Source organism: Dipodomys spectabilis, unplaced genomic scaffold (assembly GCF_019054845.1).
Source record: "Dipodomys spectabilis isolate Male_0828 unplaced genomic scaffold, ASM1905484v1 ptg000030l, whole genome shotgun sequence".
Lineage (NCBI taxonomy): Eukaryota > Metazoa > Chordata > Mammalia > Rodentia > Heteromyidae > Dipodomys > Dipodomys spectabilis.
Genome location: NW_024870707.1, coordinates 4,535,748 through 4,679,926, shown reverse-complemented (window position 1 = coordinate 4,679,926; position 144,179 = coordinate 4,535,748). Strand labels below are relative to the sequence as shown.

Sequence of the window (144,179 nt, the reverse complement as noted above, 5' to 3'; positions counted from 1 at the left end):
CGAATTTACCCATAGTCATCAGTCATTATTTACCCATGGATTTACTGAGACAAGAATTATTATTATTTGCCTTTCATTTATTATTGTACTTAAAATAAATATCATCAGGGACTGGGAAGATGGCTCAGTGGTAGAGCACTTGCCTTGCATGCATGAGGCCCTGGGTTCGATTCCCCAGCACCACATAAACAATAAGAAAAAAAAAGCTGGAAGTGGAGCTGTGGCTCAAGTGGTAGAGTGCTAGTCTTGAGCTAAAGAGCTGAGGGACAGCGCCCAGGCCCAGAGTTCAGGCCCCATGACCCGACCCCCCCCCAAAAAAATCATGAAAATAAAAATAGTAACTTGGTCAGAGAACATTGCTCTTGTTCAGTTACTCACTGATGAGCCCTAAGAAAATCTTTCTTCTTCTGAATTTAGACCAGAGCTGAGGAAAATGACTGGGAAAATGACTTGCTGCAGGCATAATCAGATGTCTAGACATGTGGCCTGTAGACACATGCACACAATTCATGGCACACTGTGGGCTGCAGTGTACATGCAGACTCCCAAAAATGTACAGAAAGGGTTTTTTCATCTGGTCACCATTTTTAATTCACCTTTCTGTTCAGCTAGGGTTGTTATCTTTGAGGCGACTTGAGGTCATTTTCATAGATATGTAAATCACATTGAGCTGCTCAAAGTCTGTATCACCTACTCTCTCCAGAGATGTGTGTGTTGATAGAAATATTTTTATTATATATATATATATATATAAATAACATGTAACACATAGCATATATGATATAGATAGTACATACATTATTTGTAACCATAATAAGTCATTATACATTCAGATGTAAATATTCAATATCTAATATATTTAATGTATAAAATATTTGCATTTTAAGTATTACGTGTCATATAATAACCTCCAAGTAGTTTGATGATCTATTTCTGACCATACCTATTCCTTCCATCCAATTAAAGAGCATTCTTTCATTTGCTTGTAACTGGCATTCTACTACCTGAGCCACTCCTCCTGTACAGATTTCTTTACTGGTTTAATTGAAGATAAATCTCACAGATTTTTATCTCCCAAAAGTTGATTTTTTCAAACCTAAAATATCAGCTTATGCTATTGTGATTATTATTTTTATTATAAATAAAATATTTTCTAATCATTTACTTTTGGTGGGCTATTCTGTCAATTAAGAGGTCCTTCTGGCTTTTTATTTTATTTTATTTATTTTATTTTTATTGTGAAAATACCGTACAGAGGCGTTACAATTACATGGGCAAGGTAATGAGTACATTTCTCATCAAGCATTGTTGCTTCTTCCTTTGTTTCCCCTTCCCATCCCTTCCTATCTTCCCCCCCACAACCCCATCCCACAAAAATTGTAAAGTTTGTTTTTTGACATAATGTCTTGTACATCTCATTATTGCAATGGGTCCACCTGTATCCCTATTTAAACAATTTGTTTTTTCCATTCCCCTCCCCAGATTATGCCAACATCAAATACAGTGAAAACAGGGGTTATACCATGGGGGAGGGACATACAAAGCAACAAAGAAATCATAGCCACTTGAAGAAATACTCAACCTCCCTAGCCATAAAAGAAATGCAAATCAAAACAAGATTGAGATACCACCTCACCCCAGTTAGAAAGGCTATAATCAAGAACTCTAATAACAACAGATGCTGGAGGGGATGTGGACAGAAGGGAACCCTACTGCATTGTCGGTGGGAGTGTAAACTTGTTCAACCACTTTGGAAAGTAGTATGGAGGTTTCTCAAAAGACTCCACATAGAGCTCCCCTATGACCCAGCAATCCCACTTTTGGGCATTTACCCAAATGATCACAAACAAGACCATAATAAAGCTACCAGCACAACTATGTTTATTGCAGCATTATTTACCATAGCTAAGATATGGAAGCAACCCAGATGACCCTCAGTAGATGAGTGGATCAAGAAAATGTGGTATATTTACACAATGGAATTCTATGCTTTCATCAGAAAGAATGACATTGCCCCATTTGTTAGGAAATGGAAAGACTTGGAAGAAATTATATTAAGTGGCTTCTTTTTTTTTTATCTGAAGTTGACATATAAACTCACATACCAAAAAGATTTTAAATTGTTGCTGTGAAGTTAATTGGATCTTGTAGATACTTGATAATTGATTTCTCCCCACGTCATTCTGGAAAGAACTGAGCATTATAATCAGTCACCTGGCACCAGAACAGCACATGAAGCTCATCTTTTCTTTTAGTACGGAATCCCAGAGGGATGTGCAGGCTTATATATAGTCTCTCAGTGTTGTCAAGAAAAAGCAGATTCTTGGAATAGAAGGCACTTTTCATTGTAAGTTAATGGGGGAAATTCTGCACTGTGTTGACATTCAAATGAGCTATTTATATTCATGAAAGTAAGTATTGTATTTAATCAGTAAATGTAAAGCATCAGTAAATTATGATGTGGACAAGGGCTAAGATTATGTAAGCAAGCCATGACATAATTCAACTTTTTGAATTAAGGTTTTCTTTTCCATCAGTATAGAGAATAAAGTGGAGAAGTTTTATTTTTCTCTCTCCGTGAAACTGGTAGTTAGTTGCTTTGTTCATATTTCTTTTATAATCAGCCTTTTAAAGCTCTGGCCCACTGTTTATCTCTTGAGTGATATTACTGAAACCAGTTTAATGCTTAGAGAAGACCAACATGTTTCAAAAAGGTGATGAGTCAATATTCTCATGAATATTCATTTCTTTTTCTGTTTTAGGCAGTGGACCGGTAAGCTTAAAATGAAAGAAATTATTTACACATATATGCATCATCTCATGTATGTGTAATTAATAGATAGCTGAGGAATATTCTGATAAAATATGAAATGGACTAGCACAGAGAGCAGGTGCATAAAGCCTGAGAAGAAATGTAAAATCAGTAAATGGCTACCTTTAAAGCAAAGTCATTCCAAGGGCTATCTACAGGTTAAAACAATGCTTCTCTGAGGTGATTAGTTTGATAGATAAGAGATGATTTATTGGGATAAATTGTCTTAATATGTTTTGAATCCAGTATGTATGTTGCTAACTTTATGTCTATGAAAATTATCTATTGATTGATCTGTCTACCTATCATCTAATATCCGTCATCTATCATCTACTTACCTATCTTCCATCTACAGTCTATCTATCTGTGCATCATCTATCAAATATCTTGATTATCATTGTCTATCTAGCATATCTATACACACATATTGTAGAAGCAATACTGCTTAATATGTTATGTGTTGTTACATTGTACATGAAACCTTTGGAAAGATGATTCTGAAGTTACTATGCCCAATGGAAATGTGTTGCATGAAAGCATGGCTCATTTGTTTGCCTTTGTACATAACCAATTGTACATATGTCATGACAGAAAATCTTTAATCAAATGAGGAACCCATACTAAGAAATGGATAAGATTTGTGCTTGTAGGGTAGATTTTAATCTCTTCAGTTTATGCTAAAATTTTCCTTTTAATTTTGTTTATATGACTCACCTGTACAAATGTGGAAGATGGCTTAGTGTTTCTTTACTTGTATGTGTGTGTGTGTGTGTGTGTGTGTGTGTGTGCCAGTTTTGGGGACTGAAGTCAGTGCCTGGGTACTGTACTTAGGCCTTTATGCTCAAAGGTAGCTAAACTTTCATCTTAGAGATAAGAGTCACTTTCCTTCCTGAGCTGACTTTGAACCACAATCTTCAGGTCTCAGCCTCTTGAGTAACTAGGATTACAGGCATGAGCCACTGGTGCCCCAGCTGGCTTAATTTCTTATGGTTCACACAAAGCCACCTTTGATATAGTTTACTTAAGAGAAGAATGATGTATTTACTCAAATGTGAATACATTTTCACTTATTTTTATGTAATGAGAGATGAAAACAAGGGAGGTCAGGAACAAATTCTTTTCTTGCAAGTTCCATTCTCAAATGAAAATTTAAAGATAAGTCCAGTAATTACTGGGTGATGTAAATGTGTGTGACTGCGGGGCGGCACAGTTTTCAAGACTGTATAAATTAGCCAGCTGCAAAAACTATTTAAAATATTTTGGGTAGAATAGCAGAAATTTAACACCACTATCAATCTGCAGCCACACCAATCATTAGTAAGCCCTTCTTGGATTAGAGTTGGTGGTAACAAGGCCTTCTCTAGCGTCTGGCAGCACTATTGATGCCATTCTTTTCTTGCTTCTACTACTGGGGGAGAGAGGACTCTGAGGTGGTAATCCATGACTTTCTTATTTTTCACCTTCAGCTGTCAGCAAAAAGTACCACACAACAGGTATTTTAAACAATGGAAATTTACTTTGTGGAAGCTGTGGAGGTCCTGAGTCCAAACTCATTATCATGGATAGAAAATTAAGGAGATTCCAGGGACTTTGTCACATTATTAACACAAATATCCAAAAAGTCACTTTTTTTGTACTCCACTTTCATCTACCTTTCAGGTTACCACTCTGACTGCGGGTGGTTGTGGTCTCAAATTTCTATTGTGGAAATAAATCTTTTTTTTTTTTTTTTTTTTTTTGTTGATCATGGAGCTTGAACTCTGGGCCTGGGCACTGTCCCTCAGCTCTTCAGCTCAAGGCAAGCGCTCTACCACTTGAGACAGAGTGCCACTTCTAGTTTTCTGGTGGTTTATTGGAGATAAGGGTCTCAAGGAGTTTCCTGCCTGGGCTGGCTTTGAACCGTGATCCTCAGATCTCAGCCTCCTGAGTAGCTAGGATTACAGGTGTGAGCCACCAGTGCCCATTTTAAATCTGTTCTATTATTTTCTACTTTGTAACAAATTTGTTTTCTTGGTTTGTGGATGAAAGGATTCAAGGACTTTGCAATGTAATACACTTTTAGTTGCATTCCAAAATGTAATTAGAATAAAAAGATCATGCTTTTGCATTTATTTCACTAGAAAAATTAATTCAAAGGCCTAAAGAAAAGTAGTATCATTCCTTCAAATTCCTTTTTTCATATGGTCCCCTGATCCTTAATCACATACCTTGCAATCAGAAGAGAATTTAGGCAAGTCAGATCATTTGTTTATTTAATGAGACTGTTGCTAAGAGTAAAAGTTCTGGCTTTGACTTCTCTGGCTGAGAGTCATATCTTGTCTTGCATTCTGTAGGATGGCTTTTCTTTCTGTTGATTCTTAGATATGTAGGAACTTTCTAGTTAAATACAATCTCATCTATTGTTCTTTTGTGTCTTGTGCTTATGGAGGCATTTCCAAAAAGACACTGCCTACTGCAGCATAGTGAAATGTTTTCTGTTTTTTGTTTCCTAGTAGTGTCATGGTTTCAAGTCTTATGATTATATGTTTGATTCAGTATTGGCTGAGTTTCATTCAAGGGGAGAAAAATCAAGTCTAGTGTTTTGCATATGTATATCCAGTAGTCAATGCAACATTTGTGAAAGATATTTATAGTGTGTCCAGTGAATCTTTCTGGTATCTTTATTGAGAATGAGTTGACTGCAAGTCTCTGGGTTGATTCTGTTACATGTGGAAAAAAATGCTTAATTGATATCATTAACCCCAAGGGATATGCAGATCAAAGGAGATATAGTTATATCTAGGTAGGATGACTGTTGTCAAAAAGAAAGGAAATAAAGGAAAAGGAAAACTCTGGTGATGATGATAGGAGAAATGAACTAACACACCATTGGTGGGAATAAAAGATGGTAGATTTATTAAGAAGAGTGTGAAGGGTCCTCAAAAGTAAATATATAATCTATGCAAGATCCATCAGTTCCACTCACTTCTGAGAACATTTGTAAAGGTAACAAAGTTAGCACACAGAAGAGATAACTGTATGTCTCTGTTTAGCGGGGGAATTATTTAAAATTACTAAGTTATAGACACAAGTCGGTGCCCATCAATGGATATAAGGACAAAGGACCTGTGGTATTCATACACAATGGAATAATGTCCAGGCATAACAAATGATTGCCTACAATTTGCAGCATAACTGATACAATTGGAGGAAATTATATTTTAAAATTAGCTAGTCACTGAAAGACAAGTTCTGTATGTTTCCTCTATGTGGATGCTAAAGATCACTTTTAGTGTAAATAGTGATCACTAAAATTTGGAAAAGGAGGTTAGAGGGAGAATGAATTTGATTATTTCACACCATATGAATGTGTTGAAATATCATACTGAGCCCCTTATATTTACAATCAAAATTAAAACATTTTCAAAACATAAAAGGCAAAGGAGCTGAAGATGAATACCTTCTCAATATATTTAATAGATAAGGAAATGCTGAATACCTATAACATGGTAGAACACTCAGTATTCTTACTAATAAATTTACTTTGTTTGAATTAGTTCTATTGATTTGCTTTAACTCAACCAATAAATGATACTTCTAGACCTCTAGAATTTAGCCTATTTCCAAACCAAACCCAGAAAGTTCTGCACTTGATGCCCTGAAGTTGGACTGTACCACTTGACTTGGTGGTTATTATTGAAAATAAAAATCACCAGGGATTGCCACCTCAAGATGTCAATAAAATGGGTATTACTCTAGTTTTAATACTACAGCAAGTCACGGAAGATTGTCAAAATCCACATAAGAGAAATGCAACATATTCAGTATAAGTATTTTAAAGTTGCTTTGGAATAGCAAGCAACAAATGAAATGACATCTCAGATATAAATGAAAATAAAATAAAACAAATCCCAGATTTCATTCATCTTAGAAGGCATGTTCATTTAAAAAATATATGTGGGGGCTGGGAAGGTGGCTCAGTGGTAGAGCACTTGCCTTGCATGCATGAGGCCCTGGGTTCAATTTCTCAGCACCACATAAGCAAAAAGAAAAAAGCTGGAAGTGGCACTGTGGCTCAAGTGGTAGAGTGCTAGCCTTGAGCTGAAGAGCTGAGGGACAGCACCCAGTCCCAGAGTTCAGGCCCTATGACCAGACCCCCCCGCAAAAAAAATATACGTGACTCAGATTTGGTAGTATTTTACTGGGCCCTGATTTTCAGAAAGGCTTTCATTTAGGTGAGATTTCAGTAGTTCTAACACAAATGACAAGAACAGTTTTTAGAAGTGGTTTTTGAGTCCTAAGTACAAATTTCTTCTGCTACTAAAAATAAAGAATGAAAACGAGGAGAAATGGGAATGAGAATCTTAAGTGGCACCTGCTCCATGATGTACACAGTAAATGCTCTGCTCTGGCATCATAGAACTGCTTTATCTTCTTCTCCAAAGGCCTGGTACCAGGTCCATCATAAATCCATCAACTATATAGATAGAGCAACAGAGTTTTCCAATGGTCTAGAACAACAGTGGAGTTATAATGCAAGCATTATTCTTTTCACAGGAAAGAACATAGAAACCATTATCATGGACAAGACAAATTTCACTCAAGTGAAAGAGTTCATCCTTTTGGGGCTCACTGCCCATGTGGGGTTCCAGCTGGTGCTCTTTTTCATCTTCCTCACTATCTACATCATCAGTCTCTTAGGAAACCTCTTCCTGATATCTCTGATCTGTTCTGACTCCCGGCTCCACACACCCATGTATTTCTTTATTGGAAACCTGTCCTTCCTAGACCTCTGGTATTCATCTGTCTACTCCCCCAAAATCCTGATGACTTGCATCTCTGAAGACAAAAGCATCTCCTTTGCTGGCTGCCTGGCTCAATTCTTCTTCTCCGCAGGACTGGCCTACAGTGAGTGTTACCTCTTGGCGGCCATGGCCTATGATCGCTATGTGGCCATCGCCAATCCTTTACTCTATTCCCAGGCTATGTCCTCCAAGTTATGTGTCGGTCTTGTGGCAACTTCCTACTTTGGTGGATTTGTAAATTCAACCCTCATCACCAGCGAGACATTTACCCTGAGCTTCTGTGGCGACAACATCATTGACGATTTCTTCTGTGATCTGCCCCCACTTGTGAAGCTGGCCTGCAACGTAAAGGCAAGCTACCAGGCTGTGCTGTATTTCATCCTCGCCTCCAACGTCGTCACGCCTACCGTACTCATCCTGGCCTCCTACCTGTTCATCATCGCTGCCATCCTGAGGATCCCATCCATGCAGGGCCGCCTCAAAGCCTTCTCCACCTGTGGCTCTCACCTGACGGCTGTCACCTTGTACTTTGGTTCCATTCTCTTCATCTACTCTCGGCCCAGCACTAGTTACACCCTGGAACGGGACAAAGTGGTGTCAGTGTTCTACACCGTGGTGATCCCCATGCTGAACCCGCTGATCTATAGCTTGAGGAATAAAGATGTGAAGGAGGCCTTGAGGAAAATGTTAGAGAGAGCCAAGTTTTCTCAGATGGAACGAGTTGGGTAAAACGTTTTGAAAGCAGGGTGTTGTCACTAGTCTGTACTCTCAGAAATAAATAAAACGAACAGAAGCCATTTTCACAGGATGGAAGTAGCAGTTGGCATTTTTTTTTGACGTTACCACTAATGTATTTGGATATTTTTTTTAAAGAAATGAAACTGGAACATTTGCAAAAAATGGTTATTTATGCTAGCTTGGAATAGTTTATAAAAGAGGAGAGAAAGCAGATCAATTAAAAATGTCCCTTGACACTTTATAAGTTGTCTTCATATTATTCTAAATGAAAATGGAAATGATCATTGTCAGGATTTGGTGAACTAAAGTTACTTCAAATCATTCAGCTCATTGATGTAGCAACAATGGGACTTCTTTCACTAGAAAATGAGAAAAGGATATATAAGTTTGTACATTTCTCCTAAAATCAATTTTATTTGCTTATTTATTGGTTCTCACTTTCTGACTTGCCATTATTTAAGATGAGATTTCTTTATCAATAGATGAAGTGTAGGATAAATATCAGGTGGAAGCATTGTGTATTTCTAATAAAAGACTATTTTCCCTAATAATTAGAAAGTGAAGGGTAACAGTGTAGCAATTGTGTCACATAAAAATGGGAGATGTATCTAGCCAAGAATACAAAAACAGATCGGAAAGGAGGAAGATTAAAAAATGTAACAGAAATGATTCAGAGTGAAAATGCCTAATGATAGAAAATAAATCTATTGGACAATGTAGTGCCTAATCTTAACAAAGGATCAATGTATGTTTGTATTTCTTTGATTTTAAGCACAAATTAATGAAATTAGGAAATATTTAATTGTGCTATATCACATTTCTCAATATAATAGTCTTTTTACATGTAAAAACCAAGGTTGTTCCAAAATAAAAAGACCTAACTGTTGACAAGCAAGGTCGTGCGTGGGGCCTGAATTCTGGGCCTGGGCGCTGTCCCTCAGCTTTTCAGCTCAAGGCTAGTGCTCTACAGCTTGAGCCACAGTGCCCCTAATGGTTTTTTCTGCTTATGTGGTGCTGAGGAAGAACCTCATGCATGCAAGGCAAGCACTCTACCACTGAGCCGCCAAGCATGTAAGTTTGAGAAGATATTTATGTCGTAACACCACACCTTTCATGGCTTTAGAAATAGATGTTTATTTTCTTACAGTGCTTCAAGGTGTCAGTCCAATTTCAAGGGAATAGCAGAGCATATTTTTTGGGGGTCTCTTGCTCCCTGACTTTCAGATGGCTGACTTACTGCTTTGTTCTTGAGTAGTCAATCCTCTGTGTAGCTAAACTACTGGTATCTCTATGCTCACATTTCCTTTCTGCAAAACAATCCATCATATCAAGAGCTGGGTATAGTGACTCAAGCCTGTAATCCAAGCTGCTTGTGAGGCAGATTTAGAAAGACTGAGGTTTCAGCACAGCCCAAGATGCCTCCCTGTCCAATTATCCAATGAGTCCTTATCTCCAAGCATAAGCTGGGTGTTGTGGCCCATGTCTTCTAATTCCAGCTACACAGAATTCATAATTAGGAGGATTGTGATTCAAGGCTGATTTGGATAAAATACAGGAGACTTTATTATTACAAAAAAGTATTCAAATGTTTTTTCTTTCTTGCGATTGTTTCTAACATATTTATAAGATGATTTCTTCGTTGCTTTGTATGTCCCTCCCCCACGGTATAACCCTTGCTTTCACTGTAATTGATGTTGGTATCATTTGTGGAGGGGAAGGGAAAAAGACAAATTGTTTAAATAGGGATACAGGTGGACCCATTGCAACAATGAGATGTACAAGTTGTTATGTCGAAAAACAAACTTTACAACTTTGGCTGGGGGCAGCGGTGGGGAGGTAGGGGGTGAGGGTGAGGGGTGGGGGGTGGGAGATGAGAAGGGATGTGAAGGGGAAACAAAGGAGGAGGCACAATGCTTGCTAAGAAATGTACTCATTACCTTGCCCATGTAATTGTAACCCCTCTGTATTGTATTTTTCCAATAAAAAAAATCTAAAGGAAAAGGGCTGGAGACACGGCTAAAATATTAGAAGACTTGCATTGTAAACACAAGGCCCTGAGTTCAAACTCTAGCAATGCCAAATAAGAAAAAGTAAGGGAGATGAGGAGGAAGAAAAAGAGGAGGGAGACCCAGAGGAAGAGGATGGGATATTTTCACCCTATTCTGAGGTTCTGGGAATGAAGGTTTGGCATGTATTGTGGGGAGACATGTTTCAAATTATAGCACCAGGAATAGATGACAGTTTCTAAGGAAGGATATAAATAAGCAAGAGTGGTCTGGACAGAGAGAAGAGCATATGGCAAGAAAAAATTTGTGGACTGTACAATATATTGAAGAAATCCTCCAATAAGGGATCAACTCTCCAATAAGAGTTCAACTTCAAATAAAATACTACTTATATTTATGATTAACATACCTGAATTGTAAGTAAACTGTAATTATGTCTTTGGAGACCAAATTACATATTTCTGGTTGCTGTGTAAAAGAAATCTCTGAGGGCTTTTGAGGAAATACTTAGGTTGAGTGTAACAAAGTCACATCAGACCAGCTTAGAGGTGGAAAGAGTGTCACTTCCAAGAACTGGCCTTCCTGACCAAGGGTAAGCACCGGAGAACATTTGTATTAGTCATCCTTAGCACTTTGGACTTCCTATAACTTAAGCTTTAGCAAGAAGGGAAATAATCAAACACAAGGAATGGCTCAGCTGTAAGTCTGATATTTATGTTGGTGTATCATATATTCAATAACGAAAGAGTCCAAATAGTGCATTTTTGTTTCCACGGGTTGTGCTATACTGTCCTGTTCAGCCAACTGGCATATGTGATTTTCATTTCTTGGAAATCATTTTTTTTCTTGTGCCAGTCCTAGGACTTGAACTCAAGCTTTGGGCACTGTCACTAAGTTCTGCTCAAGGATGGCACTCTACATCTTGAGACATTGCTCTACTTCTGAATTTTTTGGTAGTTAATTGGAGATAAGAGTCTGATAGGCTGGCTTTGAATCACAATCCTCAGATATCAGTCTCCTGAGTAGCCAGGATTATGGATGTCAGCTACCAGTTTCCAACTCTTGGAACTAATTTCTATGTGTCAGAGAGACTCATTTCTCTCCAGAATTTTTTCTTGCTCCAAATGAGCGAGGGACAGAGAATAGGTCACTGTGGGGGAAAGTGATGGTGATTTGCCATTTTATATGATTGGCTTTAGTATGAGTTTTTCTCACATTTCCTATGCATTTTCCTTCAGCTTCATGTATGACTAGTAATTTGTTTCAAAATCATGATGGATTTGCAGCTTAGAGAAATTAGTATTCTTTTATTTATTTTTTCATGTTCTTATGTTACGGTATACTGTATCACACAAGTCCAGTTTGGGATAGACTTTTACCCTTAGTTTAAAAAACTTATTTGGAAGTACTTTAAGAAAATCAGGTTGAAGGTGCAAAGGCAAGTAATAAGTTTGATAATTATGTATTGATTGTCACTAAGTTACCAGAGCTGTTCTTGAAGCTAGAATTCCACAGTAAATAAAATAAGCTGGGTGTCAGTGACTCACACCTGTTATTCTAGCTACTCAGGAGGCTGAGACCTGAAGATCACAGTTCAAAGCCAGCCCTGGGCAGGAAAGTCTGTGATACTCATCTTCACAGGAAACTGGAAATGGCACTGTGGCTCAAAGTGGTAGAGCACTTGCCTTCAGGTGAAGAGCTCAGGGATAGCATCCAGGCCCAGAATTCAAGCCCCATAACTTACAAAAAATAAAAAAAATAAAAAAAATTCCCTTGTGGTATTGCATTCAATATTGGAGAAGCAGAAAATAATTTAAATAAAAAGTTAGAACATAACAAGCTATAGAATATGAGAGGAGAGTTAACAAACCACAATCTCAGTAGAGTAATAAAGTCTGGGATTATTCATAAGAATTCTAACAATAATTGATTTGGATGAGCTATAGTCAGGAATTTATTTGTCAGAGGTACTTGAGGGAGATCAATAATCCATGTAAACATCTGGAGAGTGGTGTTTCAGAGAGAGGGAATAAACAGTTACATTAAAAGAGTTTAATGCTGAGATTGCATTTAGCATGTTTGAGAAAGTGGTAAGTCAGCAAGCATGCTGCAGAATGGAGAGGCAGGCACGGTGAATGTTAGAAGATTAAGTCCTCTTGTTAAGAGAGGGTCAGATGATAGAAAAATTCCAGCAAGTGTGGCTTTGCTTGGTTTTAAATATGAGGCAGACATTGTATTATTCATTTACATATTGGATACTACTGTTTTTCTATATTGAGAATCTATTATAAGAGATAAGGGTGAGACCAGTTAGATGGATATTCAAAAACCGGGTAAAAGATAAAGGTAATTTTTACCTTTATCTTATGATATGAAGTGCTTATGAAGTGGTATGAAGTGCTTAGCTTCAGGGAAAGTTCTAAAGGAAGAGAAACCAGGATCCACTGAAAGACTGAAAAGTAGACAGGAGAGAGAAAAAAAATCCTGTGATTCCAAGATTTTTAAAAAGGCCTGGGTTTCACCAAGTAACATGAAGAAAGTACAAGTTAATCCTAACATTTGGAAGTAAAGCTTATGAGTTAAACTTTAAGCATGGTATATTTAAATGCATAAATCTATCACTCATCTGTTACAAAAATGCCCGCATACAGGAAAGAGAAAAATGAGAAGTATAAAGAGCATCTCTGGGCAAAGCAAATTACTTCTCAGTGTGTGTGTGTGTGTGTGTGTGTGTGTGTGTGTGTACGGGGAAAGGGAGGAGGGAACTAACAGATTCCACTAATAAAATCAAGCAAGAATTTGGATCCATGCCACATAGCTCTTTGGTTCAGGATTTAATTTTCATTTGACTTTCTCTTTTCAACACAAGATCTCTGTTACAAAAACAAAATGAGATAAATCTGTGGTGAAATTCTGTATAAACTCAAAATGAGGACTTTGACATTATGTCTTTTAATATTTTATCAAGTTTACTTATCTACTTCCCAAGGTTTCATAGTTGTCTATATTCTAAACAAAAAGATAGAAAAAGATACCATCAATTCATATTATTTTTTTCATATTATTTTAAGGTTCAATAAATTCTGCTTTATTTTTTATTATCTTTAAGTACTTGTACAGAGAATTCCCGTGCCCCCCCCCCACCTTTTTTTGTTTGTGTCAGGTCGTGGGGCCTCAACTCTGGGCCTGGGCACTGTCCCTCAGCTCTTCAGCTCAAGGCTAGCGCTCTACCACTTGAGCCACAGCGCCACTTCTGGCTTTTTCTTTTTGCTTATGTGGTGCTGAGGAATCGAACCCAGGGCCTCAGGCATGCAAGGCAAGCGCTTTACCACTGAGCCACCTTCCCAGCCCCGAAGTTGCCCTTTTTAAAATACAATTTTATTGTTATTCTTAAGGTGTTGTATGCAAGGGTTACCATTTCATAAGTCAGGCAATGTGTGCGTATTTCTTGATCAACTTCACAACTTTCAACATTCTCACTCCATATTTTGAAAGGATTTTGTCTCTAGAGTTCAACAGCATTTTAAAGAGAAATGATCATGTGGACAGAAATTTCTATTCAGAGGTAAGATTAGAACTGACTGTAATTCCCTCTTCCAGAATAGGATCCTTCTTTATGTAAGACCTACTGATTTCCCTAGAGCTTTTATTGCCTCCCTTTCCTGTTCAGAAGAGTAGAGGATTAATATTGACAGGTGTTACAGGAAGAAGGATTTCAGAGTAAGCAATTTGTCCTGCAGTCCATTTTCAGATCTGCAGCCAGAGAGAACTTCGTATGAGCAGACATGATAATGTTAACAGTTTCTGATGCTGAGGTCTCAATTTCTATTGCTAGAAAAAATAAAAGGAAAGTTTTACCGTCTACCAAATACTTTTCAAATCTGGTGACTCTTTTGTCCATCTTCATTTAACATCTCCCAGTCTCTTTACTTTGTCAAAGACTTCAGTAACTTGATGGGTCACTTGGTATTTACTATGATGGAATTCTTTTCCTATTTCTACTTACACCCCAGTAAGAGTTTTTTTTCACTCTCATTTTGCAATTTTTGTCTATCTCATTCTCTGGGAAATCTTTGAGCAATAGACTAGAAAATCTAAACATTATTTGCTTTAGTATGGCCTTGTTTGTGATCATTTAGGTAAATGCCCAGAAGTGGGATTGCTGGGTCATATTGGAGCACTATGTGTTGTCTTTTTTTTTTTTTTATCAGTTGTGGGGGCTGAACTCTGGGCCTGGGTGTTGTCCCTCAGCCCTTCAGCTCAAGGCTAGTGCCCTACCACTCGAGCCACATCACCACTTTGGGCTTTTTTCTGCTTATGTGGTACTGAGGAATCAAACCCAGGGCCTCATGCATGCGATGCAAGCACTCTACTACTGAGCCAACTTCCCAGCCCTCTATGTGTAGTTTTTTGAGGAACCTTCATACTGCTTTCCAGAGTGAACAAGTTTACACTCCCACCAACAATGCAGTAGGTTCCCTTTTGGCAATATCCCCTCCAGCATCTGTTGTTATTAGAATTCTTGATTATAGCCATCCTAATTGGAGTGAGGTGGAATCTCAATATTGTTTTGCTTTGCATTATTTTTACGGCCACAGCTACCAGCACAACTATGTTTATCACAGCATTATTCACCATAGCTAAGATATGGGACCAACCCAGATGCCCCTCAGTAGATGAACGGATCAAGAAAATGTGATATATATATGTACATATATATATATATATACATATATATATATATACATATATATATATATATATATATATACTTATATACACACAATGAAATTCTATGCTTCCATTAGAAAGAATGACATTGCCCCATTTTTTAATTAAATTTTTATTTTTATTTTTTGTGAACATACTGTACAGAGGGGTTACAATTACATGGGCAAGATAATGCGTACATTTCTTATCAAGCATTGCAGCCCCCTCCTTTGTTTACCCTTCACATCCCGACATTGATCCATTTGTTAGGAAATGGAAGGACTTGGAAAAAATCATATTAAGTGAAGTAAGCCAGACCCAAAGAAATATAGGTCCCATGATTTCCCTTATTTGTAATTTAGTATACATCTTGGATAATCTTATCAGATGAGCAGAAACACTCAAAAGCTATGTACATATGACCATATAAAATGATGCTAAATGAAATGAACCCAAAGATAGACACAAGAGGTTTTTCTTTGTTCTTGCTGTTTTCAATGTGTCATGTGATTTCTTTTTTCTTTTGAATCTTTTGAATTTTGTTTCTTTTGAATGTTCTTCTCCCTATGGTATATCCTCTGTTGTCACTGTGTTTGATTTTGGTACCCTGCATCTTGTATATACATTTATCTAATTTGGGGAGAGGAAGTGAAATAACAAAATGCTGAAACAAGGACACAGGATGACCCATTGCAACAATGATACTCACAAGACACTATGCTGGAAATGATCTTTACAACTTTGGCGTGGGGTTGGCGGGCGGGAGAGATAGTAGGAGAAAAACAAAGGCGGGGTAACAGTGTTTGACAAGGAATGTACTCATGACCTTACTCATGTAACTGTAACCCCTCTGTACAGCATCCTTACAATAAAATAAAGTAAAAAATATGAAATTTAAAGGAGCCAGGATGGTTTACCATTACCATGATCTTGGGTTTACCCATGGCATGCCATGACTTTTCTTGAACTAAGCATCGCTGTATGAAATGACACTTGAAAATCATGTCAACTGAGAGTTTTTCAGATTGTAAGAGAGGTATCGCATTGCTTTCAGTAGGGGGGCAGTCACAAAAAGAAGAAGATTTCCACCTGAAAGAGAAATAAGTAACAACTATTGAGATCTCATACTTTTCCCCTCCTATTTTACACTTTCATTCCCTTCCTTATATCTCTTCCCTTCATCTTTTCTTTCTTTCCTTTTCCCCCCTTTTAAATATTTTTAATTTTTAATTGGTAATTATGTATGAGATGTTGTGTGATGTTTTGGAACATATATACTTTTATAATATTAAAATCAGGGTAAACATGACTATCTTCTCAATCATTATTTTTTCCTTATAGGAAAATATTTAGAATCTTTTTGCTCACACTTTGAAATCATTGTCATCTATAGATATCCTACTGTGCTGTAGCCATCATAATGTAGTATCAAGGAACATACTGTTTATTTTTTCCTTTGTTTTGTATAATTTTTGTCAGTGCTTGGGCTTGAACTTGGGGCCTGAGTGGTGTGCCTGAGATTCTTTGTGTTCAAAGTTAGTGCTCTACCACTTGAGCTTCAGCACCACTTCTAGCTTTTTCTGAGTCATTTATTGGACTTCACTGTCTGGATTGGTTTTGAACTGAAATCCAAAGTAGATAGGATTATAGGCATGAGCCACAAGTGTTCAGCTAAGAACATACTCTTATTAACCAGACATGGGGTTAAATTGTAGCTGTGCTTTTGATCAGTTCTGAGAATGTTTTTACTTATATTATTTGTGGTTAAGAATTATGAACAATATCAAGACCATGATGCAACTGTATTACAAAGTTGAAATGGCAACAAAGTAGGTTAAATCTATAGCCTAAAGTAGAACATGGCACAATTAGTAATACATATTTATTACTACTTGTGCTAATAGCAGAGGAGTAGTATAGAATACAGGCAAATAATGCTTCTTACACAAGGTCTTTTTAGTAACTTATAGAACCATATTGACATTCTTTTTGAATGGCCAATGTATATAAAAGAACAATAGGTAGGTCGGAGTTCTCATATATATGTTTGTGAACATATATATTCAGATAGATCTGAAGCTCGATATCTAGTTATCATCTTGAGATTCATTTTTCTTTTCTTTTTGTCAGTCGTGGGGCTTGAACTCTGGGCCTGAGCCTGGGTGCTGTCCCTCAGCTCTTCAGCTCAAGGCAAGTGCTCTACCGCTTGAGCCACAGTGCCACTTCCTCATTTTTCTTGTCTATCTTAGGAGAACTTGCCTTACAGTAATGCTAAGTAAATCCTCTAATTGCAAGGTCATTTTAACTCCAATTCCTATGGCCTTTCAAAGACACTAGAGATCTATAATTGTGTATACTAAGAAATAAAATCCCACATATTTCTTAGACATTGTTGGTTTAATTGAAATATACTTATTACGTTGTTTCAATTGTAAAATCACTAAGTGTTTTTTTTTTTTTTTTTATTCTTCTAATGATAATCAGGCCTTTTCCTCTGTGGACATGGAGGTGAGGAATCGCACCATCCTGACTGAGTTCATCTTGCTGGGCTTCTCCACAGATCCACACTGGCAGCTGATTCTATTTGGAATATTTTTAATTATCTACTTGTTAACTTTGTCAGGGAATATGACTTTGGTTGTCCTAATTCGGTTTGATTCCAGGCTTCATACGCCTATGTACTTTTTCATCGGAAGTCTGTCTTTTTTAGATTTCTGGTATACATCTGTGTACACCCCCAAAATTCTAGCCAGCTGTGTTTCGGAAGATAAGCGCATTTCCTTGGCTGGTTGTGGGGCCCAGCTGTTCTTTTCTTGTGTTGTAGCCTACACGGAGTGCTATCTTCTGGCAGCCATGTCCTATGACCGCTATGTAGCCATTTGCAGTCCATTACTTTATTCAGCCACCATGTCTACTTCTCTCTGCACTGGGCTGGTTGCAGGCTCCTACATAGGAGGGTTTTTGAATGCCATCGCCCATACTGCCAACACCTTCCGGCTGAGTTTCTGTGGGAAAAATGTCATTGACCATTTTTTCTGTGATGCGCCACCCTTGGTAAAAATGTCCTGTACAGACACACGGGTCTACGAAAAAGTCCTCCTGGGTGTGGTGGGCTTCACAGTGCTCTCCAGCATTCTCGCCATCTTCATTTCCTATTTCAACATCCTGCTGGCTATCCTGAGGATCCGCTCAGCCTCGGGAAGGCGCAAGGCTTTCTCCACCTGTGCCTCCCACCTCATCTCCGTCACACTCTTCTATGGATCTTTGCTCTTCATGTATTCGAGGCCTAGTTCCACCTATTCCCTGGAGAAAGACAAAATGGCTGCCCTGTTCTACACTGTGATCAACCCACTGCTCAACCCTCTCATTTACAGCCTGAGAAACAAGGATGTGAAGGAGGCCTTCAGGAAAGCTACACAGACCATACGGCCACAATCATGAAAGTTATTGGTTCTGGTGAATGGAGTTATCTCTATCCAAGAACTGAGGGATTAATGGGCTTGCAAGCATTTGTGTATTTCATTTAATTACAACAGGTGATTTTGTAAACAATAAGATATTGATTAAGGGTCTTTTAATTACTCATATTTTGTTGTGACATGATCCATTTTAAGGCTGCTGCACAGGGGTCAATATATTATGTTGCCTCTTTAATTTTTTTTTTCCATAAAATCCTTCATGGTTTTAGACAGAAGTCATGGAGCATAAAGGATAGAGCTTGATCTGAAGTTGGATGAGTAATTGTCACTGGCTGAGGAGATGTGGAATATTTTTCAAGATTTTTGAAAAACTTGGACTTTATTTTTACAAGGTTTTATTCAAGTTTCTCTTCAGTGAGGTGTTTTCTCTAATAAACTTATTTGAAACTCCTATTTGAGCATGGTAAACCAATGTCTTCTATGTCAAAATAATATTAAATGATGTGTTCTGTAGTAGTTTAGATTATAAAACAAAATTGCAACAACATAATCTGTTAAAGCAATATGTGTTTTTATGGTTGTGTATCACTCTGAAGAGTATGTTCTCTTCTAGGGAGAGTGTATACTCCAGAGAGAACTCTCCTGAATGGTCCAGATCAATGTTACCGGGAGAAGGGTAGATAATATCTAGCAATATGCAACATAGAAATATAAAACAACCAAGTCTACTCATATGTCCCTGTGGTTTTCCATTTGTTCTCAAGAATGATAAAATAAAATACCTAAGTCCTTATGTCCAAGTCAGTTGTGAATTTTTTTATAGTCTTGATCCCAACACAGAACCTTCATCAAGCATAATCAAAATTATTTAGATTGTTTCCTGGAACAATGAATGATAAGATGTGTTGCCAAACATAATGAATCTAGCCCAGTTCCTGGAGTTACAAAACCTCAGCCATCATATGAATGCAATACCCCACTCCCCCAGTTGTAGGTTAGAGCATCTCAGCTCTGTAGATCATTTCTTATCTTACTATTTATTGACTGTAAGCCATCTATGTGTCATTTCCCTGGATAAATTCTATGCATTGATTAACCTGTTAATTAGCTATTGTTCCTTACAATCATATCAAGTCATTGCATTGGACAGTTTAGGGTTTGTTGGGGAGAACTTTGACAATGTTTTTTGGGAATCTTTCAGTCTATGTTCACAAGAGATAAGTCATTCCTAAGCCCAATGCTAGTATGGTTCCAACAGAAGAATTGAACTACAGAAAAACAAACCAAAACAACTTGGAAATTATTGTCAGTACATAGTAGGTTTTGTTGCTATTTTATTTAATACCATTTACAAGAGTCTAAGTGAAGGAATATTACAAAGTTTACAAATGAGAAGTTGCTACCTCAGAGGACAGAATTTTATTTCCAAAGGTTATTTTGATTGATGAAAGGAACTCACTAAAATGTCATTACAATTAGAAACAAATATCATACAAATAGTTCTGGTCATTGAGCCATTTGATTTGGCAGAGATTCGCTCATATTTCTTCTTATCTGCTGTTGTTTTTCTGTACTTCATTTCCTTCTCTCTTCTCATAGAAGGGATCTTGACATTCTACATTCTTCTATAACTGAAGAGTCCCAGGGAGCCAACAAAATTTAGGATATGTTCCCCAAATGCCAATAATCACAGATTCACTCCATCAGAGTAATCTTGTAGAGAATATAACTCATTTTACATTGTGTGAGAGAAGAAAAGAATATAGAATCCTTAGAGGTTCTAGAAACATACCATGTTTTTCTATTTTTGCATTAAAACCCTAGAAGTGCTTTTGACAAATGGTATTGGTCTTACAGTTAACTTTAGGGAATAGAGTCTAATCTCTAATCCATACCAAAACAACTTAACACAAAAATGTTTTAAGCTAAATTTTCCATTCATGGAGTTTTATTTTTTGAAATCCAGTCCCTAAACTTCCCTTGAGTAGCATTTTATCACTTAGCACTGATCTTCAGAAAGGCCAGCGAATGGATCTAGACTTCGGTCTGTGCAAGCTTGAAGAGTTTTCTCAGGGCTGCTTTCACATCTTTATTCCTCAGACTGTAGATCATGGGGTTCAACATGGGGAACAACACAGTATAAAAGGTAGAAACCATTTTGTCCCTTGAGAGAGAGTAGCTGGAACTTGGCCGAGAGTAGATGTAGAGAATGGAGCCATAGTACAAGGTGACCGAGATGATGTGGGAGGAGCAGGTGGAGAAGGCCTTGAGGCGGCCCTGGGCAGAGCGGATCTTCAAGATGGCAGCGATGATGAAGGAGTAGGAGGCCAGGATGAGCAGTGTAGGAGTGATGACATTGGAAGCCAAGAGAAAGTAGAGAACATATTGGTAGCTGTCATTCACATTGCATGCCAACTTGACCAGAGGTGGGACATCACAGAAAAAGTCATCGATCACATTGCCTGCACAAAAATCCAATGTGAATGTGTTGCTGGTTAATATTATTGCATTGACAAAACCCCCTGTGTAGGAATATAGCACCAAACAGATGCACAATCTCCTTGACATGACCTGGGCATAGAGCAAGGGCTTGGAAATGGCTACATAGCGGTCATAAGCCATAGAAGCCAATAGATAGCACTCACTGTAAGCTAGGCCCGCAGAAAAGAAGAACTGAGATAGACAGCCAGCAAAGGAGATGCTCTTGTCTTCAGAAATGCAAGTCAGGAGAATCTTTGGTGTGTAAACAGAAGAATAAAAGAGATCCAGAAAAGAGAGATTTCCAATGAAGAAATACATGGGTGTGTGGAGCCGGGAGTCATTGCAGATGAGCACGATGAGCGTGGTGTTTCCCAGCAAGGTTGCACAGTGCACTCCGAGGAAGAGGACAAACAGGACCAGCTGCATCACAGGGTCTGTTGTGAAGCCCAACAGGATGAACTCCCTCACTGTGTGGTTGCCTCTCTCCATGCCTTGCAGAATTTGGATCTGCAGATGGAGAAGAGTTTCACTGCTTTCATCAACAGAAAGTGAGGGTACCCAGAGGCCCCTCAGTAGATGAATGGATCAAGAAAATGTGGTATATATACACAATGGAATTCTATGTCTCCATCAGAAAGAATGACATTGCCCCATTTGTTAGGAAATGGAAAGGCTTGGAAAAAATTATATTAAGTGAAGTAAGCCAGGCCCAAAGAAACATAGGTCCCATGATTTCCCTTATTTGCAATATCTAGTATATGTATGAGTCAAGCTGAAAAGGTCAGATAATGTGATGTTAGGAAAATGAACCCTTGGAGATGTATTTTAATGTTTTTTTCTTTCATGCATTTGTTTCTAACGCATTTATAAGATTATCTCTTTGTTGCTTTGTATGTCCCTCCCCCCATGGTATAACCCCTCTTTTCACCGTATTTGATGTTGGTATAATTTGTGGAGGGGAAGGAAAAAAACAATTGTTTAAATAGGGATACAGGTGGACCCATTGCAACAATGAGATGTACAAGACGTTATGTCAAAAAATGCACTTTACAACTTTGGTGGGGGGGGGAGGGGGGGGAGGGTGGAAAGGTGGGAATGTGGGGGGAGGGGGAGCACAAGGGTAGGGAGATGGGAAGGGATGGGAAGGGCAAACAAAGAGGAAGCAACAATGCTTGATAAGAAATGTACTCATTACCTTGCCCATGTCATTGTAACCCTTCTGTATGGTATTTTCTCAATAAAAAGTCAACAAACAAACAAAAAAACAACAATGCATAAAAAATACACTGATTATAATGGAAGTCTAAATGAACTTGGAGTGGCTAATTTTTAATAGTTTTTTTTGTTTCGCCTCAGGTGAACTTTTATTTTTGGTATTTGAACTGTTTGTATTTACCCCTGAGGTATGTAAATCCTCAGAATTTTCTGTTTTAGTTATTTGGCCAGAGTCTTGTGTTCTTTTCTCAGGACCATTTTTGGACTGATATTCTCTACCTATATGTCTCCTGTTTATAAAACAAAAAAAACCATGAATAGGTAAATATTGATGATACTGATGATGATACTGAATGATACTAATGAAAAAATAGATGAAGGGATAGTAATGTGTCAGAAGTTAAGTAAATTTACACACAGAAAAAAAGATCTATTATCCATTTCTCAGAACAGGACAAGTCATATGGATTCTGTAAACTCAGAAGGTCTCTATGTTTTAAGGAGTAATAGCACTCTGCATAAAACTTTGATGCATCTTATATTTCAGAAAAGAGCTGTTTGTAAAATCAGGGTGACATTTAAGACCAACAAATTAACCTATCTTTTATGTAACATTTATGACCATATAAGATGGAACTAAGCAAAATTAACTCGAAGACATGGACTCAAGAGGTGGTTGCTGTTTTTAATGTACTGTGTGGTTTTTGTTTCTTTTGTATGTTCTTCATCCTATGGTATATCTCCTGTAGTCACTGTATTTGATTCTGGTACCCTGGTATTGTATAGACGTTTATTTGAAGGGGAGGGAAGGGAAGGGGAACAACAGAATGGTGAAACAAAGGACAAGTGGGAACCAATGCAACAGTGATCTACACAAGACAATATGTTGGAAATGATCTGGACAACTTGGGGGGTGGGGGTAAGGGGGAGGAAAGTAGGGGAAAAGTGAAGGAGGGGGTAACAAGTTTGACATTAAATGTATTTATTATCTTATTTATGTAACTGTAACCCCTCTGTATATCACCTTGACAATAAAAAAGAAAAAAAACCCCAAAATTCTGATGTCCTTGTGGGGTCCTAAAAGCCAGGGACTAATGAAATTTATTTATTTCTGTAACAAAGCACAGGCCTAAACCCTAAAGACAGTTATCCTAAGTAACTATTATGATTGACAGTAGCAGGTCTCAATTCAATCACATTTAATTGAAAAAAATCATATTTTAGAGACAAAAACCAGGGGCTCATGTATATATTCCTAGCTACGCAGGAGTATGAGATACAGAGGACTATAGGTAAAGGCAGCTAAGGCAGAAGAATTCAGGAGCATCTATTTCCAAAATAAGTAGCAAAACCGAGGAGGGAGGTTTTGTTCAAGCGGTGGAGTGACAGCCCACCAAGGAGGTTACCCAAGTTAAAGTCCTTGAGCTCAAACTCTAGTACCACCTAAAATAACTTTATTTTGACCAAATCCTTAAGTCCTGTCTTTACAGTTCTATGATATATATATGTATATATGTAAACAATTGCAAATTTCCATGAGACAAATGCAAAACTGTCAAAGAAAAATGCTCCCTAGTAAAATATTTCTATTAGAATCACAATGCATATTTAGTTGCAAAAGAATGCACATTGCAATATATAAAATGATACATTAATGAAATATGTCTATATAAAGAAATACATAATGCTTATAGCATTATCAGTGTGTGCATTAGTGACTCAGATAACAGACATGGTATGGACAGTTATGCTAAGGTTCTAGTACCAAGGTGGAAGATTCCTGATAGACTTCTAAAAAGGAATAATGACAATTCTTCCTCAATTTTAAATTCTCACTTGAAACTTAGAAAAAACTTTGCAAATGCACATTTTCTTTATAGAGTGGACTGGATTTCACACTGCTATTAATACAGAGATCTTTCTCAGGGCATAAATGTCCTTTGAGACTCTAGGTAGAATTTCAATGGGTGGGGCATATTTTTCCCCTTTTATAAGACTATCCCATGCATACAAGATATTTTTGTTCTTGCTTATTACATATTGAGAGCTAAGAGGGCCCCAGATATTGACAATAATCAAAACTTCAGCCACAGTTCTAATATTTTGCTTATAGAAGCAGATATAGCTCTTTTTCTCATCACAGAAGTAATGATTGCCATGAGAGCATTATGTTACTCTTCATCTACAAGTACCTTAGGAGCAAAACATTGAATGTACAATTTTGTTACATGATTTGATAGAACTCTATGTTTTCGACCTAAGAAGCAAGACCTAGTTTTTATTTTTAGAAGCAGAAATATCTCTTTTTCTCATGTGTGAAAATGTGCCTGGTTTGAAAGTCATGTAAATTCATGCAAAAACAGAGTATTATCAAGATGCTGAATGTAAAATCTTGTTCTACTACTTGAAATGTCTATGTTTAAAACTGTATAAAAACAAGATCTGTGGTTTTGTTTTTAGACACAGATACCTCTTTTGCAATATTGAAAACTACATGAGTTGAAAGCATTATGTGCTGCTCCTCGAAAAGCAGCAAAATACTAGAGCAAAATACTGAATGTCAACACTTGTCTGTTACTTGAAACCAGTTGAATTTAAAATCTTTAAAAAAAACAACCGTACTCCACCGCTTTACATTTTTCTTTGTGAAACATTGTAGATTCTGCCAGATTTTTGTCAAAAAAATATAAAATAGTTTGGGAGTATCACCAAGTAGTTCAGTTGCCTATAATTGTGTAGGCCTCCACTTACTTCTTTTAAAAAATATAATTAAGTTTTTTATTGTGAAAATACTGTACAAAGGGGGTACAGTTACATGAGCAAGGTAATGGGTACATTTCTTATCCAGCATTGTTGCCTCCTCTGTTTATCCCCTACCATCCCCTCCCTCCCACCTCCTCAGCTACAACCCTCCCATCCCCCAGGGATAGAAGTGAATGGAGGTTCGTTTTTAAGACGCTATGTTGAAAGACGAGCCTCCATTTGCTTCTATCCCTGTGATCTAACAGAGAAAAGCTCATTATCATGTTGAGACAAGGCATTTTAGATAGTAACATACCAGAAATCAACCGAATTCAGACATATAGAAAACAACAAAAAGACGCTTTTTCCATTTTTTTCAGCTAGAAAAGAACAAGTTATAAACATTCTATAAACTCAGAAGGTCTCTGTAGTTTAGAGAGTAATGACATTGTCTTATTCCATAATGACAGAGGTTGTTTTCACATCTAGCACTCTGAAGAAAACTTCGATACATCTCATATTTCCAGAGAAGATGGTGGTCAGAAAATCTGGGTGAAGTTTGAGTTAATCAACTTATTGAGCAAATTAACCTATCTTTTTAGGTAACATAAAAATAAACTGTCTAAGTTATTTGGATTGATTTTCCTTTATAGGTGATTGATCTTTTCTCCTTGAGATCTTCAAGGATCCTTGCATTGGTCTCTATTGATCCTGTTTGGATTAAAATGTGGCAATGTGATATCCTGTAATGGTCTGGTCTGAGATTCCAAAGGCTTATTGGACCTCAGTGGGCCTTTCCTTTGGATATTCAGGAAGTTCTCTGCTAGGATTCTGTTAAATATACTTCCTATTTCTTTAGCTTCCTTCTCTAGCCTCTCCTTAGTACCTATTCACCTTAAGTTAGGGCTTTTGATTGTTTCTTGTATGTGTTATAGAGTTTATATTTAAAAAATTATTTTATTGTTAAGATCCTGTACAGAGGGTTTAAAATTACATGAGTAAGGCAATGCGTGCATTTCTTGTTGAACATTGTTACCCACTCCCTTGTTTCTTGGTTTTATTTTGAATATCTGTTTGTTCTTTCTCTATAAAGGCTAGAGTATCTTACATTCCAGAGATTCTTCCTTCTGCATACCAAGCATCAAACTTTATTATAAAGCCATAGTTACAAAAACAGCTTGTTACTGGCATATGAACAGGCCTGAGGACTAATGGAATAAATGAAGACCTAGAGCTAATCCCACAGCCTTATGGTCATCTAATCTTTGACAAGGGAGTCAAAATAATCAGATGGAAGAAAGACGTCTCTTCAACAAATAGTGCTTGCAGAATTGGCTATACATGTGCAGAAATCTTAAGTCAGGTCCTTAGATATCACCCTATACCAGAATCAACTCCAAATGGATCAAAGACCCTCAAGTAAGAGCAGATCCCCTGAAAATATTACAGGAAGGGATAGGGAATACACTAGGGCTCCTTGGTACAGGTTGAAACATTGTAAATAAAGATCCAGAAGCACAAAAATGAACAGAAAGACTGGATAAATGGGATTGCATTAAACTGCAGAGCTTCTGCATGGTAAAGGATATAGCTTGCAAGATAAATAGAAAGCCCATGGATTGGGAGAAGATCTTAACTAGCTATATATCATACAAGTGCCCCATATCAAAAGTACATGTACAGCTCAAAAATTTTTACTCCCAAGAACAAATCCTCAAAGAAACAACCCCACCCCATGAATAAGTGAGCTAAAGACTAAAAGAGAGACCTCTCTGAAGAGGAAATAAGAATGGCCAATAGAACTTTTCAATTTGGGTGGAAGGGGAGTTGAGAGGGAGGGAAAGTGGGAGAAACTGAGGGAGGGGGGTAACATTGTTTGAGAAGATATGTACTTATTATCTTATCTATGTAACTGTAACCCCTTTGTACATCACCCTTACAATAAAATAAAATGCAATTATAATAAACAAAAAATAAAGAAATAGACTTTCATGTTTTTGTGGGAATGACCTAGTATTCTAAAAGTTAGGGCCTGATGATATTTCCCAGTTTCTATAACTATAACAGAGGCCTAATCCCTAATGACAGTTATCCCAAGTAGCTATTATGTTTTATAATAGCAAGTTTGAGTTCAGTCATATTTAAATGAGAAATCATGATTTTAGAGACAAAAACCAGTGGCTCATGCATATAATCCTGGCTACTCAGGAGTATGAGATTCAGAGCGTTGTAGTTCAAGCCAGCAAAGGAAGAAGAATCCAGGAGACTCCATTTCCAAAATAATAAGCAAAACTAAGGATAGACGTTTTGTTCAAGTGGTAGAGTTACAGCCTAGCAAGCAAGAAAAACCAAGTTAAAGTTCTTGAGCTCAAACTATAGTACTACCTAAAAAATTCTTCATTTTCATATAACTCTTTAAGTTTTGCCTTTATAGTTCTGTGATAAACTCTGATAGTAAATTAAATTCAGCCATAATCATATATATGGACATTTGCAAATTTCCATGGGACAAAGGCAATACTGAAAGCAAAAACTGCTCCCTAGTAAAATATTTCTATTATAATCACAATGCATGTTTTGTCCCAAAAGCATGTAAATTTCAATATGTGAAATGATTCACTTGGTGAAATATGTCCATATAGTGAAGTAGATAATTCTTGTAGCATTATCAATATATGCATTGATAACAGATAGGATATAGACAGTGTGCCAAGGTTCTATTACCAAGGTGGATGATATCTGACACACTTTTATAAAGACTAATGACAATTCTTCCTAAATCTTAAATTCCTCCTTGAAACAGAAAAACTTTGCAAATGCACATTTACTTTATAGTGTGGACTGGACTTCATACTCTTTTAAATACAGATGGCTTTCTCAGGGCATAAATATCCTTTGAGCCTCTACATAGAATGTGTGGGATAAGTTTTTTTTCTCTTTTGTATAGACTATCACATGAATACAAGTTATTTTCATTCTTGTTTACTACATATTAAGAGCATGGAGGGCCCTAATATTTATAATAATCAAAACTTTAGCCACAGATCCAGTGTTTTTCTTATAGAGACAGTCATAGGGTTTTTTTTTTCTGATTTCACAAGTAATGACTGACTTGAAAGCCTTCTGTTACTCTTCATTTACAAGTATATTAGGAGCAAAATGTTGAATGTAAAAACTTTTTACGTTATTTGATAGAAATTTGTTTTAGACCTTATGAAGATAAGACCCAGTTTTTATATTTAGGAGAAATATCTCTTTTTCTCATGTTGGAAAAAGTGCCTGATTTGAAGGCATTATGTAAATTCATGTAAAAACATCGGAGTAGCAAATGTTGAGTATATCAGCTTGTTCTGCTACTTGAAATAAGTCTGTGTTTCAAACTGTATGAACAAGATATATGGTTTCTATATATGGTTTCCATTTCCATTGAAAATTGCATGAGTTGAAAGCATCATGTGCTTCTCCTTGAAAGAAGCCCTAGAGCAAAATACTTATTGTCAACACTTGTCTGTTACTTGAAACCATCTATTTTAACATATTTATAAGATGATTTCTTTGTTACTTTATATGTCCCTCCCCCATGGTATAACCCCTGTTTTCACTGTATTTAATGTTGGTATAATTTGGGGAGGGGAATGGAAAAACAAATCATTTAAATAGGGATACAGGTGGACCCATTGCAACAATGAGATGTACAAGACGTTATGTTGAAAAACGAACTTTACAACTTTGGTGAAGGGGTGGGAGGGCAGGTGGTGGGGTCTGGGGTGGGGGAGGAGATGGGAAGGGATGGTAAAGGGGATTCAAAGGAGGAGGCAACAATGCTTGATAAGAAATGTACTCATTACCTTGCTCATGTAATTGTAACCTCTCTGTATGGTATTTTCACAATAAAAACATTAATAATAAAAAATATGAAAGATAAAAAAACCAGCTCTACTCCACTCTTTCACATTTTACTTTGTGAACCATTGCGTGTACTTGCAGAATTTTTTAAATTAAATTTTATTGCAAAGGTGACCCCTCCGTATGGAGGGGTCACAGTTACATGAGTAAGACAATGAGTACATTTCTTTTCAAGCTGTGTTATACCCTCCCTCATTTTCTCTGATTTCCCCACCTTGACCCCCCTCCCACCCAAGATGTAAAGTTCATTTCCACCATAGTGTCTAGTGAGTATCACTGTTGAATTGGTTTTCCCTTTGCCCTGCTTTTTCTGTGATTCTTCTTTACTTCCCCAAATCACATAAACTTATATATAAGACAAAGTTTATAGAAATAAAAAAAACAGTGACATCAGGAAATAAACCAAAGGAGAAAAAGAAAGAAAAAAATAAATAACTGCAAACCGGACAAGAAAAAATCTTTGTGTTTCTATTCCTTAGCACAGGTAGAAACTCCCTAAGTAAAGATCCAGAAACACAACAAATCAAAGAAAGGCTGGATAAATGGGGTTGTATTAAACTTCAGAACTTCTGCATGGCAAAGGACATAACTAGCAAGAAAAATAGCTTACAGAATAGGAGATATTTATAGTTATTCACTAGACAAGGGCCTCATATCTAAAATATACTTAGGGGTAAAAACTATTAACTCCCACAAACAAATCCTCAAAAAACCCCCAACAACCCATCAATAAGTGGGCTAAAGTCTTAAAGAGAGACTTCTCTGAAGAAGTAAGAATGACCAATAAACACATGAAGAAATGTTCAACATCTCTTTCAGATTTTTATAAAAAAATATAAAATAGTTTGAGAATATCACCAAGTATTCTAATTGCCTATAATTGTGTAGGCCTCCATTTACTTCTATCCCTGTGATCTAAGAGAGAAAAGCTCACTATCATGTTGACTCAATGAGACAAGTAATTTAGTCCATTTTCTCATATCACTGTCTCTAAAGCTTAGAACAGTACAGACCCTAAAACAGATACCTGGCAACCACTGAATGATGGATTAAATGAATGAATGAATGAATGAACAAATAAATGGTCAATCTTTTTTTGTTGTTGTTGGTCATGAGGCTTGAACTCTGGGCTTGGGCGCTGTCCCTGCACTCTTCAGCTCAAAGTGAGCGCTCTACCTCTTGAGCCACAGCTTCACTTCTGGTTTTCTAGTGGTTTTATTGGAGATAAGAGTCTCACAAAGTTTCCTGCCTGGGCTGGCTTTGAACTGTGATCCTCAGATCTCAGCCTCCTGAGTAGCTGGGATTACAGGTGTGAGCCACTGGTGCCTGGCAAATGGTCAGTCTTGATTTGGAGGAGAGTGAAGTCATAGGACTGATGCCCTGGGTGGCATCAATTAGCATAATTGTATGTAAAACTATCTCAAAATGGTCTTTGATGTCCTCAGGCATTTCCTGACATTTGTGTTCTTTGCAGACTCATATAGGAAAAAGAAAGAAATGAAGACATCATCCAACATAATGGTTACTTTTGCCAAATATTTTAGTATACAAATGAAGTATGTTTGAATAGAAAGTAATTTTCATGTCTGCAACAAACTGTCACTGTATGTCCATGATAATTAGGTATCATGCCTTAGATGTCACCACTGACCAAACCACAGAAAGCTAAAGGCATTTGACTTTCAAGTAACTTAAAATTATACAAGTTCTCAACTACTAGTCAACAATAGAAAGCCTTGATTTCCTTTAAGATGGGGTTAATTGTTCTCTTGTAGGGTGGTTGCCAAGTTGTTAACCAAAGAAAAGCACAATACTTGAAATGTCATGAACACTAGAATAACAATTGCTTTTTGAACTCCTTGTACATAAAATATCCAGATGTTTCTAATTTAGCAGGTTGTAAAATGGCACCAAGAACATTCCGTTCATAAAGGCAGTACCAATGGTTATAATCTGTGTTTCCTGTAGATCACATTGAGAAATGCTGTCATACAGGCTATTATTTAATAATTACTACTACTATTAATGATCATTTCTAGGACACTTACCTGAATTACAATGGTAAGAAGACTCAATGAGTTAAAATAAAGATGTGATCTATGCCAGGCCCCGGTGGTGGCTCATACCTGAAATCTTAATTGCTCAGGAGGCTGAAATCTGAATAGCATGGTTTGAAGTCAGCTTCAGCAGGAAAATCCATGAGATGGTTATCTCCAATTAATCACCAAAACAGTCAGAAATGGAGCTGTGGCTCAAGTGGTAGAGCGATAGTTCTCGGGGAGAAGGAGGGGAAACAATAAACCTCAGGGATAATACCCAGGCCCTGGGATTAAGACTCAGTACTGTTCCTCACAGGCCCCGCCCCGCCAAAGATATGCTCCATAATGCTACCAATTTGTAATCGATGAAGCACAAACTGATTTTCATCTCAATCATGATTCTAATAACTTATATAATTGTGTGATTGCAGAACACTTAATTAAATCGCCTGATCTCAGGCTTCTGATAAAGGAGATGGCAACAATTTCTTCACACGATTATCCAAAAATTAGTAAAAGGAGGTATTACTGATGAAATTCTTAGTGTATTGTTGTGTAAAGCACCTCACCTTATATCCAGTTGTAATGCATTGGTCTTATTATTTTGTATAACATTGCACCGGCGTTTCCTGTCTTTCCACTGACCCAGGCAGTGCTGCCACTTTCCCATCAACCTTCTCTCCTCTTTATCACCGCCCCTTTCTCTGAGCAGCAATCTTCCAGAGCATCACTCCACCCGACTCAACCTCTCATCCCTCCTTTCATATTCCTATTTTTTTTGCAGTAGGTCATTAACTTTTATTGCTTCCAGCTCCAGTGAGACACTTAAAACCTTTTTCTCACTTTGGAAAACAACGTCTGTAATTCACCCTGGGCCACACAAAGAAAGATTAATCATGTTATCTTTGCGGTTCACTTAACACTTTCTGGGCCTTGACAAAAACTGGCTTAATGACTTGAGTTTATATTTTCTTATTGCAGCAAGAAAACCAGAATACCTGGCAGTGTATGCTAACCAGTCAGCATGTTCATCTTCTTAGGTTATATTTTTGTATTTGAAGGTAAAAATAGTTAACATAATATTTTGTTTAAACATTAGGAGTAAGCTTCTATTAAAAACACTATTTGCTTTTAGACTTTAGAGAAGAATATCATACTGAAGAAACTTTCAATTTTTTGACATCTGGTGTCCCTAAGAATCCCCGCTACTTTATTGTCTTCCTTTCATTTTTCCTGTGCTATTAACAAAGGCTTTGTTTATTCCTGGTTCCTGGTAGTTGTTTGTGAAGTTAGTGTTTCCTTGTATTTCTCGATATTATGAATTACTCATCATTTACCTCTAGTGAACAGAAATTCTACTTCTGTATGTGAAACCTAGAAGTCAAAAGGAAAATAATGGGGATTTTCCTCCAGAGGCCCTGTGATTGTTAGGACTTACCATGTAAAGGGTTATTGGGCTGATTGTGAGGAACAAATAAAAATGTCTAGCAATAGAAATGTAAGCAACTCACCTAAACATTTTCTGGAAGAGCATCATCTCATTGATGATGCCCATTGATGAATCTTTTAAGGCAGTATCTGTATTCCCAAGCTTGTTGATTTCTGAAATCCCCTCAGGACTGCATAGCTTGGGAAGAACTAACAGGACAATTAAACAACTGTGTTTTAACAAGTTGCATAATATTAAGTAAGATGAACAAAAACTTTAGGTAATTATGTATCGCTGGTGAAAAAGTCATGTTTAATTCTTGTTGTCTTTTGAGTCCAAGACAAATATTTATATACACATAAATTCCATGTATGTGTAATTAAATATATAATCATAGGTACAATTTCTACTTTTATATATTATATATGTAATTATATGTAATATATAACTACATATTATATAACTATATATTATATAACATATATACTTATATAGAGTCATATACTTTAATTAAATATAACTATGTATAGTTATACATGGTAATGAAAAACTATATAAATTATATAATAACATATAGCTACATAGAGTTTTATATTACAGATATGGAATATACGAAATATAGTTTTATATATTACATATAATTACATACATAGTATATACTCTATCACGTATGTCTATCTGCATTGGAAAGTATATATATTCTTATACAGGTATTTATGTTATAATTTGGCTATCATTTGTACCTCTAAATCCATCTTCCTTCCATCTAATCTCTTTGTTCTAGCATACTATCTACATTAAGCATATCATTTGGCCCATTTACTCTTTTTTTTTTTTTAATTTTATTTTATTTTATTTGAGAACATACTGTACAGAAGGGTTACAATTACATGGGCAGGATAATGCATACATTTCTTACCAAGCATTGCAGCCTCCTCCTTTGTTTACCCTTCACCTCCCTTCCCAGCCTCCCCCCTTCCTCCCACCCAATCATACCCCCCTTCCCCCCCCCCACACCGACATTGTAAAGCTGGTTTTGACATGACATTTTGTACTTCTCATTGTTGCAACAGGTCCACCTGAATCCTTAAACGACTTGTTTGTTCTCGTCTCCTCCACATGTTATATTGACATCAAATATAGTGAAAGCGGGGGTTACACTGTGGGGGAGGGACATACAAAGCAACAAAGAAATAATCTTATAAATGCGTTAGAAACACATGCATGAAAGAAACAAAAACATTAAAATACATATTTGAGGGTTCGTTTTCCTAACATCACATTATCTGACTTTTTCCCCTTGACTCATACCTATACTAGATATTGCAAATAAGGGAAACCATGGGACCTGTGTTTCTTTGGGCCTGGCTTACTTCACTTAATATAATTTTTTCCAAGCCTTTCCATTTCCTAACAAATGGGGAAATGTCATTCTTTCTGATGGAGGCATAGAATTCCATTGTGTATATATACCACATTTTCTTGATCCATTCATCTACTGAGGGGCATCTAGGTTGGTTCCATATCTTAGCTATGGTAAATAATGCTGCAATAAACATAGTTGTGCTGGTAGCTTTAGTGTGGTCTTTTTTGTAAACATTAGGGTAAATGCCCAAAAGTGGGATTGCTGGGTCATAGGGGAGTTCTATGTGAAGTCTTTTGAGGAACCTCCATACTGCTTTCCAAAGTGGTTGAACAAGTTTACATTCCCACCAACAATGAAGTAAGGTTCCTTTCTGTCCACATCCCCTCCAGCATCTGTTGTTGTTAGAGTTCTTGATTTTTGCTGTTCTAACTGGAGTGAGGTGATATCTCAATGTTGTTTTGATTTGCATTTCTTTTATGGCTAGGGATGTTGAACATTTCTTCATGTGTCTATTTGGCCCATTTACTCTTGATCTAATAAGTTTTTCCAGTGATTGTGAATGTCACAAAAGAGAATGTGGGTAGGGCATTCTTGGCTTTTTGTCTGAACCCATGGCACTTACCACCAAGATAATCATTCCTTTTATGTCAAAGAAGACAGTACAAAATAACCATAGCTATTCTTCATTTACATTCTTTGTACATGGATTTAGGTTCTATCTACTAATGCTTGCAAAAAAGAAAAGGAATTCTTAAAAGAGTATTGATTTTCAATTCTAGGGTATTAAAGTTTGCATAACATGCATCTGATTTTTTTTGTCATTCTAGAAACATGGTTGCTTCTATAAGTATGAGGATTAGGATGAATAGCCAACATAAAAAGCATCCTGTTTATGTAGCTGTGATAGTATAAGAAGAAAAAAAAATCATCATTTTAAATTGCAATTTATACAACTAGGATATTTTAAAACTATATAATATAGAAAATTGAAAGAAAGTAATTTTAACCAACAGAAGGGTAAAACTCATTGCTTCATTTTGAGTTAAATATTTATATAGTGATACATATACCCTGTAGAGTACTATGAAGAAATTTAGAAATTTAAATAAATGAATATTATTTGTAGCCTATTGGCAGAAGAAATAAATAATAACTGCAAAACCAATATTTTTCCAAGAAGTCAAACAAAATGAAAAATTCTCCAATGACTAGGCAGGAATAATTTCATAGCAGGGTTGGTAAATCTGATGAGGAACAGCAAGACATACTGAAGAGTCTGTGATTTGATGAGCAAAACTGCTGGTGTTCTTTATTATACGGTTAGCACTACTGAGCCACCATAGGCAGTTCAGGAAACAAGAATTTTCTAATTCTCAGTTGGGTGAGACCAGTTGAGTTTAATTAATACCTTATTTTATTTACCTGAAAACCCAATCCTGGTTACCAGTTTACTTTCAATACAGGTTGGTGAGATCTGAATGCTCTTTAATGTATATGCTATGAAAGCAAGTCTTAGATTTCTTCCTTCCAGGTAGTCATATTTTACTGTTATTCTCATCACAAGGTGGACTGATGGTTTCAGTGCTGGAGAGTTTTGCCTTAGTTAAGACAACTCTCTAGTTCAGCAATTAGAAGACTTTTGTCTAGGGTAGTGATGATGCCCTCTAGTGTGTGTGTGTATGTGTGTGTGTGTGTGTGCAAATTACATGTTTGCTTCTGCAGAAAAGTATTTTTATTGTTACTCCTTAACTTGTCTACTTAATGTTCCTCCCTATCCCCAAATCTATGGTCTACCTATCAGATTTAACAACAACAACAACAACAAAAATCAACCACAGTAACTATCAACCTTTAGGATTTAATTGATATTGCTTCTCTGTAGTTTTTAGTAACAGCCTCCTTCAAAACAACAGTTTATTTTTTCAAATTCTTTTTTCAAGTAATACATTAGCATTTTTTGTTGGTCATGGGGCTTGAACTCTGGGTCCTGGGTGCTGTCCCTGAGCTCTTCAGCTCAAGGCTAGTGTTCTACCATTTGAGCCACAGTGTCACTTATGGTTTTCTGGTGGTTTATTGGAGATAAGGGTCTCACAAACTTTCCTGCTGGGGCTGGGCTTTGAACCGTGATCCTCAGATTTCAGCCTCCTGAGTAGCTAGGATTACAGGTACAAGCCACTGGCACTGGTATGACATTTGAACCTTTAAAATAAACAAGTCCAGTTGTTGTGGTAGATATCATTATGGCTAGAGTGTAGGTTACACTTTCATCTTATTTCATGATATCACTGGTGGTGATTTAAATGCTCAGCATGACACCTCACTCAAGGCCCAGTGGCAGCAGACAAATATGAAGAGTCTTTTAAAAATATATATTAATGTGTTTTTAAGTCAAGGGGACAGAAGATACTGTACAAAAAATATAATTACTCATTACCTGACTCATATAATTGTAATCCCGCTCTATATCATTTTTATAACAAGGTAACTTAATAACACATACATATTTTACTGTTATTATAAAAGTGACACAATAGGGGTTACAGTTACATATCAATCAGGTAATGAGTACATTTCTTTCTGCTGAATATTCTTTAAATATGTGAGCCAACTACTCCTGAGTAACTCAGTATGAGGTTTTGATTCTGGAGTTTTTCCTAATACCATATACTGTATTGGTCAGAGTTCTGTCTGGAAACAGATACCCACTGACTCTGGACCATTTAAGGAGAATGTAGTCAGAGGGATAGGTAGAAATGGATGGTGTGAATGATGGAGCATGGAATACTAGAGGGGACAGAATTGTCTAGAATCTAGTGTCTAGAGTGTCAGAGTGTGAATACATCCAGGCCTGAAGGGAAATGGGAAATAAAGCAGTTTTCAGGGAGGGGAAGTAAAATGGAAGGAGAGAGAAAAATATAGAAAGAGAGAGACAATGAAAGAGACAGACAAAGAGAGAGAGAGAGAGAGAGAAAGAGAGAGAGAGAGAAAGAGAGAGAGAGAGAAAGAGAGAGAGAGAGAAAGAGAGAGAGAGAGAGAGAGAGAGAGAGAGATGGAGGGAGACAGATTTCATTTGGAGTTGTTGAGGAGAATGTGGGTAGGAAGAACTCTGGCATTCACCCAGGGAAAAATGGGTTCTTCATTGCCCACACAGGAAAAGAGTTTGGGGATTAAAATTCTGACTTAAGCCTTTTCTTCTTTTCAATTCCTATCCATCCTGGCAAAATTACTTTGCACAAATTTTCCAGATAGATTGTTTGGAGTACAAAGTAGTATAGAAATAGATGTCAATTGGTATAGAGGAAGTAGAAGAAATCCAGTGCCTACAAAAATACTTAAACCCTGAGCTGACCACTCCTCAAGTGTATATTTGGTTATACATATGTTCACACAGAGATATATACATTTTTACTTGAATTCAGTAGAGCAATACTGAATATAAACATGTATTCGAATGGATCCATTGAAAGAAAATAGTACTTCCTGAGCTAAACCTTTCTGGATTTTATCATAAAATGAAACCAATCTTATTAATACATTTTTTTCTAATTGCCTGTTTATAATTCCCCAAGCTGCAAAACTGCGAGGATGAAACTCTGGGGATGAAATAATTATTATAAAAGGTACTGGGGTTTTCTGATTCGAATCTTCAAATACTGAAGGGTTTGCTGAAAACTTGGTAAGTCATGTGATACAGATGTTCTCCATCTCATTGCAATTTTGTTTTGTTCTTAAAACACAAGAAAAGAAATGACTAAGTACCAAGACATTTTGTTTTGTTCTTGTAAGGATTCAGGAGATATTTGTATTCTGGTACATGAAAGAAATTGCAAAGCCTTCTTTTTCTATATAGTTTATCAAACTCCTTTATTAAATCTTACCAATGCTTCTCCTTATTGGATCTAAAATACCATGAAAACCCTTGTCGTCCCTTATTGTGTGTGTGTATGTGTATGTGTGTGCTTGCTTTATGGGTTTAAGCATTTTCTATTGCAAAGATATAGTCATCAAGACATGGGGGAGCCCACAACCAGTCATAATTATTTTTAATGCAACCAAGCATAAGAGAAACAACTGAGTCAAGAGACAACAGACATGGGACAGGGCTATGAGCAATTTGAAGTCATCAGGAATATTTCTTTATACCGGAGAGATGTGAGTTTCAATAGCAGATGCAAAAAAGCAAAGATTAAAAGGTCATTGTTAACAGTTTTTCACTCCTTGTGTGAAACTAACATCCAAATGCATTACAATGGTTTGATTCCAGTCAGCAACATAGTACAAAATGCTCAGCATTTAATGTCATTTATTGGATGTGCAAGACTCTTAGTATCCTTTGATCCAACATCACTGTTAAATCTAATAAATTTTAAAATGGACATTATATTCCCCATGGGGAAATTGCCTGCCAGGTAGCTAACATTACTTTGCAAAGGTAACCAAACTATAAATTGTAGAATCAGTATTCTACCTAAACCTCTCTGATTCTAAATCTCATGGCTCTAAACTTCAATGGGAGGCTGTCTCGTTCCCATCTCTCTTCCAAAAATGTCTTTGTGTGTACACGTGTTCGTTCATTTATCTTCTCACTACTGTGATGTTGGACTGCTGTCTTTCCAGTAATATAGGCAACAGTGAAACATTTCTTACAGTGTTGCATCAAAACAAGTTATGTCTGAATTACTTTGGGCTACTGGAAGGAAATGACTTTCCCTGGAACATTTTAGTTCCTGGGAGATGAGGCCCCAGGAATCCACTAGGCTAGCAGTCTGTCATTTGATCCTTATGTTTTTGAAGGGCAGTTATTTTTTGAATATTTTCCATGCCTTTCCCATGCCATTTTTGTACTTTACAAGTGAGGCAGTGGAGGCTTAAGAACACGGAATGAGGTCTTTAAAGAGTTGGTAACTGGTGAGATGGATGAATCTATGTTATCAAGTTGGCGTACAAGTTTGCTTGTTGATTATCTCATTGTGGGTGGCCCCATGTAGAAGGGGCATGGGTCTTATCAATTCTTTAATATGAACAAAAGTTTGCCTCTAAAATTGAAATTTTCTTCCTTTCAGATATACTTTGTTCTCCAATGGATTTCTTCTGAAACTCTCAGTAGCCTGAGTATGAATTCTATAGTCATTTCTCACTGGCTTTTCTTGTACCTGCCAGTGAAAAACATAAGCTAGCCAAATGTTTCTGATTAGGGAAAGAAACGTGGGATGACCCTTTATACAATAAACAAATGCAGAATGAAACTAATGTGGGATTATAAAAGATGTAACTGCCGTGGCTGGTTACCTCTCAAGACATGTGTCTTGAGGGTTCTAGCATGCATGCATGCATGCACTCAGCACCTAAACAAAATTGTGCCATTTTTGGGGACAGACAAAGAGTTGAGCACTGGCAGGGAACAGTGAGAAAACAATAACACACACACACACACACACACACACACACACACACACACACGTCTTAGTTGAGTTGGCATCCTCGTGGGTGAGGACAGCCAGCAACTTCAACCATGAACAGTGATTAAGCCATGAGAGAGGCAAGAGACTGTGGGTGTAGAGAAAGAAGAGGCACAGAGTGGCAGAGCATGGTCAAGGAAGACCTCATTGTGCAGGTGACATAATGTTGAACCAATAAATTGGATAAAAGAATGTTTTGGGCAGAATTAACAAAGTAGTGCAAACATTGAGTTTTAAACTTCAATGGGCTATTAGTGAAGGGAAGACAAATCAGATTTTCTAGATTCACTCTGCAATGATTTTCCTGAGAACTGGATTGTGCTTCTGGGTGAGGCTGTCTGATCTTCACCCCCTCTTCCCTCTCACTGGATTATCCACTGTTCTATTTTTAAAAGCATTTTTATTGTTATTAAAAAGGTGATGTACAGAGGGGTTCCAGTTACATAAGTCAGGAAAAGAGTACATTTCTTTTTGGACAATGTCACCGCTTCCCTCACTCTCTCCCAGTTTTTCCCCCCTGTCCCCACCTACAAATTGTTCAGTTCACTTTCCACATAGTGTCCAGCAAGTCCACAATGCTGCATTCGTTCACCCTTTGCCTCATCATTTCTTTGCACCATGTGCACTCCCAAAACTAGATAAATAAGCAGACAGAACAAAAAGAAAAGAAAAGAAAAACATAAGGAAGGTGGTTCCAGATAAAGAAACTATTTCCTTATTCTCTTCAATATGACTGATAGCAGAAGCTCTAAAAAATAGGAAGAATGATATTATGGCTAAGAAGACTCTGAAGGAATTAGCTATATCAGAAAAAAGTAGCCTTAGAAGCACTGAGATCCTAGCTCATCTCTGCTGCTGCTTACCACTGTGATCTCTGGGGTCTCCAGGCTTTTTCCAGAAGCTCTGAGTTTCCTTACATGCAGCAACCTCGTGGGATCAAGTTGAGAAACAAAGATAAGACCTTCGGCACTTCATTTCCTTAGTGCTTTCTTCTAAAACCATAGTTTAAAATAGAGCAAAAATAAAACCCAATTCTCCCATGCTAATTTTTCCTTCATTTAGATTTGTTTCTAACTAATAACAATAAGTGATACTCTGTATGCTATGTTTATTTTTAAACTTTTAACATATGATAGTATTAATTTCCTAGAACAGTGGAAAATGACTCAAAATACCTCACTTTAAGTAATAAGCACTGTACTTGGAAAACAGTGAACGTTTGGTAAATAGTAGGCAGCACTGAAAAGCTTGATAGCATTTTGCAAGGTCGTGTGTTCATTTGTGAGGACATGGGTTCATTTCTGGCACAAGGGGAGAGAGCTGAGGAAGGGCTTAGACTGGCAGGAATGATCTGTTTTCTACGTATAGCAAAACAGGTCTTTTTGTTCCGGGCTTTCTTTGTTGTTGCTGTTGTTCAGCTTCTGATTTCTATATTTGAGATTAGTTGTTGTAATACACTGTAACCCTCAAAAAGCTTCATCGTAATGTTGAAAGCCTTGATTTTAGCCTCTAACCTGTGTAAAAAATCCCATCTGATCATCTGTTCAGCTTACCTGTATGAATCTGTGGATCTAGAATTTAAAAAATGCATATTAATAATTATAATAAAAATGACATTGTCTTTGTGTTTTGTACTAACATGAAAGAGTACATGTACTGGAGTCCTCACTAGCCAATGTTCTTTTTCTAATGTTTCTGGGAAGAAAGAGAGAGAGAGAGAGAGACAGACAGACAGACAGACAGACAGACAGACAGACAGACAGACAGACAGACAGACAGACAGAGACACACAGAGAGATACAGAGAGACACACAGAGACATAGACACACAGAGAGACAGAGAGACAGAGATAGAGGAAGAGAGAGACAGAGACAGAGGAAGAGAGAGGAGGTTAGAGGTTCCACATAAACAGTAGAATCGGCTTTGATGGAGTGGGAAAAGAGACAGGAGAGCCCTATGCCTTAAACAGTGTGGTAAGAAGGAATGGGCTAGGCAAGTGCGCCTAGATTTTACAAATATTTGATACTCTCACTGAATTACGACTTCCTTATGTCATGCCTATGAAATTAACTCAGTCCCATTTGTTTTTCCTTAGGCTCTGCAGATTGGCTAGAAAACAGAAATTCTAACCAGATTTGAAGGTTTGGGACCCTGAGAGTACTGGTTTGAATAATGCCCATTCAAATTTAATTGTGTGGTCTTCAACGGGGTAGACACAATCATTCCTGTAGCTTAGACAGTTCATGTGGAAAATGGAAGTATGCACATTTATTTTAAAGCATTAAGTAGAGTGGCACGTATTAAATGTCCAATAAGTTCATATGATCAGCAATGGTGAGGGTTAAGAAATAGCTTTCAAATACTAAATACCTTGGTTAAAGTGAATTTTACATTAATTATATGATATATTTTACATTAATTATATGATATATTTCTTATTATTTCAGAATTGAGGAAACTTGAGATTAGATAGGCTTACTTACTGCAAAATATATTTGTGTGAACCCAAGATAAGGTAATTCTATCTCTATAGGGATATGGATGGAAAAATACTCAAAGAGCATGCTTCCCTAAGGTGCCCTTGGTATGTACAAAGCCATAATTATATACTCGAATAGTCTTAGATTCATGTTAAACAAGGATTAATTTACAAGATTACTTCAGTCAAATTAATTATTTTGTATGTATTCTATATAATGAGAACCATAAAACATTCTTTATAGCATTGGAGAATTCTATAGATATTATTATTGTTGTTATATTTTCAGTTGTGGGCTTGAACTCAGGGCCTGGGCACTGTCCCTGAACTCTTTTGCTCAAGGGTAGCACTTCACCACCTTGGCCACAGTACCACTGCTGGTTAACTAATGGTTAATTGGAAATAAGAGTCTCACAGACTTTCTTGCCTGGGCTAGCTTTGAACTGCTGTCCTCAGATCTCAGCCTCTTGAGTAATTAGGATTGCAGGTGAGAGTCACCAGCACTCAGATTTCTATAGTCATTATTATCAAAGAGTAAGCTCAATAGATAAAATGATAAAATCATGTATTGCATGCACAATTGTATCAAGTAACATGTGATCAATAATATCCCTCCTTTTGCATTGATCTAGATTCTCCTAACGAAGAAAATAAACATTGTCCATGAGGACATTTTGTAAGATGTACTCATTGGACCTGTTCTGATTGATTAAGCATAGTGATCTCATGTGAACTCTCATGTCTCTCCTCTCAGATGAGATTCCCCACAACCATGGAGCTGTATAATACCACAGTGACAGAGTTCATCATGTTGGGGTTCACCACAGACCCTGTGAAGCAGCGAGTCCTGTTTGTGGTGTTCCTGCTGGTGTACACATTAACAATGGCAGGAAATTTCACCCTCATCGTGCTGATATGCAATGACCCCAGGCTCCACACACCCATGTATTTCTTCATTGGAAATCTCTCCTTTCTGGATCTTGGGCTGTCTTCTGTCTACACACCAGAGATCCTGATCACCTGTATCTCTGAGGACAAGAGCATCTCCTTTGGTGGCTGTGTGGCTCAGTTCTTCTTCTCTGCTGCCCTAGATTATACTGAGTGTTACCTGCTGGCAGCCATGGCTTATGACCGGTATGTGGCCATCTCAAAGCCCCTGCTGTATTCTCAGGCCATGCCTCTAAAGCTATGTGTATTCTTTGTAGCAGCCTCATACCTTGGCGGCTTTATTAACTCTGTCATCATCACTAAAGACACATTTTCCTTGCACTTCTGTAGTGACAATGTAATTGATGACTTCTTTTGTGACATCCCACCCTTGGTGAAGCTGGCTTGTGGCAAGAAAGATAGCTACCAAGCTGTCCTGTTCTTCCTCCTGCTGTCCAATGTCATAGCCCCCATTGTGTTCATCCTGGCCTCCTACCTGTTCATCATCGCCACCATCCTGAGGATGCACTCTACCCATGGCCGCCTCAAGGCCTTCTCCACCTGCTCCTCCCACCTGACCTCTGTGACCTTGTACTATGGCTCCATTCTCTACATCTATGCTCGCCCTCGAGCTAGTTATTCTCTGGACAGGGACAAAATTGTTTCTACATTTTACACTGTGGTATTTCCCATGTTGAATCCTGTGATATACAGTCTAAGGAATAAAGATGTGAAAGAGGCTTTGAATAAACTTTTTAAATAAATAAAGATCATTTCCTTTAAAGAGGTACATAATTATTGGTTAAATATTGATTGAATTGTTTAAGTCTATCATAATACAACGTGGTTTACCATATTTTGACTTTTTATTTTTTAGTGTTCAGGAGAGGGAAGGTAATGAAATTAGGATAATTTTAAAGATAAACTTTAGATATGAAGTTTGTGCATTTGAATTTTTTGTATAGTATTCTACATTGAAAACAAACACAAAGTAGTTTCTTTTGTCTTTCCTATAGTGACATGAGATTTTACTACTGTTGATATAAGATTTGAGTGACTGATACATATGTAATAAAAGCTCCAAGTTGATGAACATCATGTTCTAATAAAAGAATAGTAATTATGTCAATATGCCCTTTGTGTTGTGAAAGTCTTCTCTTACCTAATGATAAGAAAAAATAAAATTACAACTTAAAATAATGTTAATATGTTTAATTGGTGTATTAGAAATGCACCTAAATATATCTTTGTAATGCAGGGATGTATTATAAATACATGTACATAGATACTTACAATTCATAGTAAGAAAAAGTAACTTATTTCATGTAAGTTTAGTGGGACTAGAAATACATATTATAAATGAATAAAACAATAGAGCTTATATTATGGACATATTAATTTAAAAAATTTCATTACTGGGTTAATGTATAAACATTTTAAAACCCCTAATTAGTATCAGATATGTTCATTTTAATTCTTTAATTCTAATATATTCAGATAAGCAAATGTGTGATCATGCATTAGTACTAATATCTGAGGAATCTATAACTCCATAATGGCTGTAATAATTTACATTTTCACGAATGATGCACATATTCTTTTAAACATATCCTGGGTAAACTTGATATCTTTCAGCCATTCTAAATGGCTATTGCATAATAATAATATCTCAATATAATTTTAAATAGACTAAAGATTAAGGAAGGATTAGAAATTTATTTATTGTCTGTAACTGCTCTTTGAAAATGCTTAATTCCATGAACCAGTTTTTAATAAAGTTAATTGAGTTTTTCTTTGACTTTCTTATAGGTATATTAAGCTTTGTGATGTATGCCTTGTAAATATTTTTTTTCTCATTTTTATGATGATGCTTTTATTATGTCACTCTTCAATGTATTTTGAAATCAGAGATTGTGCTACTTTCATATTTGTTATTTTGGACAAGATAATTTTGGCTATTTCCAAAGATAATTTGCTATTTCCATATGAATTAAAGTTCCAAGATAATTTGGCTATTTCTCGAGGTAAAATTTTTGTTTTTTAATTTCCACTTTTCTTTTTTATTTAATTGAAAACTGATAATGACATTTTGTCAAAATTACTCTGAATTTATATACTTCATGTGGTAGAAAGGGATTATTTTCCAAACTATATAAATAGCTCATACCAATTTTCAATTAATAATTACATTGGATAAAACTTGATTAAGTTCTCCAAAAAAGCAGTAAAACCTCAGAGTAGTTGAATGGGTTTAAAAGACTGAAGCAAATTTCTGTTCACCATATGCATCTCAAAGACTGAAAGTGACAGAGGAGTAAATGGCATTTTACCAAGTGGAACCAAAGGGAGAACAGGTAGCTACTCTCAGACCAGGCAGATGCCAAGTAAAGTATTGTGAAAGGAAGCACAGGACCTAGCACATAATAACAGCATGGTCAGCTTATGAAGCTGCAACCATTGTAAATTTTTGTGTACTCAATACTTAAGTACCCAAGTGCATTACACTAGCATTAAATTACTTAAAGGAAGAAGTAGCTGCATCATAATAATTTTTTAAGGAATACACTATCCCATTTTCAACAATGGGTAGATAATAAATACAGAAAATTGATACAGGTGCATTGGATTTGTAGAATGCTTAAGATCAGAGGATCTAACATGTATCTACCTAACATTTTTTCCCCAAAAAAACATTTTTTTTCAAATAAACATAGAATATTCTCTAGACTACATGTTATCCATAAGACTTGTCTTATGGACTAATGATCTGACTGAAATAACAAGCATTAATTTAATTACAAAGTATTAGCATAGAAATCCCATTGTGACAATGAGTTGTACAAAACACTATGTTGAAAACGAACTTTACAACTTCAGCCGGGGGAGGAAGGAGTTGTGGAGGTGGGAGGAAAAGGATGGTGGGGGAAAACAAAGGAGGAGGCAACAATGCTCAATAGGAAATGTATTCATTACCTTGCTCATGTAACTGTAACCCCTCTGTACAGCATTTTTACAATAAAAAACATACAAAAAGAGAAATCAGTAAGAGGAATAATTTTGGGTAATTCACAAGTACATAGGAATTAATTGTTATGCTCTTGAAAAAAAAAAAACACAGTTAAAGAAGAGCTTTTCAGAAGAGAAGCTGGCATAGTTACTTGTCAGCTATTCTAACTATTCAAGAGCTGAGATGAGGATGGTATGGATACAAGATCAGTCCAGGCAGAAAAGCCTCCATCTCCAAAATAACTAGATCAAATCAGGGCATGGAGGCATAGGTCAAGCGGTATAGAATAAGCAATCATAATAAGCGTAATATCTTTGGTTCAAACACCAGTACTGACAAAAAAAAACAATAATTTAAAAACATTTTTATATAAGTGGAAATGAAGGTACAACAAACCAAATTCATGGAGCACAACAACAACAGCTCTAAAGAGGCTATCTGTCAAAACAAATCACTACATCCAAAAGAAGAAAAGTTACAAAGAAACACTTCAAGGAAATAAAAAAGGAATAAATTAAGCCTAAATTTATCAGAAGGGAAAAAAGTATCCACATAGATATGACGGAAAATAGTTACTAGAAAAATAGAAAGATCCCTGATATACACACTTGGTTGTTGAATTGATAAAGTAAAATATAAAAACTTTCAGACAGGTTTAGGAAAAAGATGGCAATTCAAAGTAACAAGACCAGAAATGAGGAGAGGTAGTACAACTAATACCATTGCAATGTGAAACATTCAAAGAGGAAAATTTGGAGCTGACACACTAATTAACCTAGGAAAAATGGTTAAATTTCTGGACATGTTCAATTTATTCCTATAGAATCATGAATCATAAAAATAATCTGACAAATATATAACTATCAAGGGCCTCATGACCTTACTGCTATATCCTATCATATATTATCTATACCTAGTTTTCTTTTTAGGTCCAGTAATATATGTTTTATAAAAACTTTCAGTGCATATATATACTTCAAATGATTATATATTCTTTGTAGATTTTGGATATTAATTCTTTGCCCTCTGGTTAGATGTTGAAGATTTTCACCCATTAAATGATTTGTCTCTTGCATCTGGATATTATTTTTTAGTCATGCAGAAACATTGTAACTTGACAAAGTCCCAGTTGTTAATTTTTACTCTTTCTGGTCCTATTCAGAAAAGTAATTACCTGTGCCTGGATGATCCAGTGTTTTCCAGTAGTAGTTTCAAAGTTTCAGATTTTATGTTAAGATCTTTGCTCCATTTGGTGATCACTTTTGCATAAAGTAAAACATTAGGGTTTAGGGAGCTTTGTGGTGTTCTGTGATGCTTTCTCTAGTCATTCTAACTTCCTTAATTTCCAGAAAGCATAGAAGATGAGTAACCCATAATACTTAGACAGAGGTAGTGATGTTCAAGTCCACATTTTAAGATGTAACCCTCATTCTATATCATGGTACATGGTTGTATGCATGTATGCATATACTTTATATATATATATATATATGCACACACATTGAATTCAACTTGCAAGTAAGTTTGACAGTGTTTTATTTAGGCTTATTGAGAACACAGGTGTATAATCTCATTGTGTGTGTGTGCATGTGTGCACACAGGGTGCACTCTTGCACTTACTTGAATTCATGTCAAGTTTAAGTGGCAGCATCCTTTCTCTTTCTCATTATGAAATAATTTGAGGAGAATTCTTCTTCTTTTTAAAAATTGTATTTTATTGTAAAGATGCTGTACAGTGGGGTAAGTAAGGTAATGAGTACATTTCTTGTCCAGCATTGTTACCCCCTCCTTTGTTTTTCTCCTACTATCCCTTCCCCCTTCCCTCCTCCACTTCCCTCACCCCCCCACAAGTTGTAAAGTTCATTTCCAACATAGTTTCTTTTGAGTTTCATTGTTGCAATGGGTCATCCTGTGTCCTTGTTTCAGTATTTTGTTATTATCACATTTTCTTGATCCATTCATCTACTGAAGGACATACAGCATTCTTCTTTAACACACTTGCTCAAATGCAGCAATGAACTCATCCTCATGTAGTCCTGGCTTTTTCTTTGTTGAGAACATCATTTCTGCTGCATTGTGCCGATTGAGCATTTCAGACTCATATAAGTTGTTCATATATTATTGGATCAATTGTGATTGGGTATACGTATTTAGACATTTATCCATTCATTCTAGATTTTTTCAGTGTATTGGTATATAGGCTTTCAAATTTTCAAATAAAATTTCCAATTCTTATTTGGATATCAGTAGTCTCTGTACCAACATTCTTCTTTGGTCTTCATTTTTATTAATTTTGTCTTTGATTTCTTTGCATTAGTTTCCTCACGGTTTATCAGTCTTGCTTATTGGTGAGAAACTCTGGTTTGCTTTACTGAGTCATTGTAGTATTCTTTTTTTTTTTGCTTATGTGGTGCTGAGGAATCGAACCCAGGGCCTCATGCATGCAAGGCAAGCACTCTACCACTGAGCTACCTTCCCAGCTCCATTGTAGTATTCTTTTAGTCTGTAGTGTAAGAGTCTACATAAAATGTCAAAAAGAAAAAAAAGTCTACAGGATACGTCGTAGAAAAATCTCTTTCTTATAATTTGGAGTAATTCTACTATCAGCCACACTTAAGGAATTATATTGTGATTTAAATTGGCCATGTCAACTTTAAACAAATGGCAATGATTTCCTCATATCCTAATTAATGTATCATCTTCAAATTCCAGATGTGGCCTAATTAAATCTTGGGGGGATGAGTTACACATTTCTTCCTTGCTGCATGGGGTAAATCTCAAAGGGCTGTTGAGAGGTATATTTAGAGAGTTAAACAAAGGTAGGCTCAAAAGCCAGAATGCAGGAGAAAGGATGCCATGTTGAGCAGCTGGCCTTTCTGACCAAAGGTAAAAATAATAGGGATGGGGGATGGGGGGAGGGAAAGTAGAACAAAAATGAGGGAAGGGGTAACAAGTTTGACAAGAAATGTACTTACCTTATTTATGTAACTGTAGTCACTGTGTACATCACTTTGATCTCTCTGATACCTCAACTGCACGTTATAAAGGAGAGAAAGTATGACCTGATCATAAATACTACACATACAAACACATGTGAACACCGACACATCCACACAAACACCACACACAGATATATTTCCTTCCATTCCACCATAATGTTGAAGGCCTTTATGCACACCAAGGCTGGGATAGACTTTCTCTTCTAGAGATGTTGCTATCTGGCTGGAGGATATAATTAAATATAAGTGTTTGAAGGTGATAATCTATGGGCCTAGCCATGAGGGACCTCATAACTGTCTTGTTTATATATTATAATGAACTATTTATTCATCTGTTTCAGTGGTCCTGGGGATAAAAAGCCAGAGCCTGTGAAGGCTATGCATATATTCTCTAACAGTCTTCCTAAGTCACTTTGCCAGTGGGTGCCAAGATAGTCTCATAATTATTAGAGGTCTCAGTCAAAGGTCAGTAAACTTTGCAGTCCACTGTCATTCCATTATCAAATAAGGAGATTTGATATCATGTATGTTAATGTTTGCAGCTATTTCTGGTTTCTGTGTTCTCAGTGTCATAAGTGATGTCATTAAGATAAATACCAGGTTGCTTTTCTCTTGCTTTCTTTTCAATGTGTTAGAGTTGAAGGTAACATGCATGTCTTTGAACCATCAAGAATTAATTTTCATTCTTGGTTTGAGATCTGGTTTGATTTCATTCTTTGCGGATGAGGGATGCAGGTGTTTTAACCCCATGTATCGAGGACACCTTTCCCATTGTTATTCTCACATGCTTTGTCAAGGCTTAGTGCAGTGGTTTCTTTTGGGGGGGTTCAAAATTTTATATAGAAGTCTCTCTTGCTGATCGTAATATATTGAGTATTCAAGGCTTTGAATAAATCTGAATTTTTTCAAAAATTTTCTGTAAAAATGACATCTTGGTTTTATGAGAATGGAGATTACTTTTATTTTATTTTTTTTATTGTGAAAATACCATAAAGAAGGGTTACAATTACATGGGCAAGATAATGAGTACATTTCTTATCAAGCATTGTTGCCTCCTCCTTTGTTTCCTCTTCCCATCCCTTCCCCTGTGCTCCCCCCATCTTCAGCCCCCCTCCTCCCTCCACTCCCATCCACCAAAATTGTAGTTTGTTTTTCAACATAACGTCTTGTACATTTCATTGTCGTAATGGGTCCACCTGAATCCCTATTTAAATGATTTGTTTTTGCCCTTCCCCTCCACAAATTATACCAACATCAAATACAGGGGTTATACCATGGGGGAGGGACATACAAAGCAACAAAGAAATCATCTTATAAATATGTTAGAAACAATCACAAGAAAGAAAAAACATTTGAACCCCTATCTTGGGGTTCATTTCGCCTAACATCAACTTGGAGATTACTTTTCTAACCAGATAAGTCAGATCAAAATTCCACATGCTCTGTAATCAGGTGGAATCTATACAGAGGCTAGGTGTAGACAAACAAATCTTGTTTCATTTCACTTACTATGGAATCAGAGAATAGAGAATAGAATTACAGGACATAGAGAATAGAGAACAGAATTACAGCACCAGAAGCTGGGAGGTGGGGAAGTAGGAGATAGTTTGAAGCCACTGAGCAATGTAAACACTCAGTTAAAGATAAAGCAGGGTGAAAGGCATAGCTCAGTGGCAAACTACTCACTGAGGATGAAAGATGATACTATCCTCGGCAACACACACAGAGATGCACATACACACAAATACACACACATAGACCTAAATAAGTACTGAGGATTAAATGCATAGAATCTTGAGGGTACTGAATAAGACTGAATACTGAATAGCACTGTGTCACAAAATTAATACACAGTGAAACACTTAAAACCTTCTTATGAAAATGTTGGTATGATGTTAGCCTTAAGATGGCATGAAAGGACCAAAATATCATACTGGAGAATATTAACATGATTCTGAATGATATCATTGTTTAACTTAAATGGCTTCTTGGTGGAAGTCCAGCCATTATTGTCCCTTACGGCTCAATTTATTCCAATTAGTTAGACATTGTTCTTCTCTCCTGTTATAAAAAATACTCTGTTCTCATCCTCTACACACCTGACATTTCCCTGCACTTTCAGAAGTGAAGATGGCCAATTCAGGAAGTGTTGAGTACATTTGCCAAATCCAAAAGCCACCAGGTAATAAAGTCCTGGTCTGAACACATCCTTTCAGTTACGAAATTCCACCAAAGCCAGACCTGTCTGTGCTCATGGAAGACATGGTTCCCTTAGGTGGAGGTGGGAACATACAGAATGGTCCCCACTAGTGCTCCTGTCTCTCCTCAGCTGAAGCCACAGAGGGATACAGCCAGATGAAGTCATCATCTAGCCAGCTCCCTCTGGCATATTGACATGGTATTGTCACAATTCCAAAAGTGAACAGAGAAGCAGGAGGAGACTCCTGAGACTTAGGCTTGCAGTCCTTATGGGGCTGTGAATAACGCAGCCTATTGTTAGGCAAAATGAACCCCAAGATAATGATTAAACTGTTTTTTTTCTTTCTTGTGATTGTTTCTAACATATTTATAAGATGGTTTCTTTGTTGTTTTGTATGTCCCTCCCCCACGGTATAACCCCCATTTCACTGTGTTTGATGTTAGTATAATTTGTGGAGGGGAAGGGAAAAAACAAATTGTTTAAATGGGGATACAGGTAGACCCATTGCAACAATGAGATGTGCAAGACGTTATGTTGAAAAACAAACTTTACAACTTTGGCTGGGGGTGGGGGAAAAGGATGGGGAGGGAAGATGGGAGGGGAAACAAAGGAGGAGGCAACAATGCTTGATAAGAAATGTACTCATTACCTTGCCCATGTAATTGTAATCCCTTTCTACAGTATTTTCACACAAAAAATATACTTACTAAAAAAAAAGAAAAAGAAAAAGAATGAAGCCAGCTCCCTTCTTCAAGGCAGAAAAATGAAGTTTACTCTTGAAATCTGGAAATCCACATAGAACTGTGGCTGAATTTTCTGGTCCTCAAATCTACAGGTGAAGTCTACATGGATAAACATTTTCTGTTCTATTTTTCAACATAAGAGCGACACTAGTCTGTGATACTGAGATATGATTAGCACACACCCAGAAGTCTGAAGAGCAAAACCACAATTGTGGCTTTCATGTTGCAATCTGAATCTTTCATCAGGGTCTACTTACCTGAGAGATTTTCTGTAACACACACACACACACACACACACACACACACACACACACACACACACACACACACACACACACACACACAAAACAAAAAAACTAGAAACGTCTTGTAAAAGGTACTCTGATTTCATTCTAGGCTCCTCCAGCTCTGAGAGAATAAGTTGCAATGAAAAATGAACTTTCTTGAAGAAGACTGGTTGAACCTAATGACCCTGAGTTCTGTCTTTCAGATTAAGGTTCCATTTGGGCAATTCTTAATAAGCCTATATGAAATTATGCATGTCTCTCTTTTTAACTTTCTGAAGAGACTGGTCTCAATCGGTGCCAAAGGAATGGAGAGGTTTTACAGTTTCCACTTCAGTCTCAATAACTGTTCTTTTATTCTCTGAAGTACAATTTCTTTTTTTTTGAATCATACAGTTGTTTAATTTGACAAAATTGATGCCAACCTCTATAGACATTTGTGTTTCAAAACCAGAGCTGCAGACACACAAACTGCTGTGAGCACAGGAATTCTAACAATGCTTGACACATGAGACAAAGTTTTGTTTTCTGTTCTTCTAGACATTTGTGGGTTTCGAAGTCATTCTGAAGGCTGAGCACTGTGACATCTTCATTTTCTGGCATGGCTTACAAAAATCCTAGAGGAGGGATGAGACTCGCAAGGCTAATACACTCTGTCCAGGTGAGGAGTGAGTGAGTTCAACAAACAGTGTTTGGCCCATGATAGGGGCTCATCAAAATGTTTTTGACTGGGACTAAAAATCTCAACGAAATCTATTGAGTATATATAGTGGCTTTGAGATTTTATTAGCCTACCTGTCCATCTCATAAATGTAGCCAGTACAATTTCTTATAATGACTGTGGTTTGATCAGCTGTATGTTTAATATAATTTCAATGTTTCCAAAACTTTGAGACCTTCTGTCTCATCTGAGACAGCACACTGCACTCCTGTTTATCGCCTCATTTTCTGAAATTCACTGTGTGTTCTCCAGGTGAGACCTTTGTAAGTAGTTTTCTTGTGATGTAGTGCTTTCACATTTCTTCTTTCTGTTGAGAATCATAGTTTTAAGTTATTCTTATACTTCAGGTGTCTTTGTGTCATTTTCAATAGTTTTGTTTTGGAATCCCCTCAATATGGCCCCAGAAACTTCACCCATCACTTGTCTTTTCTGTGATTCCATCTAAAAATTGAAATTTATTATATCCTTATCTTTTCATTTTTTTCTCCACCTTATATTTAAGAAAGATGTTGAAGTCAAGCTGAGATGCTTTTCCTTGTGCAAACATAGTATAGTAAATTTTACAGTAACTATTTAGAGAAAAGTCAAAACTCAACTTTTCTACATTAATTATTTAATAACAATAACTGCCTAGGTAATATTATCTAAGCTTTGGTAGACTAAGAAGAAAATCAGTATTCAAAGGCTTGAGGGAACAACTTTTCGTCTACTTATGCAGTTCCAGAGATTTGTACTAATATTATTATTTGGGGAAATCATTTTTGTCAATTTCCTGATTTAAGCTGAAAGTCTTGAATGGACAAAGAATGATGTGAGACAGGCTTATAAAGATAATACAAGTCCACTGTAGAACCACAAGTGGAAGCCTAAGTACATGAATTTAGGAGTCTGCACTATCTGTATTAAAAAAGGTAGATTATAAACTAATGGAGGATAGAAATGTCTTTGGAACTCCCAGTGGTTTTTTTTACTATTATGCCTTCTCTGAACATGATCAAGTCTATTTGAATGATGATGACTAATTCTCAGTTACTATGAAACAAAGCCCTTGTACCTAGGGGTAGAGGTCTTGAATCCCTTTTAGTTCCAACATTTACATTGGCTTAGCTCAAAGTTAAATGATTACATCATAGAAATCATCAATCACATTTTCTTGGTTTTCAGATTGTCCTCTCTTCTTTACTAGTGAGGGATCAGAACTGTTAGATACTCAGTTAAATTGTTCACAGGGTGATAGTTAGCAGTATATTTATTAGAAATTGATGTAATTAAAATAGGTAGTATATTTGTTTATTTTAGAGCTTCAGGATATAGGTTATTGCTTCAGTATTTTAAAATTAAAACTGAGTTGAGTCCTTCCACATGCTCAGGCACTGGAATAGCAGGAAATGCTTTACTCAGCTGGGTGCCGCGGTGAATCTTGGCAATCTCAATTCTTCAAGAGGTAAAACCCATTAGGTCAAGTTATAGACCATTCTCGTCAAATTTATCCCTATCATTTTCTCAGAATGGTTTGAGTTCCTTCTCAGAAACACAGACATACACATATAAACACATACACACATAGATGTGTGCGCTCACATGCACACAGACATACACATATATACACATGCACACATATATTTGTGCACTCACATGCACACATGCACACACATACCTAGTTTCATCCATACTTGGTAATCCTCATGCAATTAACTTACTTAGAGTAGAATGGAACAAAAGGGACACTGGAGAAAATATTTTTTGAAAATAATTTTAATTGGCAGAGAAAACTCATATTACTGGTTATCAATCTCATTGTGTTAGCTATGACTAAATGGGAGGAAAAAATTATTCACTTCTAAGACTGACCCCTGGTTTTAAATTAGGAGCATGTACTATTAGTGAGGAAAATTCTGGGTTCATCTTGGGGCCACCCTGTTTATCAGTCGATGAGGACTGACCTTCCGTTTAAATTCCATGTTTCAGTTTTGCCAATGCAGTGAGATTATTCTGCTCAGAGTAGTTATTGGCACATAGTGAGTAATACAAATTTCATTTAAATTTTAATATCCCAGTATTGAAGGAGCACAGCAAATTGTTATTTGTACCGCATCCAGTGGCAAACACATAGGAAGTTCTCATTAACTTATTTAACAATATTAATTGTTTAAATGGAAAACTGTACACCAGATATTGGGCTGAGAATTTTTTTTCCATTAAAAATAGCTTGTACCACTTATGGTTTGGATGTTTTAAAGTGTATCCTCCTAAATCAAACAAAAATGGCCAGATTATAATAGCAGTAATCTCTTGAAATAAACTTTTTTCCTTTTGTTTGATAAGGAACTGGCCTGGCATTCACTATAAAAGCCTTAACTTCAAAGATTTAATTCTTATTCCAATTCCGAAGAATTTCAAAGCTGAAAATTTAAATCAGAACAAATATTAAGTAATTAAATGGATAACTTTTTAACCCATTCATGGCATTATTCTTTCTTTTCTTTTGTTGACAGTACTGTGAAATAAAACGGAGGGCCTCGGGTTTGTTACTCAAGTGCTCTGCTCTTCGCCCCATGCTTCCAACTATAGTCATTTTTCTTTAATGCAAATACCACTAGCTTAGTCTTTCTTATCATCGTGTTGGTAAGACTGTTCATTGTGGACATGGAGGTGGGAAATCGCACAGTCCTGACTGAGTTCATCTTGCTGGGCTTCTCCGCCAACCCCCAAATGCAGCTGATTCTTTTCGGCTTGTTTCTATTGCTCTATTTGGCAACCATGTGTGGGAACATGACTCTTGTGGTCTTAATCTTGATTGACTCTCGGCTGCACACACCTATGTACTTTTTCATTGGAAATCTGTCCTTTTTGGATTTCTGGTATACATCTGTGTACAGCCTTAGAATATTATTCACTTGTCTCTCAAAAGACAAACGCCTTTCCATTCCTGGATGTGCTGCTCAGTTTTTCTTTTCCTGTATGGCAGTCTACACCGAGTGCTATCTGTTAGCATCCATGTCTTATGACCGCTATGTGGCCATTTGTAGCCCGTTGCTTTATTCAGCTAAAATGTCCAGTTCTCTCTGTTCAGGGCTTGTTATTGGTTCTTACATAGGAGGGATTTTGAATGGCATAGCCCACACTGCTAACACGTTCAGGATGAGTTTCTGTGGAGATAACACTATTGACCACTTTTTCTCTGATGTTCTGCCACTGATAAAGAAGGTCTGTACAGACACTCGTGCCTATGTGAAAATAATTGCTATTTTGGATGCCATCACCGTCACCTCCTGTCTTCTTCCCATCCTCATTTCTTATTTGAACATCCTAGTGGCTATTCTGAGGATCCGCTCAGCTTCGGGGAGGCGCAAGGCTTTCTCTACTTTTGCTTCCCACTTGGTCTCCGTCACATTCTTTTTTGGATCCTTGCTCTTCATGTATTCAAATCCTGGTTCCACCACCCACCCAGAAAGCAACAAGGTGGGCTCTCTGTTCTACACCCTCATCAACCCATTGCTCAACCCAGTCATCTATAGTATGAGGAATAAGGATGTCAAAGAGGCCTTCAAGAAAGCAATACAGACCATACGACCACAGTCATAAAAGTTGACATTTGTTTATACAAAGATTGACTGAGAGTTTTGTATGTGTATACTGTGTAGGTGATTCAGTTTTGGGGTTTTTTACCTCTAACAATAAAATGTGGAGCCAGACAGTCTGTTGATATTATTATGATTATTATTGTTGTTATTATTATTATTACTTTCTTTTGATATAAGCTTTGTAAAAACCTATAATACTGTTTTTGTTAAAGACGTACATGTGTTACTTTGACTCTCTGGGTACTTTCTGTTTAACAGAATATATATTTCCTGCTGTTCTTTCAGAGATGTTGGGAAGGCAGTATGAATGACTTTGTTTTAAATGGTGTAATTTTGAATTTTGGCGAACAAATATTTTTAGATAAGGAAGCTATGCAACTAGGTTTACTGAAAATTTGTTTCAAATCTCATAAATATGTGTCTGAAGTGACATCACTTTATACTTGCTTCTCAAATCTCTAATTAAACATATATTTGTGTAAATATTCTATGTTCTACCTTCATATCATAGTAGAACACACACACACACAAACATATATATATATATATATAGAGAGAGAGAGAGAGAGAGACAGAGACAGAGACAGAGACAGAGACAGAGAGAGAGAGAGAGACTCTGTCTTGAGCCAGGCTGCTGGTGGCTCACTCTTATCATCCTAGTTACTCAGGGGGTTTAGATCTGAAGATCATGATTCAAAGCCAGCCTAGGCAGAGAAGTCCATTAGTCTCTTCTCCCACTAACCACTAGTAGTTGTGGAGGTGAGAGGGAAGGGATGGTAGGGGAAAAACAAAGGAGGAGACAACAATGCTTGATAAGAAATGTTCTCATTACTTTGCTCATGTAATTGTAACCCTCTGTACAGTATTTTGAGAATAAAAAAGGTACATAAAAACCTGAAAATAAAGCTGTGGCTCAGTCATCGATTGGTAGCCTTGAGCAAAAGAGCTAAGGGAAAGTGCCCAAGTCCTGAGTTCAAGCCTCACAAGTGACTACCTGAGCTTATACAGCATAAGCCCCACAGAGACAAATTCAGATCATCAAATGGAGTAATAGGTCACAAACAAAGCTGTCCATTACAGAGTAGATTTAATGATGCTTTATTCCCCCTAAAGAATTTAAATGTAGAAACTGACAGTGCTATACCACCCAGCTAAAGCAGCAAGAGAAAATTAAGCACAGAAGCAATAGTGAGAGAAAAACTCACTTTCCTAATTCCCATTTAGGAGTAGACAAATGTTTTATGGCCCATGAGAAGTAGACCATTCCCATAGTTTAGAATGGAGAACAGTCCTCCAGAATTTCCAACAAGATTATTCTAGTGACCCTGCTGAAGGTTTTGGTACACTTATCAAAAATTTCCAAATGGGAAAACTACATTGAGAGTCAGACTCAAACATCATAGAAGAAAAAAATTACATTCATTATGCAATAAACTGGTGATATTTCTTTATTGTAGCTGTCTATTTGAATTTCTTAATTATAATGGGTTTATTTATTGCTATGATTTTTATCTTATTTATCCATCAAAGGCCCATGTATTACAGACACAGTTCCTGGGTTGACATTAGTGAAAATCTCTGGATACTTCAAGTGATAGACAGAGACAGGTATAATGTGGTTTATCTTTGAAAATGTTTATGGACTCTTGCACTTTTTGTTTTCCTCTTTCACATTCCAGCCCTGAGGCAAAACTTCACCCACATAATGTCGCCCAAGGACCAAAGCAATAGGACCAAGGAATCATCATAAATGAAGAGTCTATAAATCTGAGTTCAACTAACCTTTGTTTCCTTATAATTTGTGGCAATTGTTTTTGGCATAATGGAAATCTCTCCATTAAAATATACTTCACATGTATATTATCATAGTTATCATCTGTTTGATGCATAAATGTTGATGCAGACACTGGATGTAAGATGGCAGAACAGTATTCCTGCCCTTAGTACAGTCCCTGCCTACAAAATACTAAATGACTTCCAGCCCTTGATCCTTGTAATGGTTAGATTCAGCCACACATTTTTTTTTCAAATATTATCATCAAAAGGTGTGATCCAAAGTTTAGCATATAGCTGTTGATTTTTCATAGATTTATTCTATGAATTCTGTGGATAAATATGGACACTAATTGGAACTTTTCTCCAAGATATCAAATTACATTGGACTATTGGGCCCTCTCCACTACTTCAGAAGTCCCCTGGGTTTTTAAGGCCAGAAGACCTAAAAGCCCATGAGGATGTAAAGTCCATGAGATACTTAAACTATTTGTTTCTGGTGCTCATTAACATATACTCAGTTCCTAGAATAGTAGCTGGCATAAAACAGACCCTAGCAAGTATCTATTTAATGAATGACTAAATGAATGCATAGGTAGACTTGCTATGAAAGAAAAAGAAGTCAGTGAACTGAATTTGCAGATGCCTTCCACTAATGTCATTTTAATTGGAGATGACTGTATTGTCTCATCCTTTTTTTTTAAATCACAATGCTTACTGGTGTTCTGTATGCTTCACTGGCAGGAATAAAGAAATTTGTCTACAAAGTGGCTGAATGACACTTTTGCAAATAAAGTGGGCCTAAGAAGAGAGGGAAAAATTACTCTTCATGTTAGCAAGATTGTGATTCTATGCCCCACTGGGGAAAATGAATATTAGGACTGACTTCTTGTAGTAAAACAGTGGGGCTATTATAGAATAGTCATTTGCCAAGAAGGGTATTAACAAAGATTAAGTTCTAGGTGCATCTTATGGCAGACATATAATTTACCTCTCTTAAGGGTTACTACGAAAAATTAAGTAAAAGATTATGTAAATCTATTTATATTTTTCAAATTCATTGTGCATGCCACAATATCTGGGTTACTTGTGGAGAGAATGTCTTTTATTTGACAAAACTGACTTAGAGCTGAGGTCTTTTCATTCTTTGCCTCTTGAGTAGCTGTGATTACAGGTTTGTAACACCATGGCTAATGACTCCTAAATCTTTCAATAGATTTCTTGTTTGGCTTAGCTCCTTCTCCCAGTTGTTCATTGGCTTATTGTTTATAATTTAGTTTTTTGAGTTCCTGGTATATTCTGGTAAATTCACCTTTGTGAGATGTAAGTTCTCCCATTTTCTAGGTTATAAATTTTAGCTTGTAACTATATATTTTATTATGCAGAAACTTTTGGCTTGATGCAATTCAATTTGTCAGCTCTCTCCTCTATTTGTTGAGCTCCTGGAATGTTTTTTGCATCTGCCAATGTGGTGTTCCCTTTACTGATGTACTATTTTCAAAGTTTCAGGTCTTACGTTGAGATCTTTGATTCTATATGAATTGATATTATTAAAATATGAGAAACAGATCCAGTTTCTAATTTTTCACAGACTCAATATTGACATAGATCTTTTTATTTGATTTCTCTCTCTTATCTAAGAATGACATTGGAATTTTAATCAAAACCACTTAATTTGTTGATTGAATTTGGCTGTGTGGCTATTTTCATGATATTAACTTTGCCATTCTATGAACATAGGAAGCCTGTCTACTTCCTTGTATTTTTTTTTTAAATTTCTTTTCCAAAGATTGAGTTTTTATTATAGAAACAATCCATTTGTTTGGTTGCTTTAGTTCAGTCGGGTAACACTGTAGGTTTCTTCATAAAATTTCTCTAAAAATAAAAGTCATGAATTCTAGAACATATAGGGGAGTTTTGATTGCTTAATTTTATTTTACTTGATGATGTGAATTTACCATTGTCCAGCGTTAACACTGATTGACCTCAGTAGTTTATTCTATGGGAGAGCACAATCTTTCAAGATAGATGTATGCTCCTCAAAATACATTGTTTGCTATGGATTAGAGCTTTGTTTTTACTTCAAGTGAAAGCATTTTAAAAACTATTTTCCATAATTACTCTATGTTAGAAAAGACAAGATTTATACAAATATATATGTAATTAGAATTTTGCAAAGAAAATAGGAGATACCTTACTGAAATCTAATAGTGGTAATATCTTAATTGTTGAGCTTTTTACAGTTGTATAACCTACTTGTCAAATACAGTGTGCTCATCCTAACTCAAAATTCAATCATTTAAAACGGGGCTTTTCCAATTCCTACATTCTCTTCCCAACACCCATGAAAGAAAAGAAAGAGGATAAGTTTTATGAAGCTGTCACTTGTGTAGTGAGACAAGGGTGCATATAGCAGAACTGTAACAACCCAGTAATAGAGGCTTTTCAAAGGAGAATTAAATAACAGCGAAAGAGTTTCAGGCTCAGTATATTTCACTGTCACAAGCACAGAGTTTCAAAACTATCAACTACACAAGTGTCTACCACACTGTAGATTAGATATCCACACGATAACATCTCAAATGACCACTTTCATCGTTGTGGCTCTACGGTCTGCCTGGCTTTCCTGAAGGCTTCTTTGACATCCTTGTTTCTCAGACTGTAGATGAGCGGGTTGAGCAGGGGGTTGATGAGGGTGTAGAACATGGCGCCCACTTTGGTTGTCTCCTTGTGGTACTGGGAGCTGGGATTTGAGTAAATGAAGAGCAAGGATCCATAGAAGAGCGTGACGGAGACTAGGTGGGAGGCGAAGGTGGAGAAAGCCTTCTGCCTTCCGGAGGCTGAGCGGATCCTCAGGATTGTCAGGAGGATGTTCAGATAGGACAGGACGATGGGAATCAGACAGGAGGCGACGGTGACGCCATCCAAGATGGAAATTATTTTCACGTAGAGGGTAGTGTCCGTACAGATCATTTTGATCAATGGCAGTACATCACAGTAAAAGTGGTCAATTGTGTTATCCCCGCAGAAACTCATCCTGAATGTGTTGGTAGTGTGAGCTATGGCATTCATAAACCCTCCTAGATAAGAGCCTACGACAAGCCCAATGCAGAGAGAAGTGGACATTTTTGCCGAATAAAGCAACGGGCTACAAATGGCCACATAGCGGTCATAGGACATGACAGCCAACAGGTAGCACTCTGCATAGGCTGCCACACAGGAGAAGAAAAACTGAGCTGCACAGCCAAGGAGAGAAATGCGCTTATCTTCGGAGAGACACGTGGCCAGTATTCTAGGCGAATAGACCGACGTGTACCAGAAATCCATAAATGACAAATTTCCAATGAAAAAGTACATCGGCGTATGCAGCCTGGGATCATTCCAGATTAAAAACACCAGAGTCATATTCCCAGCCATGGTGGACAAGTAGAGTAATAGAAATAGTACAAATAGAACCACCTGCCAACGGGGATCTGTGGAGAAGCCCAGCAAGATGAATTCTGTCAGGCTGGTGTGATTTCTGAGCTCCATGTCCGCAGTGGAGAAAGCCTGATCAACACGATGAGGGGGAAAGGATCACTTAGTGATATTTTCATTTAAAAACGTCCTTAAGTGTGGGAAGGGTAGCTGCCATAGTAGTGTACTTCTTGGTACACAGGAGACTCTGCTTACAAAACACAGTACTGTTAATAAAATGACAAAGTGAAAAAGGAATAAGGGAGTAATTGATTAAACAAATTATTAGAGCACCCTGTTTATTAAAATTTGTACTCGTCAGACTTCATTTGTGGTATTGGAAACAACCAAAGAAGAGGAATGAAATTTTGAAATGAAATCTTTCTCATTTTTTTCCCTGATATTTTTAGTTATTGTGAGGGTCAGTTCTTTATCAAACTAAAGAGAAAATATGATTCAAGAGATAATTACTGTATTACATTCTTATCCTATTGCCAAAGATAGACACAAAAATACTTAAGCTAATGTTTTGTACACAACTTACACTTCCCCCTAAATCAATATTCTATAAAGCAATGAGAACTTCTCTTTTAAGCATCATGATATTTGTAGAAATGCCAATTTATGGTACTCTTTCTATGCTAATATTTGTACAACTTAAAGACAAGTCCTATGATGTCTAATTTCATTCAATGCTCTAAGTAGAACAATATTCTCATTGCATCGGTAATATTGAATCATGGACTTTGAGCAGAAAGTTGAAGGACACAGAGTTTATAAACAGCCTGGCTCTGAGCTGACCCAAATTTTGCTAACTAAAAATATGTTCTCCCAATTTAAGCTGTCTACCAATCTTAGAACTGAATAATTCTCTCATTTTTTAAAAATAGAGAACACTATGAGAGAACTCTCAAATTGCCTGAATACATTTTTTGCCCGAATATATTTTTACCAATTAAAAAACTTTTTCAAAATATTATTTTTTTAATTTATTTTTTATTGTGAAAATACTGTACAGAGGGGTTACAATTGCATGGGCAAGATAATGAATACATTTCTTATCAAGCATTGTAGCCTCCTCTGTTTCCCCTTCCCATCCCTTCCCAGCCTCCCCCCACCCCCCCACCCAATCCTCCCCCCCCACCAAAGTTGTAAAGTTCATTCAAATTATTATTTTATGTGTTCTTTTTCTAATTTCTTCTAAATTACTGGATTAAAATTATGAAGTCCATGAATGAAGACGTGTGTGTGTGTGTGTGTGTGTGTGTGTGTGTGTGTGTGTGTGTGTGTGCGTGCGTGCACTATGGATGGAACTCAGTCTTTTGGGTGTATGTTTTTAGGTAAGATAAATTTGAGCTATGTCTTCAACACTTTGTATGTATGTAAAGCAGAGTAGGAATTTCAAAGCAAGAAGGATTATTACTAATTTCTATGTTGTAATCATATAACTGGGAGCCAAACCATAATGCTGTAACTAGATTATAACCCAAGAGTTCTACCCTTTGGTATAGTATCCTGGTTTGAAGGACATGAGAATTAGTTATCATCTCTCAAAGAGAGCTCATCATGTTTAGAGAAGACATGATATAACAGAGAAGCCATAACATAATGGATTATATAATAATAAAAACAACTTGGATTTCTGAAGATTCTTTGGTGCATCTTCACTATATAATATGCTTCTTAGTACAAATTTAATACATGCTTCTAAGTATATGTGCTTAGTCCTCCACCTGTGGCTTACATTATCTTTATACATTTGTGTTTTTCATTTCTCTTTGTCCATTCAGGACATTCAGCCTCATTAGGTTATTTGCAAAACTGATCCTCCCCTACACAAATTCTACATACAAGTTGATATCATATTTCTCTACTACTACATCTTATTCTGAGTCTACTCAAGCTTGGATAAAATTATTAAGGCAGTAATTTAAGGTTTTTAATTATTAGCATGTAGAATATTGGATATTAATATAATATTAATAGTTACGCTCTCAATACTATGAATTTTATTACACCATCATTTATCCATATAAGTGAAGACTTCTGATTTGGAGTTTAAGCTCTTTTCTAATGTAGCTGAAGAAATAAGTTCATGAATTGTTAGATAGAATCCTAGGAAGTCAAACAATGGTTAATGTTTCCAGTGCCATATTGAAAGAAGAAAAAAAATCATTGAAATGATACAGGAAGAATAAGAACAATTTAAAGCTATGATTTCCAGTTTAAGAAAAAAAGAAATGGGGAGAACCACCTCAGCACAAGAAAACTACTGAGGTTACACCTAGAGAATGTCCAGTGAGTTTCAGGAACTGAGGAGATAAATAAATAGGAGTGCAGTGTGGTGTCTCAGATGAGACACTGAAGTTATTTAAACAGCGTAAATTAAACCATAGCCATGATAAGGAATTGTAGTTCAGAGAATAAGAGAAGAGAGCAGCTATTGAGGCTGAAGTGGAAACTGTAAAATCCTTCTTATCCTGTATCCCTAGGGAGGGTAAAAAGAGAAGCATGTGCGATTTCACATAAGCTTACTACGAATTGCCCGAAATGGAACTTAATCTGGAAGGCAGCACTCACGGTCATTAGTCTCAAACATTCCACTTCAAGAGTTGAATTTTCACTGCAATTGTATCCTTTTAGGCACCATGAGAGCCTAAAAAGACATCTAGGTATATTTTAAGAACATGTCTCTAATTATATATTTACAGGAAAAAAAAGTTATTAGGGAAATGAATCTGATGAGAGATACAGAGCACAGCATTAAAAGTGCCATTATGTTGTCAATTTTCTGGCTGTTGTACATCTGTTAATCGTATTTTACCACCCACCAAAGATTTAAATTTAAATGGAAAGGAAAAAGTCTGTCTATACAGAATTCACAGCCCTCTCCGGCCTGCCCCCCACACCTGGGCACAATTCTTCCTGGATTTCCAGCTTTCAAGAGTAGATTCCAGTTTCCACCTTGCAGAAGGGGAGATGGCTTCGTTTTTTTTTTTTTTCAAGCAGGCTTCATCAGTAGCAGTCCCATGAGGATTGCAAGCCTGAGTCTCAGGAGTCTCCTCCTGCTTCTCTGCTCACTTTTGGAATTGTGCCAATACCATGTCAATATGCCAGGGAGAACTGGCTAGATGATGGTTTCATCTGGCTGTTGTCTCTCTGGCTTCAGCTGACTAAAGATAGGAGAGTAGAGACCCAGCCTGTATGTTCCCACCTCTACCTGTACTGAGGGAACCGTCTCTCCCATGAGCATGAGCACAGACAGGTTTGGCTTCGGTGTAGTTTCGTAAGTGCAGTGGTGTGTTCAAACCAGAACATTATTACCTGGTGGCTTTCGGATTTGGGAAAGTGCATTAAACCCTTCCTGAACTGAAAATCTTCACATCTGAAAGTGCATGGAAATATCAGCTGTGTTTAGTTAAAATGCACAGCCCAGGGGTTGAAAACAACATACACCTAACTTCTTGTAATTCTTTTTATAACAGGAGAGAAAAATAATGTCTAACTACTATGAATAAATTGAGATGTAAAGGACAATTATGGCCCAACTTTCACCAAGAAGGCATTTAAGTCAGATAATGATATCTCCAGTATGATATTTTTGTCATTTACTCTCTTATCTTTTTTTCTTTTTTCTTTTGTTAGTCCTGGGGCTTGAACTCTGGACCTGGACACTGCCCCTGAGCCTCTTTGTGCTCAAGGCTAACACTCTACTACTTGAGCCACAGCAACACTTCCTACTTTTTGCTGAGTAGTTTTGGAGATAAGAGTCTCATGTGGACTTTCTTGCCTGGACTATTCTTGGACAGCGATGCTCAGATCGTAGCCTTGTGAGTAGCTAGGATTACAGGTATGAGCACTGGTACCTGACTCTCATATTATTTTGTTCTCATATTATTTTGAAAGCTAACATTTTACCACACTTTTCATGGTGAGAATACTGAAAATATCAAGTATCTAATACAGTGTTATCCAGTGTGGTCACAACACTGTGCATACAGTTCATACTATTATTCATATGTGTATTTATATATGTGTGTTTCTCTCTGTGTATGTGTGTCTCTGTGTATATCGGCATGTCTGTGTCTGTGTCTGTGTAGCAGGGGGAAGGCTGAAGATTAAATCAATATTTCACATATCCTCAGTAAGTACTCTCCGATTGAACTGTACCCTTGCCTTATTTATCTTCACCTGTTTACACTGCTCTGTGAGTACCAATTCTTACTTTCCAATTCTTCATATTCTATCACCATATTCTCCTTTTCTATGATTCCATAGTAAATGATATCCAATAATGCTTTCATGTCTATATCTGACCTTTGTCTAGATTCTCCTTGTGCATCTGAATACATTGTACTTGACATTTTTATCTGATCCAGTGGGTCAGGTAATCATCTTCTCCATGCTCATAATACCAGAGTGTCAGTTTTACAGAAATATGAAAAAATCCTCAAATTTATTTAAAGCCACTACATTCTATATATTACCATCAGCAAAACAGATGTATATGCCCTAAATATGGAAAGCCAGAAAGGTGCCTATTGCACTCAACCCTGAAATTACAGGTAAGGATAACAACAGGAAAAATCTTCTCAATATGTTAAGACACTGAAGTCTCCCCATGCAAAAAAAAGAAATGAAATCAGACCTAATATCAAGCCAAGACTGAAAGACACAGACAGGCTTGGGCAGGTGATGAGAGCCAATGAAAAAACATATGTGTCTGTATCTGTCATGTACCAAATGATTTTTACAACCCATGGGTCAGACCTTACCCACCCCTGTTGTAAATGAAGATCAGGCATGTCACTGGACAGACTAGAAGGGAATGTGTTTCTCTGTGTGTGTATGTGTGTGTGTGTGTGTGTGTGTGTGTGTGTGTAAAATGTGTGTATGTCTATATGTATATCTGTGAATAAATGTACTTGTGTGAGTGTAGTGCAAGAATATTCCATTTAGATCCAGGTCATACAATTTCCCCACTTGTAATTGCAGAGGAAGCAACAGAGAGACTAATCTGCTTGGCTGATCCTGGATGGCTGGATCTTACCTTTAGTCAGAAAGGCCAGCTCCTGGAAGTAACATCCTATTCTTTGCTTGCTGACATCAGGCAAGCCTTTGTTTCATGCACTATATACCTCTCCTCAACAGCCCCTGGAGATTTATCCCATACACTAGGGAAGAAAGATATACCTCATTTCCCAAAGGTGTAGAGAATTAGGAATTTGAAAATAGTACATTAATTAGGATATGATGAAATTATTGCTATTGATTGAAAGATGACACAGTGATTTAAGTTACAATATAATTATTAAGAATTTCGAATAAATAACTTAATGAAGCTTCTCAAATTCTCAGAAAAACAAAAAAATCAAACCTTAAAAATCAGTAGGTAAATAATAAATACCTTTTAAGAACACAATGAAATAAAGATTGAACAACAGTACACAAAATCAATGCAAGGAAGAACTGGTTATTTGAAAACATAAACAAGATTAAAAACCATTAGCAAAATCAACTTAAAGAGAGATAGGGAAGAAACAAATTAATAAGATCACATTTGAATAGGGGACTAACATGACAGATATCATTACTATCCAGAGAATTACCAGAAATATTTTGAAAACTTATACTCCAATATTTTCCGATGATTTTCCTACATTTAGGTAGATGACTCTATGTTTTGTTTCCACCAGCCTTTTAATGTAATGTGTCCCATTTATTGATTTGCATATTTGAATATTACTTGCCTTTCAGGGATAAATTCCACTTGAATTTCATGGATAATCCTCTTAATGTTTCCAATTCAATTTTTCATTATTTTGTTGAATATTTTTATATCTATGTTCACCTTTATTATCTTTCTTCTTAAAAATTATTTATTTTTATTGTAAAGGTGATGTACAGAGAGGTTACAATTACATAAGTCAGGTAACGAGTACATTTCTTTTTGAATGATGTCACCTCTTCCCTCATTTTCTCCCAGGTTTTCCCTTCTAGATTCCCTCCCCACAAGTTGTAGAGTTCATTTTCCACATAGTGTCTACTTGTTGCATATGCCCACCCTTTGTCTCACCATTTCTGTGTCCCCCTTACCCTCCCTCAAAGAGTTAAACTTACATATGAAAAAAAGATACAGAAGTCAAAAACAGTGACAAAGGAGGATAAAAACAAAAGAAAACAAACAAAAACGCACAATAACAAAAGACCTCTTGTTTCCATTTCTTGTATTTCATTTCAATAAAATCATTTTATGTGGTGAGATACACATAGCTATTGGGCCTTTTTGATCCTCTCCTAAGAATGACCTCCTTTGCTTTCACTGTGTGAATGTTTAGCCAAACCCAAAGACATAGGTTGTATGATGTCCCTTATTTGTAATTAGAATATGCCTATGAAGCTACGAGTAAACACACTGTAGGGTAAAAGACAAAAAACAACATTTTCACATGATAAATTATAAAGGAATATACTTAAAAAATGTTCCCTCTTATGAGTTTCCTATCAGTGTAATGTTGACCTTACATAAACTATTTGGAAGTACAACCTCCTTTATTGTTTTTAGAAGAGATTGAGATGGATTTATATTAGATTTTCTTTCACTGCTTATTCATTTTTCATATTTTTATACCTGTTTATTCTGTCTTTATACATCACTTGTATATAAGTTGTATAGTCTACATTGCCTAAAGGTAGCTATCTGTTCTCACTTTTGGCTCTACTTTGGTAAAATATCCTTTGCTCTTCTGTGAGTTTCAGTCTATAAAGTGTGTACTTAATTGTAATTTACTTGTTTTTTTATCCATTGCATTTGTGGGTGTTTTGGAAAATTTAATATAGTATGTTCAATAATATTATTAATCAGTTATTTATAATTATTAACAGGTAATCGTATGATTCTGAAAATGAAAATATTAAAAATGTACATATAATAACCCAATAATTAAATATTGAAATTAATAAGCCCATAATATGAACAGTCTCAAGATCACTGCAGCATGATTTACAATGGCCAAAATATAGAATCAAACCAAGTCTCTCTGAGTGGATGAACAGAGAAAGAAACTGTGGTATCTATTTGTAAGGGAATGATACTTCTCCTTAAGAGAGAAAGAAGCTGTCATTGTCAACATAAATGGAATTTCTGAACCTTCAGTAAACTGAAATTAGACAGCTACAAATCACTCAAAAGTTCAGAACTTCATATACATGTGAAATCTATGACTGATGGCAGGGTAGAAGTAGTTCAACTAAAGGCAGCCACAGAAAGCTCCAGAGAGGGACAAGTGGGGGATATTGAAGAAAGCATAAAAATCTCAGTGGACAGAGGAACAAAAGCTTTTCAGTAAAGAATTTTACAACTTTGTGACTACATCTGACAACAGTGTTTCGTGTAATTCCAAATTGTAAAATCTCAAATATTTTCATCACAAAAATAAGTATTTGAGGGAAACATGCTAATTTGTTTGAAACAATTCACCAACTTCACCAATCATTTTATCACTTTCTATCCCATACATCTTTTTCAACTGTAGACCATTAACTTAGAATAAAACTTAGTAAAACAAAAACCAAATGAAACATTGCCAACAGTGAGTGAAGAATGTACTACTAAATTTAATTTTTTTTAGCGATCTAAAACATGTTGTAAAATACTGGCGCCAGATGTTTGATGACATTGTATAATTTCTCATTATTTTTTCTTTTCCAATGTTTATTACTAGCTGTACTGTCTGTTTTTGGGGGTGTTGGTTATATGAATTAAACAGCTATGCAGGGATGGAATAACTCTTGTACGCAGAAAGTAAAATTAACATTCACCAACCCAGTCACACTTAAAGTTCTTAAGTACATTTTGAATCTTATTTGAAAGAAAGAACTAGATTGTTTCTCCTAAAAAAATGAATGTGAGAAGAGCCCTCATATATAAATCTTCTATTAGGAGCTGAGAAGGTGGCTCAGTGGTAGAGCGCTTGCCTTGCATGCATGAGGCCCTGGGTTGATTTCTCAGCACCACATAAGCAAAAAGAAAAAAGCTGGAAGTGGTGCTGTGGCGCAAGTGGTAGAGTGCTAGCCTTGAGCTGAAGAGCTGAGAGACAGCACCCAAGCCCAGAGTTCAGGCCTCACGACCGGAGCCCCCCCCCCCCCCCCCCCCCCGGCCAAAAAAAAGAGAAATCTTCTACTAATAAGTCATTGACTTTTTAATATCTAAATTTTAGCTTTGGAATTCCCTTTAGAATGGTGTAATATCTAGTCCCAGTAAGCTAACATGAAAGAATTGATTTCCTTCTATGTTGATGTGTATCAGTATATATATTGATAATATATATATATGCACACACACATACCCTCATAATACACCAATCAAGCACAGTAAAATATTGTAACGTGAAGTTTCAGATATATTTTTTAATTACAGGAGATACAATTACAAGGATCACAATACAAAGGGCGCATGGGCATAATTAACTTCCATTTATTAAAACATAATCTAAATCAAATTTGGACCAGTCTGGACCAGTATTTCATTCTCTGTGTGAAGTTTCTATACTTTCTTTTTGAATAACTCACAAATTCTTGCAGAATTCTTGATAGAAACAAATCCATATTTATGTTTATAAACATACATTACATTGGCATAGTTTTACCATGACATACTGTAATATTTTACCATTGTATGTATTTTTCATGTGAATGCTCCATATGCAATCAATTTTTTGTTCTGTGCATACAAGAAATTTTATCTTATAAAATGTAATAAGATGATTTATATCTTACTGTGTTTTATGTCCATGCTCATTATGCAAAAACTCAGATGTAGAAGCCCTTGTCAATTCACCTCTTAAAATAAATATGTATCTATGGGATTTCGGTGCCTTTGTTTCCATTTCCTTAGAAAGGTATGATATATTCAAATTTTATTGATAACTTCAACTGGAAAAGTTAAGATCTTTTCAACAGCTCATGAATAGGCTAATGGACATATAATTACAATTATATCTGAAACATGAAAACATTTCAGCAAAAATTGTTTTTGAAAGATAAGCATTGAAAAAATGAGAAATTTACAAAAGAATGGATTAAATTTCGAGTCTGACCCTTACAAAATTTGCACTCTGAAGAATTTTCCAATGATAGAGGAAAAATATGTAACATGTTATTTAGCTATATTTTTTATTACAACTTTTATATCTATTAACTCACAGATGCCCTTGTTTACTATTTCCTTTATTGGTAAAGACAGGGCAATTGCTCTCTCTTTGTCCACAGTTTATTGCATTTTTTAAATGGAGAAACATATGTTGGAGATAAATATTGAAGTTGGTGTGTTAATACTTACATTTCAATAATGTAGACATAAAACGTTTATGAAAATCTCATTATAGAAATAGAAAGTCAGTTTGTTATTTAACATTATGAAAATATTAAAACTTTTTTTTGCCAGTCCTGGGGCTTAAACTCAGGGCCTGAGCACTGTTCCTGAGTCACAGCACAACTTCCAGCTTTTTCTTTTCATGTGGTACTAAGTGCTAGGCAAGCACTCTACCACTAAGCCATATTCCCAGACCAGTATTAAAACTTTAACTCAGCATGGTTTGATTATGCCACAACAGCTCTACATTGCTGGTATTCAATATAAAGTTACCCAAATCTTATTAGTTAAAAGTAATGAAATCTTATATTACTCTAGGAAGGCACAAAGGATAGTGAACTTAATCAGGTGCTGATGACTCATGATTGTAAAGCTCCTCACTCTTAGGATCCTGGTTTGAAGCCATCCCAGAAAACAAATTGTTTTATCTCTAATTAAACACCAGAAAAGTCCTAGGAGTAAAGGTATGATTCAAGTGACAGAGCTCCAGTCTTCAGTGAAAAAGCCATACAAGAGAAAGTACCAGAAAAATAAATGTAGTGAGCACTTATGTCACTTTGGGAAAGAGCAAAAGAAGATATTAGAAGGTGATTTGTGTATTTGTTTTAAATTTAGAATAATATGCATTTTAATTAAATGGATAAAATTCATGTTAAACTTTTATCTTCAAAATTATTTTAATTTTATCTTAGGTAATTAGGTAATACCTAAGTTATCTTAGGTATCCTAACACAAATGCATATGGGAAGAGTTGAAACACTATAAATTCCATTATTATGATAGAGTTCATCAACATCTGTTTTTATTTCTTTACTGAGATCAAGTAATTACATGAATTTCACAGTATTGAGGCATAGTGATACTTGGCTAAAGTCGCCAACACATTGTAACCTTCACTATGCTAATTGTCATCTACAAAGCTTACGAACTCTACAGACTTTAACAATAAAATAATTTCTTCTGAATTGAGTAGTGTACACTTCTTTCCTTTTGCTTAGTGTCAGCTGTTTCTTCTTTCTCTTTCATTCCCTCCCTCTCATCACCACCCTTGAGTTGCTTGGTTCACTTTCATCTATGTCCAGTAGGAGCAGCTCTGTTTGCAATGCAGTAACTTAAAAAAAACTTAAAAATAAACCTCTTCAGAAAAAAATAGTTGTGATTTATTTGAAGAGTTTGTTCATAGCCTCTTTTACATCTTTATTCCTTAGACTGTAAATCGCTGGATTCAACATGGGAAACACCACAGTGTAAAATATAGAAACAATTTTGTCCCTGTCCAAAGAATAACTAGATCGAGGGCGAGCATAGATGTAGAGAATGGAGCCATAGTACAAGGTCACAGAGGTCAGGTGGGAGGAGCAGGTGGAGAAGGCCTTGAGGCGGCCATGGGTGGAGCACATCCTCAGGATGGTGGTGATGATGAACAGGTAGGAGGCCAGGATGAACACAATAGGGGCTATGACATTGGAAAGCAGGAGGAAGAACAGGACAGCTTGGTAGCTATCTTTCTTGCCACAAGCCAGCTTCACCAAGGGTGGGATGTCACAGAAGAAGTCATCAATTACATTGTCACTACAGAAGTGCAAGGAAAATGTGTCTTTAGTGATGATGACAGAGTTAATAAAGCCGCCAAGGTATGAGGCTGCTACAAAGAATACACATAGCTTTAGAGGCATGGCCTGAGAATACAGCAGGGGCTTTGAGATGGCTACATACCGGTCATAAGCCATGGCTGCCAGCAGGTAACACTCAGTGTAGCCCAATGCAGCAGAGAAGAAGAACTGAGCCACACAGCCACCAAAGGAGATACTCTTGTCCTCAGAGATGCAAGTGATCAGGATTTCTGGTGTGTAGACAGAAGACAACCCAAGATCCAGAAAGGAGAGATTTCCAATGAAGAAATACATGGGTGTGTGGAGCCTGGGGTCATTGCATATCAGCACGATGAGGGTGAAATTTCCTGCCATTGTTAATGTGTACACCAGCAGGAACACCACAAACAGGACTCGCTGCTTCACAGGGTCTGTGGTGAACCCCAACATGATGAACTCTGTCACTGTGGTATTATACAGCTCCATGGTTGTGGGGAATCTCACCTGAGAGGAGAGACCTGAGAGTTCACATGAGATCACTATGCTTAATCAATCAGAACAGGTCCAATGAGTACATCTTACAAAATGTCCTCATGGACAATGTTTATTTTCTTCTTTAGGAGAATTTTGTTCAGTGCAAAAAGAGGACTGATTAAAAGGTATTAATGATCACTTTGTACTTGATCTGATTATATATTATGTACATGATTCTATAAATCTATACTTTGAGAGTGTTTACAATTTGTGACAATGTCTATTCAGTTCTCCAACTTTATAGGGTATCTCATTTCCTGTTACATAGCTTAGATCCAAAATGAGTGATTTATTTGGCTGCCCAAACTTTACAAATAAATCCTTGTAAGAGATGAACTGAAGGTAATCAGAGTATATAATTCATGACTTTTCATATAACAAAGTCACTTCAGAGAAGCATGATCTGTGAGTATGTATTTGCACCCCTGTAGATGTGGACTTAGCTTATCCTTGAGATAGTACAGACATATTTTAAAAACCACCAGCTCAGCTCCAATATCAAATTTCTTCAATTTAGAAGCTAGAGGAAATTTAGTATAATAATTAATTTGAAATTTTGTTATTTGATACAGTTTAATGAAGACACCATACAGTTGGTAATCTATTTCTTAACCTTCTCCATTGCTATTGATAATTAAGTTCATGAGAAATTTGTGTGTGCCATTCTATGTAGTACTTTGAAAGTGTCATCATATTGAAATTTAAGAATAAATAAAGTCATATATATGTTTCTGTTCATTTTACCTATGAACTCTTTGAGAAATGGAAATTATGCAAACTTTGTGAAAAACCATACAATCTGGGAGAGACCCAAGGAAGGGGTGATATGATCCAGAAAAAATGCACTGTTTACCTGACTATGTAACTAGAACCCCTCTGCATATAATCTTTTCAATAACATTAGCAACTTTTTTTTAAAGGCACACAATTAAATTTGAGGCTTCTTTATTGTCAAGGTAATGTACAGAGGGCTTACAGTTACATAAGTAAGGTAATAAACATTTCTTGTCAAACTTGTTACCCCTTCCCTCCTTTTGTCTCCTACTTTCCCTCCCCACAACTACCCACCCTGTTGTACAGATCATTTCTTATGTATATTGCCGTTGCATTGCTTCCCCTGTTGTCCTTCGTTGAGACATGTTTCGACTCTGTACTCTCACAGCCCATCAACTATCCCCAAATCGGCATATCTGTCTAAAACTACTATTTCCTAGACACTCTGTATGAAAATAAGGAAAGAGATAGAACCAATCTCCTAGGATGAGATGAAGACAGTATATAGGTTTAAGTATTTCTGTAGGGAACTGGGTATCTTCTATTTCCTTTACATTACTTGACATTGATTTCCACACTGCTTTCTCCTCTAATAGATCAGTCTATAAAAACTGTACCAAGTAATTTTGCCAGTATGGACAGAAATTGCAAAGAAGAGAAGGCTTAGGTCAGAGTTCTAATCCCCAAGCTCCTCCAATGAGGGCACTGGAGACCACGTTCATCTCTGTACAAACACAATAGTTCTTTCCAGTCACACCACCCTCTCTGACACCATATGACAAATCTCTGTCTCTATTTCTGCCTCTCTATTTCTATCTCCATCTCTGTTTTCTTCTTTCTTTCTTCTCTCCCTCTTATTTCCTCCTTCTTTCAGAATCCAAGTTTGGATCCCAGGAGAGGAGCCCTCATTAGATCTGAATCATGCTGACATACTGATCCTGAACTTCCAGCTGTGAGAACTGCTAGAAAATAAATTTACATTGATGAAGACTCCACTACATGGCATCCTGTCATAGTTATTTACACTTTACAATTTTGAAAACAGAGATGCAAAGCTTTCAAGCTGAATAGAAGTAGAATGAGGTTTAGAGTCAGGCAGATTTGGGTAGAATTCTCATTCCAACTCTTTGCATTTAGTCACCTTTGAAAAGTGACATGATCCTCTTGATAATTTCCTTATCTGGAATATAATGCACATTATTTAATCTGTTAGATTTAACATCACATATAAAGATTGTAAAAGAGACTATTATTGGACATTTAATATCATGTTGGTGACTAGAGTCATTTAATTGTAATGCATTTGGATGTTACTTTTATGCAAGGAGTGAAAAAACTTTGTTATTTTCATCTTGGTACTGTTAGGGTTTAATAGATGACTTTACATTACAGGTTTTTATTTTCATATAGATGTTTTCTTCTGGCCATTGTCAACGAGAGACAATGGAAACTCACCAGTCACAGTAAGATATTGTTTTATATTCTTTTAAAATGTGCACTGTATACCAGATGTTCTTGATCCATTCATCTACTGAGGGGCATCTGGGTTGGTTCCATATGTTAACTATGGTAAATAATGCTGCAATAAGCATAGTTGTGCTGGTAGCTTTAGTATGGTCTTGTTGCAAGACCATACTAAAGCTACCAGCACAACTATACTTATTGCAGCATTATTTGTGGAGGGGAAGGGAAAAAACAAATTCTTTAAATTGGGATACAGGTGGACCCATTGAGATGTACAGACCCAACAATGAGATGTACAGATGTTATGTTGAAAAATGAACTTTACAACTTTGGCGTGGGGAGGGGTGGGGAGGGGAGATGGGAAGGGATAGGAAGGGGACACAAAGGAAGAGGCAACAATGCTTGATAAGAAATGTTCTCATAGCCGGGGCGCTGGTGTCTCACGCCTGTAATCCTAGCTACTCAGGAGGCTGAGATCTGAGGATCGCGGTTCAAAGCCAGCCCGGGCAGGAGAGACTGTGAGACTCCTATCTCTAATAAACCACCACAAAACCGGAAGTGGCGCTGTAGCTCAAGTGGTAGAGCGCTCGCCTTGAGCTGAAGAGCTGAGGGACAGCGACCAGGCCCAGAGTTCAAGCCCCATGACCGACCAAAAAAAAAAAAAAGAAATGTTCTCATTACCTTGCTCATGTAATTGTAAACCCTCTGTATGGTATTTTCACAATAAAAAAAGAAGAAAAAGAAAATGTGCATTGTGTCCTTCTCCCTTTACCAAAAACCGTACAGGAATTTTAAAGGTATTAGGATTCTTAATCTGTCACTTTATTCTGTCATTCTGTTGAACTTTTGAAGTACAAGAGCTTCTTTCTTTGATCAATGCTTTCCAAGGGCTTTTCTTTCATTTGTAGAGTCAATTTATGTATTTATTCTATAACTTCCTTTCACATAAGCTATTATTTGCTTCCATAAATAGAAGAGGGACTTAAGACTCTTTTTTGTTTTCCAAAATTTTAGAAATTAATATAGAACTAAGGAGGAATTTATGAGAAAAGAAAGATTTGAGTGTCTGCCATGCAACAGAACACAAACATCTGTTGAATCATCACAAGAATAGAACAAAATTGCTTTGGCACAGATAGTATCTGGATTATCCCACTTACCAAACTGCAGCAAACACTTCGATTCGGTATTCAGAGGTACGAATGAGATACTTCTAGCATCTTTTATAACAATTATTAAATCTCCAGGGTTTCATTCTCATGGTTGTCAAGCTTAGGGAATTATAAACAAGGCAATTATACAGAATCTGTACAATTGGTAAGTTGGCTGTATTATCATTTGATAAAATACAGAAAAAATTTATTTCAAGGAACGTTGTCCCCATGATCAATCATTTATTTAATCATCATAATTTCTTTATATTCTGTATTGTTTTACTGACTTCAAATGTATACATAGATTTGGTTGGCTATATATACATATATATATATATATATGTATATATATATATATATATATATACATGTATATATTTCTCTCTCACCTCTCCATCATCTATGTTTCTATATATTTATATATGTATGCATGCATGTATCTATTTATAGATCTATCTATAATCATCATCAACATCTATATCCACCATCTATCTATTGTCATCTGAATAGTGGTTAAATATATAGGTTTAAATATTTCCATTGGGAAGGGGCTGAATATCTTCAGTTTCCTACAATTTTTTCCTACATCATTGTCATCATTTCCAAATTGATTTCTAAAACAAAATATCAGTTTGTAAGAATTCCACCAAGTTATCTTGCCAGGATGGATAGACATTGAAAAAAAGAACAGGCTTAGGTTAGAGTTCTAATCCCCAACCTTTTTTCCAATGGGGGATATTGAAGACCACATTCATCCCTGGATGAACAGGATAGTTCTTTTCAGTTATACATACCACCCTCATGACCTCCACATGAAAAATTTCTCCCACTCTCCCACCTCCTTCCTTCCCTTCTCCTCTTCCTCCTTCTGGTCTGGGTGTATTGGAACTCTGAGGGAAAAGATTATATCACTTAGAGTATTCCCACATTCCATCAACACCTTTCTATGGATCCTCCTTTTACTACCATTCTCCTCTACGGTGCAGGTTGAGTGGGAATCTTTTTCCAGACAGGCTCTGAACAATAGAGTAAACCATATTAGGAATAGCCCTGGAATCAAAGCCTCACACTGGATTCCTATGGGTTAATTTTTTTCACATAGTTCAAGACTATAAAGATATTTATATTGCCAGGGAATGGAACATGACACGAGGTGCCATTGTGATCACTTAAATCACCACCAGTGATGCCATAATATAAATTAGAAGTGGAGAGCTCTGAGAGACACCTCTGGCCTACATTGTAACCATAAACATACTGAATCTAGCAGTCATACCACAGGGGTTTGTGCTTTGAAAACCATATACATAATATAGATAATGTATTACATGAAAGAGTATTGGAAAAACCAATCCTCAGCTTTGGAGGAGCTTCCTGTCTCCTGTATGTCCTTCAGGAATAATGTGGTTGAGGTTCTAGCCAAGGAAGCAATGTGAATTAAATGCTAAATGCCAATGTTATTGTGATTAGTTTACGTAAGTGGTGGGGGAGAAATGGGACCATAGATTATGGGATTGAGACATAGGGTGAAGGTATTAGGTAGTAATAAAGATACTTGTCTGCAGGGGCAAAAATTGTCACACAATCCCCCCCCCCCCCATACCTTGGAAGGAAATTTAAAAACCATCTATAACTGCATTAGGGAGCAGTTTCAAGCTAATGCCAATCTTTTCCTCAGTCAAAACAGCACTCCTTATTCCTCTTGGTGAGCATTAATATATAGGATTTACATTTATATAGAAAGAAAGCAAATGCCAGCAGTCATTTTGTGCTGTCTTCTTGTCCAGGAAAGGAGAATGACAGTCTTGGTAGTCTATCCCATGAATACAAATAAAGAGCCAAGGCTAATCTACCCACATTCTCTTCCTGGAAAATCACTAGATAAACTCATTAAGTAGACAGAGAAAATGAGCCAAGAAATGTAGTCAAATACAGATAAGCACTCAGGAGCAAAGAGGTTAGATGATGGAAGGATGGATTTAGAAGGACAGATGGCTGCCAAAATATAACAGAAAAACAGACATTCTACATGAAAGGATGTACATACCTTTTTTAATAACCCCTCTGTATACCATCTCTATAGTAACAATAAAATACATTAAAAAATGAAAAGATAGAAACAAGAGAATATTTGGAGCCTGTATTTTACTTATATAAGTACAATTACTAGTTATATAACTTATATGTAACTGTTAATAACTATAACTATGATAATGAATATAGATAGACATTTATTAATATATACTTTTATATTTATTATATGTATATAAAATAATTATACATCTCTATATCAATCAATCTGTCTGCATATCTATTTTTCTATCATCTATCGACACAACTCAAAATACTGGGTGTTTGAAAATCATGATTACTTTTTGTTACCAGGGCTATACAGGGTCTCCAAAAGGTTTATCTTGTTTAATAATATTCAACTTGTTAACACACAAATGTTTAATTTTTCTGTTAGTTCCTCCCCAAACTATGAAATCTTGAGAGGGTTTTAGCAATCCACATAGCCCTGGAAATCCCGCAGCTTTTATAAAAGATTCTGGGATACGTATATTTGTAGTCCAGGGAGAACTTACAGTTTCGGAAAAATTCTTACGTAAGTTCCTTTATTTTCTATTATCAGAAAATTTTATTTGTTTCTCAAAATAAGGCTAGTAACCCTTTACACACACACACACACACACACACACACACACACACACACACACACACACACACACACGAGAACTTAAAAAGGAAGGCTCTTTGTAGTATCTTCATCATTTTCCTTTATGTTTCTAAAAGAGCTTAAGTTTCACATATAGAAGCTTAATTGCAGAGTGTTAGACACAAATGAAGATCAATTAACACTATAGGAAAATGCGAGGAAAAACTCCAATTTCACAGCCAACACTCTACCCTACTAAAATTTAGTGACAAAGAAAGAGCTTTTGTTAGTATCTCAGGAGCATGGATGGATAAGAAGAAAGTAGGAGGGATTATTAGAGACAAATGACATCAAGAAAAATTTAAAGTCCCTTTGGTATGATAATCTTCAAGAAACTGCGATGCACCTGGTCCTGTCTGTCCTCTCCCTGGAAGTGTACTCTTCAAGAAACTGCGATGCACCTGGTCCTGTCTGTCCTCTTCCTGAATGTGTACTCTTCAAGAAACTGCGATGTACCTGATCCTGACTGTCCTCTTCCTGGAAGTGTACTTTTCAGTCTTGCTGGGAAACACCACCCTCATCGTGCTCATCTTCAACAACTCGCGGCTCCACACACTCATGTATTTCATTAGAAATCTCTCTTTTCTGGACCTCTGTCTACAGTCCGGAGAGCCTACTAACTTGCATCTTGAAAGATAGAGCAGCTACTTTGTTGGCTACATGTTTCAGTTCTATTTCTCTGCCAGATTGAAATATATGGAGTGTTTTCTCTTGGCAGTCATGGCTTATGACGGCTATGTGGCCATTTCCAACCCCCTGCTCTATGCCCAGGTCATGTCAAGGAGATTGTGCATCTGTCTGGTTCTATATGCCTACACTGGGAGCTTAATCAATGGTGTCCTCTTAACCAGCAACACGTTCACTTTCGATTTTTGTGCAGGCAATGTGATTGATGACTTTTTTCTCTGATGTCTCTGATCAAGTTGGCATGTGACGTGAATGAAGCCATCAGTCTGTGCTCTACTTTCTTCTACATCCTCTACTTCTTCATCATCAGTGCCATCTTGAGCATCCCTTCCACCCAGGGCCGCCTTGAGACTTTGCTACCTTCTCCTTCCCACATCATCTCTGTCACCTTGTACTATGGCTCCATTCTCTACTTCTACTCCCATCTAAGTTGAATCTACTCCTCCAGAGAGACAAGAAGTTCTTGACCTTTAATACTGTATTGTTCACCATGTTGAGCCACATGATTTGCAGTCTGGGGAATAAAGACATGAAAGAAGCCCTGAGAAAACTCTTCAAGTTCACATAGCCCAAAGTCTAGATCCATTCCCAAGTGCTAAGTGATAAAAAGCTACTCAAGGGAAGTTTGGGGATATGGATTAAAAAAAGAAAAAGAAAAACAATAAAAAAACGACTTGTAGGAAAGTTACAGCAGGAAAGAAGAAACCTGAGAAAATGAGAGCAAATACAATTGGTTAGTGTCTACAAGGATTTGAATTTTTTCTGATTGTCATGAATTTTATAAATGTGCACATATCATCAATTGCAATCAATTTTTTTCATAATAGAATTCTGACCTCTGAGCTACCAGCTCCTCATGTGTAAACTTGACTAATACTCCCTGGCTTGAAGTTTTGTAAATGGTATTGAATAAAACATCAATCAAACCTGCCAGGTCCTGAAGAGACATTCTGAAGATTTCTTTTTTTAATAATTAAAATATTTTTCCGTTGGAATAATGCTAGCACTGGGTCTAGAAATGTTCAGTCTCTTTGAACCTGTACTTAAAGATTCCGCAAAAACATTGCATGGAACTTTCCTTGAAACAATAACACAAGCTCTCCACACATTGGTAATGTTGGGATCCACAGGAAGAATAATTAAATAGCAAGCATATCAGTACACAGCATTTGTTAGGAGAATTAAAACACAGAGGGTCTGTAGTGAATTGGTAACAAGACAAGAGCTAGCTGTATTACCTAACTGTGTCCACCAATGAGGGAGTGAGTTACTGAGTGACAATAAGGCTTAAGGTGATTGACTTAGGGCCAGTTCTGGGTTCATCAGGTTTTGCAACTTATCTTCCCATCAACAATTCAATGTATGCCCTACAAAGTTAAGAAGAGTGAGGGTAAGGGTGAATAGAGGAGGGATGGAAGAGAGAGGAGGTTGAAAGGGTTAATATTGGTGAAGAGATACTGTATTCATATGTTGTTAAATGGCAACATTTTGTACAACTAATTAAAGATAATTTTAAAAAGAATAAAAAAACAGTGGAGAAGATAAAACAATTCTTAATGTTTATGCACAAATGACTTTTATGGTATGTGTGTAGGGGCAGTTCTGGGACTTCAACTCGGGGTCAGGAACTGTCCGTAAGCTTTTTTGATCAAAGCAAGCACTCTACCACTTGATCCACAGCTCCACTTTTATGCTGGTTAGTTGGAGATAAGATTCTCAGGGATTTTCTTCCTCAAGCTGCCTTCAAACAGTGACCCTCAATTCTCAGCTTTCTGAGTAGCTAGGATTACAACTGTGAGCCACTGGTGTGTGGCTTGAAAATAATGTTAATTAAGCCATGGTAAAAATGACTTATTTAATTATTTTAATATTTTGTAATTTATATATTGTCCTCAAATTCAAGATGAATTATAATGAGTCCTTGGAGACTGAGGCACATATTCCTGCAGTGTGGTCTGGGTGGAATCTCGAGAGACTATGAAGGAAATGCATATGAAGTTCAACCACAGCATGACAAAGAGAAACCACAGATCAGGGAAATATTTGTTGCTTCCAGGAACTGGCCTTTCTCAACAAAGGTAAATACTTGGTTTGAGATTCAGTAAAGCTGTATTTCTTCTCTGTAATGTTTACCTATGAGTTATAAAGCAGCTATAGTCTGTTCTGGCCCTTAATGGGTCATTGCTGTGTTCAATATGCACAGCTGCCTTGTTGCCTTCACTCCTACACATGGACTCTCTTCCGTATAAATCCATTTGCATTTGATAATATGGCTGTGCTCATCTATGATTTGAAATTCAGTCAGAGAATCATGTTAGACCATACATATTGTTACTTAAGCAGCAGAGAAATTAGAAAGACAAAACATGTGACACAATTTTTACTTTAGTTGTTTTTCCTTGTGCTTTTTAGCCTATTAAGATATGAAGACTTCATTGCTAGGCACCTGTACAAAAATCTCTAAGTTAGATCTCAGATTTGAATCACTATTAGAATCTTCTATTTATACAAATAAGAATACCAAGATCTCTCAATAATTGCTGACTTTATGGGTTTCTTCTTCATTTTCTTTTTTTTTGTAAATGTAAACCTTCTAACTTATTTTTCCCATCATGATATAAACCAGGCTTTCCCCTTTGTGGACATGGAGGTGAGGAATCGCACCATCCTGACTGAGTTCATCTTGCTGGGCTTCTCCACAGATCCCCATTGGCAGCTGATTCTATTTGGAATATTTTTAATTATCTACTTGTTAACCTTGTCAGGGAACATGACCCTGGTTATCTTAATCCGTATTGATTCCCGGCTTCATACTCCTATGTACTTTTTCATTGGTGGTCTTTCCTTCTTGGATTTCTGGTATACATCTGTGTACACCCCTAAAATATTGGTCAATTGTGTCTCAGAGGACAAGCGCATCTCCTTGGCTGGGTGTGGGGCTCAGTTCTTCTTCTCCTGTGTGGCGGCCTACACTGAGTGCTATCTGCTATCAGCCATGGCGTATGATCGTTATGTGGCCATTTGCAACCCGTTGCTTTATTCAGCTACCATGTCTGCTTCTATTTGTACTAGACTTATTTCTGGCTCTTACTTAGGAGGATTTCTGAATGCCATCGCCCACACTGCCAACACCTTCCGGCTGAGTTTCTGTGGTGAGAAGGTCATTGACTACTTTTTCTGTGATGTGCTGCCATTGGTAAAAAAATCTTGTACGGACACTAGGGTCTACGGGAAAATCCTTTCCAGTATGGTGGGCTTCACTGTCCTGTCATGTCTTGTTGTCATCCTCGTTTCCTATTTCAACATCCTGCTGGCTATCCTGAGGATCCGCTCAGCCTCGGGAAGGCGCAAGGCTTTCTCCACCTGTGCCTCCCACCTCATCTCCGTCACGCTCTTCTTTGGATCTTTGCTCTTCATGTATTCGAGGCCCAGTTCTAACTACTCCCCGGAGAGGGACAAAGTGGCTGCTCTGTTCTACACCATCATCAACCCCCTGCTCAACCCTCTCATCTACAGCCTGAGAAACAAGGACGTCAAAGAGGCCTTGAGGAAAGCCACAAGAATGGTACAAGCACAATCATGAAGGTTACCATGTAGACTCTGTAATTTACAAATTGTGTGCAGTAATGTATTTGAAATAATTTGACAAGGTAAGACAATGAAAACCTGAGCAAGCCTCCATTTCATCGTGATTCTTATGTTATTGTGACCTAAGTCTCTTAAGTCTAGATTATTGTATCCACTTTGATTCTTGGTAATACTAGATTTTAAAAATTTACCTGGGAGTTATTAGAAAGAGAACTAATATTTGAACAGGTTTTCTACAGCTAGTTAGACTAAAGAATTTTGTGATGCTTATTATATAAGACCATGATATAAAATAGGAAGATTGATGGAAATTTGCTTAATATTTCACTTACATGTATGTTTCTATAAGATGCTGTCTTCAAATTTCTTCCTGTGGGGTAGTTGAACTTCTAGAATATAATTTTGTAATTTGTGTAGAATTTATATCAACATGGTAATAGGAAAATTGCTTTAAGAGTTGTCCAAATTAAGAAAGAAACAAACAAAAGCATTCTAATAAATGATTTGTTCATAGGGCTGACAAGGTTCAAGCGAAGAGCATTTCTTGTATAGAAAGTGAGCGCTCAACTATACTCTCTGAGTTTGCACAATATAATCCCATCAAATGGACATATATGTGTATATATGCCTAGCATCACATGGAGCACAATGAAATTAATGAACTAATTACATTTTTCCCTTATCAGAACTTTTTGTCTACATCAAATTAATGATTGTAAAGTGTTTTATATATATATATAACAAATTGCTGCTCAGAGCTTAAGAACTTTTGTTATTGATGATCATAGCTATTATGAGGATGAGTTTAATTTCATTAGACACTTACATTTTTAAAATGAGGACAAATGGATGTAACCACTTGGACCTTTGTATTTGTTCCAGAATTTCTTTTTCTTAATTAAGATTTTATTATGAAAATACTGTATAGAGGGGTTACAGTTACATGAGCAAGGTAATGAGTACATTTTTTTAATCTAGCATTGTTGCCTCCTCCTTTGTTTTTCTTCTCCTATCCCTTCCCTCCCACCTCCTCAGCTACCTCCCCCCACCCCCGTAAAGTTTGTTTTTCGACATAGTGTCTTGTACACCTCATTGTTGCAATGGGTCAATCTGTTCCAAAAATTCTGATATTTCCCTTTACCTGTGTTTATTCAAACTTTCCTTATTTCATTGTTCTTCTAATACAAGAGAACTTGGTTAGTACTTGATAAGAAGTTCTTCTCTGTTGCCCATGTAATATTATATCCCCTCCTCACAACATCAACATAGAACATAAAAAAGGAAATTGGCACAATCTTAGTGGAGGGAGCCACTTAAAACTTATAGGGATTCTACAAGTATGTCTTCTGCCCTTTTAAAAATAGGTCCTGAATATTTTTAAAAATCTTTATGCTAGGAGAAATAATAGTCTATATTTTTGATTACAAATATATCATTAATAGAAATGTACAAAAATCTTTCTTGGCTAATTTATTTCCCTATCAAAAACAGTGAGGATCACAAAATATTCAATTTCTCAACCTTATCCTGAGCAGCCTGCCATCACTTAGAACTAATTTGAAGTAAATAGTCTCAATTTAGATTCTGTATGGAGCAGAGAAGAATATAATTTCCTCAGCCAATTTAAATGATGTCATAATCTGAGCAAAACCCAAGAGATGTAGTTAAGTCATTAATATCAAACAGCCATTTTTCATCCTTTGGTGTTGTATATGGGAATTTTCATGGCTTTAACTATTCTTTTAATAATGAGAAAGTCCTAAGGTGGTGTGGCTTTATTCCATTTCTTTTTCTCCAGAAAGCATTTCTTGAGTCAAGTGTGTTCCAGATCCTGAGAAATTCCAGTGAGGACACTATGCCTGTTCCTATTCCAGACATGAGTGACACATGATTTTTTAAAAAATACTGAGTAAAGATAGATTTTCATTTCCTGTTTAATGTTATTGAGAAAATAAAATAGCACAATGGGATGGAGTAGGAAATGAATTAACTAAACGTAGACATGGCAACAAGAGATAAATGATCATGTACTTTAATGATATTTCTCAGTATTATAAATGGTAACAGAAATATGAATAGTGTGCTATTTCTAGTCATTGGAAAAATTTAATTTAAAACCACAATGAGAGAACACACTACACCTATTGGGATGGCTATTATAAAAAAAATACCAGTTAGGCTGGGCTCAGTGACTCATGCCTGTAATACTAGCTACTTGGAAAATATAAGAGGATCATTATTGGAGGTCAGCAAAAAGTGAGACTCCATCTCAACTAAAAGCTGGCATGCTAGTATAAGCGTGTCATCCTAGGTATATAGAAAACATGAATATGGACTTTGAGCTCTAGAAAATATACTTCAAAAATAACTGAAGGAAGAAGTGTCAGGGGTGTAGCCCAAGTGGTAAAGCGCCAGCTTGACAAATGAAAAGCTCAGAGTTCCTAACTCAATATCGCCAAAAATAGATAAGGAAATAAATAAATATGATCAATTAAGTTTGGGAGAGGCCATTCAGAAAAAGGAAATGTTGTACAAGATTTGTAGGAATTCATATAACTAAGAACATTCGACAAACAATATGGTGTTCACTCAAGAGTGGTTATTTGCTTTGATAACTCCCCAAAGAAATACATTTTCATGTGAAAAGCAAGCTTATATATAAAAGAAACCAATTCATTTCTATTTTCATGGTGGTGTTATTCACAATAGATAAGAAACAGATTCATTCAACATGCATATCAGTGAAAGAATGGACTAAAATTTGGTATGTATCCACAATGACAAATCACTCAGTCTTAATAACCATGCCCTTTTCATAGTAATGTAAGAGTGGCAGGATGAATCATATCAAAATACATTATCTACATGTGTGAAAATGATATGATGAAGTTTAAGATTGGTTTGGAAAATGGGGAAAGGTAAGAAGGAGCGTGATGAAGAAGATGTCTGATCAAGGTACATGGTATGCATATATTAATATGTCAAAATAAAGACTCATATAGATAACTTGTGTCAATAACAGAGAATGGCATGTGACCATTTGTGATAACCTGAGGAAATCTAATAAACATTTGTTAAATGAAAAGCAAACACCATTTAGTTTTATTTATGTGCAGAATCCAATTAGAATCTTTAACGGATAGGTAGGATATTGATTACTGGGGGTTAATATTAGTGGTAGATGGGTGGAGAAAGACATGTTGTTCAAAGTATACAGAATTTATTTAGATGAGAAATAATTAAGTTATTGTAACCTATTGCATTGTACTGTGACTATCCTAAATATCTTTTTTATTGTACTGCCTATGTGAAGTTGCTAGAAGATTAGATTTAAAATATTCTCAAAGCAAAGTGAGTTTTGTTACTTAGATTCAATTAATTGTCCTACATTGCATGTAGGCATCAGAGCATGACTTTATACTACAAAATAAAACAGACATAAATTTGAACATTGAGAGAAGAATGTCTTCTTCTCATTTCCTGGTGGGCACTGGGAAAGTCACTTGTAAGTGAGAACTGAGGAATATAATACGATGGAGAATGTGGAGGAAAGATCTTCCACAAGCACAGGCTTCTTCAGAGGCTTTGGTTATTCATAATGCAGAAATGTCCATCAAGATAGTTCATGGTGAGGGTGGATATGCACAGTATCCTTTATAGAGTACATTCTTTGGGGCAGCAACTGCAGCTGCCAAATGATAGCACTCAATATAGTCTATTGCAAAGAGAAACAGACTCCCAGCTCCAGTCATGGAAATGCACTTCTTTTCTTCTCTTTATAAAACCTTTTTATTACCTTATGCAGCTGCACGAAAGAGGGACCACTTAGCAAAGCAGTCTATGAGTACAATGCATCGTGATCAGTGTCACCCCTTCACAATTCTCACCCTCCTTCGTTCCCCCCGCTTCCCTTTACTTTTCCTAATTTTATGGTATATTCCATGAATTCTTGGCTGCATTCTCCCTATTTCCTGCCTTCATTCATCTCCTCCTCTTCCTTTGGCCTTATCCTTCCGCTGGCAAGCATCCATTTCCTGCTGCTTATCTAAGGCCAATTTTGTCAACCATTTTGCAGTAAACATATCATTATACCAGGACTAGGGATCTTGTGTTAAATAAAATTAAGTCTTGTGTTAAATAAAATATAAGACAATTGCTTCTGTTTTCTTTTACATGCAAATGTAAAATGTAGAAATGTAATTACTAAAGGCTGAGGGTAGTGTGGGGGTAGCTAGTAGGAGGTTGGGCCATGAGTGTCAGAGCGTGTTTAAATAGAAGTAATGTGCTCTAATGTCCTGTAACACAAATGAGCGAATATAGTTCATAATATCTTATTAAATGTTTTGGGAATTACTACAGAGAGGACTTGAATTCCAAACATTAAGAAGATGAAAATGTTAGCCAGTCTGATTTGATTGGTGTGTTTTCATATGTGTATTCAGTCAACATATTGCTTCTGATAATTCAATATAATTAATAACTGTTGGACACCGTCTTAGATATATTTAAGAAGGTAGTCATGCAGACTACGTTCATTTTGACCCATGCACATTTCTGTATGTTTTGGCTTCTCTAACTGTGCCCAATAAAATGTGTAATAAAATAAAAATTGGTCTAAATAACTGAAGATTTGAAAAAAATGTAATAGAAACATCCATGGAAGACACATTCTTGAAAACATGTATAGTTCTGTGGAGGAAGATCTCAACTAGATGAAGCAGCACCAGGTTCCTTGATAAGGTTAATGAGTACTGCATTGGAAATATTCCACAGAGAATTATCTTCCTTTGGGAATATGCTGAGAACTTCATCCAGATTAATTCAGGCAAGATGGTGAGATTTCTCACAAGAGATACATAAAGATCCCTCAATGAAAGCAGGTGAACAAACTTGAGGTGCATCCTTTATTTCTTACCATATGTCTCACAGATAAAATCATCCATGAAGTCGCTTTCTCTCCTGGCCTTACAAGGCAGTCATGTTCCTACATGGCATTCGAACCTGGACCAAACGAACAGTGAAAGACAGCCTATCAAGAATATAATGCACTCCAGGTTATCCGAAGAGGAGAGTTAATAGTCATTAATTTCATAGTCAAACATGTATATATTAAAACACTGACAATCAGACCAGCATTTCAATCGTTAAAAATCTATAAACAACTATATGGCTTTAATCACAGAAATCAAATTAGTCATTGAACAATGTAATTTCAAGGAAGATATAATAACCAAAGATAGCCTTTCAGATAAATGTGCATTGAAAGTAAGCCTGGTAAAAGAATTTCCTTCTGCAGTTTACAGTTACTTTTTCTATGGATATAAAATTCCTCCATGTAGTTAAGTTTATTTTACTTTTATAATGGATGGGCACTGTAATCATAGGTAGTGAAACTTATTCATGAATGGGCTGAATAAAAATTGGCTGGGTGAAGGGCTTTTTATCATTGCTTTCAATATACTTTAATGATCATTGCCATTTTGCTTTGCTTTTATTAACAATTGCCAAATCACATAGAAGCAAAAATGCTTCTATAATTTATAAATATATCCTAAGAAGTCAATGTGGTTTTTATTATGAATAATTTATTTAAACCTTAGATATTAATATCATCTCCACAATCTCATAGTTCAAGAAGATATTACAATCCTAGTTTAGCAGGGAAATTTTCTTCACTTGGAGAATTTCACCATTTTGGCATGGAAGCAATGAGCTCTATCCATCAATGTACTGGACAATGAAGCACATTTCAATTAACTAGGTGCTGCTTCTGTAAATACGTTTTACAGAATGAACACTTGCCAATGTTTAAATAACTAAGAATTTCAACTGTGTAGCACTTATTACTATTGATCAAATTGGAATGTATTTGCAATTGTAAATTTTTCTGTGTGGTCTTGAAGGTATAAGCCTAAAGAAGGCCAAATCCGTAGCTGTTGTGTTGAGTAGTGCAGGTATGTATCTCAGAGCTAGCCTTGTTACCTGCATGATATGTCATGAAGGTAGTACTTAATAAATCTCTTTTAAGAAGAGTAATGACTCTATTAATATATGGAGATTCATAATGATCTTTAGATTATATTTATTAAAAAAGAAAAGCACAGAAGAGTATGCAAATGTGCCTTTGAATGTGCATAAATCACATTATCTATTCACATATGTCACTGAAAATAGGTGAAAATTCTCTAGGATGCAGAAAAAGTAGGAGGTCCACATTGTAGCATTTGCTTAGTCTTACATTGTCCAGCCCGTGGCTATTACCAAATCTGAATTTAATCTTTAGGTTCATGAGCATTTTGCATAGACTTTAAGTTGACAAGGCGAATTTAGGTAAGATAACCAGGTGCAAACTTAAACAGGAAAGAATGAAGAGGAGGAGGATGAAGAAGGGGAAGAAATGAACCTACAGACCTATAGCCATTTAATCTTCGATAAGGGAGCTAAAACAATAGAATGGAACAAAGACAGCCTCTTCAGTAAATGGTGCTGGCAAAATTGGTTAATCACTTGGAGAAAACTAAAGCTAGATCCTTATATGTTACCCTGCACCAGAATCAACTCTAAATGGATCAAAGACCTCGGAGTCAAAGCAGACACTCTGAAAACATTACAAAATGGACTAGGAGAAACCCTTTGGTCTCCTTGGCACAGGCTGAAATTTTCATAAAAGAGACCCAGCAACACAACAAATCAAAGAAAGGTTGGACAAATGGGATTGCATGAAATTGCAGAGCTTCTGCATGGCAAAGGACATAGCAGCAAGATCAATAGAAAGCCCATGGATTGGGAGAAGATCTTCACTAGCCATACAACGAACAAGGGTCTCATATCTAAAATATGCCTGGAACTCAAAATATTAAATCCCCCAGCAACAAATCCTCAAAGAAACAACTGCTCGTTAAATAAGTGGGCTAAAGACCTAAAGAGAAACTTCTCTGAAGAGGAAAGAAGGATGGCCAATAGACACATGAAGAAATGCTCAACCTCTCTAACCATAAAAGAAATGCAAATCAAAACAACATTGAGATACCACCTCACCCCAGTTAGAATGACTATAATCAAGAACTCTAATAACAGCAGATGCTGGAGGGGATGTGGACAGAAGCGAACCTTACTGCATTGTTGGTGGGAGTGTAAACTCGTTCAACCATTTTGGAAAGTAGTATGGAGTTTCCTCAAAAGACTCCACTTAGAGCTCCCCTATGACCCAGCAATCGCACATTTGGGCATTTACACAAATGGTCACAAACAAGACCATACTAAAACTACCAGCACAACTATGTTTATTGCAGCTTTATTTACCATAGCTAAGATATGGAACCAACCCAGATGCCCCTTAGTAGATGAATGGATCAAGAAAATGTGCTATATATACACAATGGAATTCTATGTCTCCATCAGAAAGAATGACATTGGCCCATTTGTTAGGAAATGGAAAAACTTGGAAAAAATTATATTAAGTGAAGTAAGCCAGGCCCAAAGAAACATAGGTCCCATGGTTTCCCTTATTTGCAATAAGTAGTATATGTCTGAGACAAGCAGAAACGGTCAGATAAGTTGATGTTAGGCAAAATGAATCCCAAGATAAGGATTCAAATATTTTTTCTTTCTTGCGATTGTTTCTAACATACTTATAAGATATTTCTTTGTTGCTTTATATGTCCCTCCCCCCACAGTATAACCCCTGCTTTCATTGTATTTGATGTTGGTATAATTTGTGGAATGGAAGGGAAAAAACAAATCATTTAAATGGGGATACAGGTGGACCCATTGCAACAATGATGTGTATAAGACGTTATGTTGAAAAACGAACTTTATAACTCTGGCTGCGGGAGTGTAGGGGAATTGGGTGTGTGTGTGGGGGGGGGGAGACGGGAAGGGATGAGAAGGGGAAACAAATGAGGAGACAAAAATGCTAGATAAGAAATGTACTCATTACCTTGCCCACATAATTGTAACCCCTCTGTATGGTATTTAAACAATAAAAACAAAAACAACAACAATAAAAAACATTGTAATATCTTTACTTGCATTGTATGTATGTTGTATATGTTATTCAAATGAGTATCATGCACCCCATAAAATGTAGATACCCCAGGCCTCAATAAAATCAGTTTAAAAGTAGAAACATTGTACTAGCAATGTGGCTTTGCAGTAGAGTGCTTGCTCAGCATGTATAAAGCCCTGGGTTTGATTCCTCAGTAACACAGAAACAGAAAAAGCCGTAAGTTCTGCTGTGGTAGATGTTAGCTAGCCTTGTACACAAAGAGGCTCAAGGACATTGCTCAAGTCCTGAGTTCAAGCCCTAAGACTGGCAACAAAAATTAAAAATATTAATTTCCTAAAATCATACATTTAAAGAGACATTTGGAAATCATATTATCCTAAGACCTTAAACCTTATCATGTAAGTAACCAAATTTCCTTAAGAGTTTGTGGTATCATTTTGAATTAATATGGAAGATTCTTCATCATAGATTTCAGATGGAAAATTCCCTATTGTAAGTAAAAGAGCTTAATTATTGTTCACTTAACATTCTGTAAAGTGTTCTAAAGTTTTGATGCAATATGTTTAAGTGCAGTTAATATTTTTTATGTTTTCCTAAGTTTATTATCAGGTTTAGGGACACAGTGACAATAGTCATAGGTGATTATGCAGCCATGATAAATTTTCAATATAAAAAATGAAACTGGTTTACATTTAGGTTAGCCAAGCTTCTCCATTTGTGAGCACGTTGATTTTCTTTTTCTTTTTCTTTTTTTTTCAATTTTCATTCCTGACAAAAAATAACAGTAAAAGCAAGCCATATTTATACTCTGCCAACAAATAAAGGCAGATTTTGATATTATGTTGAAAATTTCATCAAAATTATATACCGCATATGACATTTATCTTTCATTTTCTAACTGTATTCTCTCTTTAAAATATCTTCCACTGGCTAGGACAGGCTCATATGTTCTTATTTTCCCTTGTCTTAATATTCCTTTTCTGTAATAATTATTTTCATTATACTGATTGTGTGTATTTGTAAGCAACCCAAAATTTGGACACAGAAGTACAAGACTATTCATTGAACATTGTTCAATGAATCAAAAGTATTATACATACAAGGGGCTGGGAAGGTGGCTCAGTGGTACAGCACTTGCCTTGCATGCTTGAGGCCCTGGGTTCGATTCCCTAGCACCACATAAGCAAAAAGAAAAAAAGCCGGAAGTGGCACTGTGGCTCAAGTGGTAGAGTGCTAGCCTTGAGCTGAAGAGCTGAGGGACAGCGTCCAGGCCCAGAGTTCAGGCTCCACGACTGGACGCACCCCCCCCAAAAGTATTATACATACAAAATCCCAATTGCTTCTCATTAAAGGAAAACTTACCTAAATAGCATATAGGTTAAAAATATTGTGGTAGTTAGGCACAATTTGTGTCAAAAAATTTTTGGTTGCTTTTAAAAATCACTGTGCTAATGTTTAAGAATGAAAATAAATATATCCAAAATGATTAAGATAATACTTAAGGAAAAGTGATAATTATCATAGTTAACAATTATAATAAATAATTAAAAATAATTCAACATGTTTATTAGTGATTGAAGTAAATGACTATGCATATATGATCCTACACATATCAAACAAAACTTTTGTTAATAATAATGAAAACTTCTCACTAGAGACAACAAAAGGAAATTTTGTAAGAGCTTTGTTTTCAATATAGAGCAACATGAAATTCAAAACAAATCTTATATTTTATATTTAAGTAATAGTACCTTAATTATTCAAATTATTTTCCTAAGGTTTATTGAACTATCATGTATAGAAGGCTAAACACTTGGACAGACATTATATTTTGACAAAAGCCAATAGCATCTTGGCTGGAAATTTAATAACCTGATGAATGATTATGTACTTCTCCAGATGGGGATGGACTTACTGAAGAGTTTATTTACAGCCTCTTTCACATCTTTATTCCTCAGGCTGTAGATCATGGGATTCAACATGGGGAATACCACAGTGTAAAACGTGGAAACAATTTTGTCTGTATCCAAAGAATAGCTAGATTGAGGGCGCAGGTAGATGTAGAGGATGGAGCCATAGTACAAGGTCACAGAGGTCAGGTGGGAGGAGCAGGTGGAGAAGGCCTTGAGGCGGCCCTGGGTAGAGCGCATCCTCAGGATGGTGGCGATGATGAACAGGTAGGAGGCCAGGATGAGCACAATGGGGGTCATGACGTTGGACGCCAGGAGGAAATACATCAGAGCCTGGTAGCCCTCCATCCCCCCACAGGCCAGCTTTACCAGGGGAATCAAGTCACAGAAAAAATCATCAATGATGTTGTCATTGCAGAAGTCAAAGGTAAAGGTTTTCTTGGTGATGACGGAAGAGTTAATAAAACCACCCAGATAGGAGGCAGCTACTAAAAAAGCACACAGTTTAACGGACACAGCCTGGGAATAGAGCAGTGGCTTTGAGATGGCCATATAGCGGTCATAAGCCATGGCAGCCAGCAGATAGCACTCACTATAATCCAGCCCAGCAGAGAAGAAGAACTGAGCCACGCAGCCAGCAAAGGAGATGCTCTTGTCTTCAGAGATGCAGGTGACCAGGATCTTTGGGGTGTAGACAGTAGACAGCCAGAGATCCAGGAAAGAGAGATTTCCAATGAAGAAATACACGGGTGTGTGGAGCCGGGAGTCATTGCAGATGAGCATGATGAGTGTAAAATTTCCTACCACAGTCAATGTGTACATGACAAGGAATAGCACAAACAGTACCTTTTGCATTAGGGGGTCTCTTGTGAACCCCAACAGGATAAACTCTGTCACTGTGTGATTTCTCTTCTCCATTTCTATAGGGACTTTCCTTTTGGAAGAGAGAAAATGAGAATTCAGTGTGAATCATTGGGCTGAGAAAAACAGTAAAGATGCTAATATATTCCTCTTATTTATAGATCTGTAGAATGCAAGACTGAACTGCTTTGAATTTTTATGGTATAGTTACAATGTATTGAATGAAGCACTGCTCATTTTCAAATATTACATGAATGTCATTAAACTTTTTTTTGAAATTTTTAAAATTTTATGTAGAGAATAGAGCCATATGGAAAAACATGAAATTCAACTAAAATTCTCTATTATTATTGTAAAGGTGATGTACAGAGGGGTTACCATTATGTAAGTAATTACATAAGTAATGTCATTATAAGGGTTATGTGTAGAGGGGTTATAGTTACATGTCATAAAAAGGGTACATTTGGTTTTGGACAATATAACCCCTTCTTTCACAGTCTCCCAGATTTCCCCTCCTATCATCCATCCATCCATCCATCTATCTATCTATCTACCTACCTATCTATCTATCTATCTATCTATCTATCTATCTATCTATCTATCTATCTATCTATCTATCTATCTATCTATCGTAAGCATAGTGCTTTTTCAACATAGTATCTATTGAATACCACTGCTCCATTTGTCCTGTCATTTGTCCCATCACTTAATTTAATTTTTTTGCTCTTCTCTAGAAACTCTCTTTTTAATCTGCATTTGGTGTTACATGTAGCACAGTCTGATACTTATATAATGGGTTTTGCTAGTGTGATGTGATTATGGTGGTTCTTCATTTCAAGTCAAACACCTAATCCAAAAAAAACACATCTGGATCACAGTCCATAAACATTTGAAGAATGGACTGCAGAAAAACTTAAGAACTCCTGGATTCATTGTGAATATTAATACATTATACTTGTACTACAATATGTTATTCTTGTTATGACACCAGAATTTGCATCATTAACAGACACTTAAGATTCTGAATAATTCACATGTTATTCACTGTTCCACATGGAGCATTTCATTTAATCTTTTCATATCTCTGTTCTCTATGTTGATTAGTGTCAATACTTGTATAGATGACCTGTCTGAAGTGGAACACATAGTAAACAATCACACAACTATGCCATAGTAAGTTCTCTCTCAGGGTAGGTAGATGAAACCTAAGTAACTTGGTGATTCTTTTTGGAGCTTTCTGCATCGTTCATATTTTGGATTTGATACCTTCACTCAAAGCCAGCATGACTACAAGTGATTAAGGTGTTGTCATAGGCTTCCATCTCAAAGATAGAAAAAAAAATCCACCCTGTGCTCAAGTCAGTTCTGGCAGATTCCATTTACATTCCCACCCAGGCCAGGAGCAGACACCTGTAATACTTACCAGCACAAGCAACAGAGAACCACACCACACTATGGAGCCAAGTGATTTATTCTGCCCAGGCTCCCTGGTGAATGCAATTTCTCAAGCACCTCAGGGGTTCATAGTTGTGAAACTTCTTTAAAAAAAGCAATTAGCCAAAAGAAAAAGGTGAATGTTCTTTGAAGAGGGTAAAATGACTAAATGATGATAGGTAAATATGCAGTGTGAAAATATTCTTTAAATGACTTTTAACTGGGTTTGAATACAGATTTAAATATAAATATGAAAATTTCAAAATTTTCAAAAATGAAATAAATGTTTAAAGAACTTTGAAATACATGTTGTAGTTGAAATTGAAGTTAAACCAAAAATGTCTGTAACAAGTAATTAGTCCCAACAAAATTTAGAAGTAAGTCAAATTAAGATCTGTGCTGAAAGCAACTTCAGCTTTGAATTCATGGTCATTTCCCTACACTTTCTTTTACTGGTCAGTAGCTGACTTTTCCATGCTACATATTGTAGTAACGGAAACCCCAAGGTGTTAGTTTAAAAATCAATGCAGTAAAAGAGCAGGGGAGAACCCAGAAGGAAGTCCATATACTTACAACTAACTGATTTGGGGCAACCGTATTTTAATCACATACTGAAGAATGATATTATGTTACCAAATAGTGTTGCAATACTAGATACAAAAGAATTTAAATCGACGAGAAATTTAAATCTCTATATAAAAGGAATTTTAACTTAATTAAAAGTTAAAGGAAGAAGGCTGGGAAGGTGGCTCAATGGGAGAGTGCTTGCCTTGCATGCAGGAGGCCCTGGGTTCGATTTCTTAGCACCACGTAAGCAGAAAAAGCCGAAAGTGGTGCTGTGGCTCAAGTGGTAGAGCGCTAGCCTTGAGCTGAAGAGCTGAGGGACACCACCCAGGCCCAGAGTTCAGGCCCCACGACTGACAAAAAAAAAAAAAAAGTTAAAGGAAATAAAAATTGCAACTACTAGAAAAAAAAACTTAAATGGCATGCTTTACAATTGTGGTCTAAGAAATGCTAGAATATGAAAGAAAAGCAACAGCATTAAAAATAGGAAAATGTAGGGTTACATTTAATATCTTTTATTCTATAATCACAGAACACTAGAAGAAAAGATGATTTTTAGCATGTTCTCCATAAACAAAAAGTGACTGAGGAGACAGATTTACTCAAACAGTTTTGTACACAAACATGTTTATAGTTATAAATATATAAGTACTTTGGGGTTGTATGCAAATATACACAAATTTATTAACCAAACTATTGACAAAAAGAAAGAAATATAGTATTTGCAGGAGACAATTCAAATGGGGTCATTCCTTAGAAAACAAAGATGGAGCGTGAGCACAGGGTTTCACAGTCTCACTTGACTATTTCATTCATGGCTGGTGCTTTACCATTTCAACCATATCTCCAGTTCTGGTACATTGTTGGTTAATTGGAAAGAAGAATTTCAAAATATTGTCTGTCTAGGCTGCTTTTAAACTGTGATTCTTGTATCTTAGACTCCTAAGTAGCTAGGAGTATAGGTGTGAGCATCACCAACCAGTTATTAATGCTATGTGCTTAATTCCAGTATATGTATATGTAAATATATATATAAATATATGTATATATCCTACATTTATTTGTGAAATGTTGTGTAAATGTTTGTGAATATATAAATGCTTTTCTACATTTATTATCGGTTTCATGTCTGGATGACATTAAATAATATCTGGGTGACATTATTTAAACATGATTCTAGAGTCCAGGTAAATATTTTATTCAAAAGCATGAAATATGTTTATTCTTTTTCATTTTGTTTTTTATTTTTTAAATTTAATTTTATTGTCAAGCTGATGTACAGAGGGGTTACTGTTACATATGTAAGATAATGAATATTTGTTTGTTGAACATTGTTATCCCCTCCCTTGTTTTTCTTATTCTTTGGTTAGCCAAGCTTCTATATCTGTGGAAATGTTGATTGTTATTTTGGAATCGGGAACTGGGGTGCTTTCCCTAAGAGTATTTGAATTAGTCCCTGGACAGTCATTGGAACATGTGTTTTGTAGTTAATGTGTCAGTGCTTAAAAGTATCAATCTGTTTGTACATTCGTTAGCTGGGTGCTCAGGGCTCACATCTATAATCCTAGCTACTCAAAAGGCTGAGATCCTGGAGATGACAGTTTGAACTCATCCTGGGCAGAAAAATCCATGAGACTCTGTCTCCAAAATAACCAACAGAAAACAGGTCTGGAAGGAGCAGCGTGCCAGCTGGGCAAGCAGGCTGAATAACTACGAGACCATAACCTCTAAAATCATATTTCCCCTCCCAACAAAGGGAATTGTTACCACACTCGTAATAGTTTTACACTTTGAAATCATTTGTTATTCTTTATTATCTTTAAGTAGTTTTACAGAGGAGTTGCCATTCAACAATGCATTTTATGAATACAATGTCTTAGTCAATGTCACTCCTTTGAAGATTCTTACCTCTATACTCCTAGCTACTTAGGAGGCTGAGATATAAGGATCACAGTTTGAAAACAGCCTAGACAGACACAATTTTGAGACTTCTTTCCAATTAACCAACAAAGAACCAGAACTGGAGATATGGTTGAAATGGTAAAGCACCAGCCATGAATGAAATAGTCAAGTGAGACTGTGAGACCCTGTGCTCACGCTCCATTGTTGTTTTCTAAGGAATGACCCCATTAGAATTGTCTCCTGCAAATACTATATTTCTTTCTTTTTGTCCATAGTTTGGTTAATAAATTTGTGTATATTTGCGTACAACCCCAAAGTACTTAGGTATATATAACTATAAACATGTTTATGTTTAAAACTGTTTAAGTAAATCTATCTCTTCAACCATCATCCTTACTTTTCTTAATTTTGTATCATATGAATTGGAATTTTGACTGCATTTCTTCCTTTCTTCTCTCCATTTGTTTATCCCCCATCTCTCCTTGAGCCCATTTTCCTCTTTAAAGTTCCAAGTGCTTATTTTGTTGACCTTTGTTTTAGCCTTTCTAAGGAATTACACCCAGTTCTCCCCTGAACCTACCTTTCTTCATTAATATATTTATGTACACTGGCATTCCTCCAAGTATTTACTCATATATTTATAAACGAATTCTAACTTCCACAAATGAGAGAAACACGCAACCTTTGTCTCTCTGGGGCTACTTACTTCATTTAATGCAACTTTTTTTTTTCCAGGTCCCTCCATTTTGTTGCAAATGATACAATAGCATTCTGTTTTCTTGATCCATTTGTCTGTTGTGAGTCATTGTTTCAAGTTTTGTAGCTAGTCTTGCTTCTCTAATTTTTTTGTTCCATTTAATTGACATGAAAGAACCAAATGTTCTGTATTGTTATATACCACTTTTAATGTTATTTTTTAAAAAGCATTTTTACAGCAATTATATTATCATCAGCTAGAAGCAGAAAAAATCATTAAAAAAACAGAGACTGAGTTGGCATAACTTTCCACATAAAACAACTTAAAATTACACTAGCAGTTCCTATTTCTAAAGGGCTACAATTTGTTTCCATGATTACAGATTATATTCTTTGACCTCGAAGCCAGGTCAGCCAGTGTGAGCACGGGTGCAAAATCAAATATTCCCGCACTGTGTGAACCTCGGATGTTTTAACATTATTTTACATAACATAAAAACATTTACACAATATGTTTGCTTAACTCATAGTGTTGTTCTCTTTTCATTCTTTCTGAGTATACCAGTGAAAGAGACATATCTATGCTTTACACAGACTCAACATATGAATATCGTCTTGTTATAAAACAAATAAAAGTTGAATGGACCATATAGCACCGACCCTTTATTTTATCACTATGTATTCTCTGTATAAAATCTTATCTGCTGGCTACAATATGCTTATGTTTTGCAAATCATTGTACCTCTCTGTTATTTTTAAATAATGTTTGTTTGCTTAAATCACAAATTGGATACAGAAGCACAGGATGTTTACCTTTGTGAAAAAAAAGTGGTGCTTCAGTAGTCTTACAGTGAATCAGTAATATCATCTCTCTGGATTCTCAACTGATTTTTTTTTCTTTTCTAAATGGTATTCTATTGTAAAGATGCTCTACAGAGGGGCTACAGTTACATGAGTAAGGTAATGAGTACATTTCTTGTTGAGCATTGTTACCCCCTCCTTTGTTGGTTCTTTCTTTTAAAAAGTATCTTTAAGTAGTTGTATAAGGGAGCTACCATTCAACAAAGCAGTTTATGAATACAATGCTTTTTGATTAATGTCACCCTTTCATTATTCTCCACCATCCCTCATCAACACACATCTTCCCTCAGAATTCATTAAAAAAATAGGCATTGCATTTTATGATTGCATTCTGTCTTCCTTCCTGTCTTCATTTATCTACCCTGCTGCACTGAACCTTTCTCCCTCACCTTCTGAGGTCCCATTTGCTGTTGTTTATTTTGTTAGACTGTGAGTTAAGCATTCTAAGGAATTCACCATTTCTATTCTCCACTGAATTTACCGTATTTCAGTTAATATGTTTACATACCCTTGAATGCTACTCCAAGTTCTGTACTAATGTATTTATGAATTAATTGGAGAACACATGCATCCTTTGTCTCTCTGGGCCTGATTTACTTCACTTTGCATGATTTTCCCCCCAGATCTTTTGCAAACCAAATGCTTTTCTTTAAGAGAGAGAACTGGTATTAGCACCTACAATTTAAAAGGAACATACCTCTTGGGACCAATTGTGTCCATGTTATTTTGGGGTGCCTCTACCTCTTAGTGGTAATATTTCAGGGTAAAAAACTTAAATATAAATGTTTAGAATGCTCTGTTAAGGAAAAGTGGTAAATATCACAAGGTTACTAATCATAGTAAACCATTAAAACTCATTCAAAATGTTTCTAGTACTTGGGGTCAGTGAGTGCTAGGTACTATCTTGAATATATCTATCAGTCAATCAAATCTTCTGCTAATAACAAAGCATTGACTTTACAACTTTGGGGGGGCACAGAAGGGGGTAGGGGGTGAGAAGTGAAGGGATGGAAAGGGGAGACAAAGGAGGAGGCAACAATGCTTGATAAGAAATGTACTCACTATCTTGCCCATGTCATCGTAACCCCTCTGTATGGTATTTTCATAATAAAAAAGAAAAGAAAAAAAACTTTAGGGGAGAGTTTTTTGGTTCAAGAAAGATTTTTGTTTTTAAAGTAACATGAAATTTGAAATAGTGAATTTTTATATCTTTATGCAAATATAATTACCTAAAGTCTCCTTTCTTTTTTTTATCTGATTTATATAAAAGAGGAAACACTTAAACTTACATGAATGTAAGAGCAAACATTTAAACATATATTATATTTTGACAAAACCCAGTAGCAACTCTCTTGGCAATGTAATAACCTGATGAATGGTTATGTACTTCTCCAGATGGGGACAGACTCATCTGAAGAGTTTATTCAGAGCCTCTTTCACATCTTTATTCCTCAAGCTGTAGATCATGGGATTCAACATGGGGAACACCACAGTGTAAAACGTGGAAACAATTTTGTCTGTATCCAAAGAATAGCTAGATTGAGGGCGCAGGTAGATGTAGAGGATGGAGCCATAGTACAAGGTCACAGAGGTCAGGTGGGAGGAGCAGGTGGAGAAGGCCTTGAGGCGGCCCTGGGTAGAGCGCATCCTCAGGATGGTGGCGATGATGAACAGGTAGGAGGCCAGGATGAGCACAATGGGGGTCATGACGTTGGACGCCAGGAGGAAATACATCAGAGCCTGGTAGCCCTCCATCCCCCCACAGGCCAGCTTTACCAGGGGAGTCAAGTCACAGAAAAAATCATCAATGATGTTGTCATTGCAGAAGTCAAAGGTAAAGGTTTTCTTGGTGATGAGGGAAGAGGTAATAAAGCCACCCAGATAGGAGGCAGCTACAAAAAATGCACACAGTTTAATGGACATAGCCTGGGAATAGAGCAGTGGCTTTGAGATGGCCATATAGTGGTCATAAGCCATGGCAGCCAGCAAATAGCACTCACTATAATCCAGCCCAGCAGAGAAGAACTGAGCCACGCAGCCAGCAAAAGAGATGCTCTTGTCTTCAGAGATGCAGGTGACAAGGATCTTTGGGGTGTAGACAGTGGATAGCCAGAGATCCAGAAAAGAGAGATTTCCAATGAAGAAATACATGGGTGTGTGGAGCCGGGAGTCATTGCAGATGAGCATGATGAGTGTAAAATTTCCTACCACAGTCAATGTGTACATGACAAGGAATAGCACAAACAGTACCTTTTGCATTAGGGGGTCTCTTGTGAACCCCAACAGGATAAACTCTGTCACTGTGTGATTTCTCTTCTCCATTGCTGTAGAGACTCTCATTTTAGGGGATAGAAGATGAGAACTCAGCCTTAATTATTGTACTGAAAAAAGAAAACAGATACTAAATATATCATAACAAATTCTAGTAATATTAAGCCTTCTAAATCCTTCAGTATTTTCTAATTTTCTAAGCAAAATTGGGTTAATGAATATGATTTCTATCTGTATGTCCATTTAAACAGGACTGTTACTACCTCTTACATGACTTCTTATGATGTTCTCCAATGAACATAATACAGTCTATTGTCCTTCAATTACTCTTACCCTATCTTATTATATTATTACTCTATTCCTTGTCAGTTCTCTAGTATTACAGTTATTCCAGAAATGTAAGTTCACCTTTTTTTTTTACAAAATGCACATCTGCATCTTTTAAAAGTAGCTATACAAAGGGATTTTGATTGCTCTTCTAAGTCTGTCTTGGGTAAAAATCACAAGCTAGGTTAATATGCACCTTTAATTTATTATGAGAAAACGGTTTGCTTTTAAATCCAACAAAACAGAGAATATTTTTTTTTTAATTTTATTTTATTTTATTTGAGAACATACTGTACAGAGGGGTTACAATTACATGGGCAGGATAATGCATACATTTCTTACCAAGCATTGCAGCCTCCTCCTTTGTTTACCCTTCACCTCCCTTCCCAGCCTCCCCCCTCCCTCCCACCCAATCATACCCCCCCACCCCCCCCCCCACCGACATTGTAAAGCTGGTTTTGACATGACATTTTGTACTTCTCATTGTTGCAACAGGTCCACCTGAATCCTTAAACGACTTGTTTGTCCCCATCTCCTCCACATGTTATACTGACATCAAATATAGTGAAAGCAGGGGTTACACTGTGGGGGAGGGACATACAAAGCAACAAAGAAATAATCTTATAAATGCGTTAGAAACACATGCATGAAAGAAACAAAAACATTAAAATACATATTTGTATTTTCGTTTTCCTAACATCACATTCTCTGACTTTTTCCGCTTGACTCATACCTATACTAGATATTGCAAATAAGGGAAACCATGGGACCTATGTTTCTTTGGGCCTGGCTTACTTCACTTAATATAATTTTTTCCAAGCCTTTCCATTTCCTAACAAATGGGGAAATGTCATTCTTTCTGATGGAGGTATAGAATTCCATTGTGTATATATACCACATCTTCTTGATCCATTCATCTACTGAGGGGCATCTGGGTTGGTTCCATGTCTTAGCTATGGTAAATAATGCTGCAATAAACATAGTTGTGCTGGTAGCTTTAGTGTGGCCTTGTTTGTGATCATTTGGGTAAATGCCCAAAAGTGGGATTGCTGGGTCATTGGGGAGCTCTATGTGGAGTCTTTTGAGGAACCTCCATACTGCTTTCCAAAGTGGTTGAACAAGTTTACATTCCCACCAACAGTGAAGTAAGGTTCCTTTCTGTCCACATCCCCTCCAGCATCTGTTGTTGTTAGAGTTCTTGATTTTTGCTGTTCTAACTGGAGTGAGGTGATATCTCAATGTTGTTTTGATTTGCATTTCTTTTATGGCTAGGGATGTTGAACATTTCTTCATGTGTCTATTGGCCATCCTTCTTTCTTCTTCAGAGAAGCTTCTCTTTAAGTCTTTCGCCCACTTACTTATTGGGCAGTTGTTTCTTTGAGGATTTGTTGTTGGGTGGTTTAATTTTTTGAGTTCCAAGTATATTTTAGATATGAGACCCTTGTCTGTTGTATGGCTAGTAAAGATCTTCTCCCAGTCCATGGGCTTTCTATTGATCTTGCTAGCTATGTCATTTGCCCTGCAGAAGCTCTGCAACCTTATACAATCCCATTTGTCCAGCCTTTCTTTGATTTGTTGTGTTTCCGGGTCTCTATTCAGAAAATTTCGGCCTGAGCCAAGGAGACCCAGGGTTTCTCCTATTCCATCCTGTAATGTTTTCAGAGTGTCTGCTTTGAGTTCAAGGTCTTTGATCCATTAGGAGTTGATTCTGGTGCAGGGTGATATATAAGGATCTAGCTTTAGTTTTCTACATGTAGTTAACCAGTTTTGCCAGCACCATTTACTGAAGAGGCTGTCTGTCTTCCATTCTATTGTTTTAGCTCCCTTATCGAAGATTAGATGGCTATAGGTCTGTAGGTTCATTTCTGGGTTTTCAATTCTATTCCATTGGTCCTGAGGTCTGTTCTTATGCCAATACCAAGCTGTTTTGATTACTATGGCTTTATAGTAGAGTTTGAAATTTGGTATTGATATTCCTCCAGCCGTGTTCTTTCCGTTGAGGAGGGTTTTTGCTATTCGGGGTCTTTTATTGTTCCATATGAATTTTTGGATTGCCTCTTCTATTTCCTTGAAGAATGAGGGTGGAATTTGGATAGGTATTGCGTTGAATTTGTAGATAGCCTTGGGAAGTATTGCCATTTTCACGATGTTAATCTTTCCAATCCAGGAGCATGGGAGGTTTTGCCATTTTTTAAGTTCTGTGTTGATTTCCTTTTTCAAGATTTTAAAGTTTTCATCATAGAGGTCCTTCACTTCTTTAGTTAAGTTAATTCCTAGGTATTTTATTTTTTGTGGGGCTATTACAAATGGAGTTGCTTTCCTAACTTCAGCCACACTTTTCTCATTGTTGGCATACAGAAAAGCCATTGATTTTTGGGGGTTAATTTTATAAACTGCTACTTCAGAGAATATTTTTTAGAAACCAACAGCACTGATTTCTTTGAGCACATTGAAAACATTTGGATTCCATCTGAATATACACATCTTATTCTTTCAGTGTGACCTGCTTTCCATTATGCAATACCAGAATTTGAAACATATAAAAACAACCGTTGATAATCTTACACCATTTTCTCTGAGTCAAGCACTGTGCTTAGTGTTTGAGCTGTAGCATTTCATTTAATCCTCTCTACATGTACATCCTGTATGTTTAAATACAAGTGGCAATAATCACACACACATAGTCAAAGTGAGTTTCAAGAAGTAGTTAAAAAATAGACACTATTCAGAGGCAGCTGCAGACTTGGTCTTTAACCAGGAGGCCAGCTCCTTTTGTTTTGCTATCAGTTGGGTGTTTGGACCTGGATTCCAAAGACCCCTCACATTTAGAATTGAACATTTTAAAGCCGCTGGGATAAGCACTGAATCAAATGCCAGGGGTGAGTGTAACACATACCTGGGTCAGTAAGAGCTTCTAAGCCCTGCCTACAGCATTTTAGGGCAGATGACATGTCCTTTTCATTCAAAGCCAAGCCTGAGTTATGAGTCCAGAAACATTCCCATGTCCCCTGCCAGGACAGGAGCACTTAAAGTTCCACTGTCGCCCTCACACGTAATAGAGACCACACTGTGGTGCCAGGTGACTTATTCTTGCTCAACTCCCCTGTGTGTTAGATTTCTCAAGCACCTCTGAGCTTCACAGTTTTGAACGTCTTTGAAAAGCCAATTAATGGAAAAAGTGCTTTGACCTTTATTTACTTGTAACTTGAAAGAGGAGAAAATGATGTAGAAATGATGATGATAATGAATATGTTCTTGGAGTTGACTCTTCAAATAATATCCCTAGATGGGACAATTTTAAGTAATAAAAATTTCAGAAAATAAATATTAAAAAAATACCTCATGACAGTATGTGCTACAATTCACACTATAGTCAAGAAAATATAGAAAGAACAATGAATTGACATGCATAAATTAAAATTTGAGATAGATTTTACATTCAAAATAATTTTGGTTTTCAATTCATGGTTATTCTCTCTAGTAAGGACGTATCAAGCAAAGAGGATTCATTCATCCATAGTTGAACTGCTTTAGAGACAGACTTCTCTTCTGAGTTTCCACAGAGAGATTTTTACAAAAGGCATTTCTACTCTCACTTCTCGACTCACTGTTTGATTTTGAAGTCATAAGGAAGCTGAATTATCAGCTCAAGTGACCATTTTGGCCACCATAACCATTTTAATCAGTGTAACATCTGAGTTAAAATTAAATGGCCAACTTTCTCCATTATCCATCACAATAAGTGATGAATTGACTGAGCATTTTGTATTTATGATCATTTTCTATGTACCAAACATGTTGATAAGTATTTTAAAAGTGTCTTTTTAAATAAGTACCTCTAAAAATGTATAGTTGTTATTTCTGATTTATAGATCAGTTATCTAAACCAAAAAAATTGACGATATGGGCATAGTTTAGGCCACATAGCTGAAAGCTATGGAAACATGATTCAAAATCAGTTCCTCATTGCTCATCATCTGTTCCTCACCCACATATATGTCTGAGGATAAGAAAGAAAATGAAACCAGATTCATGCTTTTAATGAGGATGCAGTTTCTTGGGAGGATCCAAGAAAACTACAAACTATTGGTTGATTGCAATAGGTTTAGTTTAAGTTATCACTTTTATGGTCTAAGGCAGGACAGAGCAAGGACCATGCTGGTAACGGGGCATATAATAAAGGTTTTTACACAGGACTAGTAAACATGCATCTACCCTTGAGGAATAAATGGACTGTTGCCATGTGGAGCAGAGTCATTTCTGGAGAAGGAAGTTACACTTCTTAAGGCACAGAAGCAGGACCCAATGGAGCAAAAGTTAGAAACAGTGTTAGAAAATTGTTCTTTCTTCCCAGTGGGCAGATTGCATTTGTGAGAACCCTGGGCATGAGCCCTTGTGAAATCAACAGGAAGCTCAATGCTATAATTGCAGCATTGTTAGAGTTTGCATTAATTACTCTATTAAAAAATTCAATGCCTTAGTATTATTTCTCACCCCTGGGGATTTGCTAATCGTAAAGTTTGTCCCTCCATGGACTAGCAAATTCTTAGATATAAACCTCAGCATTCTTGTCCACAAGAGAAGTTCTTGAATATTTAAATCAGTCAGCAATCTGCTTTGTCTAACTTTCAAAATATGCAATTATTTTCCACCTGTGTCACCTCAGCGACAGTGACTTGCATATGTGTTTTTACAGGAAAAATGGTAGGGATGTAGTTTCAGTCTACCTGTAGATACAGTTCTTCCAACAACCCTTGTTAAAGAGGATACTATTTAGCATATACAATTGTAGGAAGGAAAGAATTTCATCTTAAAATGTACTTTCTTCTTCTACTACATTTCTACTCTCCCTTACTGCTCTTCCCTTCTATAGTCTCCTTTTATTTCTGCTTTTTTTTAATCCTATTTTTTTCATGTGTTCTACCCATGAGAGCAAACATATGAACATTACCATGGTGAGAATGGCTTAATTCCCCTTAAATTTCTCTTATTGTGTTGATATCCAGTTTCATTCATCTTTATGCAAGAAATATAATTTCACTCATTGTTGTGTCTCAGAAAACTCAAATGTGACCATATATACCATGTTATTCTTTATCCACTTATCTAATCATTTGCATCTAACCATTAAGCTATGATCAAGTTTGCTACAATAATTGGGAGTATGCAAGTATCTCTATAGTGAGTTGACTTTGATTCTTTGGGTCCATACCCAGGAGTTTTATGACTGGCTCATATGTAAATTGCATTTGTCTATTCTTGCTCATAACCTGAGCTATTAGACATATTTTTAGGAATTCATTGATTATGCCATAAAGATGGAGTATCACTAAACCATCCTTTATTATTTTTAAATTTTCTTGTTTGGCATTAAGATCTGTGATCATTTTGAATTGTCATTTTTTCTGCATGAAATAAGAGCTAGCTATATAGTTTCTGTCTTCTACTTGGTGATTTCAGTTTACCCACATGAGGGTTTAAAGACATTGTCTTTTTCCAATTTATATTTTGAGCATTTTTGTCAAGAATTATATGGTTGTAGCTGTTTTAGCTTATTACTGGGCCTTCTATCTTGTTCTCTTTGGCTATGGCATACTTTTGTTCAAATGCCATGCAGCATTATTTACCATAGCTAAGATATGGAACCAACCCAGATGCCCCTCAGCAGATGAATGGATCAAGAAAATGTGGTATATATACACAATGGAATTCTATGCCTCCATCAGAAAGAATGACATTGCCCATTTGTTAGGAAATGGAAAGACTTGGAAAAAATATTAAGTGAAGTAAGCCAGGCCCAAAGAAACATAGGTCCCATGGTTTCCCTTACTTGCAATATCTAGTATATGTCTGAGTCAAGCAGAAATGGTCAGATAAGTTGATGTTAAGCGAAATGAACCCCAAGATAAAGACTCAAATGTTTTTTTTTCTTTCTTGCTACTGTGTCTAACATATTTATAAGATATTTCTTTGTTGCTTTGTATGTCCCTCCCCCACAGTATAACCCCTGTTTTCACTGTATTTGATGTTGGTATAATTTGTGGAGGGGAAGGGAAAAAACATATTGTTTATACAGGGATACAGGTAGACTCATTGCAACAATGAGATGTACAAGATGTTATGTCGAAAATTAACTTTACAACTTTGGCCAGGGGTGGGGGATAGGGGGGGATATGGGAAGGGATGGTAAGGGCAAACAAAGGAGGAGGCAACAATGCTTGATAAGAAATGTACTCATTCCCTCCCCCACAGTGTAACCCCCGCTTTCACTATATTTGATGTCAGTATAACATGTGGAGGAGACGGGGACAAACAAGTCGTTTAAGGATTCAGGTGGACCTGTTGCAACAATGAGAAGTACAAAATGTCATGTCAAAACCAGCTTTACAATGTCGGTGGGGGGGGGAGGGGGGGTATGATTGGGTGGGGGGGAGGGGGGAGGCTGGGAAGGGAGGTGAAGGGTAAACAAAGGAGGAGGCTGCAATGCTTGGTAAGAAATGTATGCATTTTCCTGCCCATGTAATTGTAACCCCTCTGTACAGTATGTTCTCAATTAAAATAAAATAAAATTTATAAAAAAAAAAAAAAAGAAATGTACTCATTACCTTGCCTATGTAATTGTAACCCCTCTGTATGGTATTTTCACAATAAAAAAATTCCATGCAGCTTTTGTAACCATGGTTCTGTATCATAGTTTGAAGTTTGATATTGTTATACCTAGAACATTGTACATTTTCTTTTTTTGCTGAATGCTATCTTTGCTATTCACAGTATTTTATGCTTTAATATGTATTTTAGGTTGCCTTTCCCATTTCTAGGAAAAATGTTTGAAATTTTGATAGAGATTTCAGCAATGCGGCTATTTTATCAATAGTTATGTAGCCTACCTTTGAATATGTCTCATATAGTGCTTTATTCAGTGCTTTAGAGTTTTCTTTGAAGAGCTCTTTAACATCGTTGGTTAAGTTTATTTCTGCATACTTTACAATGGATGGATTGTGAATGAGATTGTTTGCATGGCTTATTTTTCAGCATATTCATTGTTAATATATACAATGTATTCTGAGTTTGCAAGTTGATTTTGTAACCTGAGAGTTTGAAGGAAAACATCAAATCTCAGAGTCTTCTATTCGAGTGCTTGATATTTTTGAGTAGAGTGTTTGCAAATAGATACTTTAAGTTCTTTCTTTCTTATTTATGTTCAAGTATTATATTGAATAGCACTGGGAATTGTGGACAATCTCCTATTCCTGATTTTTGAGGAAATGCTTTCAAGTGTTGCCATTCAGTATCATGTCAGCAATAGGCCACTCATTTGCACTGTATATGATTGCTATATTGCTGTATTGATGTATTGTCCTTTCAGATTTTTTTCAAATTTAATTACTTTCTTAATTAATTTGTGCCTGTCCCTAAGCATTTTTGCTCAAGGCTAGCACTCTATCACTTGAATCACAGTTCTACTTTCAGATTTTTTTTTTCTGGTTAACTGCAAATAAATATCTCACAGATTTTTCCTGTCCGGGCTTCCTTCAAATAATGACCCTCAGACTCTTAAGTAGCTAAGATTACATGTATAAGCCATTGGCACCTGGCTCTTAAATTTATTCTTTTAATCTTCAAAAGGTTGTACAAAGTGCTTGCTATTTAACATGTCCATTTAAGTATACAATGTATCTTGATCTGAGTAACCTCTTCCTTTAGCCCTCCTCTTGGACCTCTTTTCCACTAGTCAAATTGATTTTCCCGCTTTCTTTTTCAAATACTTACATTTATTGTGACTATACTCTTCCAGTCTTTCCTTTTCCATTTATCCTCCATCCTCATGCTGATTCTCCTCTATTAACACATGCTACAGCTTCCTGATACTCATTTTGTTGAAATGTTAAATGTGCTAAGGGTCTTCACCATGGAGTTTCATTTCTGTATGTATAATACTTTCCTCATCTTAATAGTGTATGTACACATATACCCTTCTGTGAGTTCACCTAGTAAAAGGCATTTTAGGTCTAAGATCCACTTATGAGCAAAAGAACTAGTGACCTTTGTGTAGCTGGGCTTGGCTTACTTCACACAGTATGATTTCATTCCAGGTCCTTTCGTTACCCTGCAGATTATGTGATTTCATTCTTCCCAATGAATGAATAAACTTTAATTTTATACACATAGATTTACATCTATATATCATATACATTTTTGTGATCCATTGAAGAGATCTTATCTTTTTGCATAATTTGGCTATTGTGAGCAGTGCTTCACTGAATTTGGGTGTGCAGGTAGAAAGAATACATGTTCTAGACTTGCTGTGTCAAGAGCGGAAAGTATTTTAGCATCATATCTTGTTCTAAATTCTTGCGGACAATGCTAATGGTCACTACTGTGGCCTGTATTTGAAATACTGCAGTTTCTCTGATGCTTTTCCTCATTTTCATTTGTGAAACAGCATAGAAGAAAATCATATAAATTATGGAAAAAACCCAAAACAGAAATCAACAAAAACACCAACCAGGAATTCCTTTGAACAAATGATTATGTTATAATTATTGGTCTGGGACACTGTCCCTCAAGAATTAAAATTTCAGCCTAAGGGTCTAATATGAAAAAAATAAAAACTCAGATGACTAAAAAGATGTCATTGTATATATTCATTGTATTTTAATATATAAAAAGGACAAATTGGATACTAGAAATATCTTGTATGTAGTTTTCATGACAGGCAATTTATAGCTGTGGAACTTGGTTTATTTATTTTTGTCTTTTATGGTATTTGGTCTGCATGTGCGTGTGGAGAAGAAAGCTATGAAACAGCCAATTTCCATACATTGTGTATAAATTTTGGGTATGTATTATCTGTAAAACTATATTTTCAGCAGCCTGTTGAAAAGTAAATCATCATCATTATCATTATCAATCATTTCCATCAGTAGCAGCAGTTATTAAATTGGATGCAATGGGTTACTCAGATTTAAGGTCAAAGTAAGGCTAAATACTAAAAACTCTGAGAAGTATGTATGTCTTCTTTCATTGTCAATATCTTCATGGTTATATTTGAAATTGATATGTGTCAGAGCTCCTGTGAGTGTGAAATTACTTTCTGAAAAATACATTGAAGTAGAGAACTATGGAGTTAGCAATTTATACCAGGTTTTTGGTGTTCCCCTCTCCCCTTTTTGGATAACATTTTATTGGGGGAAAAAGTCATTTGTTTCTCTCCTTGAACATCAGAGGTTGTTAGCGCTTATTGTCAAATTTCTTATCATGGTATTCAGCTGATTTCAAGTCTAATTCTCTTAGGCATGGATTTCCAAGCTCCCTGGATCTTTTGTTTTCCTCATACTCCTCCACACAATCAAAAGCAAATGCCAAGTTTTTATTCAAAATGATTTGTGAAAGTAATTTATGCTGAATGGAAAAATTATCACCTACAGTGTAATTGTGATGTGTTACTTTTAACAAGCTATAATTTATATCTTGATATAGGTCAACATATAAATATAGCAAGATAAAAATTTTACCAAGTGGTCATTGCTTTTCTAGCATATTTTAGACTTCCCAGTAAACTTTGATAATATCCTTATTCAATTGCAGTAGTATTGTTTTGATGAAATTGTTATTTTTCTGAGATTTTCATGGGTACTGATTTTAAATTTTATTTTTAACAGATTTTATTTTTTAATAAAAAATAGCATACATGGCATAAATTTGGGGCAATAGTGTTGAATCAAGTTTAACCTTATTTGTGCCTTTAGAATGATGTCAGCTATTACTACGTAAGATGAGTTTACCTAGCAGTTCTTCCACTGTTAGAACTCATATATGTTTATAGCAAATTCAGTAAATTGAAGTTTATGTATTACTGCTATTATTTATAAAGTACTTCCTATGTGTCAGATAGCATGCTAAAACTATAAGCTAGATGTATCTTCTGATATAGTTACCAAGAAAATACATAAACTAAACACTAATCTAAGCTCATATTTACAATAAAACAAACATAATCTTAAAGAGTTTACAAACTTGCTTGAGTGATCCAGGATGAAAGTGATAAAGTCAAGCTTCACATTCCTGCATTTCTTGTTGAGAGTTTACAGTCTTAGCCTCTGTGCTGTGTTGCTTTGAAAAATTATCTTCAGAAAATAAATCATTGCTATCTCTCCCTCAAATATTATAGCCATTAGCCAAGTCAACTATCAAGCATTATTGATAAGCAATATAATGATATATTTGATAGAATAATACATTCAGTTAAAATGGATTGGATCACAAAGTCTAAAAAGTTACTCTTTTTTTTAAAGTCTAATAATTTTAATGGTACAAATTCACTGTAGAAAACTTGGGAAACATCCAAAAGTACAGTTAAAGTAAAAAAGACATCTCTAATCCCACTATCTACTTGTTAATGGAGATAGTACTTTAGGTAAGTTTTTTAAAAAAGTTACTCTTTCTTAAAGTCATGAAAAAACATCTATTTTTTCTAGTTTAATATAAGCATTTTTGGGCTTCTTCCTATGACACTCCGATGGAAAGATCAGTCAATTACATATGTAGTAGATAACATTGTTCAATACCAACAAATCTTATTTAAAGTTTAGTCATACATTTTACTGTCTTAGCATGAAGCTACTTGAACTACATTTTTTTCTTTTTAAACAATGTCAGTTGACTTGAGCGTTAGCAGTTAGAGCATTCGCTATTAGAGTAAGTTAATTTGCCTATCTATATACTTCACCTAAAATCAGTGCTACCAGGAGAGAAATGTAATTGGGACAGAGTGGTGTCTTCTACTGTGATCTTATGTCTCCTTTGATTTCTTTGTTGCTTTGTATGTCCCTCCCCCATGGTATAATCCCTGCTTTCATTGTATTTGATGTTGGTATAATTTGTGGAGGTGAAGGGCAATAACAAACCGTTTAAATAGGGATACAGGTGGTTTCATTGCAACAATGAGATGTACAAGTTGTAGTGTTGAAAAACGAACTTTACAACTTTGGCTGGGCGAGGCGGGGTGGGGGGGCATGGATAGGAAGGGGAAAGAAAGGAGGAGGCAACAATGTTTGATAAAAAATGCATTCATTACCTTGCCCATGTAATTGTAACCCTCTCTACGGTATTTTCACAATAAAAAGTTTTTTTTTTAAAAAAGGAATCATGCCAATATTTCTTTTTTTGACAAGTTTTTTATTGTGAAAATACCATACAGAGGGGTTATGATTACATGAACAAGGTAATGAGTACATTTCTTATCAAGCATTGTTGCCTCCTCCTTTGTTTCCCCTTCCCATCCCTGCCCTCCCATCTCTCCCCCTCACCCCTAGCCAAAGTTGTAAAGTTTCTTTTTTGACATTTCGCCTTGTACATCTCATTGTTGCAATGGGTCCACCTGTATCCTTATTTTTTTTTTTTTCCTTCCTCTCCCAAAATTATACCAACATCAAATACAGTGAAAGCAGGGGTTATACTGTGGGGGAGGGACATACAAGAGCACTATCCTTGAGCAGAAGAGCCGAGGGACAGTGCCCAGGCCCAGAGTTCAAGCCCCACAACAGACCAAAAAGAGCCAATATTTCTTATTTTATTTTTCTAGAATTATCTTAATGTAGTGTTAGAAAGGATCAATCACCACAATGGAAAGACCTGAAACAATTATACTAAGTGAAATAAGCCAGACCCAAAGAAAAGTGGGTTTCATGGTTTCTTTCATTTGTAAGAACTAGAATATGACTATGATATTCATAACAGGGGATCTCAATAACCCAATTGCTAAGTGCATAGGACCATTTGTAATGAGGCATATCAACATGAACTCCAAGAATTGGAAGTAAAAGGTTCTTATTATGTCCTGTAAAAAAAAAAAAGAAAAGAAAGGGTCAATCATTGCTTACTTACAGAAACAGCTCTTAGTGCTGTTTGAAAGTTCTGGAAGGGAGCTCTACAGCCTTTCCTGTCCATTTCCATCACCTGCTTGCTGGAAACACAATGATGACTTCTTTCTTTTTCTTTTAGGTCCACCCTTCATTTATCTATCGACTTCGCTTGTGTGATTACTTAATTTGCCTCTTCTTGTAATTAACTGTTCTGAAAACCCTGATTAAATAAAGAATTTTGAGTGCTGTCTGAATTTAATAAATTCAAGTGATATCTTACATGATGTCGGACCTGCACATACTTATTTTCTGAGGGTCAACATGAACAAGATGTCTCATTTCTTCAGGAAACAGTTCATATCCTTCATTGTAACTTTTCATGAACGGAACTGTAAGCTACATAAAATGATCAAGAATCTTTGTTATGTTTATTAGAATATAGCCAGTCTCTGACACATACTAAAATATCAAAAAGAAGGGATTTATTTAAAAGAAGAGGAGAGAGAAGACTAAGAAGAAAGAAAAAGATATGAATGACCAAATGGGTGGATGAATGACTGACAGCTACTTAATCATATTGGGAAAGTGTTTACCTCCAGGTTTCTTCTCCATTGCATACTTTTCTAGGTTATACAATTTTTCTTAGCATTGGAAAGAAATTAATCAAATAGTCTAACAGTAGGTATGAGTAAAAATAAATAGGTACAGGAAGGGACCAATGGAATGTATTATCATAAATAGACCTAATATGTATGTATCATCAGTAAACACACAGTATGCTTTTTCTTAATGTTATATGTTTTAAGTAATTGCCATTGGAGAAGTGAATTACAGATAAATACAACATCACCGTGTATGATGATCACGATTGATAATTGAAAATATTTATTCATCTTTGAAACAGACACAGCTTAATATTCTTCAGACACACTGTTTCACTGAATTATTTAAACCCTCAGAAAATTGGTTCTGTTACTAGTCTCATTTTATCTCCTCTTTTAAAATTTTTTATTTTATTGTCAAAGTGATGTACAGAGGGGTTATAGTTACACATATAAGGTAATAAATACATCTTTTGTCTAACTTATTACCCCTTCTCTCATTTTTCTCCTCTTTTCCCTCCCTCCAACCCCCAAGCCTAAGTTGTACAGATCATTTCCAATATATTGTCTTGTGTATATCGCTGTTGCATTGGTTTATTCCCTCTTTTTGTGTGGTGCTAGCTATCGAACTCAGTATCTTGCACTTAATAGGTAAGTGTTTTGTATTTTGAGCCAAGACCTCGTCCTATTATTCTCATTTTACAAATAATGAAAACATTCCAAATCACACAGTATGGAAGTGGCGCACGGAATGAGAGGTAAATGAGTGTGACTCCTGTCTGCTTTTTGGGTGCTGTCTCTCTTTCTAAGCCAGCAGGGTGACAGAGAAGAAGTAGAGGGCTGCTGTCCTGTCTTTACTGATCATTTATAGTAGGGTAGCACGTAGAACAATGGCCTTCTTATTGTTCCTTGGGTGATATATTTTAGGTGCACAACAACAAAAATGAATCAAATATTTTTAAGTACTTCTGGTTTAATTAAGACATTGGAGAATGATTAGAGTTTGGAATAGTTAGAAACAGGCAAATAGAAATTCTCCATTTTCAGAGAAGGCAAAGAATATCTACTTGATTCCATGGATAGTTATGCTTGATGATCTCATCTCATCAGAATACGCTCTCCAAAAGTCAAAGAAAATACTTTCCAGTTGCACTAAATCTCAGATAATGGAGACAGTTTCAGAAGCATGTTTTCAAACCTGCTTTCTTATGTCTTGAGTTTCCAAAACAGAAACATAAAGGGCGTTTACATTTTTGTCTGCAGTTCGTGTGGAGGAACATGGATAAAATAAAAACGAATTTCACAGTGACTGAATTCATATTCCTGGGGCTTTCCTCTGATCCCAAGACACGGATCATTCTTTTTGTTCTGTTCTTATTCTTCTATGTGTTATCAGTGGCCGGGAATATCGTCATCATCACTATTATCCAGTTAGAGCCCCGTCTCCAAACCCCTATGTACTTCTTCCTTACTCATTTGTCCTTTCTGGATATTTGCTACACATCTACCAATGTCCCCCAAATGCTGTCCAACATGGTGGGGAGAAAGCAGACCATCCCATTCTCCAGCTGTGCCACTCAGATGTACTTCTCACTCTCCTTTGGGATGATTGAATGCATGCTCCTTGGAGTCATGGCGTATGACAGATACGTAGCCATTTGCCGCCCTCTGCGTTATACTGTCATTATGGACCAAAACACCTGCCTCCAGTTGGCAGCCATTTCATGGTCCAGCAGCTTCCTGAGTTCCATGGTGATCAATGTCCTCACCTTGAGTCTGCCTTACTGTGGGCCCAATGTCCTGAATCACTTTTTCTGTGAGGTGCCCTCTGTCCTGAGGTTGGCTTGTACGGACACCTCCCTCACGGAGCTGGTTGTTTTTATCTTCAGCATCATCATCGTCTTTATCCCTTTCCTTCTCATCGTCGTTTCCTATGTTCGGATCCTCCACTCTGTTCTCAGGATGCAGTCAGCCTCTGGGAGGTACAAGGCGCTGTCTACCTGTGCATCCCATTTGACGGTAGTGACCTTATTCTATGGGACCGCCATCTTCATGTACATGAGACCTCAGTCGAAGTCCTCTAGGGCAGGGGGCAAGGTCATCGCCGTGTTCTACACTGTGGTCACACCCATGCTTAATCCCTTAATCTACAGCCTGAGGAACCAGGATGTGAAAGGGGCTTTGAGGAGAGTTCTTGCAAAACAGAGGACATAGAAATTATCATTGGGACATAAAGGTCAATAGTTCTTCTAAGATAATTACCCTCCAGTATAAAGAGAGTAAACAAAGCGTGGACTGAGAGTGGTGTTGTAGCTCAAAGTGGTAGAGCACTAACCTTGAGTGGAAAAGAATGTCTCAGGCACAGTGCCCAGGTCCTGAGTTCAAGCCCCACAACCAACTGAAAAAAAAACAAAAAAGAAAGAATGCTTGGACTATCAACATCAGTTCAGCTCTTCATGAAAGACACATCAACTCTACTGCAAAATGAACAGAAAACAATGTTTTTCCTCCAAGATATGTCAGAATGTGGGTGTGTCTAAACAGTTGTTATAGCTGGGGGAATACTATTTTGCTTCTCACAAAAAAAAGTTGTTTCTGTAAATCTTTAAATTTGATTATTTGTTACTATTTCAGTGAAATAGTACCTGTTTCGTAACTCTGCCTAGAGAATACATGTCATTTTAGTGCAGAAGAATCTCAATGTAAAATGCCAGTATAAAACTTCAGAGTAAAGCTATTTTACATATAACGTCTGGGGTTAGTTTTGTAGTTTCCAAGGAAACAATATTTGGTTATTTTCTTTTCACTTTAAACCTTAAAATTCTTCATCTCTGTGCTTTGTGTAGTCGATTGAAATACCACTTCACCTAAATTGTGCTGAGCTAGTCCTTTCTCCAAATCCCACAACAGCTCCATTTCTTCATGTTTGTTGGGTGACTCTATGATTCCTCTGGTGTGTGTTCTCCTTTTCAATGGATGAAGAAATACTGTCTTATTTAACTACTAGTTTGATGGTTACTGGTGATCTTCCACTGAATGTGTAGACTGAAGAACAGCAAATTTTGGAGCAGGTCTTTTCATTGAATTAGGCCATTCATTGATAACCTACCAATAGCACCTCACATACCAGTTATCAAGTTAAAAATGTTTCCTGTCCTCATAGACACATATTACACACTCATATGCATGCATAAATATGTATAATGGAAAAATGGTATATGTACATTTACTGAAAAGTGACAGATCGTGAACACTGCATTTATAAAGGAAATAACCATCAGAGGCAGTGAAAAACCATAATAGCTGGGTGGCCTTCTTTAAGTAGACAGCATACAGGACCAGAAGCAGGAATAAAGAGGAAGGTTGACCAGAAGTTCATTCTAGCAGAGGATTGTTATGAACAGTCTGCGGAAGGCATGAAAGTAGGAGCCTTAGCTGAGGAAATGAGAGGAGCCAAAAAGAAATGTGATGTCTATGTCACATCCGTGAACCTGGCCAATTTGTGAAAGGAGCGGTGCCTTCATTTTGAAGCTTTTAGGCATTGATATTTTCAAAGGCTACTGTGCTTTGGATGAAAAGATCAGCCACATGTAACTTAATGTTGATATAGTTAAGTTTAATAGCGCCTTTGATTGACACATGACTAAATCAGAGGTGAACTGTTTCCAAATTGTTTCTCACGTTATTAATCTACAACTCAGAATGAGCACAGGAGGGGGGAGTATATGTTTCAGAGACAGACGGCACCTATAATGAAATCTTTTCTTCCATTTAAGTATGAAGAGAATATCAAATCAGTATAACATGGCACTTCAGCCTTAATTCTTCCCTTGGGAGAAGTCCGTATGTACCACTAGACAAAAAAATTAAGGCAAGTCCAGCTCCTATAAGAGAGATATATGATCTATGCCATTAAAGGTGATATTCCAGAGTCTCCATGGGTCTACAAGCTTGATGGCTACACTATTCGACGAACTTCACAGCGGTTGTCATACCAATGGATACATGCTACGGTTTGAGGGAGCAGAGAGGAATGTTTTCTAGAATCCACAAGCAACATACTTCCTGCTCCTCTGAGGAAAGGAAAAATTCCTTATCATTCATTGGTACCAGATCACTGGGCTACTTTCTTCTTTTTTTTTTTTAATTTAATTTTATTTTATTTGAGAACATACTGTACAGAGGGGTTACAATTACATGGGCAGGATAATGCATACATTTCTTACCAAGCATTGCAGCCTCCTCCTTTGTTTACCCTTCACCTCCCTTCCCAGCCTCCCCCCTCCCCCCCCACCCAATCATACCCCCCCCTCCACCGACATTGTAAAGCTGGTTTTGACATGACATTTTGTACTTCTCATTGTTGCAACAGGTCCACCTGAATCCTTAAACGACTTGTTTGTCCCCATCTCCTCCACATGTTATACTGACATCAAATATAGTGAAAGTGGGGGTTACACTGTGGGGGAGGGACACACAAAGCAACAAAGAAATAATCTTATAATTGCGTTAGAAACACATGCATGAAAGAAACAAAAACATTAAAATACATATTTGAGGGTTCATTTTCCTAACATCACATTATCTGACTTTTCCCGCTTGACTCATACCTATACTAGATATTGCAAATAAGGGAAACCATGGGACCTATGTTTCTTTGGGCCTGGCTTACTTCACTTAGTATAATTTTTTCCAAGCCTTTCCATTTCCTAACAAATGGGGAAATGTCATTCTTTCTGATGGAGGCATAGAATTCCATTGTGTATATATACCACATTTTCTTGATCCATTCATCTACTGAGGGGCATCTGGGTTGGTTCCATATCTTAGCTATGGTAAATAATGCTGCAATAAACATAGTTGTGCTGGTAGCTTTAGTGTGGTCTTTTTTGTAAACATTAGGGTAAATGTCCAAAAGTGGGATTGCTGGGTCATAGGGGAGTTCTATGTGAAGTCTTCTGAGGAACCTCCATACTGCTTTCCAAAGTGGTTGAACAAGTTTACATTCCCACCAACAATGAAGTAAGGTTCCTTCCTGTCCACATCCCCTCCAGCATCTGTTGTTGTTAGAGTTCTTGATTTTTGCTGTTCTAACTGGAGTGAGGTGATATCTCAATGTTGTTTTGATTTGCATTTCTTTTATGGCTAGGGATGTTGAACATTTCTTCATGTGTCTATTGACCATCCTTCTTTCTTCTTCAGAGAAGCTTCTCTTTAAATCTTTCGCCCACTTACTTATTGGGCAGTTGTTTCTTTGAGGATTTGTTGTTGGGTGGTTTAATTTTTTGAGTTCCAAGTATATTTTAGATATGAGACCCTTGTCCGTTGTATGGCTAGTAAAGATCTTCTCCCAATCCGTGGGCTTTCTATTGATCTTGCTAGCTATGTCATTTGCCCTGCAGAAGCTCTGCAACCTTATACAATCCCATTTGTCCAACCTTTCTTTGATTTGTTGTGTTTCCGGGTCTCTGTTCAGAAAATTTCGGCCTGAGCCAAGGAGACCCAGGGTTTCTCCTATTCCATCCTGTAATGTTTTCAGAGTGTCTGCTTTGAGTTCAAGGTCTTTGATCCATTAGGAGTTGATTCTGGTGCAGGGTGATATATAAGGATCTAGCTTTAGTTTTCTACATGTAGTTAACCAGTTTTGCCAGCACCATTTACTGAAGAGGCTGTCTGTCTTCCATTCTATTGTTTTAGCTCCCTTATCGAAGATTAGATGGCTATAGGTCTGTAGGTTCATTTCTGGGTTTTCAATTCTATTCCATTGGTCCTGAGGTCTGTTCTTATGCCAATACCAAGCTGTTTTGATTACTATGGCTTTATAGTAGAGTTTGAAATTTGGTATTGATATTCCTCCAGCCGTGTTCTTTCGGTTGAGGAGCGTTTTTGCTATTCGGGGTCTTTTATTGTTCCATATGAATTTTTGGATTGCCTCTTCTATTTCCTTGAAGAATGAGGGTGGAATTTTGATAGGTATTGTGTTGAATTTGTAGATAGCCTTGGGAAGTATTGCCATTTTCACGATGTTTATCTTTCCAATCCAGGAGCATGGGAGGTTTTGCCATTTTTTAAGTTCTGTGTTGATTTCCTTTTTCAAGATTTTAAAGTTTTCATCATAGAGGTCCTTCACTTCTTTAGTTAATTCCTAGGTATTTTATTTTTTGTGGGGCTATTACAAATGGAGTTGCTTTCCTAATTTCAGCCACACTTTTCTCATTGTTGGCATACAGAAAAGCCATTGATTTTGGGGGGTTAATTTTATAACCTGCTACTTTGCCAAAGTTTTGAATCAGCTTGAGTAATTTGGGAGTGGAGTCTATGGGATTCTTTAAATACAAGATCATGTCATCTGCAAAGAGGGAGAGTTTTATTTCTTCTTTCCCTATTTGGATCCCCTTTATGTCTGCATCTTGTCTTATTGCTGTAGCTAGGCATTCTAATACTAGATTGAAGAGAAGTGGAGAGAGTGGGCATCCTTGTCTTGTTCCTGAGTTAAGAGGAAATGGCTTTAGTTTTTCACCATTGAGTATAATGCTGGCTGTAGGTTTGTCAGATACAGCCTTTATTGTATTGAGGAATGTTCCATGGATTCCTAATTTTTCCAAAACCTTCATCATAAAGGGGTGTTGGATCTTGTCGAATGCTTTTTCTGCGTCTATTGAGATAACCATGTGGTTCTTATTCTTGCTCCTGTTGATGTGATGAATAATATTAATTGATTTGCGTATATTGAACCAGCTTTGCATCCCTGAAATGAATCCTGTTTGATCGTGGTGTATGATTTTTTGGATGAATTGTTGAAGTCGGTTGGCCAAAATTTTGTTGAGAAGTTTTGCATCAATGTTCATCAAAGAAATGGGTCTATAGTTCTCTTTCTTTGATGAGTCCCTGCCTGGTTTTGGGATGAGGGTTATGATGGCTTCATAGAATGTGTTCGGTAGTGAGCTTTCCCTTTCAATTTCATTGAAAAGTTGGAGGAGAATTGGTGTGAGCTCTGCTTTGAAGGCCTTGTAAAATTCCGCTGTAAAACCATCTGGTCCTGGACTTTTCTTAGCTGGGAGGTCTCTTATTGCTGTTTCTATTTCAATGCTTGATATGGGCCTGTTAAGATAGTTTACCTCATCTTGGTTTAGTTTTGGCATGTCAATATTTGCTAGGAAGAGGTCCATTTCTGTCAAGTTCTCAAACTTATTAGCATAAAATTTTGAGAAGTATTCCCTTATAATGTTCTGAATCTTGCTTGTTTCCGTGGTGATGTTTCCATTCTCATCTCTGAGTTTATTAATTTGGGTGTGTTCTCTTCTTTTTTGATAAGATTTGCTAAGGGTCTGTCAATTTTGTTAAGTTTTTCGAAGAAGCAACTCTTTGTTTTGTTGATTCTTTCTATAGTTTTTTTTGGATTCTAATTCATTTAATTCTGATTTAATTTTGATTATTTCTTTCCATCTACTGGATTGGGGTTTATCTTGCTGCTCTTTTTCAAGGAGGTTTAGATGTGTCATTAAATTGTTAGTTTCAGATCTCTCCAATTTGTTGATGTAGGAGCTCAGAGCTATAAACTTGCCTCTGAGTACTGCCTTTGCTGTGTCCCAGAGGAGCTGGTATTTTGTGTGTTCATTTTTGTTGAATAGCATGAACATTTGAATTTCCTTTCTAATGTCTTCCATGACCCACTCATGATTCAGCAGTGTGTTGTTCAGCCTCCATGTGATACCGGACTTTCTTTGGTGGCTTTTGGTGTTGAGTTCTAATTTTATTCCCTTGTGGTCAGAGAGAATGCAAGGTATAACTTCAATGTTTCTGAATTTAGACAAGTTTGCTTTGTGGCCTAAAATGTGGTCTATTTTAGAAAACGTTCCATGTGCTGCTGAGAAAAACGTGTATTCTGATGCTGCTGGGTGAAATGTTCGGTAAATGTCTGTTAAGTCCAGTTGATCTATGCAGCTGTTTAGATCTGCGGTTTCTCTGTTGAGTTTTTGCCGAGTTGATCTATCTAGTGGGGAGAGTGGTGTGTTAAAATTCCCAACAATTAATGTCTTTGGATCTATATGGGATTTGAGGGAAAGTAGTGTTTCTTTGATAAATTTGGGTGCTCCATTGTTTGGCGAATAGATATTTAGAATTGTAATATCCTCCTGAAGGAGAGATCCTTTAATTAGTATGTAGCGACCTTCTTTATCTCTTTTCACGAATTTTAATTTGAAGTCTATTTTATCTGATATTAGGATTGCAACTCCCGCCTGTTTATGGGGGCCGTTTGCTTGGTAGATTTTGTTCCAGCCTTTAACATTGAAAATGTGTTTGTTTTTATGGGCAAGATGTGACTCCTGCAGGCAGCAGATAGAATGGTCTTGTTTTTTAATCCAACTAGACAGTCTATGTCGCTTAATTGGAGAGTTCAGTCCGTTAACATTAAGAGATAGGACTGAGAGGTATTTGGGAGTTCCTGCCATGTTATCTACCTTCTTGGGGGCTGCGAAAACTGGGTTCTTCCTATGGTTCTTGGATTCTCAGTTTGGGTGCAGTTTCTTGGCCTTTATTGCGGTCTTGTTGGTTTTCTATGTGTAGGACATCTTTAAGAATCTTTTGTAGGGCTGGTTTGGTGGAGATGTATTGTTTCAATTTTTCTTTGCTATGGAAGGTTTTTATTTGGCCTTCAGTTATGAAGGAGAGTTTAGCTGGGTACAGTATTCTTGGTTGATAGTTGTTTGTTTTTAGGGCATGGCATCCATCATTCCAGGCTCTTCTTGTTTTGATTGTCTCTGCTGAGAAATCTGAGGTGATTCTAATTGGTTTCCCTTTTTAGGTGATTACCCTTTTCTCCTTGACAGCTTTAAGGATCTTTTCCTTGGTCTGAGTTGATCCTGTGTGGATTATAATGTGACGGTGGGATGTCCTATTCTGGTCTGGTCTATTTGGGGTTCTAAAAGCTTCTTGTATCTGAACAGGCCTATCTTTTTGCATGTTTGGGAAGTTCTCTGCTAGGATCCTGTTAAACAAATTTCCTAGACCATTAACTTCTGTTTCTAGGTGCTCCTCTACACCCATTATCCTTAGGTTAGGCCTTCTGATGGTGTCTTCCAGGTGTTGGATAGATCTATCATATTTCTTGGACTTTCTTGGATGGTTGTATGTTCTTTCTCTATAATATCTAGGCTGTCTTCAATCCCTGAGATTCGATCTTCTGCATGGTCTAACCTGCTGTCAAGACTCTCTACTTTGTTTTTTATCTCTTTTCCTTCTAATTGGTCAGCTTTGATGGCTTCAAGTTCTTTGTTGAAGCTCTGTTTTAGGTCTTGTATGAATTTCTTTACTTCCTTAATTTGGTGTTCAGTGTTTGTCCTCAAATCACTTAGTTGATTGCTTATGGTTTCTTTGGACTCCCATTCCTTCTGTTGGGTTCCATTCAGCATTCCCTTTGTGGTCTCCCTGACTTCCTTCAGCTCTTTGTTAATGGATTCCATGAATGCCTTTAGTGATCTTTGTGTGTTCTCTACCTGGTCTCTCAATTCCTGTATTACTCTTTGATTAGCTTCCTCCCGTTCGTGGGATTCCTGCAGATCTCTTTGAGTGTTCTCAGCCTGCTCACGCCATTCCTCCCTTTCTCTTTGAGTATTCTCAAGTTGTTCACGCAAATCCTGTATCAGTTTTTGAGTAGCTTCCTCACGCTTATGATATTCCTGTAGGATGCCTCTTCTGTGTCCCTATCACGCTCATACAGTGTCCTTTGTACGTTGTCAAACTTCTCATTTATCATGTTTGCCAGCAGTGTTTGTAGAGCTATTTGAGAACTCTCCTCTGGATTATTCATTATCTGTTCTAACCCCTGATTATCAAGATTGGGAATTGAGATACCTGAATTTGCCATTTTTTTTGTGTTTTTCCGGCTTACTCTGCCCATTTGAGATGAAGATAGCACCAGTTTTGTGCTAGAACACTGTCTTAAGGCAACCATCAACCAAAGTTTGCATTTGTACAGTCAATAGTCTACAGGTACAATCTAGTTCAACAGATACATCTATTTGACATCAAACAACTATATGTTAAAGGACTTCGAACCGCAGAGAAGAATTTGGAAAACCAGAAATTATTAGGGTTAGGGAGAGATGTGGGTAAAAAATAGGAATAGATTGTTGTGGGGAGGCACCGGGAGAGTTAACTATGTCCTAATCACAATGCAGGAAATAGGTTGGGTAGGATGCAAGTAGAGAGAGAGAGAAAAAGAAGAAAGGGAAAGGGGAATGAAAAGAGACCAGAAAAAAAATAGAAACGTAAAAATTAATGTTATTATATAGATTAAAAGACCATCTATTTAGAGAGGAATGTGAATATATTGAGAGAAAGGGAGGGACATAGAGGAGATGTGAAAAACTTTAAAAAAATGCTTAAAATATTATATAGGTATAAAGAGGTAGTACTGCTATTAATGAATTTAAGTCTCAGAGGTTTTGAATTGAGTAATAAGTTTGTGGATTAAGTGTGTACACAATGGGGGATAGGGTCTACTAGTTAACTACGGGTTTATCTGAGGATGTGCAGGACAAGAGTTAAGTCACATAAAGAAGAACAAAAGAGGAAAATGTGGAAAGGATAGGAAAGTGAGAAGAAAAGATCAGAAGTTCAGTAGAGCTAGACAAAAAACAAAAAGATAATTAAGAATGAAAGAAAAAGAGAAAGAAGACAAGAAAAGAAAGGAAAACACACATTCACGTATTCCTAAAATAAAAATTATAAGAGGAGAAAAAAAAAGTTACTGGAAAACAATTATTTTTTCAGAAGAGGCAAAAATTAGAGATTAATAAAAGTTTTAGAAAAGGAAAAAATTTTTTTATATATATAAGGTGACAAAAAACAAAAAAAAACAAAAAAAAAAGAAAAGAAAAGAAGAAGAAGAAAGAAAAAAAAAGTTCTTTGATTTTTTTTTTTTTTTTTTTTTGGGAGGGGTGGGAAGAATCCTGTATCTCCCTTTTGTCTGTAACCAGAGTCTGGTTGGAGTCTCTGGTCAGCTTGAGGTCCTGTGGCTTGATTGGTTTCTTAAGTCAGTTTGTTGAAACAGGCAGAAAAATGTTCTGCTTTACCCAAGATTTTGAGATCCCCCTCCCAGGTTAGTTTACTGGGAGGGTGATCTGCTTTGAGAATCACAAAAGATGGGGATGCAGTGATGAGGCTAGGTTCTGGGTAGAGTTGAGGCCTTTCAACCAACAGTAGCTTTTCCCTGGGGCTATTTTGTGAAAAAAACTCACAGCACCCAGCCTGGAGCCATTCTCAGGGTTTCTGTTTTTCAATTGATTGTGGTGGCTGCTAGAGGGAGGGGCAGCCTCTGGCTCTGGTTACCCAGTGAGGAGAGCCACTCCAATGGCTGACGCCTGAGCTGGGTGACTATTCCCTGGATGGAACTGAGTCTGTGAGGTCACTTCACCGTTAAGTTCTTGTGACCTGCTAAATGACTCGTTTTATTCCAAGGCCTGAGCTGGAGCTAGCAGCTCCTCCGAGCTTTGTCGGTATCCAAGATGGAGATCACCGGTGCTGGGGGGGTTGGGGTGGCCTTCTCTCCTCTGCTCCCTGAGAAGGAGTGAGGACATAGGGCTTCTACTCACGCCGAGTCTTGGATCCTGGGTCGTCTCTGGTCTGCAAAGTGCAGGATGAAGTTGTCCGCTCCTTGTCGGTTCTTGCTGGTGTATTGAGTAGAATCTGCTCGTCCGCTGCGTCTGACTCCCTCGTCCCGGACTGTGTCTCGGGTATGCCCCCGCGGCGGTGGTCCCCGCCGCGACCCTGCCGCCGCAGCGGCAGCTGCTGGCAAGCACTCAGATATGTCTGCTTGGCTTCCCCTCTCTTGACTAACTCTCTGTCCTGTGATGGCACACTTGGTGTGATTCTCTGGCTTGGGACTGTTCACTGGAACTCTAAAACTGCTTTCTATGCAAGAGCTTGTTCAGATTCCAGCTTCTCCTCCGCCATCTTCCCAGAACTCCCTGGGCTACTTTCCAGCTTTATCAGCAAATCTCCAACTGGGCACCCAGCACAAGTAGGCTGTGGACTCGCCTCACTGTGTGTAACCATTTGCCTTTATCGACCCTGTCTGTTCCCTCAGACACACATTTCCTATCTTTTGACGTTTTGTGCTCCATGCTTCAACAATAGCTCAGGGCACCTTACCCTTCTTGACTTTTCCATCATCTCCCAAAAGGATGTGTTGTATTTTTTTTCTTTTAACATGAGTCACTTCAGGAGTTTTGTGATTCCCTTTTTTAAATACTTAGTTATTTTTCTTCAATATGAGACATTTGAACTCAGTGTATCTCCCCATAAATATAAACTCTTAGAGGCCAAATGTGTATCTCACATTGTCTATCAATTCTTTCTTTAAAAATACTTTTTAATTGTAAAAATACTGTACAGAGAGGTTACAGTTATATGAGCAAGGTAATGAGTACATTTCCTATCAAGCATTGTTGCCTCCTCCTTTGATTTTCCCCTACCATCCCTTCCCTCCTACCTCCACAACTACACTACCCCTCCCTCACCCCTCCTTGCCTAAATTATAAAGTTGGTTTTTCAACATAGTGTCTTGTACATCTCACTGTTACAATGGGTCAACCTGTATCCCTATTTAAGTATTTTGTTTTTTCCCTTCCCCTCCCCAAATTAGAGAAGTGTATATACAAGATGCAGGGCACCAACATCAAATACAGTGAAAACAGGGGTTGTACTGTGGGGGAGGAACATACAAAGAAATAAAAAAATCACATGGTACATTATAAATATGTTAGAAACAGTAGAAAGAAAGAAAAAAAACAGTGTGTCCCTATCTTTGGGTCCATTTTGTATAACATCATCTTATCTGGTCAGATATACATAGCTTTTCACCTTTTCTGCTTGTCCCACGTTTCAATTCTTAAATAGATTTTTTTTCAAATTCTCACCAACTCAATAATAAAGGAAGAAGAATTGAATTTCAGCTTTATTTCACTATGAAATTTCTAGTACTTTTTTTTTTAAGTGTATCTGTCCTGGAGCTTGAACTCAGGGCCTGGGCACGATCCTTGAGCTTTTTCCTCATGGCCAGTGCTTTACTTCTTGAACCACAGCTCCACTTCTTGAATCTCTGCTTTTATCTATTTATGCTTCCATTACTTTCATTCTTACTTACATTGAGTACAATGATTTTACAGACTACTACAGAGAATATGATTGATATGTTTACCTTTGTCATGTTATTATTTAAAAAAAATTTAATATGAAAGAGGAGTCAGTCCTGTTCAAACATAAATCTTTATTGATCCCTTATGTATGAAAATCAAGAGGATAGATAATATATGAATAATAAGTAGTTGCCATTTTATTAATGAAGAAACTATGGAAATAATAAGGGATTTATTTGAAACAGATGTTAGTGGAATTAAAACTAAAAGTGATTACTGTATTTTGTATCAGCTCTTCTCTTGGCATTATAAGTTATGAGTGATATGGAAAATAAAATACTTTCATACAAAACAGAAGTATATAGAAAATAAAAGAACCAGCCTCATTATATCTATTCATATATAAACTATATAAAATATATTTATATATTTTGTTATAGCATATCAATGGCATATTTTTAGATCTCTACAAATATGAACAGGTCATTCATAAATGCATAAAAATAACAAAATTTATGATATTATGACATTTTATGTGACATATACCTTATAAACATTGTGATAACCCCTTTGGAAAATGCTAAAAGTTAAGCATTAATAGTCATATTTGATTGATGAAGAAATTGAGTGGGTCTGAGATCAAGTAACTCATCTGCAATTACAGAGCTAGAAAAGGAGAGTCTCCATGATGGGCTTGTTATAAATATTCGAAAGTCTGACTGTTTGCCATTAGTGAATAGGAAGTACTGTCCTTGAATCCAAAGTTTGCTCTAACATTTAAGTTTGGTAAGTTGCTTGACCCATCTGTACTATTTTAATGTCATCTAATGGGAATAATGCCTACCTTTCATGATGGCTGAACTTGATGATCTATCAAGTGCATTGTTTGTTGAATGACTATCACAACCAATTTACAAAAGGTTATTTATTAACAAGAAAGTTGTTACACTTTCTGAAATAGGATTTAAAGATCTTCCTGATTCTGAAACAGCTTGCTCTTTCAGTGATAATGTGCCCTTGACTTATAGTTAACAGGACAAGATCATATTTATTATTTTACACTTATTTTATATTCATTAAAATTATTTAATTATATATAATTATATGTGAGCTGTATACTTAATTATAAAATGAAATGAAAACTAAGTCTCTGGATTGTTTCTGGACTGCAAATTACATTTGTGCATTACCCAAAGGTTATTACTTTTCTATAATGTAGCACCAAAGAAATGATATGGAAATTCATGATATGATTAGGAGTCTGAAATCAACCAACTGCTACTCATTTATAATGACATTAGTGTCAGTAAAAACATGGATTCTGGAGTAGAAAAAAATGATTGGCAAATTGTAGAGGTTTCTTTTTTTTTTTTTGGGTTGTTTGTTTTTTTGGCCTAGAATATTCTTTACTGCATTTCAGGATGAATATGGCTACTCTATAGGTCACAGTAACGATTTTACTTCCCTGACTTTTTACTATCATCACTGGAGGGAAGGTTGGTAGAAAGATTATTGGTTTCAATTAAGGATATAATAGACTTGAAATTTATTATTAAAAATGGAAGTTTCCTTTTGATCTCAATTTTTTGCCTCTACCTGCTTTTTAGAAAACCAGTTCTAGAGCATGAAATCAGGGCCTAAGCCGTTTCTGAGTTTTTGCTCAAGGCTAGTGTTCTACCACTTGAGCCATAGCTCTGTTTCTGGCTTCTGGGGGTTAACTGGAGCTAAGTGTCTCACAGACTTTCTTGTGCAGGATTCCTTTGAGCCACTATCCTCAGATCTCAGCTTCATGATTAGCTATGATTAAAGGTATAAGCCAAAGGTGCCCGGCTTTTTGATATCTTTTTTTTTTTTAACCGGTCATAGTTCTTGAACTCTGGGCCTGGGTGCTGTCCCTGAGCTCTTCAGCTCAAGGCTAACACTCTACCACTTGAGCTATAGCACCACTTCTAGTTTTCTGGTGGTTAATTGGAAGTAAGAGTCTCACAAACTAACCTGCCCGGGCTGGCTTTGAACTGCAGTTCTCAGATCTCAGCCTCATGAGTAGCTAGGATTTCAGATGTGAGCCACCAGCACCTGGCAAGCATCTTGTTTAATTGAGGATTTATTTTTAGCTTGAGAGAACACATGATGGAGCTACAGTCTCTTATTTTGTCAACAATTGTCCTATTAGAGCAAAGGAGAATATTATTAACAATGTCTGGGTATTATGGTGAAAAATAAATGATCAGACATGAGAAGAGCTAGATTCTTTGTAATGCTAGGAAAGGCAAAATCTTATTGATGGACATAGGCAAACTATTCTTGCAGATATTTGTTTGATTTGCAGATTGTTCTCTGTATTTTTTATGGTCTCTGGGTTTGTCAGAGAAATAAGAGGATGCCAGTGTTCAAAATTGGCCACTTCTTTATAATGGAAGATAGAAAAGATTAAAGGATCTCATAAAACCAAACAGTTAATTAAAAGAAAATTGAAGGAAGGAAAGAAAATAAAAATCCTCTCACTCATGTAGCTAGTTGCCAGCATAGTTTAGGAATCTAGCTTTTATTCTCAGACTTAGAACACTTTTTAATTTTGTTATTAGGTGCCGTAGATTCAAGACATATCATTTGTATGTTTCTTCTAGAACCTGGCACAAACCAACACTTTATTTGTAAGTTTTCAACAACATGAATGGCTAGATACAAGATTGAGTGATCTTCAAAGCAATCTCATTTCCCATAATTGCAATTAGAGTCTCTCTGACTTCCACATTTCCACATTTGTACCACACATTTCTCATGACTTTGAGAAAAAAAAACACACCAAATGATTTAAGGTGATTAGCTCTAACTTTCCTCTCTTCATAATATTCTACTTAAATCTTAAATGACCGTGTGAATCAAATTTGAATTTAAAAACTAATACCTCTTGAGCAACATGTCTGTTAAAATATTAAATTTAGTTATATTTCTTTCAGCTTGTAGATAGGATAAATTATATAGGTCTCTAGGTATTCGTACAGTGAGTTTAAAGGAAGATATTCTCTTTTATTTTTTGGTCAGTCGTGGGTTTGAACTCTGGACTTGGGCTCTTTCCCTCAGCTCTTCAGCTGAAGGCTAACATTCTATCACTTGAGCCACAGCGCCACTTCCAAAGGAGGATATTCTTTTTTTTTTTTAATTTAATTTTATTTTATTTGTGAACATACTGTACAGAGGGGTTACAATTACATGGGCAGGATAATGCGTACATTTCTTACCAAGCATTGCAGCCTCAAAGGAGGATATTCTTAAGATAGGAACACAAAGCCTTAATACCTATGTGCATCTGATCATATAAAATAATAATTATCAAAATGAATTCCAGGAAATGGAAACAAGGTATTTTTTCTTTGTTGCTGTTTTTATTTTCTTTTCCTCTTGTCTTTGTTCATTTATCTGTCTTTGTGAGGGTAAGTGGGCAAAAAATAGAGGGATGAAAGGTGAACAAATGCAGCATTGGTACTCACTAGACACCATGTTGAAAATGAATTATACAATTTATGGGTGAGGATGGGAAGGAAAAAGTGGGAGGGAATGAGGGAAGGGGTGATGACATGGGTCAAAAGTAATGTACTTTCTTTATCTGAGTTATGTGACTGTTATCCCTCTGGGCATCACCTTTATAATAACAATAAAAATGCATGAAAAAAGTTGCAAAGAAAATCTTCAGAATTTCACATTGACTCAACCAGGAGAGGATAACTTAGGAAGTATTTATTGGAAAGCTCTTTGTGTTTTCTGTCTCTCTATCATTATAATTTACCTCTGGTAAAACATCATCATCATCCACAACAACAACAGATTGCCATGTTCTGTATTTATTGTGGCTTTCTAATGAGTTTTTTGAAAGCAGCTTTCACATCCTTGTTCCGCAGACTGTAGATCAAGGGGTTCAACATGGGAATGATAATAGTGTAGAACACAGAGGCCCACTTGTCTTGGTCCAGGGAGTAGCTCGATGTTGGCCTCAGATACATAAACATGACAGTGCCATAGAAGAGAGTGACGCCAGTCAGGTGGGCCCCACAGGTGGAGAAAGCCTTAAGGCGACCTTCAGCAGAGCGCATTCTGATGATCGCGATGAGGATGAAGGTGTAAGAGATGAGGATGATGAGGATGGTGCTGAATTCGATGAAGCCACACAGACTGAAGAGTAATATCTCACTGATGTAGGTATCTGAGCAAGAGAGGGCCAAGAGTGGTGGGATTTCACAGAAGAAATGGTTGATGATATTGGAAGCGCAGTAATTGAGGCTGAACGTGAGGGAAGTGTGGGCTACTAAACTCACCAGGCCCGCCATGTAAGAGCCCAGCATGAGAGCAAAGCAGACCCGGTTGGACATGAGAGTGGTGTAGTGAAGGGGTCGACAGATGGCCACAAAGCGGTCATAGGCCATGGCAGCCAGGACATAGCATTCAGCATCCACAAACCCTACAAAGAAAGCAAACTGAGTGGCACAGCTGGAGAAGGAGATGACTTTGTGTTTTGTTAGGAAATCAGCCAGCATCCTGGGAGCAATGGCAGAGGAGTAACCCAGGTCGACAAAGGAGAGGTTGCAGAGGAAAACATACATAGGAGTGTGAAGCTGATTGTCTGTTACAATCAGGATGATCATGCCAACATTCCCTACCACATTGACCAGGTAGACAATGAGGAAGACCACAAAAAAGATGATTTGCAGTTGAGGGTCTTGAGTGATGCCAGTAAAGACAAACTCAGTCACTGTTGAGTGGTTTTCTTGATGATCCATGGCTCCAACTATATATCTGTCTATCTGGATTTGCTTTTGTTGATGAGTATAATCAATTCCTCGTCACTGGTAACAATGAAGCTAAAGAGAATCAATCATATGCCTGGCACATTATATGTATTTCAATAATAGAAGAAGACTGGGGCAATTTCAGAAATTTTTACATGAATTAGATCTGATGATTCATCAGGTGACTCAGATGACTCTATTGAAGATGATGGTTTGATGTCTTTCTCAGGTTGGATTGTTCAGAATGGCAAGTTATGCTTCTCCAAAAACGATGGCTTTATCGCCTGACACCAGATGCTTGAACAGGCCTGGCAATTACTCACCCGATTCATTAGTTTTGATGTCCATTTTGATGTTTGTTTTGTCTTTCTAAAGCAAAGTAAATATGAATAAGAATAATGCACATATGTTAATTCTCATGATAAGATGAATGTGAAGTGTGTGAGAAGTATGAAGAATATGAAGTATTTAGTATCGAAGGTCAGAAATAGAAAAAAAAGGTAGTGAAGATTATATTTTAAGAGTGAGGAGTTACTTTATGCTAGAGCTTATTTGAGTGTTTTATATATTATATATTACATAATTTTGTTTACATATTAGGGGTTATTTGAGTGTTATATATGTATATATAATTTTGGTTTTGCAAACTCTATGAGGAATGTTTCACCATTATTTTCATTTTATTTCAAAAAAGAGCAAGAATAGCCATTAAATAATTATAACAGAGCCAAAGGGCAGTATATGCTTGGTCTGACTCCAGAGTCTGTTTTACTTTATCACTGCCTGATATGCATGACTTGATGGGAAGTAAATCTGAGATTGTTGTCTGTCTTTCTATTACCTGTTATGTCTATCATGTATGTACACAAAGTAGTTACTTCTCTGGTGTGGGGAAATCTTTGAGATTAAAGAATGGTGCATTGTCTGGGTGAAGTCACACGTATCACTGGCGATTTCTATTCTGTAGCCAACAGGCTAGTGAGCTAAGATTTCTTACCCATAGGAAATTGAAAAGGCATTGTCCAATATAGGTCAGTAGTCATGAATCTGTTAAGCATGTGTTTCTTGCTGATGAGATGCAAATCTATTCAGTTGCAGAATTAAGGGCAATCAGACCAAACCATAGCAAATGAAACACAAGATAACTTAAAAATAAGTAGCATCTCATACGTAAAGCTGAAGGGAGAAGACAGGCAGTATATCCCTTAATTAGATAAAAGGACTGAAGAGAAAATAAAGTACTACAATGTTTCATTTATGGAGATATTACAAATCTGGTAGGTTATTACAAATCTTAAGTTCAGAAAGAATGAAAATTGTGCCCTTAGCTTTAATTTTGCCCTAGAGTATAATTAATCACAATATGAACAGGGATCTAATAAAACCAAATATTGTGTGGAGGTTTTGCAGTTTGCAAAGCACATGTCTTTCTCTATTTTCCAGTACTCTGGGAATAATGCGTACATCATTTTTTTCTCTTGCATATTAGATCAATAAAAAAACAAAGAAAAAATGTCAACCTGTGAAAAATTATTTGAAAAATTTATTTCTGCTGAAAAAAATCTCTCATTTATCTATAGAAAATTACAAGCTCAATAAGAAACAATCTAATAAGTATGGCGTAGAGATTTCTGTATTTGCCAAAGATGATATGCAAATATCAATTAACTAATTGAAAAGAAATGCTCAAGTATTCAAAACGGGAGAAAGTAAATTCATAGTGAAATGCACACATATTAGAATGGCTGATATTTTAAAGACTGACAAGTTCTGACAAGGAAATGAAGCCGTTCACACTTTTATCATTGTTTGCAGCAACATAAAACACCTGGAAAACATTGACACTTTCTTATCCAATCAAACCTAGGTACACAAATTTAATGTTAGCCATTAGAAAGCCAGAAAATGGAAATCCCCATCTATAGGTGACAGGACAAATATATTGCAGTATATCTGTGAAAATGGAATACTACTCAACGATTATTATAGATAAATATGTTATGACAGAAAAATCTCAAGTAATTAAGAAAAAAAGACATGCAAAATGGTAAGGTCTTTTGATTCCATTTATAAAAATCTAGAAAATGTAAGAAAATCAATAGTGACAGAAAACACATCAATGATTTCCATGTAGAGGTTTAGATAAGAAACTGTGGGAACATAGGAAAGAGTGAGTGCCAAGAGTTTCAAGAAAAGTTTTTGGTGTGAGGAGTTATTTTACAGTTATATTTACTTATGATTGATTCATGCAAATAACATGATAAAACATGAAAAAATCTCTTAAATATATTAATATTAAATGTATTCTATTTGTTCTACATAATTTATACTTCTATGTAATTCCCTAAAATGAACACCCCTTGCTTCTTTTTGAGCTCAGTTCATCCTTGCTACATGAGATCGCTTAGTATTTAGAAGAGAAAGAGATAACCTTGTAAGAACATAGCAGCAAGAGTCAGGACTCAGATCTACAATTGTGTGTGTGCTACTCAATTTATGTTACCCAATGAAAAAAGAGGACTAGAAAATCATTTTCTCTTTCTTGCAGATTGAGGGTGTTGCTATGAGAAGGTGCTTGCTACATCAGTCCTAAAGCATCTGCCATGTTCTTTTAGTTTTTTGTTTTTTGTTCATAGCAGAGAAACCCAGGTTGACCAATCGGTACTACTGATTTCCCACACCCTAGTTATCTACTTGAAGTGTGGGCTTTTATTCATAAATTGAAGTTAAGAAGAACTTCCTTAAGGAAGTTCTGCAAGATTTAGTTGGATTACATATAAAATCCTGAATTCAATGATTGCTATGTGATAAGTACTTAGTACATTTGGTCATTGTGTATAAATGTTAATGTTTTAATTCAGCAGATGAGTTATGAATCAAAACATAAAACTATTGTATGCTTATTACATAGGAGTGATGTATACAAGCTCATAAATATAATGAGGAATAATTTTATTCAAGGCACTTCTCTGACATGATATTACAAGTAGATTCAAAGCTATCTTATCCCAAACCAGGGCTTGATTAAGCCAAAATACTAGAAAAAATAACACTGCTTTTCTTTTCAATCTCCTGTAGTTTAGGTACAGCCTGTTTGACTCAAGAAAATGGTAGAATATTGAGAAAATATGTTTATTCCACAAACCAAAGTATTAGCAAAAGCACATCAAAGATATTATCTTGTGGAAGAAAGTACAAATATGTTTTAGGTTCCTGCTCATCACCTGAAAATGATATTCGTAGGAAAAGAGTACTGGAGTAACACATTTGTTTCAACATACTGGAGAGCCTAGTTATTTCTCCTCTGTGAATTGTTTATTTTGATGCATTTTCCTTATTTATGAATTGGATGGAATGGAGAATACAAAACTTTACAAACCCCTTTACTTGTAACATTTTCTGAATTCAGATTTATGATAACTAAGAACCAAAAAGGCTTCATCTCTTTCCCCTTCTGTCCCCAAAAGTGATTTGAACTCTTTTTTTTACCTGCTGTTGACAGGTTGAAAGGTTCTGCCTTTATGAGTAGCACTGTGGAAATATTCTTAAATGGTCCAGGTGGTTGTTTCAGAGCTACTGTTCATGACGCCCCTATCCTGTATGCGGGAGCCATTTAAATGTCAGAGTCACAGATAATTTCCCAGAAGAAATATGATGAAATTATTTTCAGCATTCACTAGAGAGACAAATTCTTGCTGAGCTGTCATTCCCCAGGAGATTTCCCTTGTTCTTCCTTCAGTCTTAATGATTAAGAAAAGCAGAACAGGGATTTATTTGAAGATACTCATAATGATTCAGTCTGTCTGCCCTGTTTATTATTGTTTAAAGATGCCTACATGCTATGATTTTGGGAATGATTGAGTGGTCCTATAGATTATATGTATAGGCCTTTTGACAAAGGCTTGAAGTGGTTGATATTACAATATGGATACTAGAATATAAAATCTAGAAAAATTCTATATATATAACACTATAACAATAAAAATAAAACAAAGTGAAGAAATGATCAGAAGACTAAAACAGTAGTTGTAGCTTAAGATTTATTATCTGAATTGTAATTGCTGATGGTAATACATCTTTTAAAGTCTGTGTTCTAGCACTTAATACAAATTGCACTATTTAAATGATGCTGAGATAAATTAATTATAATCTTATGTAAGTAGCACAAAGAGCATAAACCATCATAAAACACTGATTATCTTTGATCAATGTGTTTCAGACCTGGTATCCTCGAAATGGAAGATACAATTAAACAGTCGAGCATTATATCAGCTTTAAGCTGGACTGTCTAAGCTGATAAAAATTTCTTAGTCTTAATGGTGGGTAAAGTGTCATATGGTGAAGTTATCTCTTACTTATTGATGATTTGTATGTACTGGATGCAGCAGTATTCTTTCATTATGCTATCTCAAGAGTCACCCTTTGAAGTAGGCCTTAGGGAGAGGCTGTGAAATATACAAGCCACATAATCACTGATGCAAAGAGGCTGGGTTTCAAGCCTCAAAGCTTCTGTTGTTCCAACTTCCTCTATTTCACTGTCCCCTCCCAATTATCCAAGTAGCCTAACCTCTTATACACACACACAGAAATTGTGTGTAGAAAGTGTGGCCAAAGGCAGAGATATCTTACTATTGTGTGGAATCTCTTAACATTTTTCCCAAATGGAAGTAATCCCAGTTCTCAGGGGAGACAGGAGAAAGGTAATTCATGGTGCTGAGTAATTTGGGACTCAAACTTCATTCTGTACTGGCTCAGATATCCCAAGGGTAAAGCAAAGCACATTTTAAAACAAACAAACAAACACCAAACAGACAGGTATGAGACTTGTGATTTTCTTAATGTGAGAACAGAAAGCAATTGGATTATAATAAAGTGACCTGAGGGTTAGTCCCCAGAGACCAAAGAACAAGAAGTCTGTCCTACTTAAAGTAAGTCAGGATGCTGACTCTTGTCTGTTCTGAAGACTGTTATAGAGAATACAACTGCACCATAGAGACAGAGAAACAGAGCCTTTATTTTGAAAGGTATTTTATCTTGATGGGTGTATTTATCTTTATGGAAATAGGAAACAAAGTCAGACTCATTTCTGTTGAGTGCAGAGTGAAGTTTTCCTGACTCCCTAATTCCTGCTTCACCTAAAAGAAAATTAGAGAATGTGTCTTCTTTAACAGGAAGGATCTGTGTGGTTTTCTTCTCTGATTATTTTTTGCTGTGTTTTAGTAAATTTAGACATAGAACAGGAGCAGTCAAAAGCATCACACAAGAGTCTTGAAGTTATAGAAGGTAAGAGAAAGGTATAAAGAATTATTTTCTCATACTTACTAAACTGAAGAAAAATGTGCAATTCTGTTAATTTCTTTACTTACCCATGGGCCTGAATTTACATAAGACCCTGAGGGCTTAAGAAAATACAGTAAATACATAATACATTTATTTTTATTACTATAATTTGTAAGTCATTAAGAGAATTGTAAGCAACTGAAAATAAGACTGCCGAAAGGCCATTTTTATCACCAGCAGTTTCTCAGGAAATATCATTATTATTATTTTCAGAAATACTTAGAAATTTATAGTCCAGATCGTTATTCTACTGGATTGAAGCTTGACTACAAAATCTTAACAATGTGAGGGAAATTTGGAAAAATAGGGGATAAAGTGTGCACAATAGATAAAACTGGAGAATAGCCTAGGTTACAGAGCAAGACACAGTATAAAACAGAGGAGACAGAGTATATAATGGATGTCATGTGATGCAGAGAAGATAATATTTTGCTCATAATGCTGATTAATAAATGATCATTGTAAGAAAGACAAATTTCAGCAACTGTAATCATAATTTCTCACCAGAAGTAATGTTAATATTCTGAGAAATACACTCTTTCTGCAGTATGTACCAGTGTTCTAATCCATTATTATTGTTGGGGACAGTCTAAGTGATGGCAAATGTTACTAGAATAAGAACTTCATTGACTTGATATAAATGTAAACTATACTAGGCTAGTGCTTTGATTCTTGTTAATTATTTGTAATGAACTCAAAGAACATAGTAACAGTATCTATTCCTATAAGATTTGATGAAAATAAATATAGACATAATAACGCTGTGCTTATAGATTAAAGAAAATCATCAGAAAGAAAGATTTAGCATGTTGGATTACTTGCTTTTTAAATTCATCGTTGCTTTCTGTGTTTAGCACACCTAAGGCATTTTATTCTTTTTACTATTTTTGCTAGACTTACACTCACAGGAAAACTATATTTGAGAAAGAGGAGAAAGATCCATTCTTTCTTTTTTCCTTACTTCTGGAGATGATTTTCTTTTTCTTTTTCTTGTAAAGGTGATATACAGAGAGGTTCTGGTTATATAAGTCAGATAGTGAGAATATTTCTTTTTGACCAGTGTCACCTGTTCCCAGGTTTTCTCCCACTCATGACCCCTCTTCCCCACAAATTGCATAGTTCATTTTCAACACAGTATCTGTCTAGTGAGCATCACTGTTGCACTGTTCCCCCTTTTGGTTTTTGTTGTTGTTGTTTCCCCTTTATCACTATGTTTGGTATCTGTACCTTTTGTCTTGTATGCAAGTTAATCTGTTTTGGGAGGGTAAGGGGATCACAAAGCTGCTGTTCTTAAAGTTTACACATTAAGATCATTCCACAGAAAAGGAGCTTGTGTGTTCATCTAGATCAATGAAATGAAGATCAAAGGAATGATTTACTAATTTCATATACTTGTCATTATCCTTCATTACTTCCCCTTCTTCAAACAATTTCAATAGGTTGCTCAGTTTTTCTTGCATTTATGTGAACAGCCTAAATGCCCTTGTTCCCATAGACTCTCCCTCCTGCTGATATCTACAGCCAAACAGAGCCCATTTTACAGTCTTGTCATTTTTAAGACAAAATTTCTCAAATAAGAGAAAACCTTTGATGTTTGTCTTTCTTAGCCTGGCTTACTTTGCTGAACATGATAATCTACAGTTTCATACATTTTCCTAAAAAGAGCATAATATAATTAATCTTTTTGGCAAGGCAGCCCTCTATGTGTGTGTGTGTGTGTGTGTGTGTGTGTGTGTGTGTGTGTGTGTGTGTATGTGTGTGTGTGTATGTGCACGTATGTGTATGTATCTGTTGTGTTTGTGTGTACCATAGTTTACTCATTCATTCATCAACTGATAGTCATTGAGGCTGATACTATGTATTGGCTAGTTTAATCAGTGTTGCTGTAAACAGGCTTCTATAGGTATCTCTATTAGATGTTGACTTGGATTCTTCTGTGTACATGCATCTACTGGATCATATGAGGAATCTACATATTAATTTCCATAGTGGCTATATTCAGTTAAATTCCAACCAACAGTGAATAAGGGACCCGTTGACTCACATCCTTGCTGTTTGTTCCCTTAATGATAATCACTCTGACTGGTATGAGATGGAATCTCAATGCTTATTGACTTTTACTTCCTATATGTAACATTTTTTGTTATCTAATAAATACCTAAAAAAGGTGTTTGTACTTATTCCTTTGAAAGTTATCCGTTCAACTAATTTGCCCATGTATTAACTGAATATCCAGTGTTCTGGGCACATATTTATAATATAGTACACTCAAATTAGATAAAGATATCTATCTGCCCACATTGATCTTTTATGGTAAAGATATTCAAGATCCTTTCTAGAAGGCTTTGGAATGATACATACATACATAGTTGGTGTTTTTATGGGGCTTGAACTCTGGACCTGGGTGCTGTCCCTCAGCTCTTAAGCTCAAGGTTAGCACTCTACCACTTGAGCTACAGCACCACTTCCGGTTTTCTAGTGGTTTATTGGAGATGAGAGTCTCATAGGCTTTTCTGCCTGGGCTGGCTTTGAACCACGATCCTCAGCTCTCAGCCTCCTGAGTAGCTAGGATTATAGGCGTGAGCCATCAGTGCCCGGCTTACATTGTGGTTATTATGATCAAACTACTATGTAAGAATTTCTGTTATGATCCTGTGAACCTGATTGTTAATGGCCTTTTTAATACCATGACCAATTCTTCCATTTTTTAAAATCAGGGATATTCATTCATCTTTAAGTCAGGATTCTCTAATTGTTGAAGTTAATTGTGAAAAATCTTCAATACTTTACTGTTGCAATTTTTCATTGAAGATGGTGAGTTAGGGAAATTTAGCATAAAGTTTGGACCCTTTAGACTGCATGGTGGTCAATTTTATTTTGTTCCTTGACTCTAAAACTTTTAAAGTGCCTCATATTTGAAATTTAACTATATCTCTTGTTTGCTTCTAGAGATTTTTTTCTGTTAGCTCTCAGTATTTTTAATTAGTCAATTAATCTAGAAAAGGTATACTAAATGCTTTAATTTAATTGTGTCATTTTTTTCAAAAGTACACAATGAGTAGGCTAATTTGTCAATTAAAATACTTACCATGTCATTTATATCTGTTAGTAAACTACTTCTATAGATCTACCCTGTATGGAACTCATGAAATACATTGATCTATGTTTTCTTTTGCTGCAGCTCAGAATGATCAGATACATGCAAGAGGTTCAGGGCAGAAATCAAACAGAAGTGGTGGAATTTATCCTATTAGGACTCTCAGACAATCCAGATCTTCAAGGTGTCCTGTTTGCCTTGTTTCTGTCCATCTATCTGGCCACCATGGTGGGTAATTTGGGAATGATTGCCCTGATTAAGGTTGATCGCTGTCTCCACACCCCCATGTACTTCTTTCTCAGCAGTCTTTCCTTTGTTGATGCCTCTTACTCCTCTTCTGTTACTCCTAAGATGCTGGTGAACCTCATAACTGAGAGGAAATCCATTTCATTCAATGGGTGTGCTGCCCAGTTCTTCTTCTTTGGGTCCTTTCTAGGAACCGAGTGCTTCCTGTTGGCCATGATGGCATATGATCGCTATGCAGCAATTTGGAATCCCCTACTGTATCCGGTTCTCATGTCTGGGAGAATCTGTTTCTTGTTAGTCGCCACTTCCTTTCTAGCAGGCTTTGGAAATGCCGCCATCCACACAGGGATGACATTCAGGTTGTCATTCTGTGCCTCTAACAAGATCAACCACTTCTACTGTGACACCCCGCCCTTGCTCAAACTCTCTTGCTCTGACACGAGCATCAATGGCATTGTGATCATGGTTTCCTCCAGCTTTAATGTCATCAGCTGTGTTGCGATTGTTCTCATTTCCTACCTGTGCATCCTTATTGCCATCTTGAAGATGCCTTCCGTAGAAGGAAGACGCAAAGCCTTCTCCACGTGTGCCTCCCACCTTCTGGCTGTCACCATCTTCTTTGGGACCATTCTCTTCATGTACCTGCGACCCACATCCAGCTATTCAATGGAGCAGGACAAAGTTGTCTCTGTGTTTTATACCGTAGTGATCCCCATGCTGAATCCTCTCATCTATAGTTTGAAAAATAAAGATGTGAAAGAGGCCCTGAGGAAGATCTTACAGAAACCTCTTCTATAAGAGGTTGTGCTCTATGGAAGAAAACTATACATCCAATTAGTTGGATTATCTGATTACTTGGTTTCTTTTTCTATGTTAAATGATTATATAAGGTAATGTATACTTCTTGATTTTACAGTGTCTTTTTTTCTATTTATTCTTATTCGTCCTGAAATATATATATATGTCATAACAGCACTTAAGTTGGGGAAAATTATTAATTATTTCACATAGTTACATATGAATAAAAACAAAATATTCATACAGCTCATTGAAAGGACTAAGTACTAGAATCTAGACATCTAAAACTGTGGCTTTGGGACATACACACATGGTTCATAACAATTAGGGCAGGACAAGAAAGTACAGGTTTTTAAAAAAAAGAACAGGTTTGAGTTTTATAACTCTTCACATTGTCCAAGTGCTTGCCCTGAGAAAAGAATGTATTTCAGTTAAAAGCTGTAGGAAGAATTAACTACTCACAAATAGAAGATTTTCATCATATGATGAAATAATTTCGAGCATGCCTATTCCACGAAGATACTCACTCATTGGGTGAGAAATTCAATGCATTTCTAGTACATGTTAAAATACTTGATTGGAACATACCTTGGAATATAAAACAAAGATAATGAAATTGTATATGTAATTTTAACTATGTACCTGTTTGTGGAATCAAATAAGTATTTTCAACTAATCACTAATATCCATATCGTCTTGTCAGAGTGGAGTCTTTCCACAAAATAAACTGGAGAAACATCAGTTTCCATTGTTTTTCTCTTAACATGTTGACATGAACTTTCTTTCAAAGCAACTATTATATTATATACCTATAGGTTTACATCTATTAATTTGCCAACTCACCACACATCATGTACTCAGATCTTAGTCAATGCTTCTGCAATTTCAATATGTAGCTAAGGTAACATTCCCCAACACTGTTGAAATCTGTACCTTTTTCAAGAATGTCAATTTCATTATTATATATTTTCATTATTTCCCTGTTGTGTTAACCAACAAGGTAATAGAAAGGTATGAAATTCTGGCATTGCAATAAGTTGACTGATCAGAAAAAAATAATGTTAAACAGAGAGGTGTATTTGAGTTTTTGTTATTATTTGGTAATTACTTGAATAACCTCTGTATTATGACTTTTGTTCTTAAAATAACTGCAAGATAATTGGAATGTTATTATAAACACACATTGTAGAAAGCCCAGTTTTATTTCAACTTTACAATTATCTGTGATCAGTGACCCTTCAATTTAATAATGTTATAATAATTTCCTTTTTTTCCCTGCCCCCCCACCCAATCCTCCCCGCTTCCCCCCCACCAAAGTTGTAAAGTTCATTTTCAACATAACGACTTGTACATTGTTGCAATGGGTCCACCTGTATCCCTATTTAAACGATTTGTTTTTCCCCTTCCCCTCCACAAATTATACCGACATCAAATACAGTGAAAGCAGGGGTTATACTGTGGGGGAGGGACATACAAAGCAACAAAGAAATAATCTTATAAATGTGTTAGAAACAATTGCATGAAAGAAAAAAAAACATTTGGATACATATCAGGGTTATGTTCTTAAAACATAATGGCCTCCAATTTCTCCATTTACCTGAAAACTACAGAAATTTCTTTCTTTGTTATGACCAAGTAATATTCCATTGCATACATATATGACATTCCCACCCACCATTTATCAGCTGACATGTACCTAGGCGGATCCCATTGCTTGACTATGGTAAATAGTGTGTGTGAGTACCTCTACTGTGTACTGACTGATACTTCTTTGGGCACAGGCATGGAAGTGATATACCATCATCATCTCCACTTATGTTCAAGAGGAGTGACAGATATATAGACCCCTTTGCCTAGCCTATAGTGCAGTCCCTATACAAAGAATTTGAGTTTAATATATGCACACATGGTAGAGCAAAAAGAATTCTAAGAGTTAATAGTTGACTTCTTATGTATATACTCACACAAAGTCATATACATATTCATATAGAACCATTTATATCTTATACAATATGACTTACAATCATATATAATATCAGTATTCTACATGTGTGTGCATAAATAAGAAGCTTAAAGAATGGGTGAAAAATTTCTAAAATAGTTATTTAATTTTATTTAACTAATTTATTTTTGTAAATTGCAAGGCCTGGGCTGGGCCTTCAACTCAGGGCCTATGTGCTGTCCCTGAGCTCAAGGCTAGTGCTTTTGAGCCACAGAGCCACTTCTTTAATTTGATTTTAGAAATAGGAACACCATTTTAAATGGTTCTTAGATCAAGCTAAGTGAAGAGATGGAGATGATTTGGAACTGG

General features: G+C 36.4%; 13 protein-coding genes and 1 pseudogene across 13 annotated transcripts; 8 read left to right on the top strand and 6 right to left on the bottom strand.

Moving 5' to 3' along the window:
• The first annotated feature begins 7,371 nt into the window (after window positions 1-7,371).
• On the top strand, window positions 7,372-8,325 carry LOC122104781 (olfactory receptor 1013-like). The gene has a single exon (XM_042675712.1). It carries the CDS (start codon window positions 7,372-7,374, stop codon window positions 8,323-8,325), a length of 954 nt encoding a protein of 317 aa, XP_042531646.1.
• Window positions 8,326-17,525: 9,200 nt separating this feature from the next.
• LOC122105289 (olfactory receptor 9G4) lies at window positions 17,526-18,491 on the top strand. Its single transcript, XM_042676469.1, has one exon. The coding sequence runs from the start codon at window positions 17,553-17,555 to the stop codon at window positions 18,489-18,491; it is 939 nt and encodes a 312-aa protein (XP_042532403.1). The 5' UTR covers window positions 17,526-17,552.
• A 2,012-nt stretch (window positions 18,492-20,503) lies between these two features.
• Window positions 20,504-21,439, bottom strand: LOC122105269 (olfactory receptor 1013-like). The gene has a single exon (XM_042676431.1). It carries the CDS (start codon window positions 21,437-21,439, stop codon window positions 20,504-20,506), a length of 936 nt encoding a protein of 311 aa, XP_042532365.1.
• A 20,918-nt stretch (window positions 21,440-42,357) lies between these two features.
• On the top strand, window positions 42,358-43,275 carry LOC122105298 (olfactory receptor 1013). The gene has a single exon (XM_042676491.1). The coding sequence runs from the start codon at window positions 42,358-42,360 to the stop codon at window positions 43,273-43,275; it is 918 nt and encodes a 305-aa protein (XP_042532425.1).
• Window positions 43,276-55,112: 11,837 nt separating this feature from the next.
• LOC122105350 (olfactory receptor 9G4-like) lies at window positions 55,113-56,051 on the top strand. Its single transcript, XM_042676572.1, has one exon. The coding sequence runs from the start codon at window positions 55,113-55,115 to the stop codon at window positions 56,049-56,051; it is 939 nt and encodes a 312-aa protein (XP_042532506.1).
• A 4,364-nt stretch (window positions 56,052-60,415) lies between these two features.
• LOC122104779 (olfactory receptor 9G4-like) lies at window positions 60,416-61,369 on the bottom strand. The gene has a single exon (XM_042675711.1). It carries the CDS (start codon window positions 61,352-61,354, stop codon window positions 60,416-60,418), a length of 939 nt encoding a protein of 312 aa, XP_042531645.1. The 5' UTR covers window positions 61,355-61,369.
• Window positions 61,370-71,812: 10,443 nt separating this feature from the next.
• LOC122105262 (olfactory receptor 1013-like) lies at window positions 71,813-72,730 on the bottom strand. The gene has a single exon (XM_042676423.1). The coding sequence runs from the start codon at window positions 72,728-72,730 to the stop codon at window positions 71,813-71,815; it is 918 nt and encodes a 305-aa protein (XP_042532357.1).
• Window positions 72,731-79,336: 6,606 nt separating this feature from the next.
• LOC122104778 lies at window positions 79,337-80,141 on the top strand (annotated as a pseudogene).
• Window positions 80,142-82,193: 2,052 nt separating this feature from the next.
• Window positions 82,194-83,156, top strand: LOC122105292 (olfactory receptor 9G4-like). The gene has a single exon (XM_042676478.1). It carries the CDS (start codon window positions 82,218-82,220, stop codon window positions 83,154-83,156), a length of 939 nt encoding a protein of 312 aa, XP_042532412.1. The 5' UTR covers window positions 82,194-82,217.
• A 9,896-nt stretch (window positions 83,157-93,052) lies between these two features.
• On the bottom strand, window positions 93,053-93,997 carry LOC122104777 (olfactory receptor 1013-like). Its single transcript, XM_042675710.1, has one exon. The coding sequence runs from the start codon at window positions 93,995-93,997 to the stop codon at window positions 93,053-93,055; it is 945 nt and encodes a 314-aa protein (XP_042531644.1).
• A 6,807-nt stretch (window positions 93,998-100,804) lies between these two features.
• On the bottom strand, window positions 100,805-101,719 carry LOC122105285 (olfactory receptor 1013-like). The gene has a single exon (XM_042676467.1). It carries the CDS (start codon window positions 101,717-101,719, stop codon window positions 100,805-100,807), a length of 915 nt encoding a protein of 304 aa, XP_042532401.1.
• Window positions 101,720-115,739: 14,020 nt separating this feature from the next.
• LOC122104738 (olfactory receptor 2D3-like) lies at window positions 115,740-116,675 on the top strand. Its single transcript, XM_042675674.1, has one exon. The coding sequence runs from the start codon at window positions 115,740-115,742 to the stop codon at window positions 116,673-116,675; it is 936 nt and encodes a 311-aa protein (XP_042531608.1).
• Window positions 116,676-131,445: 14,770 nt separating this feature from the next.
• On the bottom strand, window positions 131,446-132,378 carry LOC122105265 (olfactory receptor 1019). The gene has a single exon (XM_042676428.1). It carries the CDS (start codon window positions 132,376-132,378, stop codon window positions 131,446-131,448), a length of 933 nt encoding a protein of 310 aa, XP_042532362.1.
• An 8,536-nt stretch (window positions 132,379-140,914) lies between these two features.
• On the top strand, window positions 140,915-141,868 carry LOC122105174 (olfactory receptor 1020). Its single transcript, XM_042676318.1, has one exon. It carries the CDS (start codon window positions 140,915-140,917, stop codon window positions 141,866-141,868), a length of 954 nt encoding a protein of 317 aa, XP_042532252.1.
• The last annotated feature ends 2,311 nt before the right edge of the window (window positions 141,869-144,179 follow it).

Bases quoted from the DNA above. Each gene is read 5' to 3' on its own strand.
- LOC122105298 (XM_042676491.1), top strand. From the start codon at position 42,358: ATGGAGCTGTATAATACCACAGTGACAGAGTTCATCATGTTGGGGTTC.
- LOC122104738 (XM_042675674.1), top strand. From the start codon at position 115,740: ATGGATAAAATAAAAACGAATTTCACAGTGACTGAATTCATATTCCTG.
- LOC122104779 (XM_042675711.1), bottom strand. From the start codon at position 61,354: ATGGAGCTCAGAAATCACACCAGCCTGACAGAATTCATCTTGCTGGGC.
- LOC122105174 (XM_042676318.1), top strand. From the start codon at position 140,915: ATGATCAGATACATGCAAGAGGTTCAGGGCAGAAATCAAACAGAAGTG.
- LOC122105289 (XM_042676469.1), top strand. From the start codon at position 17,553: ATGGAGGTGAGGAATCGCACCATCCTGACTGAGTTCATCTTGCTGGGC.
- LOC122105350 (XM_042676572.1), top strand. From the start codon at position 55,113: ATGGAGGTGGGAAATCGCACAGTCCTGACTGAGTTCATCTTGCTGGGC.
- LOC122104781 (XM_042675712.1), top strand. From the start codon at position 7,372: ATGGACAAGACAAATTTCACTCAAGTGAAAGAGTTCATCCTTTTGGGG.
- LOC122105265 (XM_042676428.1), bottom strand. From the start codon at position 132,378: ATGGATCATCAAGAAAACCACTCAACAGTGACTGAGTTTGTCTTTACT.
- LOC122105292 (XM_042676478.1), top strand. From the start codon at position 82,218: ATGGAGGTGAGGAATCGCACCATCCTGACTGAGTTCATCTTGCTGGGC.
- LOC122105269 (XM_042676431.1), bottom strand. From the start codon at position 21,439: ATGGAGAGAGGCAACCACACAGTGAGGGAGTTCATCCTGTTGGGCTTC.
- LOC122105262 (XM_042676423.1), bottom strand. From the start codon at position 72,730: ATGGAGCTGTATAATACCACAGTGACAGAGTTCATCATGTTGGGGTTC.
- LOC122104777 (XM_042675710.1), bottom strand. From the start codon at position 93,997: ATGGAGAAGAGAAATCACACAGTGACAGAGTTTATCCTGTTGGGGTTC.
- LOC122105285 (XM_042676467.1), bottom strand. From the start codon at position 101,719: ATGGAGAAGAGAAATCACACAGTGACAGAGTTTATCCTGTTGGGGTTC.